General features: G+C 42.3%; 1 protein-coding gene across 1 annotated transcript; it reads left to right on the top strand.

Moving 5' to 3' along the window:
• The first annotated feature begins 34414 nt into the window (after positions 1-34414).
• pof1b (POF1B actin binding protein) lies at positions 34415-130949 on the top strand. The gene is made up of 16 exons (XM_078547216.1): positions 34415-34874; positions 56560-56646; positions 63394-63513; positions 67935-68048; positions 68579-68722; positions 86966-87108; positions 99234-99267; positions 104382-104462; positions 110222-110314; positions 112353-112466; positions 114645-114797; positions 117347-117469; positions 120055-120183; positions 125438-125505; positions 129028-129133; positions 129354-130949. Exons 1-15 carry the CDS (start codon positions 34671-34673, stop codon positions 129125-129127), a joined length of 1707 nt encoding a protein of 568 aa, XP_078403342.1. The 5' UTR covers positions 34415-34670; the 3' UTR covers positions 129128-129133; positions 129354-130949.
• Positions 130950-144179: the final 13230 nt, after the last annotated feature.

Raw genomic sequence — 144179 nt, 5'->3', positions numbered from 1 at the left:
TGGCAGTCCCTGGAAGGCTGCTACCGAAGGACGTGGAAGTCCTGTGAAGAACTGAGACTGTAGTAGGTGGACACGGCAGATAGGCAGGTCAGCGAGGCAGTCAGCTCCGCGTTTCTCAGATGAGTGCCTCACTGCCTTCCTGGAGGAGGTGGCAGCATAGAGAGAAATCCTTGTCCCCAGGGAGGAGGAGGCCCCCCCGGACCTCACCATAAAGGCCCGGGAGGAGGTAGTATCCAGGGTCAGCAGCCACAATGTGGTGAGGTGCACATGGGTGCAGAGCTGGAAGCACTTCAACCATCTCCTGCGATCGGGAAGGGTGAGTACTGTGTTGGCATGGGTCACTTTGCAGAATAGCTAAGAGCTGCCATTCCCCCCTTGGACCTCAGAGGTGTTACAGTGTAAGTAGCAAATGTCAATGAGGCAGGATGTGGCCAAAGGGGCTGAGCCCCGGCTGCTTGGACTGAGTGTCTTGTGGCTCCAGGGTCAGGAATCGGCTGAGCCCTGCAAGGTGTTCCTCAGGAGGGGTTGGCCAGGCTGCGATGGCGCTGCAGGTAGAGAGTGGACTAATCAATGCTCCTCTGTCCTTTTAGAAGAAAACATCCCATAACAACGCAGAGAGGTCGCAGACTGCGGGGGAACACCCACACCTCCTCATCCTCAGTAGATACGAGCAGGAGGCCCTGTAGCTGGAGAGACACCATGCACCTCGGTCAAATGGCTGCGGTGAGGTTGGGGTGCCAGAGGGAGGTAAGAGTGCAGCGCACTGAGGTGAAAATGTGGGTTTTTGCAACCATTGCAGTGTAGTCTCTATATTGATGTGAGCCTTGAATCTGGAATGCCCATTGATAATGGAAAGACGAGGGCACCATGATGCAGGTCTCTGTCTCATCAGGGTGTCAGGCATGCACAATGACAGTCTAATGAGTTAAACTAATGACATGTCCTTCTTCTCCATTTTAGGCTCACCAATAGCCCCTCATTGTGAGGAGCCTGAAGGCCCACCCCTGACCCCTGAGGACCACCATGCTCAGCACGCACCTGCGCCACACCCTCTCCATGAAGCAGGCACCAGCGCAGATACCAACACCTCAGTGGGCATAAGATCACCGTCTAGTATCTCAGTGCACCTTGGTGAAGGCACTTCACACTTGCTTGAGGTGCAGACAGAGGCAGAGAGTGCCCAGGGTGCTGACAGTCAGAGGACTGCTGGGGAACAGGACGCTGCTCAGTCGATTGCTGATGATTGAGCCTCTGGAGTTGACCATGAGGCAGCAGATGCTGGTTGTCCAGCAGGGTGTGCAGGATGATCTGGCAGAGATACATGAAGGAATGTGTGCCATGGCCTCCATTGTGGAGGAGTCCATGTGGAGCATAAGCACTGCATTGTCCCTCATGGCCGAGCACACTGCCTCCTCCACGGAGAGAGTGGCAACTCTCATGGAATGGCTCCTCCAGGGACTCAATCAACGGATCCTGGAGATGTGCTTGGACCTGCAAGCCCTCACACCGGCAATGACTTCAGGTGGTCAGTGTCAGTGTGGGAGATTGATTGGGCACCCAGTATCCCAGTTAAGTGCCCGTCCATCAATGGTGAGCAGGGAGGTCCAAAGCGACCTCACATTGGCACACGAGCTGCCTGTCGTCTCTGCGGGCTCCTCGCAGGGCGCTTCGGATGATGGCAACAGCACCTCCACCCCTCTGCCGGTGACCGTGGGATCTGATGAGGCTGTGGCGACAGGTGGGGTGCCAGCCATGCCACTGGCCACTCCCTCCCAGGTGGGGCAGGCACAGGCTCCACAGGTCAGAGGACACCCACCAAGGTCATCAAGACCAACAGGACAGCAGAGAGGTACTCAAAGTACCTCAAACACAACACAGCCTGATCACGGGTGATATTTGCTTCCCCCATTTTTCTGTTCCTTTTTGTGATAGTGTGATGTAAAACACCGGTCAATGTTAATTTCTGCAATGTTTGTTAGTCAGCAGTAAATTATATGTTATTTTGTGCAACTGGCCTCTGGATGCTTCATTTGTTCTGTATGTGCAGGGTAAGCCATGATGTAATGATGGACATGTGACTCCTTAAACTTTATTGCAAAGGCACATAGTGTATGTTGTTGACCATGGAACTGGTCCTTTCAGGGATCGAATATGGAGCCTGCAGCCCTGGCATGTGGTGGTGGTTGTTATTTGGTAGGCTAGCTGAAGGAACGTTGGATCAAGGCATCCCGGATGTCCCTACCTCCCTGGAGGTTACCCAGGTCTGCATCTATGCCCTCAGCGTTCTCCTGAGCGTGCTCGTCCTCGAACTCACTACTGTGCTCATCGTCTGTTGCCTGTGCAGCTGTGTCAAGATCTTTTTCCTCCACTGCGTCCCCCCTTTCCAGTGCCAGGTTGTATAGAGCGCAGCATGCAACCACTATCACACGATCTGGGGAGTATTGCAGTGCACCCCCTGAACAGTCCTGGGGGCGCATGGCTCCTGTTGCACTGCTGCTCCGCCTCTGTTCTTGGGTGGTGGAGAGGAGTCATGAGCCACCTTTGAGGGGATAGCCCTTGTCGCCCAGTAGCCATCCATCCAGTTGGGCTGGAGCACTGAAGAGCCTCAGCACCTGGGAGTATCTCAGGATGTAAGTATCATGGGTGCTGCCAGGGTACCTTGCGCAGACTTGCAGAATCTGCATCCTGTGGTCACACACTATCTGTACGTTCATGGAGTGGAATCCCTTCCTGTTGACAAAGGCTCCTGGCTGACCCTCAGGCGCCTTGATGGCCACATGTGTGCAGTCAATTGCTCCCTGGATGCGGGGGAACCCAGGAAACACGGCAAAGTCTCTGGCTTGCTCTGCCTGTCTGTGCGGTAACGAATGAAAGTCAATGCACGCCTGAACAGAGTTTCTGTCACCAGGTTGACACAAGTGTGGACGGCTGATTGGGAGACTCCACAAAGATCACCCACTGACCCCTGGAAGGAGCCGGAGGCATAGAAGTTTAGGGCCAACGTGACCTTCAGTGCCACTGGCATGGGGTGTTCACCCACACAGTTGGAGCTGATCTCAGGGCCAATCCTCTGACAGCTGGAGGTCACTGTCTCCCCTGAGAGATGGAGCCTCCTTTGTCATTGCACCTCAGACATATTGAGGCAGCTGCTTCGCCATCTGTATACCCTGGCAGCAGGATAATGGAGCCTTCTGCAGCCCCTTCTGCCTTGGTCTTCCTGTTGGCCCTGCACCCCTTGTGCCTGTGCCTTTCCTCCCACAGGTCGCTCCCCTGGAAGATGAATAGGGACATCTGGCCTCCTCCCTCTTCTGGCCCTCTCTTCTTCAGAGGAGGAGGTGCCTCCAGTGGAGACCACAATCCCTGTTACCAGTGTAAGGGAAGGCTGTCTGATACCTGGAAGGCCCCATGGGTTGTGAATTCTCCGGGGGCCTGGATAACAACACTGAGTCCTAAACTGAAGCCTCGAAATTCTCTGAATGCAGCGCTGAAGCGAAATGAAGCTGTTCTGTTCACAGAAGCAAGCAGCAGTGAGTGATATCCTGCACTCCCCAGTAATCGCTTTGACAAGGCCACAGACCCCTCTTATCCCGCCCATGGATGAGGTTTTGCAAATTGTGGCCTGCCCACCTGCCCGTTTAACCCATGCGATGGCCTGAAAATCGCACGGGCTATGTAAAATTGGAGACAGTTCGTCTCTCGAGGGCCCTAACTGGCCACTTAATTAATGGCGGGGGTGCCTCCATCTTCATTGCATGCCTGCCTAGCGAAATATCGTGAGAGTGCGCGTTGACGTCAGGACGCTCAGCTGATGTCAATGCACTTTATTTTGCACTTGGGCATGTCGGGCATGCACCCTAACGGCAAGGGTAATATTCTACCCTATGGGTTATTGTTGCCTTATGGCCACCAGGTTCCAGGAGGAAGATGACAATAAACTCATATGAGCTCTTTCACCAGTGCTCTCCATGCTGGGTCCACCTTACCACATTGGTCGTGATTCTAATCAGGTCAATGCTGCACATCCACCTCTGAATGAGGAGTGAAAATCTTGCGCCACAATGTCCTCATCCTTGAAAGGTACGGCAGCCTTGGGAGCATGAGGCCTTTCTGTTATGGGATAATAACTGCAACACGGTGTTTTGTGCACAGAGTTGTGATGGTGCAGCCTCTTCCAGCATCTCGCCAACATTCCACTGCGTACGGCAGCCTTCAAGAGGATGGAGCAGCATTGCAATCCTCAGTGTTCTCATGGCAGTATGCCCACAGTCTGGCAAGGCACTTCAAGGAGGGCAATCATCACTCAGTGGTTCTCGCCTTCATGTGTGAGGTCGATTCTGAATCCGCACTGTGTTTTGTCCGCACAGGCAATTGTTCAGGCAAGAAAAGTGTTCAGTCCTCATCGTCATACTCAATCCCCAGCATTACACATTTCTTCAGGACGCAGTCATCTCTAACTGTCAGTAACAGATCTGAGACTGCACTTCAACTCACCTTTCAGTGAACCGTGAAACCTTCAGGAGCTGCATAGTCTGAACTCTGTCAAGCACTCAAGCCCATGCCTCTGTTTGGAGTCTCCCAATGTCCCATGCTGCCTAGCCGTGGCATCTGTGGACCTGAAAGAAAATGATGACACTCCATCTGGGCCATAAGGACCCCAATCATTGATAATAAAGAGCACACATCAGATGTCTCGGAGACTTGCTCTGATCCCATTTGAGATTTCCACATGTTTATTCTAACAGTCTGACAAATGCATACACCAGATCCCAGGCATCCTGATACGATGGGAAGTTGCACATCACCATGCCGATTGACCATCTCAGAGCTGGGAAAGTGGGGTTTAATGCAACGAGATGCTAGCCAGACCTCCTGGTCCAGGGCTGCATCCTCCCATGTCCAAGTCAGGCATCTGGGGCCTCTGCACACAACTCCTATGTCGCACAGTTTTAATCATTTAGCAGGAATCGCAAAGCTCAACATGTATCAGCAAGGCTCATAGCTCAAAATCATGGAGATTGGAAGGTGGGGACTAATGTTGGGATGATATTCACACACACACACACAGACATGAGGTAACACAGCAGGCAGACAGGAGCACATAAGAGCTCTGAGTTTGGGTCCATATGTGACGCTCGCTCAAGGCTTGTGGAAAGTACCTAAAGGCAAATGAAAGATGCACTGACTCCATGTGAATTGCCATTCAATCCGGTGAGATCCACATTCAGCACTCGACAATGCAGAAGCATCGGTGACTAAAGCAATCTCCAGGTTCTAGACTCATGAGGCAACATAATGTGAACCTCTGAAACAGGCCTCAGAGATGCCTTGGCAAGCCCCAACTTTCTTAGAGGCAGAGGCTTCGCTCATGTTGATACTGTGCAGAGAACGGTCAGGCACTGTAATGAGATGGTTCTAGACTCCATAGAGCAGAGGCAGATGATGGGGTACCTAGGAGGAGGGGGGGCATTTGTAACACTTGACAGACAACTGAGCATATCATCAGATAGAAGAGGCATGCACAACATGAGAAGAGGAATGAGTCAAAATCTATTTAAATTTGTGCAAATTTTATACAGGTTGTGGATATCCATGCTACCTTTGTGCTGTTTGTATTAATTTTTCTTACCCTACCACTACATCTGGGTGCTTTCCTGACATCCACAGCAGAGGTGCAGGCAGCCTGCTGACTGCTATGCCCTGTTGTCTGTGATGACCTTGGTGGGCATCCTCAGGAGGGCTGAGGCCTGGAGGGCCCTGGCCTCCTTTGGGTCTCCAGTTGTGGGGCAGCTGCACCCTCCTCAGCCTGTGAAGCTGCAGATGATGGGGTCACAGGCAGAGCGTATTGGGGTCGGCTGGACACTCTCAGAGTCACCTGGGTGGATGGCCCCTTGGTGTCCAGCTGATGCTCCTCCTCCTTGTCGGTGCCCAAGGGCCCCTGCCAGACTCCTTGAGGAGAAGGGGCACCTGGAGTGAAGTTGAGTTACCCCGTCTACCTCTCACTTAGCCACTGATGGCTCCCGCCTATGACTAGAGTGATGGAGTGCAGGTCCTGGTGAATATAGGCGCAATGTCCTGGACAAAGGTCTCCATGGCGGTCGTTATCCCACCAGTGTTGACCTCGGTGCACTGTCAAATGACAGTCTGAGAGAACGGCTTCTGAGAGAAGTTGATCTCACGCTGGAGAAAGCAATAAATATCTGCCAAGCGACAGAGATAATGGAATGCCAGATCAAACAGATGACAGAAGATGATAAGCTGTACACAGTCAAGCAGTTAGATGCAGTTAAACAGAAACAGCCCCAGAACAAATAGAGAATCTGAACGTAAAAAGAAGACAACTGCTATGACAACATTTAAATGCAGCTGATGCAGAACAGAGCATTTATCACATGGTTATCCAGCCTACGGAAAGCAGCGTAAGAACTGTGATAAACTAAATCACCTTGCTTAAGATGTGTAAATCGAAGAAAGTGCGCACGATTGACACAGACACTGAAACTGAACTTTTCGTTGGTGCAGTAACAACAAATTCCAAAGAAGATGAATGAAAGGTTGATTTAAAAATTGCCAACATGATGGTTAATTTCAAGCTTGACACAGGTGCACAAGCAAATGTCATTCCCATAAGCTTGTATCATAAGATAAGCAAAGAAAAACAGCTAACTAAAACAAAAGTGAAACCGTCTACTTATACAGGTGAAAAAATTGCAATAAAAAGCAAGTGCACGCATAAAGTGAACTACAAAAAACAGTCTCAAGCATTTCCATTCATAGTGGTGAAAACTGATGCAAAACTCATTCTTGGAATCAAAGCTTGTGAAAATCTGAAGCTGATCAAGACAATAATGATTGTTACCACTGATGACATCCTGAGCGAGTATAAAGATGTGTTCCAGGGGATTGTTTGCCTAAAAGGAGAACATACCATCAAGACTGACGAAACTGTGACACCCAAAATACACCCTCCGTGGAAAATACCAGTAATGCCGAGAGAGCGACTGAAAACAGAGTTGGACAGAATGGAGAAACTTCACATCATCAAGAAAATTGAAGAACCGACAAAGTGGGTTAATCCAATTGTAATTGTAGAAAAATCAGATGGGAATCTGCGAGTCTGTCTGGATCCCAGAGACCTAAACCAGGCACTACAAAGAGAACATTACCAACTGCCCACAGTAGAAGAGGTCACGTGTAAGCTAGCTGATGCTAAATATTGTTCAGTCTTGGATGCGAGTTCAAGCTTCTGGCAGTTCAAGCTGAATGAACACAGCTCCTATCTCAGCACCCTCAACACACCATATGGGTGATACGGGTTTTTATGCTTAACTTTTGGTATTAATTCAGCTCCAGAGGTGTTCCACAGAGCAGTGAAGCAGCTGTTTGAAGGGTTAGAGGGTGTAGAAACCTATATTGATTATGTGCTGGTCTGGGGAGCCTCACGAGAAGAACAAGACCACAGACTGAGGCAAGTGCTGGACAGAGCTAGAGAAAGGAACCTCAAGTTGAAGAAGGAAAAGTGCAAAATAGGTCTTATGAAATCAAGTACTTGGGACATGTGCTAACAAGTGAGAGACTGAAGACGGACCCAAGTAAAATTGAAGCCATTGTGGACATGCCACCCCCAATCTGTAAGAAAGATTTGGAGAGGTTTTTAGGAATGGTGACCCATCTTGGAAAATTCATTTCGAACATGTCAGACCTGACAGCACCTCTCAGAGAACTCCTACAAAATGATGTGGAATGGCACTGGGAACAAAGTCGCCAGGAAGCTTTGACCAGTGTGAAGAGAACACTTACCCAGGCACCAGTGTTAAAGCATTACTATGACAGTCAGCTGGTCAAGATCTCAGCGGATGCTTCAAGGACTGGCCTGGGAGCTGTCCTCTTGCAAAATGAAGCATCAGTGGCTTACGCTTCAATGGCAATGACTGAAACACAGCAACTGTTTGCGCAAATAGAGAAAGAAATGTTAGCAATTGTGTTTGGGCTGGAATGTTTCCACCAGTTTGTCTATGGCAAAGACGTGCAGGTAGAGTCTGAACATATGCCTTTGGAAGCTATACTTAAAAAGCTCCTGAACTGTGCACTGCCAAGAATCCAAAAATGACTAAGCACAGGGTCAGAGTTAAGTACACAGCAGGCCAGGAAATGTACATTTCAGCCAATGTCACGTGTTTACCTACCCATCATGGAGGAAGAGGATAAACAAACGGAAGCACAGGTTCACCTGCTGACAAAGAACTTACCTGTGACTGTAATCAAACTGGATAACTGGATGAGATCAGGGAAGCAACCAAGAATGACACCGTCCTGAGAAAACTGCAGCAGATTGTGCAAACTGGCTGGCCCACATATCAGAGCGGAGCCTCTTCTGCCATACAAGAGTACTGGAACTTTTGTGAGGAACTTCATGTAGCAGGAGGAATGCTTTTCATGGGAGAAAAGATCAGAATTCCTGCAACATTGAGAAAAGAAATTCTGCAGCGCATACCTGAACGTCATCTTGGCATAGAAACATGCAGGAGGAGAGCTCGAGATATTGGCCTGGAATGGGAGCACAAATTGGGGAAATGGTGAACATGTGTGCTGTGTGTCAAAAGTATAGTAAATCGCACCAAAAAGAACCACTTCAAAAACACACTGTTCCAGAGAGGCCCTGGCAGAAAATTGGAGTGGACTTGTTCACATTTGACAACAGTGAGTACCTACTAGCAGTAGATTATTTAAAGTTTTTTGAGTCTGTGCTGCTTAGAAATGATACTAAGAGCATCACTGTAATAAATCATTTAAAATCAATTTTTGCTCATCACAGCATATCTGAAGTGCTCATCCCAGATAATGGTTCACAATTCTCAGGCACTGAGTTTCGCAAATTTGTACAGGATGGGAGTTTTGCCACACTACATCAAGTCCCAAATAGCCACAATCCAACAAAATGGTGGAACGTACCGTGCAGACCTTAAAATACCTGTTGAAGAAGGTAAAGGCGGACGGAAGAGACCCCTACCTGGCTCTGCTGGATTTCAGGAATACTCCATTAGAAGGCATTTGATCATCTCCAGCACAGCTCCTGATAGGGAGAAGACTAAGAACTAAGCTTTCAACTGCGCTCCAACTGTTATTCCACAGCCAGTGAGCTACAACGTGCAGGACCTGGTCAAACTGAGGCAGCAGAAGCAGAAACAGCACGTTGATCAAGGCACCCAACCTCTGCCTGACCTGAACATGGGAGAAACAGTGAGGATTCAGCATGAAAGGGTTTGGAATCCTGCTGTTGTCAAAGGAATCACAGGAGAACCAAGATCTTACATTGTGTGGACTCCAGACGGACAGGAGAAATCGGAAATTCTTAGGGAAAACAAATGAAACGCAACCCTGCTCTGAACCAGAAAGTGTAGCTGAAGATCAAAATCCAGAATACACCAGTGAAACAACAGATAACCAGACTAAGCCTGAGAATCCTGAAAACTATCCAAGGTGTGCTAGTGACACCGAGCTGGAGAAGGCCCTGTGTCCTTCCAAATCACCTCTGTCACCATTCAGAACATCCAGTGGAAGAATTGTGAAAAAAACCACAGAGATACAGAGACAAGTAAAAGACAAAACAGACTGATCAAAACTGTGAGAAAGAATAGATAAGAGACTTTCTGTACTTGAGTTGTATAAAAGTTTGTTTTTTAATAAAAAGGGAGATGTCATGATAATGGATGATTGTGATAGTGGACTCCTGTATTAGATAATTTACGGTACTCTGTACTAGATTATGGGGTCAACTGGGGTTTGAAGGTCAGATAGCACATGTTGGAGCCTATCTTGATAGAACTCAGTTACTGCAGGCATGTATTTACGTTAGGAAAATGTGTTATTTATAAAGTCAACTCAGCTATGTCTCGGCCTGTGTTCATCATGGAAACAAAAAACAAGAGTGTGGGGGCTGGGGTTGATGGGCTTGCTGCTGGCGGGCCACTTCCTTTTCTTGCTGGTGCCTATCGAAGAGATAATGAGTGATCGGCTGCACATTCAACAACATTACAAACCACTCAGTTTCGTTGGGTGGCTGATGAGCTGTTGATGGGTCCTCAGTGGCTCGAGAGACGCTGGTCTCAACCTTGGCACAAGCACGGTCCCAGTCCTCACCGGCCCGCTCTGCAGTGCGCTTTTCATAGATGGTGGGGGTCCTGAGCTTAGGCATCCCCCCACTTCTGGTCTGAGACCTCTCCCTGTTGTTGTGGGTGATCTTGTCCTGCATAAAGGCTGTGAGCAGGACAGATGCCAAAGCAAATGATAAGGATGCCTGCATTGTGTGTGTGTTGAATAGACCTGTGTAAGGGCGGAGGATGTGAGATGCACAGGATGTGAGAAGAGGTGAAGATGTTACAATGTGTGTGAGAGAGTCAGTGGTGATATCCTCACGCTGGTAGTGTGTGAGATCCCTGTGGACTGTGATACTGCGAACGCCTGGTTGGCCTGTGAGAGTGAGAGTTGAGAGTAAGGATAAAGTTGACTTACCCTGACAAAGTGGATGAGATCATTCATCATCTTCCTTCATTGGATGATGGTCCCCCTCTGAGGAGCATTGGCGCTGCCCACCCTGGCAAACTGTTCCAAAGCTGGTACGGTAAGGTTGGTGGAACTCCTTCTGCAATCACAGGGTTAAAGAATGTCCTGGCATGCCTCAACAGCATCCAGAAGTGCCCCAACGCAATGTCGCTGAACTTGGGGGCAGTAGGTTTCTTACCTTTTTGGGCCATCACTCACCACAGCCAGTCCCAGGCTGTAGAGAATGAATGATGGACGGGTGCAGTTTAAATATGGCGTCTGGAAAGATGATCCGATGATTTCATGGCGGGGGCAGATGGATCCCAGCCAGCACTGCCATGGGATACGACATGCTTCACGTTCATGCTATATAATGAGCTGAAAAGCAGATGGTCTGGCGCGGACACCCGCCACGCTAACACGTGGGAAACACACCATTTTTCACGCCCACCGCTGCACTTAGTCTCCAAAGCAGAAAATTCCACTCTATTTGTGGGTTCTGTATCATGCAGATGTGTGAGGCTGTTTTATAATGTGGAAATACTGAGACAGAAATGTAGCAAGTTGTGAGCAGAATGGGAAGGCAAGGAAGGGACTCCAATGTGAAAGATTTTCCAAATGGTAAGAAACAGAATGCTGTTTTAGGGGCAACAGCAGTGACAGGCATATGTGTGATAATGAGAGGAAGGTTGGTGCAGTGCCCCATTAGGATAGGGTGATAAACATGTGCAGCGGTGGCGAAGTGTGTGTGTCAGTTGGAGTGCTGGAAGGAAAGAGGAATTGCTGTGGCCAGGGATAAAACAGGGATGACAACACCACGCTCATCTTTGCTGTTCAGGATAGGTTGCTGAAGTGCTTGTAACACATATCATGGGACTGGTGCTCTGGATGTTACATGTTCAAGCAGTTTTGTTTTGGCCTGGATTCTCCTGCCATCTGAGGGGGAAGAGGACATGTCTGCCTATTCTCACCTGCCCACCAAGGACCTTCACTGCTGAGCCACTAAATCTAAGTACACTTGCTCAAGACATGTTATTCAAATCTGTCAACAGCACTTTAAAAAATACTCCAGAAACTAGAAGTACACCTTGCTTTAAAAGATGCATTCACTTTTTAATGGATGCCAGGCACAGTGTAAAACCCTTACATCAAATAAGCAGACTTTCTGTTAGTCACTGGAAACATGTAGGTAGTCTGCCAATGAAATATAAATGAGACCTAATCATCAAAATATCTTTGGTGTCTCACTGATAATATTGGGCAGGTAGCACAATTTTCCTGCACATCATCAACCAAAATGAAAACGTAATCTCTGTGGCTGGTGAGAAAACAAGCAAGCCAAGATTTCCCTCAGCTTCCCGCCCATGGAGTACATGTCCAATTTTACTTTTATTCTCAATGTGCAGGAACTTGCCATAGATCAGACAACAAAGAAGCCTGATCAAGCCCTTGATTTTGATATTAACTTATTTGCATATTGCGAAATCATGATGCACATAGCTTCTGTATAGGTTAATTATTTTGTTTACATCAATATGCAATGTGACACACCCAATCAAGTCTCTGCTTGTTGCTAGACAATTTTCTTTTGCTAGACCACTCTACTTTTACGTTCAGTATTTAAACTCTGCAAGTGTTCTGAAAGACCTGCTGACAGTTTGTAGTTTTGACCCAGCCCAACTTAGTTTCTGTTCCCTACATTGCCTTTGTGAGTCACTCTAGATATCTTTTTCTCTTACCGTCTCATATAACAAAATAATTCAGTTCTTTCATTTTTAACGCTTATGTGCTCTGAAAAATGTTATGCTTTTATAATTCTCAACTGTATTGAGGCTGAGATGGCAAGTGTTAAAAATGGAACAAAGCTTTCTGAATTACCCCTCAAACCTCATGCAAATTAATCAATGAGGCCTTAAAGCTCTTTATTTCAGTTTGGTTGAATATGGTGGCTATTGAATGAGACAAAATAATTGTTTGGAGAAGGAGAGTTGGAATGTTGACTTCAAGTCCCGCTGGATCTAACAAAGTCTTTGGCATTTCACAGGATCTATAATTAGTGACAGATCAGAGCCACTTGTATATACATTGTAGTAATGTAGTTTCCTACGTTACAACAGTCATTACACTTCAAAAGTACTTCATTGGCTGTATAGAGCTCTGAGATGTCTAGTGGTCATGAAAAGTGCAATATAAACACAAGTCTTGTTGCTGCACACACAACACCATTGTTACATTTTCATTCACTGTATGTGAGTGTGCACGCATTTTTTATGAGCATTTGTGGCAACAGGAGTAAACTCAGTTGCAAGTATGTAACGGGGCTAAGACCTCACTATATTTTTATGAAATATATATATATATATATATATGTATCTCATCATGGCTAATTCCTAAATTTTAAAACCGGACAATGACCTTTTAAAATGACTGAAGCCATGTCTGACTGTGGCCTTCAAACAATAGGAGCTAATCTGGTAGTATCGAAGAAATTTGTGCCTTGTTATCTCTGAAGAGACACTAATGACCCCTGTGGGCTGCAGAGACCAAATTTAAAGGCAATTATACAAAAGCCATCTACATTTCAGAAGGCAGGCCTGGCCAACCGGAGTCTATTAGTCTCCTAGGGTAAAAAGCCTTGCAGCCTTCCTTTCAAATTCTTAATGGTTGTAACATTGTTACATCTCAGGAACCCAGACAAAGGAATATACACCCTTAGTCAAAGCCAAAGTGGAGAGGTGGGATATGACATGACCTCTCTAGCTGGGAGAACCAGTTACACTGTCTTGCTATACAGCAAATCAGTTAGCCATCTTCCATCGACGAAGCAGCAGTACAGAAAAGGGGCTGCGTCCAGGTTTGAATGCTTGCCTCCCCATCTACACTGTTTCTACTGGAACTTCTGAACTTCTATACCATCGCTTACAAGACTAATTCACCTCTGTATGCCTATCTCATCGTGGAAGTCATCTCTACTGGAATAATGAATTATCCAGCATCAGCTCAGCCTGCTGACCTCTGTGAAGGAATTCACCATTGGACTTTTGATTCTGGACTCTTGATTCACGTGAAACAATAATTCTTTGCTCCATGGTCTTTGCTCTATAACTCTTTCTTTCTCCATCCTTAATTTATTGTATGAATGCACAGGGGGCTACATAGTGACACCTCCTCCTGTATTTTGACTGTGTGCAAATAAGCTAACTGTTTGAGTTCACCCTATCCCAAGTTTGCTGTGAGGTTATTAATAGAAATTGGATCACATCAGAACTGAGGGTTTGGGAAATATGCCACCACTTATAAAGGGGAAATCAAAATCAAAACACCTTTCTGTTTACGGATGGGTGCTCAGAGGAGAAATCAGGGTTTAAATTAAACCCCCTCCTGTCCATATCAAGTATCATATATACTGCATATAATATTGCCTATGGTACAATTTGAGACTACATATTGTAGTAACAAAGAAGCTAAATATCTCTTCAGGCTTTTCTAATGAGATTAGTGCTCAAAATAGGTATTATGAGAAGCCTTTCACACGAAATTACTAATCTGAAAGACACAGATTCAAACTTGTTAAAAATTAGGTGTATTTGCAAATACTTTCATCAAAGCCAGACAAGTGAAGGATTTGGGATAGTTTCTGAATGACATTTAAATAATTGCTAGAAGATCTGTGTGACATTGCTCAGGATCTAAAGAAGTGCTATCTTCTTGTAACTTTTTTTTGAATCTATCTTTCTGTTTGTTTGGCTTTCTTTTTCTCTAGCTGAACTTGGACCCCTGAATAATCTAAAATAGTTTTAATAATTTGTTTAGATCAACCACCATGCTTCGGGGTCAACAGGGCAATCGTCAGACTTGATAAAAATCCCATGGCTTTAGGTAGCCAGATTTTCAATGGTCAGACAAATATTATATTTGTGCAGCTGACTGCATCAGGGACATAGTCAGACTTTCTCGTGCTGGTGTGGTGTCTTGGTAGATTTGATGAAGACTTTGTAGTTTTTATTAGGTTAACTGTAAGTCTTCATTGACTCTTAGAACTATTTACAAATATGCAGTATACAAGCCAGGAGCTGACTCCATGCTTAGGTCTGCACATGGCTCTGTCCAACACCACACTGCCTTACATCACTATGTGGCCGGTGCTGTACTCAGTCCCACATTAATCTTATATTTGCCAGACCCTCCTACTACAGATCCACTTCAGCCCACAGTGTCACAGGTCTGGGCAAAAATATCACACAAACCCAAGTTTTTGGGAGAGATTAAGGTCCAAAGGTAAAAGAATAATGAAAGTATTGAAAAATTTACGACAGGTAAATTAATAACATTTATAATATAAGATGTGTAATTTTATATATTTTTAAAAATTTGTTTAAACTCTTACTTTGGACATTAGAAATTAAATTTACTGATGAGAAAATGGCGGACAGATTTTAAATGAAGGATTTTCAGCTGGCATGTTGAGGTATTTGGAGGGAAAATTTTAAGTTACTAGTGACTCTTGCTCTCAATTTCAATTTATTTTTTCTTTCCTTCTGCCTGATGCAACAGAAGCTACCTTGAACTTAAACTCTGTGGCCAGAAATCAGCTGATTTCCTTCCTAGAGGGGAGTACAAGAGGAGGACTCTGGGACAGGCAGTCAGCAGCACCTGGAGGAGAGTGTGAGAGGAGGACTCTGGGACAGGCAGTCAGCAGCACCTAGAGGAGTCGGGAATTGAAGAGGAGCGCGAGAGGAGTCGGGAGTTGAAGAGAAGCTAGGAGAGCAGGGATTAATGAAGGAGTTTGGTGTGGAGGGAACGAGGTGATCCTTTGTGTACGGCTGGGTAAGCATTTACTACTTTTATTGCTTATAGTTTTTAAGATCTTATTTTGTGGTTCATCGTTTGTAGGGGCTATATTCTGTAACAGCGAGGAGTAGGGAAGAAGGGCCCTAGAGTAATTGATATTAAGTATCTTCCATAAGGTGTAATTTAATTTAAAGGGGTAAGTCATGGCAGCAGAACTCAAAGCCGTAGTGTGCTCCTCCTGTTCTATGGGGGAAGCCGGGCACATTTCCAGTGCCTGGGGCCACCATGTGTGTGGGAAGTGTCTCCAGCTGCAGCTCCTGGAAGTCCGGGTTTTGGAGCTGGAGCGGTGGCTGGGGACACTGTGGAGCATCTGCGAGGTGGAGTGTTTCGTGGATAGCACGTACAGAGAGGTGGTCACACCGCAGGCTAAGAGTCCATAGGCAGGAAGGGAATGGGTGACCATCAGGCAAAGCAAGAAGACTAGGCAGGCAGTGCAGGAATCTCCTGTGGCTATTCCCCTGCAAAAAAGATATACCGCTTTGGATATTGTTGGGGGGGGAATGGCCTCTCAGGAGAAAGCAGCATCAGCTAAATTCATTGCACTGTGGTTGGCTCTGCTGCACAGGGGAGGAGTAAAAAGTATGGGAATGCAATAGTTACAGGGGATTCAATTGTAAAGGGAATAGATAGGTGTTCCTGTAGCCACAAATGAGACTCGAGGATGATATGTTGCCTCCCTGGTGCTAGGGTCAAGGATGTCTTAGAGCGGCTAGAGGACATTCTGAAGGGGGAGGGTGAACAGCCAGTGGTCATGGTACACATTGGTACAAATGACAAAGGTTAAAAAAAGGGATGAGGTCCTAAAAGCAGAATATAGGGAGTTAGGAAGTAAGTTGAAAAGTAGGACCTCAAAGGTTGTGATCTCAGGATTACTACCAGTACCACGTGCCAGTCAGAGTAGAAATAGCAGGATATATCAGATGAATATGTAGCTGAAGAGATGGTGTGAAGGGGAGGGTTTCAGATTCCTGGGGCATTGGGACTGGTTCTGGGGGAGGTGGGACCAGTACAAACTGGACGGGTTACACATGGACAGGACCGGGACTGATATCCTAGGGGGAACATTTGCTAGAGTGGTTGAGGAGGGTTTAAACTAAAATGGCAGGGGGATGGGAACCTATGCAAGGAGTCAGAGGAAGGGGAATCAAAGACAAGAACAAAAGACAGAAAGCGGAATAAGAAAAGTGATAGGCAGAGAAATCAAGGGCAAGAATCGAACAGGGCCTCAGTGAAAGATAGTGGGAATGGGACAAGTAATGTTAAAAAGACAAGCCTTAAGGCTTTGTGCCTTAACATGAGGAGCATTCGCAATAAAGTGGATGAATTAACCGCGCAAATAGATGTAAACAGGTATGATATAGTCGGGATTACGGAGAAATGGCTGTAGGGTGACCAGGGATGGGAACTGAACATCCAGGGGTGTTCAGTATTTAGGAAGGACAGACAAAAAGGAAAAGGCGGTGGAGTTGCATTGCTTGTTAAAGAGGAAATTAATGCAATAGTGAGGAAAGATATTAGCTCCAACGATGTGGAATCTGTATGGGTAGAGCTGAGAAACACTAAGGGGCAAAAAACATTAGTGGGGGTTGTGTATAGACCCCCAAACTGTGGTGGTGATGTTGGGAATGGCATCAAACAGGAAATTAGAGATACATGTAATAAAGGAACATCTGTAATTATGGGTGACTTTAATATGCATATAGATTGGGCAAATCAAATTAGTAACAATACCGCAGAGGAGGAATTCCTGGAATATATACGGGATGTTTCTCTGGACCAATACATTGAGGAACCAATGAGAGAACAGGCCATCCTTGACTGGGTATTGTGTAATGAGAAAGGAATAATTGGCAATCTAGTTGTGCGAGGCCGCTTGGGGATGAGAGACCATAATACAATAGAATTCTTCATCAAGATGGAGAGTGACGTAATTGATTCTGAGACTTCGGTCCTTAATCTTAATAAAGGAAACTATGATGGTATGAAGCGTGAGTTGGCTATGATGGATTGGGAAATGTTACTTAAAGGGATGACGGTGGATAGGCAATGGCAAACATTCAAAGAGCGCATGGGTGAACTGCAGCAATTGTTTATTCCTGTCTGGCGCAAAAGTAAAACAGAAAAGGTGGCCAAACCATGGCTTACAAGGGAAATTAGAGATAGTATTAGATGCAAGGAAGAGGCATTCAAATTGGCCAGAAAAAAACACAGACCTGAGGATTGGGAGCAGTTTAAAATTCAGCAAAGGAGGACCAAGGGAATGATTAAGAAGGGGAAAATAGAGTACGAGAGTAGGCTTGCAGGGAACTTAAAAACTGACTGTAAAAGTTTCTATAGGTATGTGAAGAGAAAAAGATTGGTGAAGACAAATGTCGGTCCCTTACAGTCAGAAACAGGGGAATTTATAATGGGGAACAAAGAAATGGCTGACCAACTAAGTACATACTTTGGTTCTGTCTTTACAAAGGAGGACACAAATAACATACCAGAAATGTTGGGGAACACAGGGTTTAGTGAGAGGGAGGAACTGAAAGAAATCAGTATTAGTTGGGAAATGGTGTTGGGGAAATTGATGGGATTGAAGGCCGATAAATCCCCGAGGCCTGGTAATCTACACCCCAGAGTACTTAAGGAAGTGGCCCTAGAAATAGTGAATACATTGGTGGTCATCTTCCGAGATTCTATAGACTCGGGAACAGTTCCTATAGATTGGAGGGTAGCTAATGTAACCCCACTATTTAAAAAGGGAGGCAGAGAGAAAACAGGGAATTATAGACCAGTCATCCAGATGTCGGTAGAGGGGAAAACTCTAGAGTCCATTATAAAAGATTTAATAGCTGAGCATGGAAAACAGTGGCAGAATCGGACAGAGTCAGCATGGATTTATGAAAGGGAAATCATGCTTGACAAATCTACTGGAATTTTTCAAGGATGTAACTAGTAGAGATGATGAGGGGGAACCAGTGGATGTGGTTTATTTGGAATTTCAGAAGGCTTTCGACAAAGTCCCACATAAGAGATTGGCGTGTAAAATTAAAGCGCATGGGATTGGGGGTAGTGTATTGAGATGGATAGAAAACTGGTTGGCAGACAGGAAACAAAGGGTAGGAATAAATGGGTCTTTTTCCGAATGGCAGGCAGTGACTAGTGGGGTACCACAGGGATCGTTGCTGGGATCCCAGTTATTCCCTATATATATTAATGATTTAGATGAGGGAATTAAATGTAATATCTCCAAATTTGCAGATGACACAAAGCTGGGTGGGAGGGTGAGCTGTGAGAAGGATGCAGAGATGCTTCAGTGTGATTTTGACAAGCTGAGTGAGTGGACAAATGCATGGCAGATGCAGTATAATGTGGATAAATGTGAGGTCATCCATTTTGGTAGCAAAAACAGGAATTCAGATTATTATCTGAATGACTATAAATTGAGAGAGGGGAATGTGCAATGAGACCTGAGTGTCCTTGTACACCAGTCGCTGAAGGTAAGCATGCAGGTGTAGCAGGCGGTAAAGAAGGCAAATGGCCTTCATAGCCAGAGGATTTGAGCACAGGAACAGGGATGTCTTGCTGCAATTGTACAGGGCCTTGTTGAGACCACACTTGGAATATTGTGTGCAGTTTTGGTCTCGTTTTCTGAGGAAGGATGTCCTTGCTATAGAGGGAGTGCAGCGAAGGTTTACCCGACTGATTCCTGGGATGGCGGGACTGACATATGAGGAGACATTGAGTCGATTAGGATTATATACACTGGAGTTCAGAAGAATGACGGGGGATCTCATAGAAACCTTTAAAATTCTAACAGGACTAGACAGGGTAGATGCAGGAAGGGTGTTCCCGATGGTGGGGGAGTCCAGAACCAGGGGTCACAGTCTGAGGATATGGGGTAGACCATTTAGTACTGAGATGAGGAGAAATTTCTTCACCCAGAGAGTGGTGAGCCTGTGGAATTCGTTACCACAGAAAGTAGTTGAGACCAAAACATTGTATGTTTTCAAGAAGGAGTTAGATATAGCTCTTGGGGCGAAAGTGATCAAAGGGTATGGGGGGAAAGCGGAGCAGGCTATTGAGTTGGATGATCAGCCATGATCATAATGAATGACGGAGCAGGCTCGAAGGGCTGAATGGCCTACTCCTGCTCCTAGTTTCTATGTTTCTGTGTCCTATTCTGTAACTATATCCTCTCCCAGCTACTTTCCCTCGGTGTCTAGTTTAGCTCTGTGTGTGTGAATGTTGAATGAATCTTTCATATTCCATGGATAGTTCCATGAAATATTCCAAATTTGCAGATGACACAAAGCTGGGTGGGAGGGTGAGCTGTGAGGAGGATGCAGTGGCTGCAAATGTCATTGTATAAATAAATGCTGTTGTTATTTTGTACTGGGGACATCTGCAACGATTTGGTCTGTTTCTGTCCTGCACATTCTATATAAAATTGATGCATTTCTCAAAGACAACTTTTACATTTCAAACATTTTCTTTCTGGTTAAATTTGAGGACTTTAAAATTTCACAATCACCCTTCTAAAAGGTGAAACAGTAACAGTAACCTCAACAGACCAATCAGACCATCACATCCCTTGGTTATCACTTTTGTACATCCTGCAACCACCACCAGAACCTACGACCTCATCCCCTTCCCCTAATTCCACTGTAGCTATCTGAAGTCTCTTTACCCCTTGTAATGGTCAAAAGGGTCAAGGATGTTCAAACTTTACAGTAGTTTATTAGTTAGTGCCTTTGTATTTGGAGAAAAACCATCAAGTTGGTATCTTGAGCTATGTTGTAATCTTGTGAGATTGGGGAATATTTATAGGACTCCAGTTGTCCCTGTCCTCCTGCTAGATCCCACCCACCCCAACTGCCATACCAGTTTGGCTATCTTTCTAAATCGCTGTTCTGCTTCTATGGTGAGTCTGACCATATGTGATTCTATGTGATCAGCTTGAGTGACACACTCACCAGCATTCTCCAGAATGCCAGTGCAAATGCTTGGTGTTGACAGTATAAATACCTAAAAGCCAGAGAACATCAGCTGGCTTCACAATACTCAGCTGTCAGTGGATTGAATGCCCCCTTGTATTTTCTTATTAACTACACTTGTATATACCATCTGTCCCAGTGTCCCTTCACCTTCAGTTTTCAATTCCTTACCTCAATTTCCTCTCTGCACCAGCTAAAGCAAAATCAAGTCCATTTATGAAGAAGGTTTATACAGTGTTGCTATCTGAAACATGGAAGAAAGTTTTGCCCTGTGCCTCAGAAGTAAGTGATCTCCAATAGCCAGTAAGAGTCTGTATACAATTTAAACAGGAACTGTTTACCAAGGGCGGTGAAACAGTTTACATGCTGAGACTAATCCTGATTTATAAACCTGTAATATGCAAGTGGTAATCTAGCAGATTGGATCACCATCCTTTATAGAAGCTGTCCAAGTTTCATTCCATTAATTCCCAAATTGGATGGGTCTAAAAAAGTTGGCCGTTCTGTTCTATCACAGCTATGTACAGGTGAAGATGAAAATTTACCCTGTAGTCATATGACCTTTGTAACTTAAGCGTTAAGTATTTGCAGTATTCCTTCACTTGTACTCCAGAAGAAAAAAGGAAAAGATGAAGGAAGCAATCTAAATGTCTAAATCACAAGTGTCAGAGGAGGCTCATGCAGCATAAACATTGGGTTGAATGGTCTGTTTCTGTCCTGCACATTCTATATAAAATTGATGCATTTCTCAAAGACAACTTTTACATTTCAAACATTTTCTTTCTGGTTAAATTTGAGGACTTTAAAATTTCACAATCACCTACCTAAAAGGTGAAACAGTAACAGTAACCTCAACAGACCAATCAGACCATCGCTTCCCTCGGTTATCACTTTTGTACATCCTGCAACCACCACCAGAACCTACGACCTCATCCCCTTCCCCTAATTCCACTGTAACTATCTGAAGTCTCTTTACCCCTTGCAATGATCAAAAGGGTCAAGGATGTTCAAACTTTACAGTAGTTTATTAGTTAGTGCCTTTGTGTTTGGAGAAAAACCATCAAGTGAGTGACACCTCCACCCTCCAGACCCAGGTCACAGAGGCTCTCAAAAATTTGAACAACAGGTTAACAAGCCACTTCACACTGCTGCTATGCAGTGGCTAAGTGGGTGGTATTTTCCACCAATGGGATGCTGCCGTCAGTCCAAAAAGACGTCCTGCCTACCACAGAATTGAGCAACGTCATGTATGAATTTCAGTGCCAGTGCAATGCTGGGCATATCGGCTGTTTGTTGCAGCAATTGTTTGATCAAATTGAACAGCATGTTCCTTTGGTTGTTTGTAATTGGCAGAGTGCAGACTGTACCCCACCAGCCCGTGCTTGCAAAGCCAAAATAAAACGTCTACTGTTCATTGTGATTCTGTGATTGGGTAGCACTTGCTGAACAACCCTGCAGGTGCTAAAAGCTACACTACCAATCAACTTAAGATAATCAGTCAAGCTCATAATGTGGCTCAGTTATATTTGCTAGAAGTGACATACATTTGAAGACCCATTCTTTGCAAACACAAGGAATATATTCAAGCCTCGCACCCTTTTAGAATTACCTATGAGCTTGGGAACCTATAGGCCAGAATTTTTCACTCGTCAGGTGGTCTCAGCAGGGGCAATCGGGAACCCAACCGCCGCCTGCGATCGGCTCCGTGCTGTGATTTTATGCAGGTGGGCCAATAAAGGCACGCCCAGCATAAGAGGCGGCAGCGGCAACAGCGAGAAGGGGCGGGAGCTCAATGTCCGCCGAGTCCAATGGCGACCCGGCGGCCGTTTCGAAAGTGGCCCAGGCATCCCCTGGAAGGCTGCCATGGAGGGACACAAAGTTGTCATGATGGATCCAGTTGCTGGTGGTCACAGCAGGCGGGTGGACAGGTCGGGGGTGGGGGGGCAGTCGGCCCCGCGTTTCTCTGATGAGTGCCTCACTGCCCTCCTGGAGGAGTTGGCAGCACGGCGAGAAATCCTTGTCCCCAGGGACGGGAGGAGAAGGTCACCCCCACCTCACCAAAAGGGCCTGGAAGGAGATGGCATCCAGGGTGAGCAGCCTTGATGTGGTGACACGCACATAGGTGCAGTGCCGGAAGCGCTTCAACAATCTCCTGTGATCGGGAAGGGTGAGTATCGTTTTGGCATGGGTCACTTAGCACAGCAGTTAAGGGCTGCTCATCTCCACCTTAGACCTCACAGGTCTTACAGTGTGAGTGGCAAATGTCAAAGAGGAAGCATCTGGGCAAGGGAGTGAGCCCTGGCTGTTTGGACTGAGTGTCTTGCGGCTCCAGGGTCATGAATCGGCTGAGCCCTGCGAGGTGTTCCTCAGGTGGGGTTGGCCAGGCTGCAATGGCAATGCAGATACAGGGTGGACTAATCAGTGCTCCTCTCTCCTTTCAGGAGAAATCAACCCATAACAATGCCGAGAGGTTCGGACTGGTGGGGGACCACCCCACCCACTCATCTTGACCCGATTTGAGCAGGAGGCCATGGAGCTGGAGAGGTGCCATGCACCTAGGTCAACCAGCCGTGATGAGGTTGGGGTGCCACAGGGAGGTAAGAGTGCAGTGCACTGAGGTCAGAATGTCTGTCATTGCAACCATTCCATTGTAATCTCTATATTAATGTGAGTCTCGAACCTATAATCTCCATTGATAATGGAAAGACGAGGGCACCCTGATGCATATCTCTGTCTCATCTGGGTGCCAGGCATGCACAGTAACAGTGTCATGACTTCAACTAATGACATGTCCTTGTTCTTTCTTTCAGGCTCACCAGCAGCCCATCGGGGTGAGGAGCCTGAAGGTCCACCACTGACCCTAGAGGACAGCACCCAACAGAACGCACCAGTGTCACACCCTCTCTGCCAAGTAGGCACCAGCACAAATACCAGCACCTCGGTGGGCATTAGATCAGCGGCTAGTATCACAGAGCATATTGGTGAGGGCATGTCATACTCGCTTGAGGTGAAGGCAGAGGCAGAGAGTGCCCAGGGCACCTGAAGTCGGAGGAGGTGCTGGGGACAATAGGTGGTTGATGATGAACCTCTGGAGTCGTGCCTGAGGCAGCAGGTGCTGGATAGCCAGCAGGGTGTGCAGGAGGATCTGGCAGGGGTACAAGAGGGAATGTGTGCCATGTTCTCCGTTGTGGAGGAGTCCTTGTGGAGCGTGAACAATGCAATGGCCCTCATGGTCGAGCACAATGCCTCCTCCATGGAGAGAGTGGCAACTCTCATGGAGAGGCTCCTCCAAAGCTGAATCAGGGGTTCCTGGGGTTGCGCTCGGACCTGCAAGCCCTCATACACCGGCAATGACCTCAGGTGGTCACTGTCAATGTGGAAGATGGATGGGGCACCCAGTATCCCAGTTAGGTGCCCGTCTATCAATGGTGAGCAGGGAGGTCCAGTGCGACCTGACGTTGGCGCACAAGCTGCTTGTTGTCTCTGGGGGCATCAGCTCCTCTGCCCCTCTGCCAGTGACCGTGGCATCTGATGAGGCTGCGGTGACTGGGGAGATGCCAGCTGTGAAACTGGCCACTCCCTCCCAGGCAGGGTCAGCATAGGCTCCATGGCCCAAAGGACGCCCACCAAAGTCATCAAGGCCAACAGGACAGCAAAGTGACCAGGCTGTCTCCAATGCCGGTGCCAGCGAGGGAGTGCACCTAGACGTAGCACCCGCAAGCGCAACCTTAAAGCACCTTAATCACAACATGGCCTGAGCATGGGTGGTATTTCTTTTCTTCATTTTTAATTTAATTCTTAATTGGCGTGATGGAGAACACCTTGAATTTCATTTGTTAACGTTATGGCAGGCACCATATCATTAAATGTGTTTTTGTTCAACAAGCCTCTGGGTGCTTCATTTGTTCTGCAGGTGCAGGGGAACCCATAATGTTATAAGTGACTTGTTTATCATTGAACTTTATTGAAATGGCACAAAGTGCATGTTGTTGACCAAGTAAATCTTCCTGTTCAGGAACGAGTATGGAGCCGACAGCCCTGGCATGTTGTGGTGGTTGTTCTTATTTGGTAGGCTAGCTGAAGGAGCATTGGATCAAAGCATCTGTGCCCCTGCCTCCCTGGAGGTTGCCCAGGTCAGCTTCTATGCCCTCAGCGTTATCCTGACCGTGCTTGTCCTCGGACTCACTACTGGACTCATTGTCTATTGCCTGAGCAGCTGCGTCAAGATCTTCTTCCTCCACTGCCTCCCCCTTTCCAGTGCCAGATTGTGGAGAGCGCAGCATGCAACCACTATCAGTGACACACGATCTGGGGGGTATTGCAGTGCATCCCCTGCATGGTCCAGGCATTGGAAGCGCATCTTGAGAAGACCTATGGCTCTCTCTACCACAGCCCTTGTGGAGGCATGGCTCCTGCTGTACCGCTGCTCGGCCTCTGTTCTTGGGTGGCGAAGGGGTGTCAAGAGCCACCTTTTGAGAGGATAGCCCTTGTCACCCAGCAGCCATCTATCTAGGCGGGCTGGAGCACTGAAGAGCTTCGGTGCCTGGGAGTGTCTGAGGATGTAAGCGTCATGGGAGCTGCCAGGGTACCTTACACAGACTTGTAGAAAACAGCATCCTGTGGTCACACACTATCTGCACATTCATGGAGTGGAATCCCTTCCTGTTGACGAAGGCACCCAGCTCACCTACTGGTGCTTTAATGGCCACATGTGTGCAGTTGATTGCACCCTGGATGTTGGGGAGCCCAGCAATTGCTGCAAAGCCTCTGGCTCGCTCTGCCTGTCTGGCCTCGTCAGTGCGGTAGTGAATGAAAATTAATGCATGCCTGAATGACAGACGCATGCATGCGTCTGTCACCAGCTTGATATAACTGTGGACAGCTGATTGGGAGACTCCACACAGATCCCCCACTGAGCCCTGGAAAGAGCCAGAGGCACAGAAGTTGAGGGCCACTGTGACCTTCAGCGCCACTGGTATGGGGTGTCCACCCACACAGTTGGAGCTGATCTCAGGGCCGATCCTCTGACAGATGGAGGCCATGGTCTCCCTGGAGAGGCGGAACTTCCTTCGTCATTGCACCTCAGACATATTGAGGTAGCTGCATCGCCGCCTGTAAACCCTAGCAGAAGGATAGTGGTGTCTTCTGCAGCCCCTTTCGCCTTGGTTTTCCTGTTGGCCCTGCACCCCTTGTGCCTGCGCCTCTCCTCCCACAGGTCTCTCCCCTGGAGGCTGAATAGGGACACCTAGCCTCTTCCCCCTTATGGCCCTCTCTTCCTCAGGGGAGGATGTTCCTCCAGAGGAGACCACAATCCCCAATGCCAGGGTAAGGGAAGGCTGTCTGATACCTGAAAGGCCCCAAGTGGTATGAATCCTCCAGGGGCCTGGAAAACAACACTGAGTCCTGAACTGAAGTCTCTTATTTCTGTCAAAGCAGCTCTGAAGTGAAATGAAGATGCCCTGTTCACACAATCAAGCAGCAGCAAGTTATAAGCTAAAGTAGAAACTACTCGCATTAACAACTGCACTCAACCCTCTTTTCCCACCCGTGGATGAGGTTTTTGAAAATGTGGCCTGCCACCTGCCTGTTTAGCCCATGCGACGGCCTGAAAATCGCACGGGCCACGTAAACGCTGGGACAATTGGTGTCTCAAGGGCCTTAACTGGCTAGTTAATTAATAGCGGGTGCACCTCCATCTTCATCGCGCACCCGCCTAGCGAAATATCGTGAGGGTGCACGTTGATGTCAGCACGCTCGGCCGACGTCAGTGCACTTCATTTCTCAGACAGACGTGTTGGTCGTGTACACGCACGCCAACCCAAAAATTCTGCCCATTGTTTCCTATTGCTTTCTCCATGACAATGTCTTGGCCAATCAGAGTTGACCTGCCAACCAATCAGCAACCTTTTCTCCTGTAGTATAAATTGTTCTGATTGTTTGAAATTTGGCATTCTTGCACTTGTCCTGATGAGTGCAAGACTTCCGTAACATGTCTCTTTTCAGTGTTATGGTGCACACTATGATATTACAGATTTTTAGAAAAAGTGTTCTGAAAGTCAAATTTTGCAAAAGAAAAACTTGGGACTATGTTTAAAGACTGTTCTCAAAATGACTCCTGGCTACCAGAGAGAAGCCTGGATTTCAATCATCTTTCTCTTACCTCTCAAAGGGACCAGGATACATTCCTCAGATATATACATTTAAAATTCAATTAGTGTTCCATTGGCTTGAAGGCTTTTCTCCAAGCACAAAGACACTGCCTGATAAACTACTGTGAAATGTAAACATCCTTGACCTTTTTGATCATGACAGGGGGTAAAGAGACCCCAGATATGGAATGGAATTACCACTTGCCTTATATGGAAAGTGACTTGGCAATGTTGTACAGGTCACATGATAATGGTAGCCATCTTGGCGTACCCTCTTAAGATGCTGGCCAAGCATTTAGGACTCAGTCCAGAATTGGAACAGATGAAGAAGCCACATTGGAACCAGACCAGTTTACTTTAGCCAAAATACAGCTGGAAAAGCTGAGAATAGAGCTTAGAGTTTCAGGAAAAGAAAAAGTGAGGGAAGCCTGAGAGAAAGAAAGGTTTTTCCAGCTCCCAAAATTGGAGATGGAGTTGCAAGCACAAAAAGATGAAACCTAAGACAAAATAAAAGAAAGATTCAACTGCTTGACTTGAATAACCACATATTCTACACAATGGTTTCTTTCAGAGAAAATCATTCTCCTGAATCAATTTTGTATCTTGCTTATTTCTTTAAGAAAATAATTCTACATTCCTGATGCATTTGTGACTCACTTACCTATACAACTGAGGTCACACTGTAATTAAAAAGCATAGTACAAAGTCAAATTCAGATTGACAGCTTTTGTAGAGTTAAAATAAACAACTTACATCACATTGTGCTTTTAACAACAAAATACATCTAAGTACACTTTTTAATGAAAACTTCACAACATCATGTGACTTTGAGAGTATTTCAAACAGATTTACCATTGTTATAATAATGAAATAAATTTGCTACGTAGGTCATGCATTCTTATGTGGGCATTATCATTTCTGTGATGCCTCTAGGTGGCACCTCTACAGATTTTCCCATTATTACGGTAAGAATCATGGAATGATAGGATGGATACAGCACAGAAGGCCATTTGGCCCTTTGAATCCGTGTCAGCTCCCTGCAATATCAATTCACCTGGTCCCACACTGCTGTCACTTCTCTGTAATCCTGTAAATTGTGTATCTTCAGGTGGTTATCAATTTCCTTTTGAAAGTCACAATTGAACTTGTCTCTACCATTCTTTCAGGCAGTGCATTTCTAATTCTAACCACTCTAAGTAGCTACATAGGAATAGCAATTGTCCATTTATCCCCTCAAACCTATTTTGCCATTCAGTGAGATCATGGCTGGTCTGTGACCACACTCCACATACCTGTCTTTGTTCCATATCCCTTAATATGTTTGGTTAACAAAAATCTATCAATATCAGATTTAAAATTAACCATTAACTTACCAACAACTGCCATTTCCAAAAGAGAGTTCCAAACTTCTATACCCTTTGCATGGTCACTCATGAAAGGTCTGCCTCTAATTTTCAGGCTATGTCCCCTAGTCCTGTCATACAATCATATACTCAATTGCCCACTTTCACCACTAGACACAGCTTCAGTTTCAGATAGTTCAAACACATATTTAGCTGAGCATAAATATTTCACTTCAGAGTCTTTGTAATCCCAGCACAGAACCAGTGAAAGACAAATAAAGCACTATCTAAAAGGCAATAGCAGTTCAAAAGTAAAATCATCCCATATTAATAGAGTCATAGGGGTCTACAGCATTGCATTGCAAGCACACATCCAAATACTTCTTAAATGTTATGAGGGTTTCTGCCTCTACCATTCTTTCTGGCAGTGAGTTCCAGATTCCCACCACCCTCTGGGTGAAAAAATTCTTCCTCACATCCTCTCTAAACCACCTGCCCCTTACCTTAACTCTATGCCCCCTGGTTATTGATCCCTCCACCAAGGGGAAATGTTCCTTCCTGTCTACCCTATCTATGCCCCTCATAATTTTATACACTTCAATCATGTCCCCCCTCAATCTCCTCTGCTCCAGGGAAAATAACCCCAGTCTATCCAATCTCTCCTCATAACCAAAACTCTCCAGCCCAGACAACATCCTGGTAAATCTCCTCTGCACTCTCTCTAGTGCAATCACATCTTCCTATAATGTGGATTCCAGAACTGCACGCAATATTCTAGCTGTGGCCTAACCAGCGTTTTATACAGTTCCAGCATAACCTCCCTGCTCCTATATTCAATGCGTTGGCTAATAAAGGCAAGTGTCCCGTATGTCTTCTTAACCACCTTATCTACCTGTCCCGCTACCTTAAAGGACCGGTGGACATGCACACCAAGGCCCCTCTGATCCTCAGTACTTCACAGGGTCCCACCATTCATCATGTATTCCCAAGCCTTGTTTGTCCTGCCCAAGTGCATCACCTCACACTTATCCGGATTAAATTCCATTTGCCACTGATCAGCCCATCTGACCAGCCCGTCTATATCCTCCTGGAATCTAAGGCTATCCTCCATACTATTCACCACCCCACCAATTTTCATGTCATCTGTGAACTTACTGATCAACCCTCCTACATTCAAGTCTAAATCGTTTATATATACCACAAACAGCAAGGGACCCAACACCGATCCCTGTGGAACCCCACTGGACACAGGCATCCAGTCACAAAAACACCCCTTGGCCATCACCCTCTGCTTCCTGCCACTCAGCCAATTCTGAATCCAATTTGCCAAATTGCCTTAGATCCCATGGGCTCTTACCTTCGTTATCAGTCTCCCATTGCTGAATACACATACCCAATGAACTGGGCCATCCATCCTAATCCTTTACTTGATTTCAGTTCCACATGCATAACCTCCCATTTATCTCCGACTATGGAAATGGGCTATCTTGTGATTTGTGAGAAATATTAAGGGATTCCCAAATGATAATCAAGGTCAAGCTTCAGCTGGACCTCTGTGTGTTTTGTAACAATGCCATGATAGATATGAAGCAACTACACTTGTGGTATGCCTACCTTTGTAAATATCTTTAATGCCTTAAGCCATTGTCCTTATCTAAAACACAATATTAAAGTCAATTTCCTACTGAGTTTGCTAATTGCAGCCATGGCAGTGGTAGGAATTCTAAAACTGGACTTGGTACCCCAGTGTTAGGGTAAGAAAAACTGGCTAGTGTTCTCTCTCCTGATGACTCTCTAACGATTTCTTTTGGATACAACCATTTATTGAGAAGAGGATTAGGTTCCATTGTATTTACCTATGATCAAATATTCTGTCCATGTCCACTGTTAAAGTTCACATGTGAATAGTGGCAACATAGCTGAAATATCAGAGACAACTGGCACCCATCTGAGCAAGAAGTCAATGTCTTCGAGAGAGGTGGGGAGAAGAGAGAGACAATTGATGAATACAAGCCCATACAGTATGTTATCCAAGTATCTCAGTTTAAGGATAGACTCACTAATAATCCATTGATTACCATGTGTAAATATAATATTTTTGAACTATGACCTCCTCCCTATGCCTAAATATCTCTGATCTGATGTTTTTCAAATGCTCCTTCAACCTCCTGTGATCCCATCTCCTAATTACTTGCTTTCCTATGCTTTGATCATATTTTCAGTTCATTACTTTTGTTCTGACATGGCCCCCACATCTTTCAAAACCACTGCGAGTACCTACCCCTTCAAAGAATCAACTCTCAGTTCAGCTGCAGCCCTATCTCCAGCACTTTCCTTTTTAATGTCCTGTGATGCCTCATTGTCTTTCAACTACAATTCATTTCTCCCACAGTAATATTTGAAGAACTTCTTACTGGCCAATGTTCTCCCTTTAATCCCACCACAAAAACAGATTAGCTGTTCATTCATCTCATTCTGGTTTGTAGGATCTTGCTGTGTGCAAATTGACTCATATTTACCTATGTAATAACAGGACTATATTACACAAATAATTTTTGTGAAGCACTTTCAGACATTCTCAGAGACTTAACAAACCATGATATAAATGCAAGTCTATCTTCCTTCCTCATTTTCGTGTTGTCTTCATTGGCCACTTCATGATCTTTGAATGTCTTTCCTCGTAAATCCACCTTTTTTCTTTATGATTCCATTTTACCAGTTACGTTAGAGAAATTCATCACCTGCATCTTTCTCTAGGTTTTCCCTCCTATGCCTAAATAATCATCATTGGTTTACTTCAGGATCACAACCTCGTGTCCCTCTTCATTATTTACATACAGAAGCTCATAATCCAGAAGCTTTCATGTGTACACCAACGATATGCAGCTCAATCTCACTGGGATCTTGCTGTGCATACATTGGCTGCTGCATTTCCTAGATTACAACAGTGACTACATTCAAAAGTACTTATTAGGTTATAAAGCCCTTTGGCATGTCTGAGGTCATGTATATAAATGCAAGCTCTCTTACAGTAAAGGTAATGCATTTGAAAATAAACATTTCAAAACTATATTTGAATAACAGTATCAAAGATTATGCAAGAGTTCTGGAAGTATCCATAAAGGCTGGATGATCACAGATTGATAATGTGCTACATCGTCTATTTGAAATGGTCTAAGCCATTGGCTTTCAGGGCTGAAAAATGGAAGCATGCACATGATGTGTCATTTAGTGCAACCTGTATATGCTACTTTTACATATTTTGTTCATATTTTTTAAGTAGGTTTAATTTCTATATCAATATTTAACTTTCTTAAACTGTTGCTTTCTTAAGGGCTTCTTAAATGGTTGTTTCCACAGTAAGCACCTGTTGGGTTTAAATTACACATTGAAATGGTTATCTCCCACGCAGCATACTCGCAAGACTGGCTTTACACATTGCTAAGCCTCATGAGAGATGGAGGCCTCCTCAAAGGCAAAATATTGTGGATGCTGGAAATCTGAGGTAAACACAGAGAATGCTGAAAATACTCAGGAGGTCTGGCAGTCTGTGGAGAGAGCAAAACAAGAGTTCAATTTCAGGTTGCGACTTTTCATCAGAAATCTCTTCAGCTTTGACTAGTAAAAACAATAAGACCATAAGATGCCATTTGGCCCATCAAATCTGCTGAACCATTCAATGAGATAATGGCTGATCTGATAATCCTTAACTCCACTTTCCTGCCTTTTCCCCATAATCCTTGATTCCCTTACTGATTAAAAATCTGTCTATATCAGCCTTGAATATACTTAACAACCCAGCCTCTACAGCCCTCTGTGGTAAAGAATTCTACATATTCACTATCTTCTGAGAGAAGAAATTCCTCCTAATCTCTGTTTTAAATGGGCTACCCCTTACGCTGAGATTATGCCCTATGGTCCTAGACTCTCCTACAAGGGGAAACAACCTCTTAGCATCTACCCTGTCAAGCCCCCTAAGGATCTTATATGTTTCAATAAGGTAGACTCTCATTCTTCTAAACTCCAATGAGTTCAGGCCCAACCTACTCAACATCTTCTCATAAGAAAATTCCTCCATACCTGGAATCAACCTAGTGAATCTTCTCTGAACTGTCTCCAATGCCAGTATATCTTTCCTTAGATAAGGGGGCCAAAACTGTTCACAGTATTCTAGGCGTGGCCTAACTAGTGCATTGTATAGATTTAGCAAGACTTCCTGATTTTTATACTCCATTCCCTTTGGAATAAAAGCCAACATTCCATTTGCCTTCCCTATTACCTGCTGAACTTGTATGTTAGCTTTTTGTGCTTCATGCATGAGGATGCCCAAATCCCTCTGTGCTGCAGCTTTCTACAGTCTTTCTCGATTTAAATAATATTCAGCTCCTCTATTCTTCCTGCCAAAGTGCATAGCCTCACATTTTCCCACATTATATTCTATCTGCCAAGTTTTTGCCCACTCACTTAACCTGTCTATATCCCCCTGTAGACTTTTGTCATCCTTACCACTTGCCTCCCTGCCTATTTTTGTATCATCTGCAAATTTGGCAATAGTACATTCACTTCCCTTATCCAAGTCGTTAATATGTATTGTAAATAATTGTGGCCCCAGCACTGATCTCTGTGGCACTCCACTAGTTACAGGTTGCCATCCTGAAAATACCCCCCTTATCCCAACTCTCTGCCTTCTATTAGTTAGCCAATCCTCTATCCATGCTAATATACTACCCCCAACACCATGAGCTCTTGCCTTATTATGTAGCCTTATGTGCAGTACCTTATCGAACGCCTTTTGGAAATCCAAATATATTGCATCTAATGGTTCCCCTTTATCTATCCTGCTAGTTCCCTCCTCAAAGAATTCTAATAAATTTGTCAGGCATGATTTCTCCTTCTTAAAGCCATACTGACTCTGCTTGATTATATTATGCCTTTCTAAATGCTCTGCTATTACATCCTTTATAATAGACTCCAACATTTTCCCAATGACGGATGTTAAGCTAACTGGCCTATAGTTACCTTTTATTGTGTCCCTTCCTTTTTGAATAAGGATCTTTATTGGCAGTTTTCCAATCCTCGGGGACATTATTACCAGTGCATCCACTATCTCTGTAGCTACTTCCTTTAATATCCTAGGATGCAACTCATCAGGCCCAGGGGACTTATTGGCCTTTAGCTCCATTAGTTTCCCTAGTACTTTTTCTCTAGTGATAGTTATTGTATTTATTTCTCCTCCGCCCCTTTTGCCCCTTGATTATTTAGTATTTTTAGAATGCTATTAGTATCTTCTACTGTGAAGACTGATGCAAAGTATTTATTCAACTTCTCTGTCATTTCTTGGTTCCCCATTATTATTTCTCCAACCTCATTCTCTAAGGGGCCTATGTTCACTTTGGCCTCTCTCTTCCTTTTTATATATTTAAAGAAGCTCTTACTGTCATATGCAATTGCCAAAATTTGGTATAATTATTCTGTAACTTTTGTCTTGTACTAGTTTGTAAAATACCCAACTTTATTAAATGCAATTAACAACTTGCCATATGGAATTTGAATTTACATCACTGGGTTGTCAACATAGTATAACCATTGCACTAACATATTCTTGCTATATCTCATCGGTGCCACTTTTAGCATTCTAGATTTTCAATGGCAGGCTTCCTGACTGAAGCACTCGATTCACCCACCAATCCAGAAAATACACTTCTTAAAGCAATCACGTCAACCATCATTGGCTGACTCAATGTTCAATACAGGGTTCGAAATTGCATATATCACTGTCGAAGTCTAGGTACTGTATTTTTTTAAAAATTAGAAAAATGTTAAGCACGAAGTAACTCAGAGTTTAATGGTGCGGTTACAAAGAAAACATGCTTTGAACGTATATATGAAAGAAGCAGGATTTTTTCTACGATGCTTGAGGGCAGAATTCGTCAGTGAGGTGTTATACAAACTCCGCCCTCCTTTGCAGATTATAAACTGGCGTAATCAACAGTATGCAAATGAGTTGTCAATATTGAATCTATTTTGCACAATTATGACACATGAAAACTTGCACGTTTACTTCATATATAAATTTAGGAGAACAAATGCATTTTTTCTAAGTTACTCGTGTACGATCCAATATTTTTGGGTGTCGTGCGTTCTCACTCCTAGATGTGAACGGTCTGCTAATGTTTTACATGTTAATGTCACGCTCTCAATAGTTTATGCAAGTTATGTTGTTAAAGGCATCTGGAGTTTTATTCGTTTTACAACTGCAACAACTTGCATTCACATAGCGCCTTTAACGTAATTAAACGCTTCACGGAAACATTGGCGATCAAAAGTTAACACTGAATCACCTGAGAAGATTTAAGGGCAGATGACCAGAAGCCTGGTTAAAGTAGCTTAACGGAGAGAGAGAGCCTTATTTAGTGGGTTTACAGAAATTAATCAAATGAATATTCCGAGAGATGTTCATTTTCAACCATTCAAGAAATCGGGGAAATTGGAGAAAGGAGTGAAGCGTTTCCTTTATGAGAACTTGTCTGGGCTGAGAAGGGTGTGTTTGTGAATGTGCTGACGGCGTCCTCGGAGGTTTTGTACAGAGAGCTACCACTCTGAGCCCCGGGAAGGTGTGTCGCACAAAGGCTTGGTTTAGACACGCCTATGCCTTGGAAGTGAAACATTCTGCAGCCTGTTGCCTTTAACTTTTATTTGTTCACTCGACCGGTCGGTTCACCCCAACCAGACAAGTCTCAGATTTGGAGCAGCCCCGATCCTCCGTCGCAAGCTGGTCGCTTAGCCCAGGCGACACGCTTCCCAACATGTCATTGCGATTGCGGCCAGGAAGTTCATCCACAGCCTCGGAAAATTCTTATTACGAGAGTATCGGACGCGCCAGCTCTCCAAACCCAGTATTTGCCACCAATGAGCAGAAATCGTACCTCGTTGTTGGGAGTCCCACCAACATTGGCACTCTATACCGGCACGGAAACAGCCCGCAGAGCACCACCCTGATCCTTGGACAGGTAAGTCACTTTCACAGCCTCTCATTAGTCAGGATGAGTTGAACTACAATCACTTTAAATACAAGTTTTTACTTTTAAACAAATAAACAGTTACAAATAGACATGCTTAGCTTATTATCGATTTAGCTTATTAATGTTCAATATTTTATAGATTGGTAGGTCCAAAGGTCTAAGCTATCAGTACAAAGCACACTTATACATACATCAGTCAGCACGAAAGATTTTGAGACCATAAGACGGAGGAACAGAAGTACGCTATTCGAGTCTGCTCCGCCATTCAATGAGATCATAGCTGATCTGATAATCCTCAACTCCACTTTCCTGCCTTTCCCCCCATAACCCTTGATTCCCTTACTGATTAAAAATCTGTCTATCTCAGCATTGAAAATACTTAATGACCCAACATCTACAGCCCTCTGTGGTAAAGAATTCCACAGAATAACTACTCTCTGAAAGAAATTCCTCCTTATCCCTGTTTTAAATGGGTGACCCCCCTTACTTTGAGATTATGTCCTCTGCTCCGAGACTCTCTCACAAGGGGAAACAACCTAAAAGCCCCCTAAGAATCTTACATGTTTCAATAAGGTCGCCTCTCATTTTTCTAAACTTCAATAAGTGCAGGCTCAACCTATTCAATCTCTTCTCATAAGAAAATCCCTCCATACCCTGAATCAATCTAGTGAATCTTCTCTGGACTGCCTCCAATGCCAGTATATCTTTCCTTAGATAGGGGGACCAAAACTGTTCACAGTATTCCAGGTGTGATCTACTAGTGCCTTACATAGTTTTAGCAAGACTTCATTATTTTTATACTCCATTCCCTTTGAAATAAAGGCCAACATTCCATTTGTCATATTTCACCTGTTTTCTATTTTTACTTAGTTCTGTTGAAGAGTCATACGGACTCGAAATGTTAACTGTGTTCCTCTCCGCAGATGCTGCCAGACCTGCTGAGTTTTTCCAGGTACTTTTATTTTTGTTTTGGATTTCCAGCATCCGCAGTTTTTTTGCATTTATTCCATTTGTCTTCACTGTTACTTGTTGAACTTGTATTGGGATTCATGCATAAGGACTCCCAAAACTCTCTGTGCTGCAGCGTTCTGGAGTCTTTCTCCATTTAAATAATATTCAGCTCCTCTATTCTTCCTGCCAAAGTGCATAACCTCACATTTTATCATGTAATATTCCATCTGCCATTTTTTTTTGCCCACTCACTTAACCTGTCTAAATCCCTCTGTAGACTCCTTGTGTCATCCTCACTACTTGCCTTCCTGCCTATTTTTGTATCATCCACAAATTTGGCAACAGTACATTCACTTCCCTCAACTAATAATATGCATTGTAAATAATTGAGGCCCCAGCACTGATCCCTGTGGCACTCCACTAGTTACAGATTGCCAACCTGAAAATGCCCCCTTACCCCAACTCTCTATCCATGCTAATATACTACTCCCAACACCATATGCTCTTATCTTATTAAGTAGCCTTGTGTATGGTACCTTATTAGATGCCTTTTGGAAATCCAACTACATTACATCTACCGGTTCCCCTTTATCTATCCTGCTAGTTACCACCTCAAAGAATTCCAGTAAATTTGTCAGGCATGATTTCCCCTTCATGAAGCCATGCTGACTCTGCTTGATTAGATTATGTAATTCTAAATGCTCTGCTATTACATCCTTTATAATAGACTCTAACATTTTCCCAATAACGGATGTTAAGCTAACTGGCCTATAGTTACCTGTTTTTTGTCTCCCTCCCTTTTTGAATAAGGGTGTTACATTGTCAGTTTTCCAATCCTCTGGGACTTTTCCAGAATTTAAGGATTCTTGGAAGATTATTACCAGTGCATCCACTATCTCTGTAGCTACTTCCTTTAATATCCTAGGATGCAACTCATCAGGTCCAGGGGACTTATCAGCCTTTAGCCCCATTAGTTTCTCTAGAACAGTCTTGATTTTTAGAATTTGTGACAAGAAGCCAAGAAAACTTGAGTTGTAATTGGTTGAATTAGCAACAGGTAGATTTACCTGTGTGTATGACATCTCAATCCCTTCCTGCATCAGCATAGCTGCTATCTTTGCTGATAATCATAAAAGGTGGTTGAATCTCTCTTCTAGCTCTATTTTTAACTCCTAACATTCTTGTCTTCACCCACATACATCCCCTCACTCTCAATCCTCCTCCCCCAACTTCTTCCCTAACTCCTGGCCCTCTTTTAACCCCATAACACTCCTCTCTCCCACCCCACACATTGCTCCGTATACTCACTTCTAAGATTCCCAGATCACTGGATCTACTGAACTATTTGAACTATAAAACCCTGTGATGTAATCATAATACAGGTAACTTGGTTACCTTTTGGGATATCCTGTAGCAGATACCCGACTCCTAGCTGATTGAGATGTAATTTGATCAAGGAATCACTGTGGTTTTGATTCCTCTCTTATCTACCTCAATGTAGCCATCATATCTCCAGCATTACCTTCCTCTTCAATCCTAAATTCTACCTTTGTCCCTCTTTTTGCTATTTACATGATACCCTTTAGAGACATCATCTGCAGGAATCAAATCAGTTTCTGTAAGTATGCTCACAAAGCCCAGCTTTATATCTCCACTACCTACCTTATTACTTGGCTGTCTCTGTTAATTCCCAGATGGGCAACCTGAATAAAGTTTTATAAATGAGAACTCTGTCCTTCTTAAGGCTTCCACTTTTCGACATTATTGATCTCTGTCCTAACATCACTCCCATTGATGCGGAAATCCTGCTTTAAGCTTGTTTTTGACCTCAAAACTTGACTTCTTCAGTATGTCCACACTGGCATCCTGAGCTCCTTCCTATGTAAACTCTGCATTTGCATCCTGTCCCTCATAAACACCCATTCATCATATCACCCTTGTCCTTGCATTTGGAGAAAAGGAAGACTGGTATGGAATTCAAAATTCTTGACCATGTTTACATGTTCTTTCATGGCCTTCTCCAACCCTACAGCTACAGCAGCCTCCAGTATTGTATCCCAAACTATGCACTTAGCTCTTCCTGCACTTGTCCATTAGTAGCATATTTTCCAGGCACCACAGCTCTACCATATTAAATTCTCTAACTCTGACACCTTTGCCTTGAGATTTCATTGAACAACTTTTAAAGTCATCTCACGTCATAACTTTTTGACTACGCTTTAGTTGTCTCTCAAGTCCCACTGCAGAAACTTGAATATTTTGGGCGAGGTTTTCATTCTAGAGACAGGAGTGGGAGTTGGGAAATTTCCTGGCTGGGCGCACTCACCTTGGAAGAAAGTGCCTGCAGAGGCACAATTTTTGTTCCGTGGGGTGGGAGTGGGGGAAGGGGGGGTGTCGTTGTGGGTGCTAACTGGAGTCGGGCCTCCCACCCTGGAAACAGTTAGGAGGAAGCCACAGGGGCTCCAGAAGCTGGCTGTTTAAAAGGTGAGCCTCAGTGCTCTGGGACTCTGCCTCAGTTACAATAAAACAGAAAATAGCCCTCATCCCTCACACCCCTCCACACAGTTTCCATGCCACCTTATGCCCCCAATTCACCTCAAAGACTCTTCATACCCTCCATGCCAACCTGTGGCACTTCAATGTCCATTTACCCAGTATATACCGTACAGAACCAATTAACCCCATATAACAATATCATGTGTGATATAGCTTTAAAAAAATCATTCATTCATAAGTTTCTTCCAAAAAACTCCTTTTACTGCAGCCCTATAAAAATGTCAATCAGCCAGCTCATTAAACTATCAATTGCAAATGCTGCAAGCACTTTACATCTCTTTATCTTGTGTAAATCAACACTGAGCAATTGAGAAATAAATCTAATAGAGAAGGCTGTCAATCAAGCAATGTTTTCCTTGGGCCCAGCTGTTTCAACAGACTAATGGATGTCTGGGCTCTCAGTCAAGAATGGCAAAAACCCAGCTCATCTACTTCACTACAATACTGAAGGAATGCTGTACTTCCAGAGATGTTGTCTTTAAGATGAGGTGCTACACCAAGGCCCTTTCAGGTGGGAGTAAATGGTCCCATTACATTATTCAAAGTACAACAGAGGAGTTCTCCTGCTGTCCTGGCCAATGTTCATCCCTCAACCAGTACCATTAAACCATGTTACCTGATCATTTTTCTAAATGAGTGGTGAGCTGTTACTATGCACAAGTTAGCTGTTATATTTCTATATACTACATATGAATACACTTCAAAATTCTTCATTGGCTGTAAAGCACCTTAGGATATCCTGAGTGTATGAAAGGCACTATATGAATGCTGCTGTTTAGCATCAGCTAACTCCTTTGTGAAGTGCCTTGAGACAGTTTTAGCTGAGGATGATATAAAAAATACAAACTGTTGGTGGGATCATAAGGATTTAGTAATGGACTTACTAATCGTAATGGGGACAATGGTCAAGAAATTGCTCTGCTCAGCTGGCCTGTCTTCATTGGAACATCCAACGAAGTAACTCCAGCAGATTGGGAGTAGCTTGGAGGAATTCACCGGCCAGCATCCTTTATCATGAAGTACGTGCCTCAAATGTGTGCAAGGGAGCTTTTAATGTAAGTGATTATCACCTTTTGCTTCATTGGGAAATCTTTAATTAAAAGATTCCTCTGTGATCAGAACTCGTACCTGTTCTGTGATACTTGATGAAATGTGTTTTGTACACAGTGCAGGTTTAGAAAGCTTATTTGCGGATATGGCATCACTTAAGCACACACTGTAACTCCCAAGCAAATCCTGGCAGTACTTCAAACACTGAAACAGTCTGAGAATTACAAACACAAGAGCAGTTTCAACTAATTATTTGTGTGTAGGCATAAGGGTGTTTCTGAAAGTAGTGGATCCAGCCCAGTGAATGTTAAATACAATGCCTATGGGTAATGAGTGGCAAAGGAGACACACAAAGGGAGCTGTGTCTTCTATCCCTGATTGATTTTCTACTTACTGAAGTGTTTTTGCTACCCCTGTTTATCAAAAGCTTCAAACTTTTGAACTTGTTTTAATTACCAGTAGTTTCATGTGGAGCAGCACTCTTATTGATCTCCTGTCAAGGTGCTAGTTTGAATATGTGTGGGGCAAATTAACCGTTCAGCCATCATGACAGGAACCGATAATCTGATCATTTGTTTATTTACTCTTTGTGAGATCATGCTCTGATTTTGCATTTCCTAACACGACAACAGCAACTAGCCTTAAAATATAATCAATTGGCAGTAAAGCACTTTGGGATGTCCTGACTTTTTCCATTTATGTGTAAGCCCATTTTTGGTCAGAGTTTGCTGATTCAATGCATAATATTTGACAATAGGTAAAAGCAAAAAAATATAATTCACTAATTCCCAACAACTGAATCCATTTTTTAAAATCGATCTCAAATGCCTCGAGCTAAGGTGGATATTTTCTAAGCCTGTAAAAACTTTTTCTTTTCCTTGGGCAGCATTTTACCCCAGTTGGGAGGGGGTGGGGTGGGGGGGGTGGTTGTGTGGGAGTGGGCGTAGGTGGGCAGGTTCCCGGGGTTTTACATGGGCAGGCCAATTAAGGCTCACCCAGCATGACGTCCGCTGGGAAGTGCTGTGTGCTCCCTGAGCCGGGAGTGCGCACACGCATGAAAGAGCACACAGATCTCCCTGAGGCAAAGTGGAAGTTAGAAAAAAATTTTAAACGGTAGGGAGAATTTTCCTGACATGTCCCCTCATGTGCCACTGTCACGTGAGCTGGGACGTGTCAATTTCTTTTATTTAAACATTTTTACACACATTTTAATACCCTCATGAACCCTCATCCCGCCCGTGGATGAGGTTTCTTCTGAAGGCCACCTGGGCTCTTTGCCTGCCCGCCAACCTTAAGGTTGGATGGGCAGATCCATTAATCATTTTAATTACTTTTCTAATGGGCTTAGTAGGCCTTTGATAGTTTGGTGGGCGTACAGCCGATTCGGCTGCGTGCCCGCCAAACTGAAAATCTAAATGACGAGGGGTGACGTCAGGAGTATGCCCAAAGTCCTACCTCGTGTCATTTTACGCGTTGGTGAGCAGGCCCTGCCCCCAACTCACCGACTGGAAGATGCAGCCCCTTTATTTAAAAAAAAAAATTATTTTGTGGGATGTGAGCATTGCTGGCTGGGCCAGCATTTGTTGCCCATCCCTAATTGCCCTTGAGAATGTTGGTGGTGAACCACTTTCTTGACTGCTACTGTCCATGTGGTGTCGGTACACCTACAGTGTTGTTTGGAAGGCAGCTCTAGGTTTTTGACCCAGCGACAGTGAAAGAACAGCGATATATTTCCGAGTCAGGATGGTACGTGGCTTGGAGGGGAACTTGAAGTTGGTGGTGTTCCCATCTATCTGCTGGCCTTGTCCTTCTAGGTGGCAGTGGCTGTGGATTTGGAAGTGCTGTCGAAGGAAGTTCAGGGAGTTGCTGTAGTACATCTTGGAAATGGTACACGGTGTGCTGCTGGTGGAGGGAGTGAATGGTTAAAGTGGTGGATGGGGTGTCGATCAATTGGCTGCTTTGTCCTGGATGATGTCGAGCTTCTTGAGCGTTGATGGAGCTGCACTCACTAGGCAAGTGGAGAGTATTCCATCACACTCCTGACCTGTGTCTTGTAGATGGTGGACAGGCTTTGAGGAGTCATTAGGTGAGTTACTCACCGCATAATTCACAGCCTCTGACCTCCTCTTGTAGCCACATTATTCCAAATGGCTGGTCCAGTTCAGTTTCTGGTCAGTGGTCATCCTCAGGATGTTAATGGTGAGGTTTTCCATGATGGTAATGCTGTTGAATTTCAAGGGGAGATGGTTAGATTCTCACTTGTTAAATATGATCATTGCCTGGTACTTGTGTTTGCCACCTATCAGCCTAAGCCTGAATATTGTCCAGGTCGTGCTACATATGGACACGGGCTGCTTCAGTTTCTGATGAGTTGTGAATGGTGCTGAACGTTATGCAATCATCAGTGAACATCCCCACTTCTGACCTTATGATGGAAGGAAGGTCATTGATGTAGCGGCTGAGGACACTACCCTGAGGAACTCCTGCAACAATATTCTGGGGCTGAGGCGATTGGCCTCCAATAAACTCCGCCATCTTTTTCTGTGCTAGGTATGATTCCAACCAATGGAGAATTTTTAGGCTCAGATGAGGGTGGGCACAGGTGGGTGGGCATGAAATTTTGTATTGCTGCCAGCCAGCATGTTTGTTCCCCAGTTCTATCCTGCCCCTAGGGACATTTTCAAATTGACCTTGTTTACAGCCTTTTAAAGACTACAGGCCAACTTGAATTTACCAGTTGGCCCCCAGTTCCCTGGATGTACCAAGGAACAATGTACTTGCCTTGAGATTGCCTCCCAGTGGCAGACCAGGGGCTTGCATTCCTGGCAAGCTTAAAGGTCCTCTCCACTTGCCTGCCACAAGCTGTTCTTTGGGAAGGGCCCCCTCTACACTGGTAGCCTGGTTGCTTCGGGATTTTTTAGCTTTTTTATTTGAAATTTTAAAAATACAATGGCGGGAGAGCATCTTGGGATGAAACTCTGTGACCTTGAAAGGCCAGCTTCTACTACTTCTGTGCTGGAGGGCCTCCTATTGGCCCTTCAGCTTCAACATCCTGTCTGCTGTCCTTAATTGGCAGTTAGCTCACCTTCTGGCCATTAATTGGCCAATTTGGTGAAAATCACAGCCGAGTGACTGTTCCCCACACAGTGCTGTCTTCTGGCCCCCAGTTGAGTCTGACATTGGAGTTCTGAACCCGTGGGGAAAATCCTGCCCTTGGTCTCCATATCTACGGAAGGATATACTGCCTTGGAGGTGGTACAAAGGATCACTAGATTGGTTTCTGGGGTTAGAGGGTTGTCGTAGGATGAGATGCTGAGTAGATTGGGCCTGTAATCTCTGGAGTTTAGAAGAATGAGAGCTGATCTCATTGAAAGATACAGGATTCTGATGGGGCTTGACAGGGTTTACATTGAGAGGTTGTTTCCCCTGGCTGGGAAATCCAGAACACTGGGGAATCCAGAACACGAGGGCACAGTCTCAGGTTAAAGGGTCGACCATTTAAGACTGAAAATGAGGAGAAATTTCTTCACTCGAGGCATTGTAAATCAGTGGAATTTTCTGCCCCAGAGCGTTTGAATGCTCCAGCGTTGAGCTTATTCAAGACTGGGTTCGAGAGATTTTTGGTGGTGCGGAATCAATGGATATGGGGAGTGGGCAGGAAAGGGGAGTTGAGGCAGAAGATCAATCATAATTGTATTGAATGGCGGGGCAAGCTCAAGTGGCCATGAGCTCCTATTTCTTATGTTTAGGGAAGGCAAGCTACAAGTTTTCGAATGAGTACTTTGAAAGTTGGTGATGCTGTAAGGTCCATATTAGGGACAACCAGCTGCACAATATATTTAATTGCCAAGTATTACATATGCAGCCATATTGGTATGTTCTGTATCTCAGGTCTGTGCCTTAATTTTCATGTGGCTTAAATTGTCACAAACAGCTGTCAAGACCTTTGTTGGCATACAACACAGGACTTGTATCACCTGTCTTCCTGGATATGTCACCTGGCTTCACAATGAAAACCATAACAACTTAAAGATGAAAAGGATGGGCATAAAACAGCAAAGTGGCACAGAATGCATATTTTGATGTGTGAGAGAAAAGAGGAGAGTTTAAAAAACAAGTAAGTTCATCAATTCCATCCAAATGTGGGAAAGATGACTGGAGAGTGGATTGAAAATACTGTGTAAAGCAATGGTGTTAATCACAGGAGAGAAAGAACAGTCAGAGTGTACATGTACAGTCAGGAGAGATTTAATTTTAGTTTGTGAATATGTTGATTGAAGACAACTTGGTCTTTAATTGATTATTAGCCACGTAAATTATTTAGTTAAGTTTTTTCAGATTGAAGAGCAATAGCTAGAATTTACAGCAAAAACCAAATCTGAGCTGCTATTATATATCAGGCAACTCAGGATGTCAATTCTGAGAGGATAACTTCTTAGTTCTTTCAGCATCTCCCATTTTACTTGGGGTCTCCACAATACTGGTTGCTCGTCCTTCTCCATCTCCTCTTTTCAGCCACCCATTCCTCTTCCAACCCCGCTGCATTTAAGTCTCTCACCACCGCATCTTTCCAACTGGCCCTAGGCCTTCCCCTCCTCCTCCATCCTGGCAGTCCCGTCTCCCTCACTCGCCTCACAACATTTCCCCTCTCTCTCCACAACAGAAGGCCATACTATTTCAATCACTTCTCAGCTACTTTCTTTGATTTTCCTACAATCTTCACCGACCCCTGACGTGCTGGTCCCTCATTTTGTCCTTTCTGACTACTCCACACACCTATCTCGGGTCCTTAGTTAGAGTGGAATAATAATCCCTGTAATGTTGAAGTGAGGGATTTTAGCCTTTGAGTCTCAAGGTGTGGAATGGTTCCTAAAATGTATTGCAGCATGGAGTCATTTTTAAATGCCCTTGTGAAGAAGAGTTCTGATAGAATCATAGAATGATTACAGCGCAGAAGGTGGCCATTCAGCCTGTCATGTCCATGCCAGCTCTCTGCAAGATCACCTCAGCTAGTCCCACTCCCTTGCTATTTCACTGCAATTTTTTTCTCTTCAGATAATTATCCATTTTTCTTTTGTAAGCCACGATTAAATCTGCCTCCACCACACTCCCTGGCAGTGCATTCCAGATTCTAACAACTCGTTGTGTAAAAATAAGTTTTTTTCCCCATGACGCCTTTGGTTCTTTTGCCATGGTGAAGGTGAAAGTTCTCAGGGAAAGGATTAAATAGCCTACATAAACTGGAATATCACCAGGCCATCCAGCAGCTGCGCAGTGCAGTATTGGAAAATATATTGGTGATTATTAAGGACTCCCTTGATCAAATTAGTGAAATGCGAACTTGGAAAGTCCTCTCTTTCACTTGGGGAGGAGGAAGTTTACAGGTTTGCATGCTGAAAGCCAGGAAACTGCTTCCAATTTCCTGGTTGCCATATGAACAGGAATAGAGCATTCACTCTTGTAGTTGTTTAATCATTTAACTAGATCAGGTTGGTCAGTACCTCAACCTCATTTACCCATCTTGCTCATTATCCTTTGATAAAAATCTAATGATTTCAACTTGCATAATTTCAATTGGCCCAATCTCCAGTGTTGTGCAGTAAAGAGTTCCAGATTTCCCCTACCCTGTCTGAAAAAGTGTTTGATCATTTCACCCCTGTGTACACTCTATCCAAGGCCCCAGAGACTGTAATCAGATTATAACCTCAGTTATTCAGCCCCTTCGCCTATCCATCTCAGCCCTCGTGTTGGGATTTTTCTGCCTAATGATTTTGTTTCTAATTGTGAATCAAAGCTGAGAGAATTCTCAATGAAGCCTCAAACATCCAATTGCAGAGAAGTTTGCATAAACATGAATGGCTAACCTAGGTTGAGCAAAAAATGAAATGGTATAACTCGAGATGGAAATTGGAGGATCCTGGGAATAGGCGATGAATGCACTTCCATCAGTACCACAAGCAGGTATACTGGCCTGAGCCTGACTGGAATTGTAGAACAGCTCACATCTCTTGGCCTCGCTCTAGAAAAGTGTCATAAAGTCACTGTGCTGACATTTTGAAGAGCTTTTAAAGTCTCTACTGGTTTCATACCTGCTGCTCACAGACACCCAAATGAAGCAGATTGCTTTAGAAGAGTGCAGCTGCTCAGCTTTCTCTGTCACCGAGAACGAGGCAACCGTACAAATTGGAGTTCCTCACAGGTTAGAAAAATATTCTGAACAAATGCTGTGTGCAATGTTTTCTTTAACAGTGAAATGCTGTCATATCTCTTAAAGCATTTAACTCAGTTTGGCGCAAATACCATTTTGGTCCGACCGTTCTGAATCAAAATTGTAACCAGGACTCAATCATTCTTTGAGGCCGAGTCTGCTAAAATGCAGGCATGTTTGGAAACTTGGCCAAATATGGAAAAGGAGATCCCATATCTTCGTTCTCCTGAAAGACCCATTTAAACCTGTCTTGCATTTTGTTAACTAGTGATGTAAACAGCATGGAGATCATTAGGTCTTGCAACTTAACGTTGCATTTTGTTGTCTGGCTTGTCAGCTCAGATGAGGGAACCTCAATGATTCAGAAGTATTTAGGGGACATCATGCTGAACCAATGTGAGTTCCTGAGAAGAGAATTATTCTAAGGCAATTCATTAAAGACTTCCTTGACATGATTTCATGATGAAAAATTGTGGTTAGGATCATATGCATGTTCTTTATGGCCTCCTTCAGTGATTCCAGGCTGAGCTCAGAGCAAGTATGGTTACCCTTTCAACATTTCCTTTTCCAAAGTCCAAAATCATTTCCAGCCTGCCTTGAATGTCATAGGGAGGGACAGATCCAAATGGTACTGCTGTTTCAACCATGAAACCAAAGCCAAAATAAATATTAATCCTCTTTGTTCTTGACTTGTTGGTTGTTTACAGAGGGTAGCAAGGGCTCAGAAGGTGCAGAATCACCATGAATGACTTGGTAGTGACCGAGCTGGTTGAGTTTTGAGGGACATATCTTCAGACTGGGCCTGCAACAGATGGTGAGCAAACCAACAAGAGGGGAAAAAAAGCACCATCACTCGCCCTTGCTAATCTGTGTTGCAGATGCATCTGCCCATAACAGTATTGGTTGAGTGACAACCACACAATACATGTGGAGATGAATTCCTGTCCCCACACTGAGGACACCTTCCATCATGTTGTCTGGTAAATAGATTAAGAACAAATCTAGCAGCTCAAAGCTGGGCATCCATGAGGCACTGTGGGCCATCATCAGCAAAATTGTATTTGATCACAATCTGTAACCTCATGGCCTGGCATATCCCTCATTGTACTATTACCATCAAGACAGGGATCAACCCTGGTTCAATGAAGAGTGGCGAAGAGCATGCCAGGAGCAGCACCAGAAATACCTAAAAATGAAGCTTTAGACAGGACTTCTTCTGGAGCTCTCTGTCTGAAGGAAGGTCTAACCCACAGTGCCACAACTGCCACCGTGGGTAGAAAAAGGAGGCAGGTCCTGAATCTGCCCCGGCTGGGACAGTGATCAGACCCCATGCTATTGGAACCAATCTGATCCACTTGGGCTGTCCAGCCAACAAAGCCAGCCAGCTGCCAAGGATTCTGAGTTGCTGTGGCAGCATACAAAATCCAGGGGGGGATGGGGAGCTCCCGGGATTGGGGAGGAGGTGGGAGACCTTGGAGAGGGTCCCTAATTGGGAAAAGAGGGTCCTTGAGGGATATGCCCTGGCCTTTCACACCTGATGCCTGAACAGGATAACCTGCCAGACTTAACCCTCATTCTTGACCTCCTGCTGACCTCAGAATTAGGATGGCAAGTGGCCTCCATTGGGAGCAAGGGTGGACGAACTGTCCTATGCCTCGCCTGCTGTCCATAAAATTTCAGATGGATCGAGGCAGGGCAGGTAGGCAGGGAGAAGGCCACCCAGGAAATTTTACGGGCACCTCCACCAGCAAATGCTCTGCAGGGGGCCTGTAAAATTGTGTCTCTGGAGATTTGGTGATGTAACATTTCACCCACGTGTTATTCAATCACCTGACACAGCTCGAGCTGCTTAATCACAGTACATTTGATCACATGACACTTGCCCACTCTTTGCAAATGATATTGCATTTATATTAATTGAGTCCTGGTATCACCAAGCACCGAATAAAATATTTAATGTTTACCGTGGTGATGAGTAGCATAATTTACAAATCAACACAAAAGAAAGATTTAAGGATAAGTAATACTTAAAGAAGAAATACTTATGTGAAATTTGGACAGTATTGACTGCAATGAGAAAAAGCAAGACAATTCCAATGACACCTGGAACAAAACACGTTATACAATGCACATCAAAGGCTGAAGTGAACACTCTCGCTCTGTTTTGTATTTTGCTCCATCTCCCTCCTCATTGAGTACTTCTCTCATCTTCCCTCCCCACTTTGTATTGCTCCCTGTGCAGAGGACAGTGTTTGTTTGCTGCAGGATTTTCCAATTGGGGTGTCTCAGCTCATGAAGCTCTGTGCAGGGAGCATGCATTTTCTGCATTTTCCATGCTAAGTGCACAAAAATCTGAAAGGAGTTTAAGCCTTGAGGATACGAGAGTTATTTTAATCTGGTTCTGGGATGGCATGGGGTAGGGTGGATGGACGGGATCCCCCAGTGAACTGTGAAGTTTTAAATATATTTGTAATTTAAAAGTAATTGTAAACTTCTGTCCCTAGTTAACAAGTGCAGCTCCATAATGTTGGTGACACTATTTCCTCAAAGCCAGAATGCTGTGGCCTCTAGACCCGCTGCAGAGCTGAGCACATAATCCAGGCTAACCCTTCAGTGCTGCACTGAGAAATGCTATATTATGGGTAATAGTCCTTTTTATATATGGAATATTAATCCAAACACAAACTGACAACTCAGCAGCTATTTAAGACCTTCTTCAAATCCCATCTCTTTGACCAAACTTTGTCATTCCTCTAAATAACCCCAACTTTGGCAACAATTTTTGTTTGATTACTTCTGTACTGCACTTTGAGATATTTAAGTACACTAAAGAAATGCAAGCTGCAGTTGCACTGTTCAGCTTATAAGTGTTAGCTTGGTTGGAAGCACTTTCTTGCCTGAGGCAGGAGAGTGTTGTGCAAGACCTACTCCTTTAGCACTTTCAAACTGAGACTTCAGTGCAGCACTGAAGAAGTGCTACATTGTCAAAGGTACCGTCTTTCAGTTGGGTGGTTAAATGGAGGCTGCATCTGCCTATTCAAGTGGATGTAAAAGATCCCATTGATTCTTTTCACCTCTGCTGTCTTAACTAATATTCATTATTCAACCAACGCCACCAAAACAGATTAATTTGTCATTCTTCTAGCTCCTGTGCACAATTGGGCTGCAAAACCACATATTTGCCTACAAAACAGCAATGATTATACCTCAAAAATAATTAATTAGCTGTCAAGCACTTTTGATATGCTGAACATGTGAAAGGAATTGCATAAATGCAAATAATTTCATCATGCTCCATTATTGTATTTAAGGAGACAACTGTTGCAACTTGTTTAGCCTACATTTATTATAAGAACAAATTAACTCGACTTCCTCTGAACACTGTTCAATTCCATTATAAATCTATATAATATTGAGTACATTGAACTTTATATACAGTGTTGAAATGAAGTTAAAAGACTTTACTGTATTCCCAACCCAGTAACTCAAACAGGAGGTGCCTTGAAACATCACTTAAAATGGCCACAGGGTCAAATATTTGGCTATAATTTACCCAATATAAATCTTAGGCTTTCACTAAAACAAGGCTGGTGGGATGCCACCAATACTTGTACGTCTCTGGAATGTTGTTACACAAGGCATCCAGTCTAACTCGGGACTAAGGTGATGTTTCTTTCTGGTGCAGGATGTTCAGAAAGAATTCAGGCGATCTCCAAACACAAAAGGTTCAAATGTTAACTGGGGGAACAATGTCTTGGATGAACCCAGTTGCACAGCAGTATTGCAAGTGCAAGGCCCCATCAAGGTATGGACAATTGCACAGTAATATGTATTATTAACAACCTTTTTATATGTGGGATATAGGAAGAGAAAGATCAGGATGATTATGACTATTCATTGAAAATAGTCAGCCAGTTTGAAGCCATTCTCAGCAAGCTAATCATGTTGGGATACATGTGAATTATATTGCCCTAACCTTTGTTTGGAGTTATCAATAAGGGCAAATTTTAAATACCATCTGCAATTTTAAGCACTTTATCTTCTGAACAATATTGACCTGTTTCCCCACACAGCAGTAGATATGTGAAATAGATCTCCAGGTAAAGGTAGTTCATGTTTTACCAGTTAACACTTCTAAAATAAAGGGAGCTGGATAAAGAGCAGTGTTAAGAATGGGATGGAGAATTGAAATGATATTTGGAAGTTAAGATGATCCAAGCTCTTTGTGAAATCTGTTGGTTCCCAAGTTTGTTGGTGCCATGGAAGTGTTGCACTAAGGAAAGCAATTGGTTTAGAAAGTATAACATAGTATGGAAGGTTTGGTATATATCCTGTTGTTTTCTTGATTCACCATTAGGGAGATGGGAAGAAGCGTTCTGGAAGCTTCCACAACTAATCTAGTTGGCAATTTATGTGCAACATAATTGAATACTTATCAAGTATATTACTTTTCTAAATAGATTAAATGCATGGGGAAATGATGGAGCACTTTGCACATGGTCTGTAAACGGAGTGGTCTTTTTACTTTCCTTCATTGTTACCTCCTGTTCAACCACAGTTGATTTCCTGATATCATGACAACTTTAATTGTTAATTAGTTTTAATGATTTTATTGTTGAATGGCTGACTAAATTCCCATCTGTCAGCTCTGTAGTAATGGTGGAGCTGATATTTCATATTATACTTGATAAATGTTCAAGTATGCCACATGTAAATTGCCAACTAGTTTAGTACTTGAAAGTTACTGGTAAAATCAGTGTAGGATTCTCCCTAATTGTTACAACTGTATACAGAATTAGTCTGAAAGATCCAGAACTCCTTTTGATCTCCTTGGAAACACTCAGCCATATGTATAACTCTATACATATGTAACTCTGGATGCGTTTTCTCAAATTGTGACTTGTTAAAGTTCTAACTGGTCTATTGGTATTTCACAGAAGTTGATATCTATTGAGATCTCCATTTCATACCAAGTTACAATGCTGTGGTTTTTATGCCATGGGTTGCATTGTTTGATGGTGTATGATCAGCTGGGATGATCTCATCCTTGCAGAATACCAGCCCTACTGTCTTCTCTTTGCAGCATTTAGCTGTCTCTCAAATCTGCTCACACTCTAGTCACCCTTCCTTCCTGTCAACCTGTTCCAGCAGTTGACCACCCTATGTGCAAAGAAAATCTCAGCCCAAGACAATAGACTGTTTTGAATGGATCTCCTTGCATGGATTTAGGAGAACATGCTTATCAATTACCAGCAATATTCCCTGAAACCACATATTAGTGAAAATGATGGGCTCCATATCAAACCTCAAACAACCACTGCCATCAATTAACATCGGAAGTAGGAACATAGGAGCAGGAGTAGGCCATTCAGTCCCTCGAGCCTGCTCCATCATTCAACTGGATCATGGCCGATTGTCTACCTTAATGCCACTTTCCTGTGCTATCCCCATATCCCTTGTATCTAGAAATCTATCAGTCTCTGTCTTTAACATACTCAATGACTGAGCTTCCACCGCCCTCTGGGATAGAGAATTCCAAAGATTCACTACCCCCTGAGTGAAGAAATTCCCCCTTGTCTCAGTCCTAAATGGGTACCTAAGCATGTTTCCTGTACTACCAGTCATGATAGCCACATCATCAATTGCTTGTTTCACTGGTTTGAGAAGACACTACATATGACAGAACTACATGCTACACCATCTAAATCAGTAGAAAATATACCAGACACCTGTCAGGTATGATTATTTATTCAATGGGCAAGCCCTTTTTCTCCTAATTTGCTCTGGTCTTCCTTCCCTGAAGCTGTTAATTCATGCTGATGTACAGTTACAAAGGGTCAATGGCCTTATACTTCCTCGCCCAATTGGAGACTCTTCATGTGTAATCCTGGACAGTTATTTTCTGTAGGCAATTGGCACATTGCAGTTAAACCCAATCCTACCAGCTCCAAAGAAGAGTCATATGGACTTGAAACGTTAACCCTGCTTCTCCTCTCCACAGATGCTGACAGACTTGCTGAGTTTTATCAGCATTTTCTGTTTTCATTTCAGATTTCCAGTATCCGCAGTATTTAGCTTTTATCAATCCTACCAGTTCTTGCCCGATTTCTACACAAGCATATTTTCAAGCATGGGTGAATATTTAACCATCAAGTAGGGTTGCCTCCTCTGGTTGAACACATTCAATCTGGGACAGTCAATCATATGACACTTGATCACTGGAATTTCCAAACCTGGTTCACTTCAGTGAAATACTCTAAATGGGGAAGGGTGGAACTAAAATGGGCAGGAGACGGTGAGAGCTTCTCTGTTGGAACTGGCACAGGACATTTCATCATAGCTGATCCCTCAGGGTGTTTTTCAGACATCTTCCCTTACTCTTGAATCATTCTATAAATTGCCAAGACTGAAATGAGGTGATTGCTTTCAACATGTTCTTTGTTTCCCCTTTTAAGTTTTTTTTTGTTCTGATGGATGCTCGGGGACATTAGCTTACAAAATTAATTTGATGAAGACAGACAAGCCCTTTTGAGATCCATAAGTTTCTTTTTACAGTAGGAACAAGTTTGTTTTAAAAAACCTGAACTTTCTCCACAAGTGAAAGCTAGCTAACTGCCCTCTAATTATATACAGTGCACAATTATGATTTTCACACAGTTCCAGCTACCCCTGCAGGTTATATTTCGGAAAAAGGCACTGCTTTTTTCTTAACCTCTCTTTCTTTCTTCAGAGTCCCATGCCCATGGGTGCTTCACCACTGGAGGCGTGGAAAGCTATGTTCTAAGCAGTGGGGTAGGACAAACTGAGGAAATTCTAGCAGGACATTGCAGAGATGAAAGAGAGACTGCCTCAAGTGCTAGAAAGACAGCCAGGATGGTGTGGGTGGGAATGGAGTGTAGAGGCCATGGAGCCACTCGTAACCTCTGAGCACACAGTTAGTTTTCACTCCAGTTTCCCAATAGTAGTGTCCAGGAGACTCCTGGGTAATTTAGGAGAGTTGATAAGTCTGTCAAAATAGTAAGTACGTGATCACACTACAGATAGATAGGGTGGTTCTTCCTCTTAGTTGTTAGTTACCAAATATCATTTAATAGATCCAATCTTTAAAAAAACTGGGGTTCTTTTAGTATTCAAGTGATGGTAAACTCTTGGGCTGCTGTGAAAAATTATTTTTTACAACAAAATGTTAATTTTGTTAATTAACATTAACAAAAATGTTAATTTCGGGATGAAATATAATTTACACTTTAAACATATTGGGTCATTTAACAATATTAAGAGGTAATGCATTCCATTTCCTAATTGTTTCATTTATCTTTAATGCCTTATCCTGTCACTTACCCTAAATTTACATCATTATGGGCTATATTTAAATCTGTATTTTGCTAACAATTAAATTTCTGAATCTTCCTCCCAATTTAAAACCAGTAAATTGGGAGTCCGTGTTTGGTGATGGTTGGGGGTTTAGAGAGTCAAGAGAACTGACAAATTTTCAGATGTCCACCAATCATTAGTCCAATTTTTTTCCACTGCTGATTGGCTATTAGAGTTAAATAATTAAATTATTGGTTTGTGGAATGTCTAATTGTCAATGCTTTCTTTTTTGGAAACAAAGCTGGAGATTACATTTTTAAAAATATGCATTTTAACATTTACATAGCAAGAATTGGATGTAAGGGTCATGGAGGTGGGTCGGTGTGAACCACACCTACAGAATACTTTTCTCGTGGGTTGCCAGAAGCAGAACCCAGAAGATCAAGGATCAATTCCTGGAGTCTCCCAAGCAACCCAGAAAGATTGGGCAATCTTACTACTGAGAGCAGGAAGCCTGGATGATTTTTCACCTAGGCACCTTTGCTGCGGACTAGCTGAAATAAGCTAACCCAGCACAGACCAGGATTCAAACCAAGTCTTCTCAGTATGGTTAAGCCATATACGGGCTTTACTAACCAAGCCATCAAATGAATTCCCAATGACAAACCCAACATGATTACTGTTATTTTGATGTTTATGCATTATGACTTGCATTAGAACTGTCAGATCTTCTACTTTCTTGACTTACCCCCGTACTTCTTTGTCTTTTTAATCTTTCTTACACCCAGTCCACTTTACCATCTCCCTGGAAATTTATTGTGTTCGATTTATCCCTCGGACATATGATCCCTTTTTCCCTTCCACTTATTGCTCCATTTTGTTTTAATTTATTATCCTTGAAAGTTCTGGTCTGATCTGCAATCAGCAGTTTTATTTTCAGCATCAGTATTTCACTGCTATTTTGTTGCCAATGTGGGGCACCTATGGGAGTCTGTTGTTAAACAATGCAGTGAATGTTCCTCCATTATGCCTGCTGAGCTCCAAATTTGACATTGCTCAAGTGTTAAAATCAAGATTCACTATGCAATCAATGTTTGCAGCTTATGCTTCTCCAAGTCTTCAAAACTACGGGATTCTTTTACCTTCCTCAATCTTTCCTCCCTTTTGTAGTCTTCAGGCTTTTAGAACCAAAGATTTCTATTGCCAATCATGACAGCCTGATTTATCTTGACTTCACTTCACTGTTTTCATTCTTAGTAATATCTTGTACAGTAACCTTAGTTTCTCAAATTTGGTCAATGGGTCTTTTTGAGTCTGTCAAATTATGTGCTTTTCTTGCTAGATCCTGTACATTATGATTGTCTTCTCATTGAAATATTATAGAAATTAAGGCAATTTGGTCCATTGCTCTTCAGCTGGAGCTACCTATATCATAGTAGTCAGGCCTTGTTGCTGCTCTCCGCAGGATTTGGGCCAGTTCCACTCTTCCACTCATGATAACTCTCTTGCTCCTTCTCCAACAGACATGGCTTCAGCTTTTGTTACAGCCAACTTTATATTCAGCCCTTTGTGAGGAAAGTAACTTTAATTGCGTGCAAAGAAACTAAAGATGACTACATTATAAGTGGATGTCTCTTTATTTGCAGATAGGCTGGCTGCTGTGAATTAGAAGCTGTCTAGCCAGTTTTCTGTTCCAACTAGGTGTGGAATTCAGCAAATACCTGTGTTTTTAAAACAGCTAGTGACATGATAAGTGTTTCTTTTTAAATAGGAAGACAGGTGTTTGCATGAGAAGCATTACAAATGCACTTGGGTGTCACCAGTGAGTTACATATATTGGCCTCTGGAATCTTGGTGCAGATCCAACCTAGACTGATGGGATAAAAGTTTCCTCTAATATACTATAATATAAAAGCAAAGTATTGCAGATGCTGGAAATCTGAAATAAAAACGGAAAACACTGGAAGGACTCGGCAGGTCTGGCAGCATCTGTGGAGAGAGAAACCGGGTTAACGTTTCGAGTGTGTCTAACTCTTCTTCAGAGTCTTCTCTGTTTTGTTGGGTGTAAGAATGGTCCTACCTGAAGTGAACCTTCTCAATCCAGTTCCTAGTGAGCATGGTCCCACGGTATAAAGCTATTCTTAAAGTAACAATCCACACAGACTACACATTATATATAAGACATGGAAATGGATGGAGTTTTGCAGTTGCAGCTGAAGGCTTTTGCTGTGATAGAATGAATTTAAAAATTGCAAGGTATTGAGCACATCTAAGAAGCTGCTAATGAACTAATGCACTAAGTAACATAGAAAAGAAGTGCATTCTTAAAGAAAATTATAAATAATCACTTTGTAACATTGGATAGAGGTAATTTGCTAGAAAAAGCACAGTATAAGATGTGAGAAGTGGGCTCCATCTTTCCTCAGAGCTGCAATGATCCCTGCAAAGCATCCAATGTCAATTTTATTTGTATGCTTTTTAGTCTACTTAAAAAGCACAAACCATCGAATGAGTGAAATAGTTTTTCGGTTAAGTCTAATACACTTGAATCATCTAAGGATGTGCTTCCTACAGTTTGTAATCAGTAGCAATAATCTGGCTGAGGTGTAAGGCCTCAGTTAGAAGTTGAATCTTTGTGGTTTAAACTACAAGCAAGTTAATTGTAATATTGCTAACCAGATTGTTTAACAGTACCCTTGCTAAATTATTAAAGCACTTTAAACCGCATATGAATGCTAGTATAATTGGCAATGGCATAATTTATAATTGTTTTGTGTTGAAAATGTTGCTTTGATCTTTTGCCAAGCGAATTGAGAGTTTCTTAATCTAATGTGTCCTATTAGGGATGATTCAGAGCTCCCTAAACACAAACTGACTAAATAATCACATTGTACATTTGCTGACTGCATGGTTTGAGTGTTGAAACGCTGAAGAATTCTTTCCTCTGCACCTCTGTTGTAGGGCTGCCACTTGAATTGGGTGTAAACTCTTGTGACATTTTTTCATAGTTGACTGCAAGAGAAAACCTCATCCGCTATACCTGTTTTTTCAATCAAGAGCCACCCCGCTGCTCCATAATGTTTCCAATAATCAGTAAACTTGTAAAATAATCCTTCTATGTGATATGGATAAATATTGTAAACATGCACCATTTCCATCATGCACTGTTCCTGATTGAGAGGCAGGTGACCTGTTGTTAGGGTTCTGCCATTCTTGTAACAGCCATTTAAAAATGCACGAGAATGAGAGGAGTTTTACTGTCACCTATTCCCCTCCCCTCCTCCCCCCCAGTTCCCTCACTCATGTCCAGTCTAACATTGAATTGGTTAAATTGGGAGCCACAAGTGTTAAGTATTAGGCTGAAAGTCCATGGTAATGGGCCACCTATGTTCACATGTACTTGATCCTTTTATATCTTGGCTGTAGGTTGTTTTGATAATATATGCTGCACATGATTTCAAGAAAATGCGACACCTTACTCACTTAAAGATAGCCATAAAATTGTACAGAATAGGACGCTGCCACGGTGAACTAGAAAATGTTAATGAACAACAATCTTTTTGACTTGGGTCTAACACGTATATTTTTGTGTAGGATGGTCAGCCACAATTTCAACGGGTAAATGATGTCACTTATGAACAGAGCAGCGTGCAGCAAGTTGGGCTGCCAAGCCCCACAGAGGTATGAATAATCAGTTTTACGAGCATGTCCAGACAGAATCTGTTATTATCTTGACAATTTCATTTTGCTATATAAATTTATAAATAGTAGAGTGGCAGCCTTAATCCTAGTTCAATTAATGATAGTCGTGTGTGACAATGAAATAAAGTTTAATCTATAAACTATGTTTATTTGTTTAAGTTTTTGTTGAATCTACTGAGTAGTGTCATGTTCCAGTATATTATGAACTTTCAGTCAATACTTTAAAAATTTGAACACAGCCTATTAAAATGGCTGCTGCACACCATGTGACATTTGACATTTTGAGCTCCAGTCCTGAGTCTCAAGTAAATACCTAATTAAACATGGACATTTACAGCCATCCAGGGAATTCACACATCCCTTTGTTTAAGAATGAACCATCAACAAAAGAACTAAAGCATTCCAGCTGGCTTGTCTTTCTGTTTTACCATGGACAAAAGAACTCTGTGTGTTAGATGAATATGAATGGATCCCATCGCCCTTCCATTGTATTATAAAGGTACCTCATCCAAACCAGACTGGGTGAATTTCAAGGTATCAAATAATAACACAGGATGTGTAATCCTATTAGGTTGTTTTGATAATGTATGCTGCATGTGATATCAAGAAAATGCGACATCTTAAAGATAGCCATAAAATTGTACAGAATAGGATAAGGTACCTTTTATAATACAATGGAAGGTTGATGGGAACCATTCATATTCATCTAACAAACACAGTTCTTTTGTCCTGGCAGCACTCCTATTTGGAAAAAGGACTTCTAAATTGGACAGGACACATGGTGAGGAAGCCATTTTGTTGCCTGCCTTTAAAAGAACAGCAAGAAGCTGTTCTGCAGAGTTCCATCAGAAACCCATCAAACCAGCAGCAAGTCATCTAAGCAACCAAGGTAATAACATACGTACCTTGAAAGTGGGAGAAGGACAACACCCTCACCCCCTGCCCCCCAACCTGTTCTAACTTCGAGTTCACCTGAGAACCGACCTCCTAGAAATTCGATACAGGAAACCTTGCAGCTCACTGAGGATCCCCTGTTTTACAAAGCCTTCACTTCAGCTAAAGCATCAATTTCATCTAAGAAACTACAGACCTGCCATGAATGAGACTGAGACAATCAAAAATTGTAATTGTATTATTTTACCTTCATCTGTATCTAACCTTTGTGTGCGTGATATTATGTGTGAGTGAGACGTGTTTTTTTTTTTAACCACCCAGTATGATAATAAATAACCTTTATTTTAAACTCACAAAAAGCTTGCTGTTGGACTTATTTAATTGGGACAATCACTCTGTTGATAAGAAAAAACACCCTCCTTACAGACAAGCATATTGATCATGAGGAATAAATTAGGAAGATATAAATCTGTCTCTGACAAAATTGGGTGCTGCAGTCTGGGATAAAATCCATTGCAAATGAGCCAAATCCGACTTTAAAGGAATTGGAAATACAGGGGGAAAAGTAACAGAGCCCAAATTGCTGAAACAAGAAACAAAAGTGATTTACAATATTAAGCTTTGTGAGCACTAACAATATAAAATAAGATGGCTACTTTTGATGGGAAAGCATTTCTGCAAGGGGAGGACTTATTTGGCCAAAATTAACATCCCTAAACATGGAACAGCTAAAAGCCACAGCTAAGCATGCAGAACCTAGTATACATAATAAAGCACGAAGACCCAAGGTACTAAAATGCTGGCTGAGCATCTCAACCTCACTCCAGATTGGGAATAGGTAGAAGATGCAGAACCTGAAATGGGCTGGGTTACGTTAGCCAAAATTCGCAAAGAGCGAAGGTTGGAGTGAAGCCCAGGAGAAAAGGGAGCCAAGGGAATTCCAAGAAAGAGAGAACGAGCATGTTTCCCTGCTAGAAAAGCTTGAGAGAGAGTTACAAGCACAGAAAGATCAGGAATTGAGACAGATTGCAGCAGCTAGGGAGAACCTGACTTTACCTAGTGGTAATTTAAATGCCCTTAGCCCAGAGACATGTTTTGATTCCTAAAGTATTCCCAATTTGTCCCTAGGTTTGAAGAGGAAGATGTGAGAACTTCCTTTAAAGCCTTCAAGAAACTGGCAGCCCAGTTACAATGGCCAGCCAAGTTTTGGACATTTCTGATACAAGCTCAGCTAGTAGGAAAAGCCCATGAGGTTTATTCCATGTTGTCTGCTGAGAGTTTTGCTAGATATGATAAGACAAAGGCTGCTGTTCTCATTGCCTGTGCTTGCACTGGAGATATACTGCTAACAATTCTGGAACTCCTGTAAAAAGCTCACATAGGCTTTCCTAGAATTTGAGAGGACTAAACAGCTAGCATTTGACTGGTGGGTATGTGCTCTTTTTAAAAAAACAAAAAATGACTGCATCTTTGAAGGGTTAAGAGAGAGAATACTACTCAGAGGAGTTTAAAATTTATCTCTTAAACTTACATAGAGGAATAAAGAGTTTCTAGAGCCAGAGATGCAGCCATCATGGCTGGCCACTATGATTTAACCCATAAACTTCTAAACAAAAGTAAATTTGGACCTCATAACTCCTACCAACAAGGGAGAGGTAAGAAGATAGATAGAATATAGATTGACCCCAGAGTAAAAGATAGTAGGGAAGACAGTGCTAAACAATCCCCAACTTTAAAAATGAAGAACCTGGAAAGTAAATCAGTAGGAACATAGAATTAACCACAACACCATCACAGGATCAGGTTCAAAACATAAATCTACCTGAACCCAACAGTTCAATTTCCAGGACAACTGACGATAAGGTACCAAGGGAGAACCCAGACAGCTCACAGGAAGTTAAATATAATACTCCTCACACCATCACCCTAGAAATAAAGATCATCAGTGAATCAGAACCTAAATTATTAGACACCTGGTTTGTGGAAGCAGCCAAGAAAGTATTAAAAGCCCTGCAAGCAATCTAACAAAATAATAAGTTGACATGTTACAAGCTTCAAAACAGAATCCAGCATTGTGAAACCTGACTCCTCCCTAGGATTCAGCATGGAGTTTGAACCTTCCCAACTGCTAACTGCTTTGAGAATCAAATGTCTAGTAGAGTCACTATTCCCAAAGCCTTGTGTACTGATATTAATAAACATTCACCAGATAACACGTAACTGAGGATTTAAAAAGGGAATGCGACAGAGAAACTGTAGCAGTATCAGATTACTGCATGTGAATGTCCGATTGTGTGAAGAAGTGAATGTGTACATTGTTCTTTTGCTTCACAAGAAAACCATGTTTTTAAAAAAAAGTCATCACAGATTCCATTTTTTCCCCTGTGCGTTGGGGAGTGTCATGTTTCAGTATATTATGACCTTTCAGGCAATACTTTAATAGTCTGTCTGTGTTAAATTTTTTAAAGTAGCTGCTGTAAACCATGTGACCTTTAGCATTTTGAGCTCCAGACTGTACTCAGTCTCAAGCAAATGCCTAATTAAGTGTGGACATTCAAAGCCATCAGGGAATTCACACATCCCTTTGTTTAAGGATGGACTGTCAACAAAAGAACTATAGCATTCCATCTGGCTTGTCTTTCTCGTTCACCATAGACAAAAGAAACATTGAAACTCTGTGTTATATGATTGTGAATGGATCTTATTGGCCTCCCATTACATTATGTTGCTCCCTCATCCAAACTAGACTAGGTGAATTCAAGTTCCCAAATGACAACACAGCATGTGTCATCAACTCTCCATCCCTTTTTGGAAAAAGGACTTTGAACTTGTACAACTCATGACAAGGAGACCAATTTGTTGTCTGTCTTTTAAAATAACACCAAGAAGCTAATCTGCAGACTGATTTCCATCAGAAAGCCATTGAACCAGCTACAAGCTGTCTAAGCAACCAAAGTAATAAACAGCAATACTTGATAGTAGGGAAAGGATTCCGCATCTGCCAACCCCCCCCACCCCCGCCCCCCCCCCACCACAACCTGTTCCTCTGTTTTACAAGACTTTCACTTCAGCTAAAGTGTCAATTTTATCTAAGAAACTATAGGCCTGCCATGAACGAGACTGAGACAATCATAAACTGTAATTGTAATGTTTTACCTTCATCTATATCTAATCTTAATGTGTCTGAAATGGGTGAGTTTTTTTAACCATTCGGGGCAGGTATATGATAATAAATCACCTTCTTTATTTTTAACTTTCAAAAAGTTTGCTGCTGGAATTATTTAATTAGGACAATCACTCTGAGTGTAAGGAAACACCCATCCACCCCTGTCCTTACATTCAAACATATTGATCATGGGGAGTTAAAAAGGAACACAAATTCTGCCCCTTACAGGAGGTAATTCCTATTGCGGTATAATCTCTACAATAACAACTTGTAATTATGCAATGCCTAGAAGTATCCCACCATTCTTTACAGGAGCATTGTAAAAAAAAAAATATGATACTGAGCTGCACAAGGAGCTATCAGGGCAAATGACCAAAAGCTTGATTAAGGAGATAGACTTTAAGGACTGGTTCCGAGGGAAAAAAGAGAGGTAGAGAGGCAGGGAGATTTAGGGAGGAAATTCCACAACTTTAGGGTTTTGACAGTTGAGTGGTAGAGTGATTAAAATCGGGCATGTTCAAGAGGCCAGAATTAAAAGAACTTAGATGTCTGAGGATTGTGGGGCTGGAGGAAAGGAGGGCTGAGGCCATGGAGCATTTGAAAAACGAAGACAAGTTTAAAAGTGAGCTGTTGATTAAACCGGAGCCAGCGCAGGTCAGTGAGCACAGAGGTGATGGATCATTGGAATTTAGTGAGAGTTAGGACGCGGGTAGCATCGTTTTGGATGATCTCAAGTTTACAGGGTTAAACATCAGCCAGTCTTATGGAGGTGGACATATGGTATGGATAGGTGGTTGGAAATTCATCTTAGGGTCATGAATGACAGCAAGGTTGCAAACAACAGTTGTAGATCTTCAATTCTGCTGAAGCGACTGGCTGTTCTGCACTATTATGCCATGATGAGTAACCTCAGGTTGTGAGCCACAACTTCCAAGAGCAGAGTTTTATGGGGCAGCGTGCATTTTACCCACTGGGGGAGTATGTGCTTTGTCTGCACGCATTAAGCGTTGCTTCCCAGTGAATGCTCAGAAGAGAGAATGGGTGATAATGTTGCTTTCTCATAACATGAAAAAGACTAGCGACTAATACATCTCTTGGAAGAATCTCATGCTGATGGGCTTTTAATGCTATTAGGTGTCTGTTTAGTGCTTGAATCCAGGATTATATTACTATTTCCATCTCAAATGCAAACTCAAATGTTTTCCATTGGCAAGAAAGCATATAAGCACTTGTGATTTTCTTAAAATTCCAACAGCCTGTTCAGTTGTTTGGAGATCATGGAGGGGAGAGGGGATGGATTTTATGCAGAGGGAGTGGCCCTGCCCCTCCAGCTTAAAAGTTGGTGGTGAGCTAAATTCCACTTGGTGGGTTGCGCCGCAGCAATTTAACAGCTGTTGTGTTGTTAATTGCCTTGGAGTGGGACTTCCGCCACCAATCTTGGAGCAATTCTTGCCTCTTGGAACTGCCAACCAATCAAATGGCTGGCAGCAGTCCCAGCTATGCCACTGGGACAGAAGGCAGCCCTCAATGCATAGGAGCCATGGAGCCAGACATAGAGGTAAGTCTGGAGTTTCGCCAGAGCCAGGCTGGTAGACCCCAGAAAGGGAGTGGGGGCTGAGTTCTGCAGGACAGTGTGTGGGGGGGTGGGTTTGAACATGCAGTAGCGGAGGGGAGTTACCTTGGGGGAGGAGACCTCCATTGGGTGGCCTAACATAAATAAGCTGAAAAATTTGGGACATTTTATTACATTAAAGGCATCTTATAAATGAAAGTTGTTGTTTGTTGAAATGCAGGTGTTTAATGGTTATTTTCAGTGGAGCTTGATAGAGAAATCTGTCCAAAGCAGTATCTTCAGTTGAATGGGACTTTCATTTCTTCATCTGACATGAATTGGATACAGTGAAACTCGCTGCAGCAAGGTCCCTTTAGAAACTGATAGATGTCTCAGAAGTTCTGCTCTATTAGTAGGATACACTGTATAAAAGATACTCTGTTGTATTATTATTTTTGTTAAACTAATTTTCCATAATGTGATTGATCATCAGGATTCAATTACTTTAAGAACTTTACTGACTGTGCGTATTTCATAAATCAAAATCCCTGGTGTCGCAGCAGACATTGGATATCTCACCATGTGAATTCACACTGCTGCTTACTCTCATTGGGAGAATGCCAGAGGATGCATAATACTGTATGCCCACACAGAAAAAATGATAAATTTTAATTGATTAAAAATTTATGTTTATAAATAATGTGACTTCCAAACAAAATGTTAAAACCATTACGTTAATTATTTTGGAGCCATTGTTATACTTTTTATATTATTGTGAAAGTACATGTGTGTAAAAGCCTGAGAAGAAGCATTCTATCAATTGAAGCTTATCCCTCCACTATGTATGTAATCATTGTACAGGCCATGGGTTAACATATTAGTTGTCAATGCTTTAAAACACCCCGAAGACATGAAAGACACAATATAAATGGAAATTCTCTTTCCTTTGCTTTTCTTTTTTTTCCCCTCACAGTAATTTGTTTTAATTGGGTGACATGTTATGGTGTGTGCGTGTCTGGGTCGCTGAAGCCTTGCTTGCTGCGCTTTGGAGCGGAGGTAGTTTTAGTTCCTCACATTAAAATCTGGACTAAACTGCCATTTGTTTGTGGTACAGGTGCAGAACAGACAGCATCAATATATATTGGCTCAAAACATGAAAGGATTACACATCCCCAAAGATTCTCAAGTAGTTGTGCATCAAACCTATGTGACATTTGATCCGACTACTATGCAGGTATGAGTTGTTACAATATGATTGTTCAGTTTGTAACCACATCAGGTTAAAACCTATTAATATCTTTACCTTCTCCTGGAAATTGAAGATGTAATACAATAGCAGAATTAGTTTCAATAAATGTCATTTTCATTCACTTGCATCTTTTGTAATAACATTGAATCATTAGATTAGTTTATTTGTAGCCATTGTTCGGCATGATTGATCTATTTAACCTTGTACTTCTAATTGTTTGTATTCATTCTGAAGTCTCTGGATTGACTGAGCTTCTGTTGCTGTCTCCAGTAAGATTAAGTCAGTTCATCTTTTCACCAACCAACTCATGCCTCCATCAAGACTCAAGATTTTGGCGTTTTTTTGTTATTGAAATGAAGGATGAATGAAAGCCCTTTTGAGTGGATAAAATCTATTTGTATACAAAGAGCAATATCCAATGATTGCAGTCAAGATTGCAAGAGTAAATGCTCCTTAATATACTTTAAAAAAAATTTCAGTACCAGAGTGACTCTGTTTTTACTATGAATATGCCATAAATGCTTTGAAAATCTTTGACCATAAAATATATAGGGTCGGATTTTCACTTCCGAGGTGGATAGCTCCTCGAGTCAGGAAATTTCCCAGCTCAGTGCACCGCCTTGGGGGGAAAAAGTGCCCCATATAGTGTGATTTTCACTCCGGGTTGTGGAATGGAGTTGGACGCACCACTGTCGGACGCAGCCTGGAGACGGCTACAGGGGCTTCAAGTGTTGAGTCGGGCTGGTCAAAAGACCTGCCTTGGTCCTCTGGGACTTTTTCCAAGTTGTTTCATTAAATATTAGGCCCTCTAGTCCTCAACCAACCGCCTCAAACCCCACCCATCCCACAATCCCCATCCATGCCAACTCATGCTAACCCATGCCCCCACACACCCTGAATGGCTCCTCATACCTTCCATGCCAACCCATGCCATGCACCTATCCTTGTGGTCCTTTATAACCCCAATGCCAACTTAGTGCCAACTTATGGCAATCCGTGCTCCCAAACCACTGCCCTTCTCTGTTACAAGCTCCATGCCAACTCACCCAGTATCCACCATAGGCAGATCTTAGAAGCCTTGCCGAGATGAAATAAAATAAAGTTCTAAATATCTGTAAGAGTTCGCTATATATAAAAAACAGTCCCATTCATGAAAGCCCATTCAATACACTTAAATCCCCTCAAGTACATATTCCCTTATAAAAACAAACATTTGTATTCATAGCCCTACATAAAAGACAGAAAATCATTTAATAATCTCTTTGAGCTGTCAATCAACCTGTGAACTAACAGTCCCCCCATTGTAGGTTGTGGAAAGCAGTCGAGCAGTAATAATGCTATAATGCTAGCACTTAGGCTTTTGTCAACAAACAGCTCATGGAACTACTGGAACATTTTATTTTGCTGCCACAGAATCAGGCAGGCAGGATATTTTTAATTTTAAAAGGGCAGAGAATTTAAATAACATGACAGCTTGACAGTTCTACATACCTTATCTGCCCTTCAAGAGCATTTATGTCTCCATCATAAGGTTCACTAATGTAATTTAGGGAAGGAAGTCTTCTGTCCTTACCTGGTCTGGTCTATGTGATTCCAGATCCACAGCAATGTAGTTGACTCCTAAATGCCCTGTGAAATGGTCTAGCAAGCTACTCAATTATATCAAACCGCTAGAAAGTCAATAAAGAATTAAATTGGACGGACCACCCAGCATTGACCTAGGCACCGGAAATGACAATGGAAAATTCAGCTTTGTCGACCCTGCAAAGTCCTCCTTAATAATATCTGGAGGCTTGTGCCAACATTGGGAGAACTATCTCACAGGGAACCATCAAGTGGGAAAACCATACTTGACCTCATCCTCATCAGCCTGCCTGCCACAAATCCATCTGTCCATGACAGTAGGAGTGACCACAGCACAGTCCATGTAGAGATGAAGTCCCATCTTCACATTGAGGATACCCTCCATCATGTTGTGTGGCACTCCCACGGCGCTAAATGGGATAGATTTTGAACAGATCTAGCAACTCAAGACAGGGCAACCATGAGGTGCTGTGGGCCATCAGCAGCAGCAGAATTGTACTCAACCACAATCTGTAACCTGATGTCCCGGCATATCCCCCACTCTACCACTACCACCAAGCTAGGGATCAACCTTGGTTCAATGAAGAGTGCAGGAGGGCATGCCAGGAGCAGCATCAGGCATACCTGAAACTTGGGTGTCAACCTGGTGAAACTACAACACAGGACTACTTGCATGCCAAACAGCATAAGCAGCAAGTGATAGACAGAGCTAAGCGAGTCCACAACCAACGGGTCAGATCTAAGCTCTACAGTCCTGCCACATCCAGTTGTGAATGGTGGTGGACAATTAAACAACTCACTGGAGGAGGAGGCTCCACAAATATCCCCATCCTCAATGATAGAGGACCCCAGCACATCAGTGCAAAAGATAAGGCTGGAGCATTTGCAATGGGAATCGAGAAACTCTCCACTGGTTAGAGACATATCTAGCACAAAGGAAGATGGTTGTGGTTGTTGGTCAATCATCTCAGTTCCAGGACATCACTGCAGGTGTTCCTCAGGGCAGTGTCCTAGGCCCAACCATCTTCAGCCGTTTCATCAATAACCTTCCTTCCATCATAAGGTCAGAAGTGGGGATGTTTGCTGATGATTGCACAATGTTCAGCACCATTTGTGACTCCTCAGATACTGAAGCAGTACATGTCCAAATACGGCAAGACATGAACGATATCCAGGCTGACAAGTGGCAAGTACCATTCGTGCCACACAAGTGTCAGTCAATGGCCATGTCCAACAAGAGAGAATCCAACCATTGCCCCTTGACATTCAATGACATTCCCATCACTGAATTCCCCACTATCCACACCCTGGGGGTTACCATTGACCAGAAACTGAACTGGACTCGCCACATAAATACTGTGCCTACAAGAGCAGGTCAGAGGCTAGGAAGCCTGACTCCCCAATGCCTGTCCACCATCTACAAGGCAGGAGTGTGATGGAATACTCTCCACTTGCCTGAGTGCAGCTCCCACAACACTTAAGAAGTTTAACACCATCCAGAACAAAGCAGCCCACTTGATTGGCACCCCATCCACAAACATTCACTCCCTCCACCACTGATGCACATTGGCAGCAGTGTGTACCATCCACAAGATGCACTGCAGGAACTCACCAAGGCTCCTTAGACAGCACCTTCAAAACCCAAGACTGCTACCATCTAGAAGGACAAGGACAGCAGACACATGGGAACACCACCACCTAGAATTTCCCCTTCTGCCATTCACTATCCTCGCTTGGAAATATATTGCCATTCCTTCACTGTCGCTGGGTCAATATCCAGGAACTCCATTCCTAACAGCACTGTGAGTGTACCTATGCCACATGGACTGCAATGGTTCAAGAAGACAGCTCACCACTACCTTCTCAAGGGTAATTAGGGATGGGAATTAATGCTGGGCTGTCCAGCAATGCCCACATCCTGTGAATGACTAAAAAATGTTGTGGAACACACACTGCTGGTTGAAGCCATTCCTGGAGCGAAAATCAAGTCTGCTTGTCCTGTGCACAGAGTTTAAAGGCCCCAGTCAATTTGTTATTTGTGCCTGTGCACTTCACGTCTGCTGCCTTCCCCTACCAACGAAAATGGGATCTGCCAGAAATGGGGGCGAGATTTCTGGATCCGGGTCCCATCTGCCATTAGATCCCACTAAAATCCAGCCCTTAGTCTCCTTTTCTGCAATAATTTTATAGACGTTTATAGTCCATCAATAGACCATAGTAATCAGAACCTGTGCATTGAGAACATTTTGTTCAATGGATTAATAGCACATATAGTTCCTATCTTCAACTTTCAGCATCTCAAACTCTGAAAACTGATATGCCTGATATGGGGTACCTCACTAAAAGTGTGTTTCATTGGATTTCATTTCTACCCTCAGTGCTGAGATGGTAACTTGGCAGAGTGGATCACCTGTATGTTGTAGAACCTACTGGGTAAATCCAGCAGATTTTAAAATTGGAAGGGAATCGCCTCTGTCAGATGTTACCATGCAGCTGGTGAAGGTTAAAATTACCCTCGTTAGATATAAAAACTTGAGGAGGTTCAACTTTTTTTCTCATCTATGCTGTATTGAACCAGGAGGAGTTCAATGCCAACACTGGGTGCTAGAAATGGGGAAAATTGTCAGCAACCATATCTCTAAAAGTTCAGCATGATAAAAATTCCCTCAAAGTTTTTTGAACAAGTTAATGATAAAGATTGAATTTGAAATTTTCAATAATAGTGATGTCAAGAGGTGGATGTTGTCTGTAATGGCAAGGTTTGAGTTTTAAAGCCATCCTGGGATGATGTCAAGCTGAATTGGTACTTGTTCCTGTTATAGGTACATAACAACAGAAAGGATCTCCAATGGTGTCAGAATGCAGGATACTCACAGACTAACTGGGATGTCGGATACAATCAAGACTATATAAACAATGTTCAGAGTCCTGTACAGGTACAAGTGATGACATTGATTTCACGTATTTTTTTAATATTGCAGTTTTCACACAAGTTGGTGAGAATCTTAGACTATTTTATCATATTGCAATTGAAGATAAAGAGTTATCGTGACTCTCATTGGTTATCTCAGTATTTACATGACTGAAGTGTGCTGGCTGCAAATTATCAGCAATGATTGGAATTTAGGGTTATAGGTAGCTGAGTAGGTGCACTGTTTAATAATAGTAGAGCTGATTTTACAGGATTTTCAAACTCTTCACCAAATGTGATGAATGTTATTTATGCTTTGTTTTGAAATGAGAGAGCATGTTTACTTGAAGGTAAGAGTTTCAAATAGAATAAAATTATTTTATTGAAAACTTGAAGGTTTGAACAACCATTAACTTGAAGATCAAAATTAAAATCCAGTAAACGAATGGGAAAATTATAAAATTGATTTATGCAATGGCTACTAGCTTGACATCTGTCTGGAGATGTTTGGGGATGGGGAATTCAAGTCCTAACTAATGTTTGTTTATGTTGCAGATTGTAAGCTCTCCAAGTGAGCAGAGGAGCACACGAAGCTCTGTCACTTCCCAGGAATATGATGAGACCCGTCTGAGAAGCTCAGGGGGCTCACAAGCTCAGAGTCCTGTACCAGCCAGAGTGCAAAGTCCTGTACCAGCCAGAGTGCAGAGTCCTCGACCAGCCCAGGTACTATGCTTAAATAGAAATCAGCAATTGTAAGTAATCTGTTTGGCATTGCTGTATATTGAAAAAGACTATGTTAAACTGTTGCTGTTCATTCCAAAAAGAAGTTTTCTATTTTTTTTAAAAAACCTGAAACCAAATGAGAGGTTCTTTTGACTCCTCCTGTTCAGTACTGTGCCTGCAGCTTGGAAGGAAAATATTTGAGGTGAAGTTTTATAGCTGGTGTTTCTAGTGAACATTTTAGAGGTTCAGTATTCTGGCTGCATTACATGATGGGGAAAGTATGAAAATGTATGAAGCCTGGCTGGGATCTGTGATAGGGTAGATGGTGTAATTGAACTCATGTAGTAGTGATACATCTTTAACTTGTAAGGTATTCCCCATAATCCATTTCTGAAGTCTATTTAGACTTTATTCATAACTTATAAATGATTGTTATGTCAGGGATCAACCTACTAGCAATTGGGAATTGCAATTGGATTCACCTGCCCCCAACTACAGAATGCTAAAAATGGCTTTATCTTATCAGAATGGGTGTTGACATAGTCACAATTTTAATGAAGTATCTGCAGTCTTTGTACAGTGCTATAAATTGTGTATATGTAGCATTTCTCCCATTAATGTACGTTCTGGCACAATAATGTATACTGCTTTCGAATTAAATTGCATACTGAGACATAGGTATAGTGTTTTCCCAATTACACAAGTTAACCATGAAAGTTCCTAGGTTAACTGAAGTGTCCCATGTATTTTGTACAGCCCATCCTGAAAATATTAAGACTGAGAATAGGAGTTGTTTTGGTTAAAGCCTAGGAGGCCCAAATCTTGTGTATTCACAAAGGCAAGAAATTACGTCTGAGAACAAAGACTGTTGAAAAAAAAATGGAAAATATGCAGAGTATTTGATCCTGGGGTTGGATAGATACATAATTTAATTTGTGTCATAGTGAAAGTTCTTTAGCTTGTTGATTTTCTATTCTGAATTTATATAGTAAGATAATTAATTTATAACTTGTTATTGGTTGTTATGTCAGAGATCAAACTTACTTAGCAATTGGAATGTGAATCTAAAGGTGAAAAGTAAGTTATCTCATCAAGTTTAAACCTTTCACCAACTCTCTGACTGGCTCTCTGTCAATCTTATCCCTGTTAAGTCAGTATTGAATGCTTACTCAGTGTCAGACTGTTAGAGAAAATGATTGCTTTAGCAAATTTCAGAATACTTATATACTTTCAGGAAGATGGGCAAGAATGTTCATCTCCATAGTGCTTGCATTATTCAGCAGTTAAACAGGCAGACTGTTCAGACTTATATCAATATCTCTGAGGCCTTGTGGCACAGTTGGTAGCGCCCCTGCCTCTGAGCTAGGAGCTCTGGGTTCAATTCCCACCCTAGGACTTGATGATTAAGGAAGGTGCGTTCATAACTTGGCCAACAGATTGGGAATCAACCTGCAAATCTCTCCAACGCATGCCAATGGCAGGCTAAAAGTGGGAGAGATTTCTGGTTAGCCATGTGATCAAAAGAAAGTTTGAGCCACTATCCCTAGCTCCAGACTACAACATGTAAAATCTCAGACTTCCTGAGTGAATTGTAAGACACCGCCAACATCAACATCTCAAACTACCATATCAGATAAAATATGCTTCAGGTTGCCTCTGTCCATTTGGTAATAAGCACATAAGCAAGAATGGAACCAAGCAATGGCAGCCCCACAGAGCTGGACATCAGGGTAGTATGGGAGAGTGGTATGGCCAATTATGTCAAAGATTGCACTATTATCACAACCTCAGAAGAGAATGTCATTTGTGACATTAAGGGCCAGATGTGTGTTTTTTGAGGGGCAAAGGCTAGAGTGGAAGGATTCAACTGGACCTGTGGAGGAGATGGGTTTGAAGCTTGAAGGTGACAGCATAAGAGCAGTGAAACTCTTTCGAGTTATCAACAGTCACAGATTGCAACTCTTTCGAATACAATCACAGTTCTTGGTTTCCGGGAGTGGGACATGAACCCACAACCCTCTGATTCAAAGGCAAGGGTGCTGTGAACTGAGCCACAGCTGACACCTCTATAGGGAAACTCTTTCGAGCTATCAACAGTCACAGATTGCAACTCTTTCAAGTACGATCACAGTTCTTGGTTTCCGGGAGTGGGACGTGAACCCACAACCCTCTGATTCAAAGGCGAGGGTGCTATGAACTGAGCCACAAAGGGAGATACAGTGTAGTTAATGAGGGTAGAGTGTAGGTTTCAGTTTTGAGAGGAAGATTTGTGAATGATAATAAAAGTGTTCACTTAAATGTAAGTTGCTTGAGTCAAATTAACATTTAAACTATGAAAAAATTGTCCTTTTTTATTGCTTTTCTATTTAATCTGTTTAGCCTGCATTTAGAGATTGGCATACTGAGTAAAATGGACGCCATTTTTTGAGGAGGGTTGTCCGACATGGTTGTTGTAGCTGTACTTTAGAGGTTGCTACGTTAGGCATTATGGCTGTAGTTTGGAAGAAATGGCTGAGTTTGTGAATATGTAGCTGAGATCAACTATTGTAGCCATAGTTAAGATGGTGATGTCATGAGCTAATTTGCCCAGCAGTAATGACTGAGTCACCACTGAAGCAATAATAAATGCTGCAAAAAAAAAATGCACAGAACTTACTGAGGCCCGCGAGAGCAGGAAACATGATGGGTGGGAATAGAGAGTGTGACACAGAAGGACTCACATTGGAGTCCTGATGGCAATAAAACAGATTTCAATCAAATGTGTGGCAGGAAGTTTGTGAGGTGATGAAACCACCTGTAAAGGATGGGAAGATCATTAAGACACTTGTGAAGCTTGTTAAGGTAAATTGTGTGACTCTCACCCGAATTAAATGAAGCCTTTCAAATTAAGTGGGAGGTGCAGGGGTCTCCTGTGCCTTTGGTAACCTGACCGTGAGAGCTGGTGGTTTTCAGCTGGCTTCTCTGACTCACACTGAAAATTGATGTGACTCCTATGAAGGTCAAGTCCAGGACAGTGGAGAGAGATGAGCAAAAATCTATTGAGGAGAGAGGGGCAGCTCTGAGGAGCTGAGGAGCAGAGCTTCATAAAAGAAGTTCACACCTGAGGAGCAGGCAGATCTGAGAAGATCCAGAGCAGGGTCAACACCTTGACTTCTACCACTCGGTAATGGGGAATGTTAGAAACCTGGGTTCAAAACAAAGTCCTGCTGCACCTATGAATGTTGAAGGAAATGCACAATGAAACACTGTCAGCTAATGCTGACATTCCCAAGCTGAATCTGTCATGTAATTGGACTGGTCCTGCATGTCACTTCAGCTAATAGGCCGGCCACTGCATGATTACACTTGGCCGGCCCCTTCCAACTTCCAGGTCTGCTGACCAGATTTGTGAATCCTTCGTTAAATTCTGACCAATGAGCTCACATAATTTATTGTTTTGTAGATTAAACTACACGGTAATTGGATCCTCTATTAAGATGTTAATTCCACACCCCATGGAGCACAACATCTGACTAAAATGAGCATAATTGTAATTGCTGTAGGATCAATCATCAATTTTCAACAAATAATACATCTAAATTAATTAAAGCTTGGATGTGGCTAAGCTAAGCTTTCTAGTCAAATTCAAGCCAAGTTGATGTTTCAGCCAAATAATGAACTCAGTCCCATTTGGATATTATTTGGCTTTAATAATATGAAATGCATCATTCAAGCTCCACCCTTTTTATGCTATGTGATATCTCTTTTGACAACTTGAGGCATTAGTACCTGATTACATATCTGTACAAAAACAATGCAATATGAATTAACATATTGGATTTAGTTCAGTAATAATATCCTGTTCCCTGTTAGTTTACGAGTTTATCTAGTGGAAAGCTGCAGACGAGGAAAGTACCCGGCTTGTACTAAGTTGGCTGACTTCGTTGACGACAGCAGGTGGAGTGCTACTATTGATCTAAGTGACCCCAGGTTATGTCGGAATTATTTTCTCTAATTGTGATCCGGTGACTTCTACTCCGAGTGCAAATATATAGACACCAGATAAGGACAGAATTAAGCTCAGCTTGGATTCACAGTTGAGGCTTTGATGTGACTTATGACCATTAGGGCAAGGTACATTTGAATGTGTGACATCTGTGGAACCATACCTAGTTAGGAGTCAATTTCTTCAGTCCGAGAATAGGGAGAAAATCAGTCTTGAGGGAAAGATAAATGGAGTTTACATGTACACCTGCAAATTGTTCATGATTTTCTGTCTTAAATGGGTTTCCTGGAAAAGATGCCAAACAGATTTGATGTTGTAAAAAAGATTGAGGGCAGTGAAGTTGAAAATGACCCCGAATATTTGAGAGAAACTATGAAGCTACCTTTTTCTTCTGTATTCTCAGTAAAAGCAAATATGTTGACATTTTATTTACTTCAACTGTTGAACAAAAATTGGAGCTCTTTGCTGAGAAAACTTCTTTCTGTTTCATTAGAAATATTTTAACAAAAAGCAAATTGAATTACAAATAGTTTAATTTAAAAAAAAAAATTGGTTAATGAGTTGATGCCATGTGAAATTAATTGTATGGGAATGTTCCCGTGTAAAGCTGTAAATAACACGTAAATATGAAAAGAAAATGCTAGACACATGTTCTGGTGAAAGGGCATTGACCTGAAACATTAGGCTGGATTTTCATTGAGTCATTCCGACTTGGACACCTTTAAAAATGGCAGGTGGGACCTGAATGTTGAAGTCCCGTCCCTGTTTCCAGCAGATCCCATTTTTGCTGGTAGGAGAAAGGGGGTAGGACATGAATCACAAAGGCGGGAAACCCATACTCAACAGGGCCATTTGAAATTAGTGCTGAGATGGAAAAGACCCTATTTTCACTGTTCCAAGAGCCTTAATATGCAGTGTGGGAGTCAGGAATTTATGGAAGAGGTGTAAACACTTTTTAAGGGTGGATAAGGCCTGTTTAACTGTCATGATCTCAAGTAGTTTAAATCCCTAGCCATTTAAAAATGAAAAAAAAGGCTGCAGCTGTCAGAGTAAAAAAGCAGATACCTGCTGCTTGAGTAAATTGATTAGCAGGCAATCTGGCGCAGCTTAGAAAAACCATTAACCTTCTGTTTCTCCAGTTTCAATAGAATTCATTGTTGACATTTTCCAAAGGCTGTTATTACAGCTGAGCCATTCAAAAATTCTTGGCTGAGTTTCAAATGTTGAAAAACCACTTATCTCAGCAGAAGGGATAAGGCCACATTTTGATTGACAGTTTTAAGAGGCTATTGAAGGATTGATGTTAGCAAATAGAAGTTTGTTTTTACATCAGATTGACCACTTGGGATTTAAAACTTTTGAATGGGCTTCATGAATGAGAGTTTTCTTTTAGTATCAAGTGTATATGAGGTGAGAGTTCTCTTAAATTGTTGGAAGTTTAATTCTTTTTCATCTCCACATGGCTCCTGAGTTCTGTTCATCATGGGTGAGTGGGTATGGAGGGGGCATGGGGGTATAAGGGAACATGGGGTTGGAATGGGCATATGGGGTATGAGGGGGCATGGGGGTGGGCCGGGGGATTGTTGAGGGCTACAGGCCGTAACAACCTTTTATACAATTGGGCCAAAGTCTCAGACAACCGAGGTGGACCTTCTAACTAGCTTGCCTCAGCACTTACTCACCTCTGTATCTGACTGCAGACTGCTTCCGGACTGCTGACTCAATCATTCTGCCCCCAGAATGAAAACCATGTATGCGGGGGTCATTTCCACGGAGACAGCTCTGACAAGTCGGGAGAGTTTCTGACTTGAGCCTCCAGTCTTGATGGCGAAAATCCATCCCATTATCTGTTCCTCACTTCACAGATGTTGCCTGACCTATTGAGGTCTCCACCTCCTTTTGTCTATTTCAGATTTACAGCATCTGCAGGATTTTGTTTTTGTAATAGCAATCTTAAGTTGCAAAACAATGTTCTGGTTTAATTAACCCAGGATGATGTAATTTGGGAGGTGTGGTTTTCATTCATGCCTTCTAGCTGCTGGCAGTTAGCTTTTTGAAACATTTATGAACTGCAACATTATCTTGTTGTGAACACTCTTTAAAGGAACAGATGCTTCTGCTGTGGTCTTGTGCAAGCATTTTTAGTTATGTCCAAAATGATTAATTGTGGTGTTTTTAAATAACTTAATTGAATTTGCTTTGAATAAAGGATATTGATGTAAAACAAGATGAGGTGAACTTTAAAAACCCTAGAGTACATTAGGTGAAGCAGCACATCACACATAACCTTTTTGCGTAATTGTAACTATTATGTCCATTCCTTACAGAACACTTATAATTCAGGAACATTCACCAGACGTGGTCTATTCTCTAATTGTGATAGGTATTTAGTTGAGTTAATGATAACTTACTATATCTTGTAAGCAACTAAAAATTACTTTGAAAATCAAAGGCCTGGTTATGAGTACTATTTAGCTTGATGAATGTGAACATAGTTGACATTTCCTTAGCAATATTTCAATAGCAGCTCAGATGCATTACATAAAAACTAGATTTCAAGAGCTAAGTCCTAAAACCAAGGTTACAATTATTGGCTTTTACATAGATGGTCTTTACACGGATGCCTTTAAGTGGTATTTGCTATTGGCAAGTCTTTTTAGTTCTGGTTATGTCATCATTCCATAGTTTGCATTATTCTCTAATTCTTGGAGTCAAAACAAATCTTTCTGTGAAGAATGCAAGCCTGTTTTGGTTAGGGTGAAAAAAAGACACTTAGTTTCTTCTCCCTATCCCCTCTCTCCCAGGCAGGCTCCCACTATTCATCTTGCTTCAGTTATTGGGATGAATACTTTACTGCTTGCACTATTTCCAATAAAAATAATGTTCGTTGGTGATTCATATCTGGATGAGACAATATGTGCTGAAAGTAAATGAACCTAGCATTGTAGGTCACCAGGAAATTCAGACCCCCTATTAAAGCTGCATTTATGTGTACTTACTTTGAGAAAGTACCTTAGGGAAGAATTTTCGGCTTGGCGAGTGGGGCGACGTCGGGTGAGTGTACACCCGACTCAGGGAACACCTCCCACCCACCCGCCCAGGGAGGGCACTGCGCTTCCGGGTGCGCGTCATGCTGGGCGGGCCTTAATTGGCCTGCCCACATAAAATGGCGGCACGGTTCTGATTGGGGGCACCCATCGGGTCCAGGCCCGCTCCCGCACAACCTCCCTGACGGGGGGAAAATTCTCCCCTTGATTTTATTTTATCATTTATAGCTAAATAGGAAAATGTAGGACAATTTGGAAAGCAGAGGTACAAAGTTGTTTGAAGAATTGATGAAGTCCAATTCTTTCATTCTTATCCTTGTTTTCGAATCCCTCCAGGCCTTTTCCTTTCCCTATCTCTGTATTCTCCTCCAGCCCCACAATCCTTGGAGATAACTGTGCTCCTCTAATCCTGGTCTCTTGTGCATTCCCAATTATAACCACTTCACCATTTGTGGCTGAGCCTTCAGTTGCCCTGGTTCCAAGTTCTGGAATACCCTCCCCAGACCTCTCCACCTCTCTACCTCGCTTTCCTCTTTTAAGACATTCCTTAAAAACTGCCATCTTTGGCTAAGCTTTAGGTTATCTGATCTAATAGCTCCTTATGTGACTCAGTGCAATACTTCATTTTATAATGCTCCTGTGAAACACCTTGGCACGTTTCGTTACGTTGGTGGCATCTTATCAATTATGTTATTCCTTTTGCAGTACAGATTGAGAGCCAGGAGCAAATGATACTCAGGTGTTTCTAGTATAAATGCAGGCATAGATGTTTTTGTATTTTTTTTTATCCATTCATGGGATGTGGGCTTCGCTGTCTGGGCCAACATTTATTGCCCATTCCTAATTGCCCTTGAGAAGGTGGTGGTGAGCTGCCTTCTTGAACCGCTGCAGTCCATATGGTGTAGATCCTCCTCCCTAACAGCACCGTGGGTGTGAGCTCCAGGATTTTGACCCAGCGATAGTGAAGGAACGGCAATATATTTCCAAGTCAGGATGGTGAGTGACTTGGAGGAGAACTTCCAGGTGGTGATGTTCCCATGTATCTGCTGCCCTTGTCCTTCTCAATTATAGTGGTCGTGGGTTTGGAAGGTGTTGTCTAAGGAGGCTTGGTGAATTCCTGCAGTGCATCTTGTAGATGGTACACACTGCTGCTATTGTGTGTCGTTGGTGGAGAGAGTGAATGTTTGTGGATGTGGTGCTAATCAAGCAGGCTGCTTTGTCCTGGATGGTGTCAAGCTTCTTGAGTGTTGTGGGAGCTGTGCTCATCCAGGCAAGTGGGGAGTATTCCATCACACTCCTGACTTGTGTCTTGTAGATGGTGGACAGGCTTTGGGGAGTCAGGAGGTGAGTTAATTGTCGCACGATTCCTAGCCTCTGACCTGCTTTTGTAGCCACAGTATTTATATGGCTAGTCCAGTTCAGTTTCTGGTCAATGGTAATACCCAGGATGTTCATAATGGGGGATTCAGTGATGGCAATGCCATTGAATGTCAAGGGGTGATGGTTGGATTCTCTTTTGTTGGAGATGGTCATTGCCTGGCACTTGTGTGGCGTGAATGTTACTTATCACTTGTCAGCCCAAGCCTGCATATTGTCCAGGTCTTGCTGCACATGGACATGGACTGCTTCATTATCTGAGGAGTCGAGAAAGGTACTGAACATTGTGCAATCATTAGCGAAAATCCCCACTTCTGACTTTATGATGGAAGGAAGGTCATTGATGGAACAGCTGAAGATAGTTGGGCCCAGGACACTATTCTGAAGAACTCCTGCAGTGATGTCCTGGAGCTGGGATGATTGACCGCCAACAACCACAACCATTTTCATTTGTGCTAAGTATGACTCCAACCAGTGGAGAGTTTTCCCCCGATTCTCATTGACTCAGTTTTGCTCAGATTCCTTGATGCTACACTTGGCCGAATGCGGCCTTGATGTCAAGGGCAGTCACTCTCATCTCACTTCGGGAGTTCAGCTCTTTTGTCTATGTTTGATCTAAGGCTGTAATGAGGTCAGGAGCTGAGTGGCCCTGGCAGAACCTAAACTGGGCGTCAGTGAGCAGGTCATCGCTAAGCAAGTGCCGCTTGACAGCACTGTTGATGACCCCTTCCATTACTTTACTGATGATCGAGAATAGACTGATGGGGCAGTAATTAGCCGGGTTGGATTTGTCCTGTTTTTTGTGTGCAGGACATACCTAGGCAATTTTCCACATAGCCAGGTAGATGCCAGTGTTGTAGCTGTACTTGAACAGCTTGGCTAGGGGCACGGCAAGTTCTGGAGCACAAGTCTTCAGTACAATTGCCAGAATATTGTCAGGGCCCATAGCCTTTGCAGTATCCAGTGCCTTCAGCCATTTCTTGATATTATGCGAAATGAATCGAATTGGCTAAAGAATGGCATCTGTGATGCTGGGGACCTCCGGAGGAGGCTGAGATGGATCATCCATTAGGCACTTCTGGCTGAAGATTGTAGCAAATGCTTCAGCCTTATTTTTTCCATATCTTTTGTATATAGATCCCTTTTTATACTTTAATTTGTGTACTCCTGATAATGGAAAGTGTTTTTGCATCAAAAAATTTGAATTATAAGATAATTTGGATGAATTCTCAAGTGCGATTAGGGATGAGCAACATCCCATGAAGGCTTAAAAGAAATCATACATTCAGTAAAACTCTGTCTGCTTTGCTCATGAATCATGTTGTTTCTGTCAAGTTGTACTGATGTACCATTTTCCTACATAGCGCTGTTTGACAGCACCATCTGTTGAAAAGGTTGAAACATTTAACAGTAAATCAAAGGCGATGCCTTTTGCTGATTTTGCATATTCTTTAGCTAGGATCTTGACTGACTGGTCAGAACTTGTTTGTTACAGACATCTAAAATGTCAGGAACAAGGCGTGTTGAAAATGTTTTAACCAAAATTGATTTTTGTATTTTAAAAAATGCTGTACTTATTTTGATCAGGTGACAAACCATTTACTATACATTTTCTTTTTAAGTGTTGTGCTGGTATGTTTTTCAGCAAGTTTATAGGAAACAATGGGGAATGAGCAAACAATCACTTCTACATCAAACATCATTCTGAACTTGTTCCTCTTTTGGTGCACAAGAAAGTAGAGATAAAGAAAGACCTTCCAAACCATATGATACAGCGTGTTTAAAGAACCTGTTTTCATTCCTTTTCTAGAATGTATTGATGAAGTTTACTTCAGCAGTTATTTGCTATCCATGTTGTTTATTAGGTAGCCAGTTATTAACCTTTTTCTGATTGCTGAATCTGAAACATTATTTTTGATTAACTGATGGGATATTAAAGTAAATACTCAAAAGTAAGTGTACACTTCTTTGGTTTCATGCACCATTACAAAGGAAGAATATCTATTGCAGGCACATGAAATACAGCTCCCTGTTGTACATTTTTGTAACAGTGTCAAAGACTGGTTGGGCAGCTCTGACCAAATGTGAGCCTGAGCAGGCCTGCAGGCCTCAAATACAACACTATTCTTGTTGTAAATACATATAGTGCCTTCCATGGACAAAAAGTCCTGAGATGAATGACAGAAGCATAAAGGAACAAGTAATAGAAAATTTTAGAATTAGTCCAAGGTCAAAAAGCAGATTTTGAGTATATTTTTAAAGGCAGGGAGAGAAGTAGCATGTGTTAGAGGTATGAGGAGCTCTGAAAAACTAGGAGGCTGGATGGACAGGAACTCATGAGAATAATTACCACCTACTACCCTCCCTGTGTCCATATGCAACAAGACCTGGAGAATATTCAGGCTTGGACTGATAACTGGCAAGCAACATTTGTGCCACAGAAGTGCACAGGCAATGACCATCCCTAACAAGAGACATTCTAACCATCTCCTCGTAACAATGAATGGCATTACCATTGCTGAATCCTCCTCCATCAACATCCTGGCAATTGCTGTTGATCAGAAGCTTAACGGGACCAGTCATATAAATATTGTGCTGCAGTTCTGTGGTAAGCAATTCACCTCCTGACTCCCCAGAGCTTGTCCAGCATGTAAAAGACACAAGTCAGGAGTGTGATGGAATACTCTCCACTTGCCTGCATAAGTGCAACTCCAATGACAGTCAAGAAACTCAACATCATCCAAGGCAAAGCAACCGTCTTGATCAGCACCCCATCCACTAACTTAAACATGTACTCTCTCCACCACCTGTGCATAGTGGCAGCAGTGTGTACCATCTACAAGATACACTGCAGCAACTCATCGAAACTCCTTCAACAGCACCTTCTAAACCTGCAATCGCTACCATCTAGAAGAACAAGAGCAGTAGGTGCATGGGAACACCACCACCTCCACGTTTTCCTTCAAATCATACAACATATGACTTGGAACTACTGTTATGACACAGCAGTTGGTAAAGGCTGAGTTATTTAAAATCCCAGAAGGAAAATTTAAACAACTGTCATAACCTATATTTTCAACAGGTATGTTTTGAGTTGCAGCTTTAAATTCAGGAATAAGACCACCAAGTCTCAAGAGGTTTTTATATCACACTAAATGAAACATTTATTAATTTACAACAAATTAAACACAAACACATGGCTAAAAATTACTGCTATCATAACTTTTCAACAAATTCCCAAATTAATCTCCACTAAGGTAACAATAGCCAATAGACTTAAACAGACACCAGGCAAAGCATTTTCACCCTGCAAATTCAAAATGAAGTTCCTGTCAATTTGGTTCCTTTACAGACAGTTGTAGGCTTACAGGCTTTGATTTTACATGCCTCTGACCTGCACACACAAAACTGCTTTCTGTTATACCCAGCGTTTCTCTTTGAATGTAAATTCTCATTGTATCACCAGGCCCTTTGAACTCCACCTATTCTAACAATAAAACCCTTTCACAGTACCGATTTTATTAATAATATAAACATTGTTTGGTGTCTCCTAGCTAGGTGCAAGATTTCACTCCCCTTCTTGAATGCTTTATTCAACAAAATGCAAATGCACCCTTACATCTCAAAATTACTAAACATCAAAGCACCCAGACTAGCTGCCTTTAGTCCAATTAACACGCACACAGACTAAACCTCTATTTATTAAAAAAATTTCCAATAACATTCTATACATTAATAGCTCTTCCTGACACTATATTGCTATTCCTTCTCTGTCACTGGGTCAAAATCCTGAAACTCCCTCCCTAACAACACTGGGTATACTAACATCACATGGACTACAGTCATTCAAGAAGGCAGCTCGCCACCAGCTGCTTATGGGAAACTGGGGATGGATAATAGATGTTGGCTATGCTAGTGATGCTCACATCCCAAGAATGAATAAAATAACATGTAAGACATTAGGAACATTGCAGAGGTCGTTTGGACTGTTGAATGATTGTTGACAAGGATAATGAAAGGAATTCAAGAAATTATCTCTTGTAACAAAAACGTTCGATCAGAAGTGAGATGGGATGAAACTGAGTGGCATTGGAGAAGCCCTGAGAAAAAATAATCCCTCTCGCCCTTCCTGTGACTGCCTGACCATCTTCCCTTTGTAGTTTCTGATGTAATGGAAGTTGTAAACTTGCCAATTGTCGACCACTCAACTCCACCCCCATACTCCCCCCAAACCTTAGCTCCTAAGGCAGAGAGGCTGAGGTGAAGGTAGCATCAAATTTGGTTTGATCCCTATCCGTGTTGCGTTCATTGATCTCAGCTAGAGTTGTAGTAGTGATATTACAGTTAAATCCTGTGCCTTGGGTTAGAATGGGAGAGGTAGGGAGAATTGTTCCTGATTTGTTCTGTATTTTCACACACACTCTTTTCCCTTTGTGGATTAATGAAGAAGTGTTGGAAAGTTTAACAGACTGATTATTAACCTGTTGAACTGCATCGTGAATGCACCTTCTGTGGCCAACAATTCTTGGGAAGGCAGCACCACACCGAGTGCTGCTGCCAGCAGTGGAGAGCCTATGATTGGCTGGCAGCTCTCAGCAGGCCGGGTTTCTATTCCTGAATCATGGGGAAGACCCGATGCTGACCTGTTAAGTGCCTGACGAGTGCTTGACTCCCTCTGGCCTTTCCTGACCATGGCAACGTGGGATTCCCATCTATTTTTCAACTGGTGGGTGAGACCCAGGTACAAAGGTTAAATTCTGCCCCTGGAGTGGAACTTGAACCCGGAGCTTGGAGGCACTGCTACCTATTGAGCCACAGATCTATATGCACCCGTTCTGTCTCCCATTATTTCTGCTGGAAATTTGCACATGGACATGATTGAGCTCAACCATGATGCTCCGTCCACAGCTTTGATATACTAGCTTGGGCACTTAGGTAAGGGACCACCATGTGTGGCATTGTAACTCAGCAAAGAGTTAAAGCTTATAAGAAAAGGAAGAAAAGAAGATTATTGAAAAAAGGGGAATGAAAAAGAATCACCTTGGAAATTTTGGAAGCTTTATCTATAAAACTAAGTTTTGGTTTTGCTGTTCCATTGATTATCTTGCCTTTATTATGCTTGTCCAACTAGTGCTTCCCCTTGATCAGGAAGATAGGCAATGGGTTTCTCTGGAGTGATGTTGGTACCAAGATGTCATACCTGCTGCTGAATGGCCCCAGTAATCAGTACTGAATCAGGCAGGTTCACAGTATTCTATGTAGCATTAATGATTGACCAACCAGCCTGGGTCATTGCAGACCTAGGGAAGTAGGATTAGGAATTCTTTTCATTCAGTTCCAGATAGTGTAAAACGTACTTCCCTAACAGGTTGAGGGGCCTTCACTGGAAAAGCAATATAAAACTTGTCATTGTTCAGTGCTGGAAGGCTACATGGCTGTAATAGATTAAACTTTGTGTACACTTTTGAGGGGCACTATGAAATTCTGAACAAATTGCCCTTCTAAATACTTTCATCAAGGCTTTGTTCAGAGGTATCCAAATTCCTGTTAAACTATCTTATCTTTTCTGTAGTTAATAATTTAAATTACATCAATTTGGGAATTTTCTAGCACTGTCTATTTTCTCTGTTCTGTTTCCATTCACCTTCATTGTCCATTGCGTTTTTGATGGTTCAATTCCAAAATCAGCAATTTCCTTTCGATTGCATTTATTCAGCACCTTTTTAAGGAAGAGAAATAGCATAAAATTCCTTACAGACAAGGTTGAGAGATGATTGAATGTTTTGTGAAGGAAGTGGGTTTAGTAGACCAGAATCAGAGGACAGGTGGAGTAGAGGTTTACTGTTGAGTGCCAAGAATATTTTGATGACAACACAGGATAATTTTGCAGATACAGATAATGTTTTTGGTGACTTTGGCCAGAATTTTTTTCAGATGTGAAAGGAGAGGAGACCTGACTGGAAGGATTCAAATAGGGAGAGGTGGATTTAGAGCTGGGAAGTTATGACACATTCAGGGATATTGGGATCGAAAGGGAGGTTGAAGATGTGCCCTTACTTCACATAACCTTCATTCCTCTAGCAGTGCAATGCCTCAGTCACCCCAGTGCTCTTTAGTAGAGCCCGAGAACTCTTTTTTTAATATTGCAGTTCCTCAAAAACAGTTTCTTCATATCTTAAGTTCAACCAACAGCTGCTGCTTATTCTTGATGAGCTCACGCTTGGTCTTTCTGGCCTCAAATGGAGGTCCACATTGTCTTTTCTATTAAAGATGTAACTAAAAACTGCACTACAAAGCCTATGTTTATCTCAGAATTGAATACTACTCCCATGTCGGGGGATTTCCTCAGACGTACCTATTGGAAAGGATAGAAGAAAGTATACTAGGTGTTCCTTTTCTCACTTCAGTCCTTCATGATTTTCATTCTCTTTTTATTTGTGTGTGACTTTCGATTTTATCATTGATCTCCTGAGCTTCCCTCTCTCCTTCATGTTAAACAGCACAAACATGCTCTTCATTTTCACTGTGCTGAAACCATGACTCATTGTCCTTTCTAATCATCCTTTAGCAGGATTACCGCAAAATCAGTGAACTTCTTTTACCTTTGCCTTCCTTTTCTCATACAATCTTAAGGCTTTTAAAATTCAAGCTCGATAGCACCTAGTTACTTCTTGATTTTGCCTTCCTTCTCTCCTTATTCTTTTCAACCTTGTTTATGGCCGATGCTGTAGGTCAACGCCCTTCACCCAAGCTTCTCAAAATAAAAGCAAAGTAGAAAATGTTGGTGCTATACAGCCCATTTGTTTGATTGTTTATTGTTATTGTATGTAAGTTTGTTCTTAACCTTTGGAAATGTCTCAGTTGAAATGTTACCAATCTGGTTTAACAGAATACCTACTGAAGAATTTTAGCAAATGTTGGCAAACGTATCCAGAAATGCAGTCACTTAGGATGGAATATTAAAATCAACAATCAATTTATTACTAAGTAGTTTAAAATATGAAGCAATCCAGGGTAAAACGTAGCACTCAGTTCTGATGACGACTCCAGACAGTTAATGTACTATCCCACATATTTTAACCTTATTTTTAAGTCTCATAAGTTGGGTAATGAAGTTGAGATCAATGAATTGGTGCTTGGTTAAACTGGAATGAAAACAAAACAAGCCCATGAAACTGGGAACCAGACCAAAATTAAATTATCTTGATTTGTAACTCTAGTCCATTGAAGGTTGCATTCAGAGTTGTGGTTTTGAGCATTCAGAGATGTTCCTGATGGTAAAGCCAGCCTACTCTTTAACAATACAGTTGATTTTACCAATGAGTTGGAAGAAAATACAATGATAAAAGACATGCCCCAGGCAAACTTAACAGTTTCCCACCCTGTCGTCATGCCCCGACATGCTGTCCTCCCATGCAATGATTTGTACATGCTAGTGCCTGCATTGATTTTGTGTATATATTTTTCCATATTCTGTTCCTACATATCATACATCTTAGTGAAAAAGCAGCTTAAAAATACGAGATATTCACAGTTAGTGTATTTTTCTAGCACCCTCCATTTTCTCTGTTCTGTTTCCATTCATCTTATTATCAGTTGCCTTTTTGATGATTCAACTCCAAAAACAGGTGATATAGGAGTTGAGATGAAAGTGGTCCAGTGAGTTGCTCTCTTTTCGCCAATAGCTTTCTTAGAGTCCTGGGACTGACGCTCACCCACCTGATTGAGGCAGAGGCCTCATGAATTTATTCTAATATATCCAAATGCAAATAGGGCCCCAAAGGCATGTTTAGAGCCAATGGGTGGTCAGTCTGCTTAGTAGAAGCAGTCAGACCCGAAGTGAAGACTCTCCAAGGTAAGTTTTTTTTTTAAAAAAAACTTATTGTTGTGGAAGCAGGAAATTAGGGGTTCTCTCCTGGATCCCACAAGAATAGTTGTGGTAATTGCTGCCCAGGACTTCCCCATCTCCACTCCACACATGTTCCCAAACCAGTCCCCTACATGGCTTATACAGAGAAAGTGAATTTTCCCATCACCACAGGTGAAATAACAGAGACTTCCATAATTGAGTATGTATGAAGAATAAGATTACTAAAGCTGATCCTATAATCAGGGCCCTGCAGATGAAGCACGATCCTGGGGCAGGATATTATTGGCCCACAGTCTATAATTGTCCATCCATTAAATTCAATGGGTTACAATGGGTTCAATGGGTTACTGCTGGTGGTAAAATAACAATGTTTGCACTGGCTCCAGTTCTTAAAATTACACCCTTTTTTCTCCACTTATGCACAGCTCAGGAGCTCATACCAAGTCCCACTAACAGCACTCGTAAAGCTTGAAATATGAGCTTGTGTCATTGGAGATGCTTACCATAGCTACATCAAGTCTAGCTGTGCTTATGCATTTGTCCTAGTTCAGTCGCTGTTCCTGTTAATTTGGCCCGGATTTTGGGGTCAGTGGCAAAGTTTGCCACAGACTGCACTAAGAAATACAAACTTATTTGGTTCCTTAGCTGAGAATTTCAACTTCTTCCTCCACTCTCACCACTGTAAGGATGTTAAGATCCAAACTACGCTGGATTTCCACAATCTGGCAGATGTCTGCCCAGATGTAATCAATTTATGAAGCTTTGATAAATGTTCTTTGCTGATGGTTGCTCTATTTGAATAAATTACAGTTACCGATTGACACTGGGACTTCACAGAGGTGGCTGGAACGGGTTTATTTAACCTAGGCACCGCTTGCAAATGCTGAACACCAGCTCACCATGAGTAGCTTAGACTCACAACATGTCTACGTATAAACCAGAGACAAACTACTGAGAAATACATTCACCTTTCTCCCCAGACTCTTGTAAATATAGAGCTGGGAATGGCAGAAAGAATTAGAGGCACTGAGTATCTCATCTGTTAACCGTAATCACTCAGCATCAGCTCTGACTACTACTCTTAAAGCATCTACGGCTGCTGGAGTGATGGAAGAAGTCAGACGAAGAACCCTGCCTCTTGGGCTCAGACATTCTTCCGAGATAACATAGGAGGTTGAATCTGGATTAGTGTACATTTAGTGTACATCCGGATTATTAGTGTACATTCAGGAGGCAGTTGTACAAAATTGTATGAGCGCATCCAAAATATTTAAACTCATTTTAAGGATAGTTTTCCATTGGCTACATCGTCTTCTAATTCGCACAACTATCATCTGGTGATTGTGTCTCTGTTCTGTAGCAGAGTTTGCTACATTGAAAGAGCGCTTTTCAATGTATTTTTAAAAAATTAAGTATTAACCTTCAAAATTAATTCCTACAAACTGGGAGGTTCTCATTGCAAAATATCCTGTTGTTTGGAAATATTTTGCATGTTTGGTTGTATTTGTGCAGAGTTCTTTAGGTAAAGGGGCATGTTAATTTATACTGTGGAATCTCTCAAGCAGACTCTGTGCCTGCTAATATCAGCTTTTTGAAAAAATGAGTGAAAATCAGCGTAACTTGTGGGCAGCCAGCTCAGATTGTCGAGTTACAGGCCTCTGATGCTTTCCAGAATGGCTCAGCGGGACACCAATCAGATCCTCCTCTAGAGCCCATTGAGGCGAACTGCAACTCGTGGGTTTTTGGTGCACGTGCACTTGGCAAAAGTTGGAGTGCCGGTCCGGTTCTCAGTCATAGTCAACGCATTCGCTGCTATGGGAACTGCAAAATCTGGGCCTTTGTTTTTATTTGCTTCCAAGTTATTCTCCATGCTGAATGCAGTACTTAATTATTATTCTGAATTACATACCAACTGGGTAATGAAAATTTTCTGACACCAGATCAAGAGTGCCATGGATTATGAAAGTGATAACATTGAGAAATTGGATCCGCGATACTTTGGTGAGCTGCTGGCTGAGCTGTCATGTAAGACCACTGACCTCCATAACATCCTGTCAGAAAACATGCAGAAAATCAAGGGAAAGTAAGTATATACTTCTGTTTATTGTTTCTGACATATATGGGATTTGAGCTGAAGGATTTTGTATTTTTTTTCAAACAGTATAAAAGACTGATTGTCAACAATCAAAATACCCCATTTTTAAAAAAAAAAAGAAACCCTGTAAGTTCCCTTGGATTTATTTTGATTCTAAGGTGGTATTTATTTTAGGGATTGTCAGACTTGTACCAGTCAGCCTGGAACAGCACCTTTCTATCCAGGTGTTTGCCGCCACGGCAGAAAGCCCACAATCAGTTTCAAAGTGCTTGCTTTTGGATGCCAGGCCTACTCATCTGGTCTGAAGAAGGCAATGTCAGAGGAGCAAATCAGACGCACATTTTATTTTCAGACAGTGAGATCATTTAAAAGCAAACAGAAGTTAAACTCTTGCATCTGGTTCTATAGCTTTAAGTAAGTTTTGATGAGATCTCTTCAAAGTACAAGTCCCTTCACTTCCTGATCCTACTGAATTCTCCCTCTTCCAGGTGTTTAATTTCCTGTCCTGATTTGAATTTTGATCAAATCTATGTAATGAAAATTTAAAGTATAGAAGGAAGCCATGTAGTCTAGAGCAATCCAAAACTATTCTGACTGCCTTGTCCTGTCACTATTGTAATGCTTCAAATATTTATTCAGCCTTCCCTTAAGTGAAGCGACGCTCTCTGCCTCACCACTCCCTAGGAAAAAGCATCTGTTGCCACGACTATCCTGAGTAAAGGAATTTCTCCTAACCTTTCTCCTCACTTTCTCAGTAAAAATTTAAATTCAATTTAACTATCTAGCTGGATGGAGGATGTTCTTTTCTGTAAAATTGCTCTGAGATGAATGTGCCACCATTTGCATTGCAAACACAGGAAATTTGACATAACAAATAGCTGGAATTTTAGTCATGTTCATTTTTGGGCATGCGCTTCTTGTGGCAGGTAATTTGACATAAGTTTAATAATTTTGGCACTGGGCAGAATTTTCCATTCCGGGCCTAAGTCCCATGGCAGGGGTGGGAACCGGGACCGTTTCCTGCCGTGGAGGCCAGTGGGAATTTGCGTCAAATCATGCGATGCTGGCCTAATTATTTATTTAATCAGGGGTTTCCCGACATTCTGCGCGGCGGGGCAGGCTGGATGATGCACACCCTGCTTCATATCCAGGTGCCATATTTAAAAGGCAACTTACCCACTGTTGAAGGAGGAGATGGCCCACTGATCACAGGGAGCTCCAGCCCCCAGATTCGGCGATGCTTCCCTTGAAGTGCTGCTCAATGCAGGGGAGGCCAGGAGGGGCGTCCTCTACCCCAAGGATGGAAGGGCGAGTCGTCAGACCAATCCTGCATGGGAGGAAGTCTCCTAGGCAGTCAGTGCCCAGGGCCTCCACCAGAGGACTGCCCTGCAGTGCTGCAAACGGATGAAAGACCTGCTAGGGTAAGTGAACCCTCAAATGCTCACACTCACCTCACAGGAACATGGACTTTAGTGGTAAGGGCACCATCCGTGCAACCCATGCAATAAAGAGCTACTCAGCATGATAAGGTGATGTTTCAAAGCCCAACTGCAGTCCATCTAGTTTGCAGGTGGCAAGGCCACTGTGGGTCCCTGACCCTTCCACACAGAGAGCTCAGATGCTGGATGTGGTAGGGGTGGTGGAGGGGCGGTGGGGTATGGTAGGGGTGGGGGCGGGATCGGGATGGAAAGGGGCTCAGGCACTGAGGGTACCAAGAAGTACCACCAATGACATGCTTCTGTGAGCCTTATCCTTATTGGAGGACTGCTGGGGAAGAAGCATCTGCAACATCCAAGTCGGATGACGAGCTGGGATTGGCCCTGCACGAGATGCTGAGGAAGCTGCAAGAAGCAGGGGAACATTAGGCAGAGGGTGCCCTCAATGGAGTGGCACATGAGGCGGAGGCGTCTGTCCGCCTGCTGGCTGATGAAGTGGTGTTGACATGCGTGCACCGAGGTCTCCATGGGGAGGGTGGCGAACGCCATGAAGAACCTGGTCCAGTGGAATGCTCAATTTGTGCCACAGATGTGTGCAGACCTGCACTCCATCACTAGCCATGGGTGAGCTTTTGCAGTAGCTACGCGAGATGGGGACGAGGCACCTCGATCTCCCTCCAGGCGCCCCTTTCCCTCAAGGAGTCAGGCAGGGGCCCTTGAGGAGGGAGGAGCGGCTGTTGGACACCCCTGGGATCTCCACTCAGGAATCTCTGAGGGTGTCCGGCTCTTCAGAATTCCCCTTGCCTGTGACCCCTTCAGCTTCATCCCCTTTGACCACTGAGGGAGCAAATGCCCCACAGCAGGACATCCAAAGTAAGCCGGGGCTCTCTAGGCCTCGGTTCTCCGCTTCAGGGAAACCCCCCAAGCTGGGACTATGTCTCCCAGAATCATGCATGTGCAGGGAGGCAAAAGGTATTTGCCAGGACCCTTTGACCCATGTGCAAGAAGTCTCCCACGCACAGAGTCTTTCCCCTTCACACGCTCACCTGTCCCAATGGCCTAGCATTGTCAATATGACCGGTTGCAGTTCCCCTTCAATTGTCCAGTTGACATGATTTGCATCTCTGCCCATCCCCAATGACCCAACTCCCAAGCAGCTTTTCAGGATCTCCACCACGATGCTCTGGATCATTGCGAGCAGCCATGGTGGGTGTAACCTTCGATGTCCACTCCAATACCTTTTACCCCTCCACACGTGACCCACACTTTACATCTGTATTTACTTCCATATCCCCTCCGACAACCCTCAGGGCCCCTATATGTGTTATCTCTGAACCCGCACCCTCTCACCCTAGTGGCTCCCACTTTAACTTTCACCATCCCTTCCTATCAACAATGCCCTCAGTATGCCCACCTGGACGCATCAGTTGACACCACAGACCCCTCCCTCTAAACCCCTTTCCACTCTTCCCACCAGTCCCCATGCCCATTCACACCACAATCCCCACCCCCCCCCCACCATGCCCGTTCACACTTGCACACCTGCTCACACTCCATCACAGCCCTTTCCATCTTCTCGCTCTATACCAGCACACTCATTCCATGAACCCTGCACATTTCTCTCTCTTTCGCCTACCCCCCAACCCCCAACCTCCCCTGCCCCCTTCTAGGCCTCCACACCCGCCCCACCTCTTCATTCCTCTCTTCTTCATCTAACCCAGCACAGATTATCACCACCCAACAGAACCTCATTCAGCTGGAGATCCTCCTCCTGGAATCTCCTGCAGTGTGAAGACCCCGCCTCCTGGAATCTCCTGCAGGGTGAAGGCCCGCCTCCTGGAATCTCCTGCAGGGTGAAGGCCCGCCTCCTGGAATCTCCTGCAGGGTGAAGGCCCGCCTCCTGGAATCTCCTGCAGGGTGAAGGCCCGCCTCCTGGAATCTCCTGCAGGGTGAAGGCCCGCCTCCTGGAATCTCCTGCAGGGTGAAGGCCCGCCTCCTGGAATCTCCTGCAGGGTGAAGGCCCGCCTCCTGGAATCTCCTGCAGGGTGAAGGCCCGCCTCCTGGAATCTCCTGCAGGATGAAGGCCCGCCTCCTGGAGTCTCCTGCAGGGGGAAGGCCCGCCTCCTGGAATCTCCTGCAGGGTGAAGGCCCGCCTCCTGGAGTCTCCTGCAGCGTGAAGGCCCGCCTCCTGGAATCTCCTGCAGGGGGAAGGCCCGCCTCCTGGAATCTCCTGCAGGGGGAAGGCCCGCCTCCTGGAATCTCCTGCAGGGTGAAGGCCTGCCTCCTGGAATCTCCTGCAGGATGAAGGCCCGCCTCCTGGAATCTCCTGCAGGGTGAAGGCCCGCCTCCTGGAATCTCCTGCAGGGTGAAGGCCCGCCTCCTGGAATCTCCTGCAGGGTGAAGGCCCGCCTCCTGGAATCTCCTGCAGGGTGAAGGCCCGCCTCCTGGAATCTCCTGCAGGGTGAAGGCCCGCCTCCTGGAATCTCCTGCAAGGTGAAGGCCCGCCTCCTGGAATCTCCTGCAGGGTGAAGGCCCGCCTCCTGGAATCTCCTGCAGGGTGAAGGCCCGCCTCCTGGAATCTCCTGCAGGGTGAAGGCCCGCCTCCTGGAATCTCCTGCAGGGTGAAGGCCCACGTGGTTGATGCTCTACCCTCCATTGCTGCGCATGGCGTTCTAGGGTCCACGGCTATTGGAGGCCTCCACCTTCCGATCTCCAAGCTGTCCCGGGCCGCCTTCCAGGTGAGTCCTGACATGTCCACGCCAGGTTGTTCCAAACATCTTCCTGACCAGCATGATATTGTGGGTGGGAGCACACGTTCCCACTGTCATTTTATGTCAGCAGGAAACCGATTTTTCAGCTCCCACCGTATTGTCCCCCACTCGGCTGCCATGAAACCCACAGCAGTCGGGGGCTGGGAAATTCCAGTAAAATACATATCACCTGGAGCACATCCAATTCAAAGTCAACTCGAATTCAAAGCCTTCCTGAAATGGCTGATACATTAAAGATATACAGATGACTCCAACACCTGTACATTTGCTTACTGTGCATGAGCATTTACAATGCAATGAATTAATGGAATTAAATCATGTTTGTCCAATCACATTTCAGTGCAGTACCTGATTTCCACAGCACAGCTGTCTTTATGTTTTTTTATGCTTTGCTTATTTTAAAAAGCTCTTTGGATTGGTCCACTCTTAAAAACTTCAGCTACAGTAACTTCATGGAGAAGAATACATTGCAAGAGTTCTGTTATATTCTCTGGATGGCCTTAATAATAACTTTAGTCATAACCATCTTTTATCAATCAGCTGTTAAGACTTTAGATTCACTTTTCACTACATAAAGCTGCAGATTACTTTAAATCAATTTCATTTCTCACTGGTGTGGTGGCCCTGCTTGTACTGTTAGATGTTTGGCAGTATTAGTCAGTCTCCAGTGGTGTGAAGCACAGGCAGGAAATATTTTTATATATCCATTTGTGTTATTTTTTATATCCCTGAAATGTGACAAAACCACCTCAGAAAGTTGTGCATGGCAAAAATTCATAATATGACATTAAGTAGCAGGAATTTAATTAATGTGTGGGTATCATGACGTCTGTTTATTTGGAACAGGGAGATCTTGGCTATTAATTATTTAAAATGGGGAGTTCAAGACATTTAATGATCAGGGTGTTTTGTTTGAAGCTGCACTGCATCAATGTCATAATGAATGTTGGCGCTGCAACCTTCCTACATCATGCACCTGACTCAGGTTAGGGTTGAGCTTAGAATTGGGCGTCAGTGTGTTCAAGCTAGGGTTAGCATTTGGGGTTATTGGTTCAGGCTAGGGGTTAACATTCAGATTAGGGTTTCAGAGATATAAGAAGGATAAGCATTACTCATTATATGGTGTCTGTGTAGTTACTTCTGCGTTGTCTTCAGAAACTGCTTTTGCTGCTAACATTGCTACTAAATGCACCTTTTGTTTTATATATCTCCACAAAGAGGAGATTGTGCTATTTATATATATTGAAGCAGCAAGCAAGGTTAAAGGGCCAGACTAAAGACAAAGACTGGTGAAATGCCTGAAATGTGTGGAAAGGCATCTTTAAGAGGGAAAAATTAAATGTATTAAATAAAAAGTTTAAAGCTTCACAAATTGAGCTACCTAACTGGCTGCTCATTTTACTCTATAGAGACCAACATGGCCAACAGTATTCTTGTTGAGAAAATGTTCTACAGCACTACCTGGTGGCCAGTAGTTGCAACTTCGTGCAGATACAAAACCGCCCTTTTCCAATAGCTTTCTCTGAGACTTTAAGCTCGACATTGGCACGGAAAGAGCAGAGGAGCATGCTGGTGCAAGAAAGCCCTGGTTAGGCCAGGAACAGGGATATCCTGCTGAGCCTAATGCCAGGACCTCATTAACAGTTTTTCAACTGTTTATCTTCTGGCAGCCAGGCTAATAGATGCCTTGACAGTGACCAAGAGGGAAAACAAGTAGCAGGCCTCTGGCATTTGTGGGCAGCGGTGGGGGAGAGGGGGTGGGTGCTCAGGTCGTTGATCGTGGCAAAGGAGAGAAGCTGTGACTTTTAAAAAATTTACTTTTCACGGGATGTGGGCGTCGCTGGCTAGGCCAGCATTTATTGCCCATCCCAAGTTGCCATTGAGAAGATGGTGGTGAGCTGCCTTCTTGAACCACTGCAGTCCATGTGGTGTGGGTACACCCACAGTGCTGTTAGGGAGGGAGTTCCAGGATTTTGACCCAGCGACAGTGGTGATATAATGGTGATATATTTCCAAGTCAGGATAGTGAGTGACTTGCAGGGGAACTTCCAGGTGGTGGTGTTTCTTTGCATCTGCTGCCCTTGTCCTTCTAGATGGCAGTGGTCATGGGTTTGGTAGGTGCTGTCTAAGGAGCCTTGGTGGGTTTCTGCAGTGCATCTTGTAGATGGTGCACACTGCTGCTACTCTGCGTCGGTGGTAGAGGGAGTGAATGGCACCCCTTTCAAAAACAAGCAGGCTGCTTTGTCCTGGATGGTGTCAAGTTTCTTGATTGTTGTTGGAGCTGCACTCATCCAGGCAAGTGGAGAGTCTTCCATCACACTCCTGACTTGTGCCTTGTAAATGATAGACAGGCTCTGGGGAGTCAGGAGGTGAGTTACTCACCGCAGGATTCCTAGCTTCTGACCTGCTCTTGTAGGCACAGTATTTATATGGTTAGTCCAGTTCAGTTTCTGGTCAATGGTAACCCACAGGATGTTGATAGTGGGGGATTCAGTGATGGTAATGCCATTGAATGTCAAGGGGCGATGGTTAGATTCTCTCTTGTTGGAGATGACCTTTGCCTGGCACTTGTGTGGCGTGAATGTTACTTGCCACTTGTCAGTCCAAGCCTAGATATTGTCCAGCCCTTTCTGTATTTGGACATGGGCTGCTTCTGTGTCTGATGAGTCATGAATGATGCTGAACATTGTGCAATCATCAGCGAACATCCCCACTTCTGACTTCATGGTGGAAGGAAGGTCATTGATGAAGCAGCTAAAAATTGTTGGGCCCAGGACACTACCCTGAGGAACTCCTGCAGTGATGTCCTGGAACTCAGGTGATTGACCTCCAACAACCACAATCATCTTTCTTTGTGCTAGGTATGACTCCAACCAGCGGAGAGTTTCCCACAGTTTCCCATTGACTCCATAAATCTGAAAAGGATAGAAAGTGGGAGAATGAAAAGAAATCAAATAGGGTAAAGAATGGATAGCTGGGAATACCTTGAGATCTCCTCCCCAGATCAGGAAGGAAGGTACTGAGGGTGGAGGTGAAACTCGAAGGCCTAAGTGTTTCCATTGTAATAAGGTGAGACACATTTGTTCAGAATGCTGGAAGTTGTGAGGGAAGCCCATGGGACTTATTGGAGTTTGTAAGAGTGAGTCCGAAAAGGGAACTCAAAAAGAAAATGCCACAGATCAAATTGTAGCTTTAATTACAAGTAAGGGTCTAGAGGTAACCACTGCTGTGAATGCAGATGAAGTGAATAAGGTAGATAAGAGATATAAAGGGCTTTTGTCTAAAGGAAAGATAACCCCTTTTTCATTAAATGATATAGCTCAACCCATAACTATATTAAGGGACACAGGAGCTACTCAAACTCTTTTGCTGGAGAAGGACCTAGTTTCCCCTCCAGAGAGTTCAATGAAAGCTAAAGTATTGGTAAATGGGATAAGTGGAGAATATATCCTGGTTCCATTGTACAAGGTTCAATTGGAGTGTGATTTGTTGTCTGAATCAGTGGTTGTAGGAGTGGTTAAGAAATTACCCGTGGATGGAGTTGATTTACTCCTGGGGAATGATTTGGCAGGAGTGAAGATTATAGCTTCACCCATAATGACGGAAAGTCCGAGAGAGGCTAAAGAGATGGAGCAGTTACAAGAACAAGTTCCTGGTATTTTTCCATCGTGTGTGGTGACCAGAGCAATAGCTAAACAAAGTCCATCACCAGAGGTCGGAGAAATACCACGAGCAGATGTTAGAGTAGCCGAAATTTTCTTTAAGGATGAGGATAATTCAAAGGAAATGTTTGGCAGGTCATTAATTGAGGCTCAGAAAGCAGATCCAGAGTTAAACAAGTTAGCATAGTCAGCTCACACTGAAGCTGAGGCTGCAGGAGTTCCGGAGAGCTATTAAATTAAAAACTGAGTTCTGATGAGGAAGTGGAGACACCCTCATGGACCTGCGGATAAGGAATGGATAGTTGTTCATCAGATAGTGGTGCCATCCAAATATCGTAAGGATATATTGTGAATACCACACAAAATTCCTATGGCAGGACATTTAGGATTACGGAAAACCCAAGCATAAATAAGCAGGTATTTTATCTGGCCAAGACTTCATAAGGACATTGTGCAATTTTGTAAAATGTGTTTATACATATCAGGTAGTAGGCAAACCTTAACATGTAATCAAACCAGCACTTTAATACCCATACCGGTTTTTGAAGAACCATTCAGTCGTGTATTAGTAGATTGTGTAGGAGCATTATCCAAAACGAAAGCAGGACATCAGTATATCCTTACAATCATGGATATGACAACCTGATTCCCAGAAGCTATTCCTTTAAGGACAATTACAGCTAAGGTGCTAGTGGAAAAGTTAACTTAGTTTTTCACTCGTTATGGCCTACCAATTGAAATACAACCTAACCAATGTTCTAACTTCATGTCTAAAATTTTCCAGGACATAATCAGCAATATGAGTATCAAACAACTAAAGTCTACTGCCTATCACCCACAGACACAGGGAGCTTTAGAGAGATATCATCAGACTCTCAAAACCATGATTAAGACCCATTGCCATGAATACCCAATGGATTGGGACAAAGGATTAGATTTCTCACTATTTGCTACCAGAGATTCTCCAAATGAATCCACTGGATTTAATCCATTTGAATTGATCTATGGTCATGAAATAAGAGATCCATTAAAAGTGATTAAGGAAAAGTTTCTAAAGCAGAAAGATGAATCCTCCATCTTAGATTACGTGTCCATGTTTCTAGAAAGACTCACAGGAGCATGTAAAGTAGCACGAGAAATCCTGAGGTTTTTGAGAATGTGTGGGTTTTATAGGAAGTTTTGCCTAACTTCAGCACAATAGCTGTACCCCTCTTCAATTTGTTAAGAAAACAGGCAGTAGTGGTATGGTCAGCAGCCTTTGAAAAGCTGAAGGTAATCTTAATAAATGAACCAGTGTTGGTCACTCCTGACTTTACCAAACCTTTTAAAATGGCAATTGATGCTAGTGACTTGGGGGTAGGTGCAATCCTATTACAAGATGATGTCGGTGGGGTACTTTTCCAAGAAACTAAATCAATATCAGAGAAAGTACTCTACGGTAGAAAAAGAAACTCTAGCATTGTAGTTGTCTCTTCAACACTTTGAAGTTTATGTCCGACACGATAACAAAGAAACACTAATCTACACTGACCATAATCCCCTGGTGTTCATTGAAAAGTTTAAAACTCGAAATGTGAGACTGTATAGATGGAGTCTATTGTTTCAATCATTCAATGTAAAGATTGTTCACATTGCCAGCAAAGTTAATATGATCACGGATGCGTTGTCCCGGGTGTAAAATACTGAAGTAAGTTAAAGGGGTAAGAAATGCTGAAGATTGTATAAGAGGAAGGGAGGATGAATGAAAGTAAGTCTCATGTTTTGTTGCCCATGTCACATACCTTGTGATGAAACGCATTTTTGAAATGGCGTTTCATCTCTTTTTAAGGGTGGAGGCATGTAAAGAACATATCTTTTTATTTTCTGTTGTACTGTGGATTAAAATTACAATGGCTGCAATTTTAAAGACATGTCCACTGGAACAGGATGAGAGATATATACAATGTTGCAGTCCTGGTACAGAGTGTGCCATGAAAGACAGGATGGGGCTGGAAAGGAGTCCTGGAACAAGGGAGCTACCTGACAACAACGTTTTAACTGGTTCCTGACCAGGTGACCAGGTTTTTGTGTGAGGGCAGTGTTGCAGAATAGTTCCTAGCCTGAAAGGAATGAGACCTAAAACTACCTCCTGTGTGTGGAAGATTCCAGTAATTCCACAATAATAGTTAGCTGGCTTTTTTTCCTCATATCTCTATATCCTGCACTCTCTCTCTGAAAACCTCTGTCAAGAGGCAAAGGGGGAAATCACTGTTAGTGTCATTGGAAGGCAAGTGCTCAACCAGTGAAAATACTGAAAGTGCTGGAAGACCACCTTGTGTATCAACAAGAACTGAAAGGAATTTGGAAGGCATCGATCAAAATCAAACCATCGAATCCTGTACTCCAGAATTGGTGCTATTGAACTGTTTTATCCCACCCATAAAATCCATGTTTTTGTGGGTCTTATGTATCTTGTGTGTGTGCGTAAAGGGATTTAAGAAGGAGTAGTGTTTAGGTCATAGAGTTAGAAATTGGCAGTTCATATTTCTTTTGCCACTGGTTAACGACAGTTTGTTCAATAAACAGTTATTTACATACTAAGTTTACAAATCTGGTTCTCGTATTTGGTTAACCCAAATTAAACAGTTAGGTAGGATTGGTGCAAATTGTGGTTTGGTCAAAGTTTTCACATTTGTTGTGGCTCGGGGAACAGTGGGGCTTGATATTACAGTGCACTATCCCCATTGAGTCGTGACACAGTGTCTACCTTAATCCCAAGTGTGCATCCCAATTAAGTGAAGTATAATCAGTCCATTTCACTTCCTGGTTTGCTGTGTGTGAAAATACTTCAGTGTGATTGGCTGCTTATGCCTGCTTGATGATATCATTGTAGCTGGATGCCTGGTGATCCCCTTGACCTGCTGCCAGTTTCAAACTAATGTTGGGAAAAGGAAATCCATGCCACAGAGTACACTAGACCAGCTTTCTTAGAGGTTAGCAGTGAGCCCAGTCACTTTGTCATGGCTGGCAAACTGCAGGCCAATCTCTCTCCCTTCCCCCTGTGCAATAATTAATATTACAGTTGCAATGACACAAATTAGTGACCTATTTGTAAAGCCTTATTTTTGAGATTACGTTCTGTGGGATTGCTCCTGGGTTTGGAAAATTAGTTATTACTCAGGCGAATTTTTTAAAAAATGTTTACTGCTTAGGTGGAGGATTTGTAAATGGCTTTCAATCTCCATGCTAGGCATGGAAATATCAGACATTAGTCTAAAATATGAACAAAATTTCTCCAAACAAGATAGAATGGAGTATGAGAGAATGTCAAGTCATAGAAAACTGGCTGATGGCCTAGTTTCTGGCTGTGTATTGTGTGCGCCTACGCAATTCTGATGAATTCTATTGAATTGAACTAAATTATCTTCAAATAGTGTTACTATGATACTATCATAAAGCTGTTTGGATTGGCATGCTGAGCTCACTGATGTGTTTACAAATTGACTTTATTGAAACGTCATGACTGTGGGTATGTAACTAGGAGTTGACGATCTGGCCGGTTATAGAGCAAAATTTAAACTCATTTAATTGGGAACTTGAATTACAAATTTACTCCATCTGGAAAACATTGCCACCATAGTTATGGTGAATCATTGAACAGTTTTTGAGTAAATTCAAGTGTTCCACTTTCCCACTGTGTCCCCAGTTTCCCATGGAATAATGTCAGTGTAACTTATGGTACAGTCTCCCCTGCCATTGCTGTTTGTAACTCCGGGTACAGTCTCCCCCTGTCAGTGCTCTGTGTAATTGTGTAACTCAGGGTACAGCCTCCCCCATTAGTGCTCGATGTAACTCAAGGTACAGTCTCGCCCTGTCAGTGCTCTTTGCAACTCATATATTCACCCTGTCTGTGCTCTGTGTAAAACACAGAAATGTCTCATGACTTCTCCCTATCTCCAGTTGTAGTTTTCCACTTGTGCAACCTGTCAGGTCCTACCAATAATTAGTTAATCTTTTTTTTTAAATGAACGTGAATGAACTCTTAAACCTACCTGTACCTATTCTGTTACTTATTAAGTAGAGAAAGCATTGAAAAAAGCAAACCCTGACATCCAGACCATGCAGTTAAGCAAACAGATACCAGTTTGTTAATGAATACTAAATTCAATAACCAATAACTGTTCCTGTGTCCGTTCAACATGATTTAACTCTCTGCACTGCATTTTTAAAGAAATTTATAATTATTATTTCAATTTTTTTGGCAGGCAAAAAAGTTTGGAGGTGAATGTTGACTACAATGTAAGTACTGGAGTTTCCAATTTGAACCTAATATATATTTATAAAAACCTTACTCTATTATTGTTGACCTGTTATAGGGATTCTTTGTTCCTGAAGGCTGAAACAAATAATGCCAAAGCAAATGAACATGAAAAGAGAAATTTTTACTGGGATAAAAGGAAACTCATAGATTAATTCAGTGGAACAAAATAACACAGTTTACCAATAGTTGGACGTATTTAAATAGAAGATGACTCGGGTACAATGTGAAAACATGTCAAATAAGAAAGTTTGGGCAAAGATTAGAATTCCATAAGTGAATAAGGATATTAGATGGAAAATTAAAGTCCAAGAAGGGTGCAAACAACAAAATTATGATTTCTGATCTAGGAGAAATTCGAGAAGTATAGACGAGTAACAAAAAGAGAGAAAGTGAACCAATAAGAGATTAATAGTTTTTTTTTGGTGATTGCTGAGAAGGATCTGGTATAAAGGAATGTTCCTAACAGTTGATGTCAATAAATATTAATTTAAATGTCATTGTGCTTGTACTTTTGCTCTATTTAGCAATAATATAGAAGGATTTTAAACAAATTCCAAAATATTTTCATATTGGATCAACTGAGTACCATTTTAAACACTACCACGAGACGCACTCTTGGTATGAAGCAAAAGAGTTTGACCACAACATAATTCATGAACCAAATTGTTGCCTTCTCATGGAATATTTTCTAAATTACAGCTGTGGCCACCTTTTGCTATCTATTTATATAGTATTGCCCTTTAACATTGGGAAATATATGGATTAAAAAAGATAGACAACAGCAGTGTTCCTTTAGAATTCAATTGAAATTCACATCATATCTGCAATGTATCTATATTTTAAAATATTGTTTTTGTTTAACTGTGAAGGTGATCTGCTTGAGGGATCTCAGTAGCGCGATTAGTTCAGCATGCATGAGAATTAGGAATAGTTGAAGCAGGATAGTGGGAGGATCACGCTGTGATCACACCATTCACAACTACTCAGATACTGAAGCAGTCCGTGTCCATATGCCACCACCGTGTCCATGTCCATCATCGACGCACAGTAACAACAGCGTGTACCATCTACAAGACACACTGCAAGAATTCACCAAGCCTCCTTAGATAGCACCTTCCAAACCCAAGACCACTACCATGTAGAAGGACAAGGGCAGCAGATAGATGGGAACACCACCACCTGGAAATTCCCTCCAAGTCACTCACCATTCTGACTTGGAAATATATTACCGTTCCTGCACTGTCGCTGGGTCAAAATCCTGGAATTCCTTCCCTAACAGCACTGTGGGTGTACCTACATCACATGGACTGCAGCGGTTCAAGAAGCCAGCTCACCACCACCTTCTCAAGGGCAATTACGGATGGGCAATAAATGCTGGCCCAGCCAGTGACGGCAGCCACATCCTGTGAAAGAATTTTTAAAAGACTTACTATGTCCATTCCAGATGTTTTCCTTTTGTTTCTAATTTCTTAATTCAATAATTTTAAAACATGTACTTCAAAAAAATATTAGGACCCGATTTTTAGCCATCGAGTTAGGAAGCTCAAGTCGGGAAATTTCTCAACACAGTAGACCCGTCTCCATATAAACAGCTACTGCATGCACTGTTTTGGGTCCAGCAATGTAGGTGTGGGATCAAGTCGGGCCCATTGACCTCGGAAGCAGTTTGAATGCGGCTACAGAGGGAGGCGAGTGCTGAGGTTGGCTGATTAGAAGGCCCACCTCAGTTCTCTGGGACTTTCTCCCAGTTGTATTAAAGGCTGTTTGGCCCTCTACCCCTCACCCTCACAACACCTCATACCCCACCCACTACCCATGCCACCTCCATGCTCCCCATGTCGCCTTCGTTCCCCCATGCCCCTTCAGACTCCTCATGCCCCAGCCATGTGCCCTGTCCATTCTCCATGCCCATTCACCGGTATGCATCATTAAACCAATGAGCTATATAATAACAATGGCAAGTCTTGAAATACAGTTAAAAAACGCCCATTCAAAAAACTCGTTTGAAAATAAGCTACTGCTCTTACAACCCAATAAAAGTTTTAGTCAGACGGAACCAGAAGCTTTACCCCACTTCACATCTCATAATCTTGTCCAAATAAATGTGCAGACATTGAAAAAATACAGTTTAAGGAAAGAATAATTTACTATAATCTCTTAAAGATGTCATTCAATCAAAGCCAACACTCCCCTTCAGCATGTGAAAACAGATTCCCTGCTGAGCTAATCCATCAGGAAGTCTTGAAATTCAGCCAAGCACTCATAATAAGGCCATCTAGAGAACAGATGTCTGGCATCTGTTTCTGTTGATGTAGTTCACAGGGCCGTCAACCATTAGTCCTCGAGAAGCTTGGTGCAACTCCATGAAACTTGCAAGGTGGTATGAGATGCATACCCCTGCAATGGAATCAGCCAAGTCAGCATTGCAGGATGCGCGTGCCAAGCCCGTACCCTTATCCTGAGCCAGCAAAAATTGCTAGCACCAGGAATGGGGATGGGAATCCAGGAATCAGGACCCACCTGCCATTTTTAAAGGCCTCTGGAGTCAGCCTGACTCTGTGAAAATCCAGCCCTTAGTTTCTGATTGTCCAGATTGAACCTCTTATCTCCAGGTTAATGCTGACTCAAGGCAGGATTTTTGATTTTGATTCCTGTTGCAGGCAGGAAGACCTGAAAATTAGCAGCGGAAATTGGTGTGCTGGGTTGTTGGCCTGTTCCTGCCTCCAGGCCATTTTCATACCAGGATGAATGGGGTGTGTGACTGCGACCCACCTGCAAGTGGCAGGTGCAAATTAGGACAACTTAATGGTCTATTAAGGCTACTCAGCACAAGCTGACTGGGATTTTGCAGTCCGATTGTGGCCCGACCCCCCCCCCCCCCCCCCCAATGACACTAAAACATGGCCAGGGGTTGGATGTGGCCTCTGTTAGCAGATCAGAGGGGTAGAGTGGGTGGGGGGAGTCATCCCGTTAAGAACCCACCCCTACCAGCCATGGCCGTCACACCATGTACCCACTGGCTGCCCAGTAGACAGGTTTCCCCTTCACATTGATGACCTGGGGCAGAATTTTTCCCTTGATGGGCGGCCGGGCCCCACCGGTTTGGCGGCAGGCGGGCAGCCGATCGCCGCCGAAATGGGCCCTGCCGCCATTTTGAGTGGGTGGGCCAATTAAGGCGCACCCAGCGGGCTGCCCAACAGGAAGCGCTATGTGCTTCCTGTGCGGGGGGGGCAGGGGGAGGGATTCCCCAACTGTCAAAGTGCGCTCTTTCACACGAAAGAGCGCACATCTCCCTGAGACTTAAGTGCTACCTCAGGGAGATCATTGACAATGCTTCAAAGTTTAAAAGTAGAAAAATAAAAAAAATGAACATGTCCCCCTCATGTGACAATGTCGCATGAGATGGGACATGTTAATAAATATGACTAAAACTTTATTAAAGTTTTTTAAAACAGACATGAAACCTCATCCCGCCGGTGGATGAGGTTTCATGTTTTATCAGAAGCCCGCTGGGGCTCCTGGCCTGCCCACCAGCCTTAAGGTTGGACGAGCAGGGCTTTTAATTATCTTAATGATCCTGTCAGTGGCCTCAATTGGCCGTTGACAGGTCGGCAGGCGGACAGCTGTTCACACTGTCCCCCCGCCTTCCTGAATATTTAAATGGGGCGCGATGACATCAGGGGTTCCCCCTGATGTCATCCCGTGACATTTTTGCGTCAACGAGCAGACCTCGCCCCCAACTCGCCAATGGAAAAATTCTGGCCCTGGAAGTTGTAGCCTATTTTAATTGAAAATTTTTTTAATATTGTCTTTAGAGAATGCCTACATCATGAGGCAACCTCACTCTGTCTTGGCTACATCAGCGACTCCCACCTTGGACGGTAGGGATGCTGATATGTCTGTGCTAGAGGCCATCCAGCATCAGGAACCCATCCTTCATCCTTGATTGGATGGTGTATGCCCTCCTTAGCCACTAATTGGCCAACTGAGCCCAAAACAAAACGCAGCCTAGAATAAAAGCAAAATACTGTTGATGCTGGAAATCTGAAACAAAAACAGAAAATGCTGGAAAAACTCAGCAGGTCTAGCAGCAACTGTGGAGAGAGAAAAACAGAGTTAACGTTTCAAGTCTGTATGACCCTTCTTGAGACCCAGTCTAGAATACTGTGCCATCTCCCCAATACTCATTGTAAGGGAATAAGGGGAGTGTCGTTTGGGGTGAGTTGGGGTATACTCTAGAGGAGTAGGGGGTTGAACTCCCACCTCTGCATTCACCAGCCTATGATTTTCTACTTTAATGGACAGAGAATCACTGGCTGGGAGCAAGAGGTGTAATTTCTACTCACTTGTACTAGAGTGGGTTCAGAGAAAAAACATAATGGATGACTGAGGGACGTGTGGCTCAAAAAACTAACATAAAATTCACAGAACTAAACTCTTATTAGAGAAAAGAACAACAAATACTAATAATGCATTAACTTGGACTTGGAGTAAACTCAGATCCAAGAGTTAAAAGTATAAAATTAACTAACCTTAAGGAAAACTTAAGATTTTTTTTTAATTGAATGGATAAATGTGGAAAGCCACAAAAAATTGGCAAAGGACAGAGAACTGTCTGCTGGCAACACCAGGGAAGAGGTGCAAACTGCCAAAAACAGGTCGGAATGGAAGAAATTGGTTCTGTGTGTTTAGGGAACTATAGGATTCACAGTTGGACAAAATAGCAGATTTGTGGAATAAAATTTGGTTTAAAAGAACATTATACTTTCCTTTCTATGTTGATCTATGCCTCCTATTAGGAAAGTAACTATGACACATTGCAAGCTGAAGAGGTAAGTGGGACCTTCAATAGGGGGTGGGGGGCAGGGGAGAAGATGAAAGTGTTTTTCATGTCTTTTTCACAATGCCAGTAGTTTGCTCAAATTTTCACTTATTGGAATCTTAGGTGCAGAATAATTCAGTTTTGATCAGATATTTTAAAACAAATCTTTTGCAGAGATCTTTTAGAATATTTAGACCTTTTTGATTATTTAGACTGCAAATAAGTTTTGAAAATATATCCAGCCTTAAAGAGTATGTGTTTATTTTTCAGGGTACCAATGAAAACGTCGAAACTTTGATACCGAAAGGACTATCTGAATTGACAAAACAACACTTACGCTATCTCTTGCAGGTAAAACTGATATAGTTGTAAGAACAGTTATAGAACTGAGAGTGAAAAATGAGGACAGTTTGTTTTTTTTTGCAGGATTGCAGCACTGAAATAGTCATTGTATTTGAAGGAAAAATCCAGTGAACATAACAGCAGACATTCATAAGTGTGGATTATCCATTTCACCATGACCTTTATGCCATATGTCTGGCATTTACCCAAAAATTCTTCACTCTTCAATGTGAGCATCACCCCATTGGAAGAAGGAAACAGCCATGGGCTATCAATGCCCAACACTAACATTTATTCTGCAGTACAACGGTAGCTAGATGCCAAAGAGTGAGACATGGATCTATGTGGACTAGGTCAAAGGTTTCACACACAGACATGCACACACACCAAGAGCACACACATAAAACACATGGAAAACAGTAGTGTCTTGTTAGAATGTGTGAAGAACATATTATAATAGAAATTATTTGATGAATCAAGTATAAAAAGTAGGGAAATCTAATGATATACAAACAGCAACCTCACCGCCTTAGAGGCAAGGCACCCTTTTTGAAAATGTATAGATTACATGGTAAAAGGACAACAGATCATTTGTAGAATTTCAATTAATGTCATTGGTGCAAATCATGGACGTTTCTGTAGCTTATGGACTAAAATGATTTCCTGCTGCATGCTATCTAATTGGGGGAAAAAATAGTTCTTAGATTGTCCCATCAGACACAAAATTAATATAGAAACAAATGGAATTTCCTGTGGGCTGTAATCAGGATATTGCACCTGAAGTTATGTCCATTCATGCTCCCATAGTGGAGCTTAAAATGGATAAAAACAATCACAGCCTGTGGGAAGTGCTGAACCCATGCCATATATTCCTCCTTTAAGAATAAAAATGAAAGTTTCAAGCAACATTCCCTCTAATTTTATATTTGGACTGTGTGTGGCAATTTGTTTAAGTATGTGGCCGCTTTAAAGGTTTTTGCCTGGAAGTGCTTGTGCGACAATTTAAAGGGGCTGACCTGTGCACGGCCTGCATGGGTACCTTGGGATTGCTGCATGGCCACACAGCTTAAAGGAAACATTGGTTTCAAGCATTTAACTATCATCCACATTAGAACATATCATCGTGGAAGCTTTTCAATTTTTAATGTGACTTCTACTGATGACAGAAAAATACATTCAAAGCAACAGAAAATGTTGTGCAGATCCCAGAGGATAATTTTTTTTAAATCACAATAAAGTAGCAGAAGAATTTTTTTCCCTGCTGTAACAAAAATTCTGGGCTTGGTTTTTCACCCATTTTGAACTTGCCTCATGGCTTGAAGTTTTCACGTATGGCTCTTTACAATGACTTCACAACCAGGCTAAAGAGCCAAGATGCATTTGGGGGAAAGAATCAATAGACTGAGGTAAAATTGAGGAAACCTGCACGTAGCAATTATGCACGTAATGCATGTGTGCCCAGGTTTTCTCAATCTTTATTGCTGAGTATTTGCTTGCGGCCAGATTACACGTGTTTCTAGGCACAAGTGCCCATGAAAATCTTCCCTGAGATTTCTACGCTGACTTGTATAAGAGAACATTTACTTCACAATGTCTGATATCCTCCATTTGTACATGTGTTATGCCCAATTTGTGAAACGGCCCATTTCGTGAAATGGCCAGTCAAATTGTCTATTTCTTGAAATGGACAGCCTACCTGTACAGTTCATGAAATTGGCAGTTTGCCCACCCAGTTCATGAAATGGCTATTGGAAAACTTGCCCAGTTCATGAAATGGCCAACTTTTATGAAAGAAAAAGAAAATTTCATTCACAAATGTGTAACCTGCTTAATTCTGTTTACTGTCCTCTTACGTTTCATTCAGTACTTTTCCAAATCATTCGGATATAACTTATATTCATCAATGATTACAATACAGCAAAAAAAAATTAATAAGTGCATAATGTACATTTTTCAGTGTTACATTTCAGGTACATTGCAACATCTAAACATTGCAAATTCATTTGTTTATGTTCAATCATATTCCATTCAGGATCACACCCAAACCATTCGGATAGCTTACTCATCAATGTTTTCAAAAACAGCATAAATACAATACAGATATATTTACTATGCCAGCGCTGTTAGCGCTGGTCAATGTTGTCACAGGACTTGTGGCGGTGACAGGCACTGTTGCAGTGGAAACCTGCTTTCAAGCAGTAACATGGGGCTGAATCTTTGGCTCGGCGAGTGGGGTCGGGGCCCGCTCACCGAGGTGTAAAATGACGTGGGGTGACGTTAGGCAGGCGTCCCGACATCACCGCGCGTCATTTAGATTTTGAGTTCGGCGGGCGTGCAGCCGAGTCGGTTGCGTGCCTGCTGAACTGTCAAAGGCCTGTTAAGGCCATTGATGAACTAATTAAGCCTATTGAGAAAGCTGCCCGTCCAACCTTAAGGGCAGGCGAAGAGCCCAGGCGGCCTTCACATTTTTCATGGAACCTCATCCACAGGCGGGATATGGTTTCATGAAGGGTTTATAAATTAAATAAATTTTTTCATTAAAGTTCATTGACATGCCCCAGCTCATGTGACACTGTCACATGAGGGGACAAGTCTTAAAATTTTTTTCTTCTTTAGTTAAATTTTAGTAATCTCCCTGGGGAAGCTCTGTGCCTCAGGGAGATTTCTGTGCTCTTTCGCACGCATGCCCCAACTCAGGGAACCTCCTCCCCCCCCACCGGCCCCCGCCCCCGCCCACACAGGGAGTGCTCAGCGTTTCCGAGCGCGCATCACATTGGGCGGGCCTTAATTGGCCCGCCCATGTAAAATGGCGGCGCGGACCCGATCGGGAGTGCCGATTGGGCCCGCCCCTGCACCCGCACAACCCCCCAACGGGGATAATTCTGCCCCTCTTTTTGATAAACAGTTACTCCTGCAGTGAGATCCCTGGAAGCCTCGCCCACCACAAACACTTTGAACATGTACAGTCTCACAAAGGCTGAGTTGTTCTGGTGGAATGTCTTCTATACTCAGTCCACTGTACTGCACAAATTCAAACTGATTCCTGACAAGTTTGCCTTTCACAATCCCCTAAGTTGTTCCAGTGGTGTAGCCAGTCGCATCTGCTGCCAGCACCATAACTATAACATTTGGTGGGTCACCTTTGCTGCGGTCAAATGCTGACACTGGGACAGCCACATTGTCTCCAACACCAACAGCCCTAAGTGACCTTGTGCTGCGTGCCATCATCCGAATCCCCTCTTCCTGTGACCTCCACAGCTTCAGCTCCACAGGCCAAAGAGGGTGCCACTGCCACACAAGAGGACCCCAAAAGCAGGCTGAGAACCTCCATGCTCGGCCCTCCAGAGGCTGCCCGCCAATGTCATCACAGACACAGCGTAGTAGTCAGTGGGCTGCCTCCATCTTGCTGTGGATGTCCAGGGAGCACCAAGACATAGCGGCAGGGTTAGGAAAGTGCACAGCCTGGGCACGGGTGATAATCATTTGTACAGACTATTTACTATTGCCAATAAACTCCCAAGAATGTATCCATGCCTATGGCTCCTTGTTCTGATGAGCAGTGTTCGTGTCACTCAGATGTGAAACCTTACTGCGCAAGATAAAGGCAGGTGTCTCAGTCCAGGGCCTCTTCCCTGTGCTTTGTGCAGCCTTCAGGCCAAAGTGATGGTCCGGCCTCTCACTCCCTGGACACATTACTGGTGCCTGCACCTTGATGGTGCTGGTCATTGTTGCCAGAATGTAGTGGGCAGGCGTCACAGAGTTCCATCATTCTCTCTGTGTTCTCTCAGCACCTTTAAGGAGGGGCTGGCCCCCATCTCTTCAGCATCTGTGACCAGTGATGCTGTGCTCCTGAAGGGCTCAGGTGCTGAAGGTGGACAAAAGATCAGGTGCATTTAAAGTTTCATTGCTGTATCTTTATGATATGACCGTGATCACAGAGCACAGACGAGCTGCCCTCGGCCAGACAGGAGTCAGAAATTCTCAGAGGCAATGTGGAGATCTTGGAGTGTCCTCATTACATGTCATCATCATCCTCCTGCAGTTGAGCAACTATTAGGGCCACCACTGCGTCTCCATGACAGGAGCATTATCACAGAGGGTATGTGCATTGCCATAAGCCAGGCTGGAGTCAAACATTCATAGATGCAATGTGAGGATCTATGGTGTCTCCTCACTGCATGCCGTCGCCATCCTCCACAAATCTAGCAGCTATGAGGGCCTCCCCAGTGCTCCTGCCTCGTCTGGCCAGGGTGGGGTCCTCATCTCTGTCTTTATCGCCTTCGAGGGCCTCCTCACCCTCAGCGTCCTCCTCATCAGAGGAGACCTCCAGCTCCTTCATCTCCTCCTCAGCCAGCTCCTCTCCCCATTGCAGTGCCATTTTGTAAAGGGCGCAGCAGGCATTGACCATGCGTGACACCCTCTGCGGACTGTATTGCAGGGCTCCACCAGACTGGTCCAGGCACCAGAACCTCATCTTCAGCATCCCACTGGTTTGCTCCATCAAGTTGCGAGTTGCAGCATGAGCCTCGTTATATCTTCGCTCTGCTGCAGTCTGAGGCCACCGCATGAGTGCCATCAACCACATCCTCTGCGGGTAGCCCTTGTCCCCAAGGAGCCATCCCTGCGGCTTCTGTGGACCCTGGAAGACGTCAGGGGTCTGTGACCGACCAAGAATGTAGGAGCCGTGGACACTCCCTGGAAACCATGCGCAGACCTGTAGGATGCATTTGTGGTGGTCGCACACCAGCTGAACATTTAGCAAGTCCTTTGCAGTTGACATTGTTGACTGCTTGTTGCCATGGAGATCTGAGCACCACATGAGTGCAGCCGATGGCACCCTACACCTCTGGGAAACCCAAGGTCTGGGCAAATCCAATGGCTCTTGCACCCTGGCTGTCCTGGTCCTGGGCAAAATGCACAAAGTTGTGTGCCCTCGCAAAGATGGTATCTGTGACCTCATGGTTGCATTTGTGGGTGGAGGCTTGTGATATCCCACAGAGGTCACCTGTGGAGCCCTGAAAGGAACCACTGGCATAGAAATTGAGTGTTGTGGTCTCTTTCACGGCCATGGGCAGTGGATGCCCTTCATGACCCCTTGGCGCCAAATCCTGCAGTAACTGGCAGATGTGACATTGGATTAGTGGATAACACATAGGAGCAAGAACTATGCTGATTTCTCTCTCTCTACTCCAAGACTGTAGAGGTCCAACATTGTGGTCTAACCACTGCCCTGGCTGAGATCAGTTACCTCAGCACAGGTTGGGACTTTGCTGGTCTTTATGTCTCAGTTAATTGTGGAATAGACTTGGGAGCCAAGAAGAAACCTGATCAGAAGTTTCTAAAAAGATAATGTTCAGCTTTGAGGCTCTGCATTCTTCTCCACTTGGAAGTGATGTTAATTTTACACTGTAGTCACCATTACAGATCAACGGTCAACATTTCACAGGCACAGCCTCCACACAATCATCACAGTTGTCTTGTAGTAAGGAAGAAGATATTTCGTATTCTAATTAATTTTACAGAAAATCTGTTCACACTGTCTTCGGTGTGCTGTTAGTTTGTTGTTGTCGTTGACCTCTGTTTTTCTCTAGTTGATCAATAGTTATTGTATCTAACCTACAGTTGCTTGTTGAGAGATTAGTTGTCAGATTTCTGCAGTTGTGATGTTTTCAGTTCAGTGACTAAGCTTCAAAAATCCTGTATTTCGGTCATGAAATATTATAGGTTGCTAAACTGAACTGATGTTTCCTGTATGCTTATATCTTTAGACAAGAATTACCGTGGACAAGTCTCTACGACTACTCTTGGCCACATTCAACAGCCTACGGGAAGACCTGCTCCATTTGCAAGATGACCTAAATGTATGTCCAAGGAATTGCAAAAATTCAGTGTCTAAAATGAAATATTTATATTCTTAAATCTTAACTTAGATGCTTAAGAGCACCTAAAATTTAGGATGATCACTAGAACCTGTTGGTTTGTTTAGGTCAAAGTTAAAGTCTCATTGTCTTTGTGGTTACAAATCTCAACTACATTATAAATATGATTGAGCTCAGATTTATTAAAGTAGTAGCCAAGAAAATAATTATTAGAAAGCGTGTACTTTGCCATGTATGAATTGAATATTGAAGGAACTATAAAACTGTCAGTCTCTATAAATTCCTTTAGAAACAAATTGTTCGACTATTTCAAAGACAGAATTGTTATATTTGATATTTAAATATAAGTTTTTTTTCCCACACTTCATTCCCTGCTTTTCCATCTCACCTGAGACGACTAACTTGTAGTGGAACCTTCCTGGATGGAGATCAGCAATAGGAATCCTTGTTATTTTCCCACTTGCCCGTATGCTAATGATATCAGCCAACTGAGCATAAACTAGAGGTTGAACCTACCTTATATGATTCAGTAATTTTAACCATACCCACGTGGTGTAAACTCAGTGGGCAGGTGGTTAAAATTGTCCGGGTGATTTACCCACTGGCATCCCCCACAGACCTCTCTGCCTTTTCTTTTAACCTATTTTCCAAACAGCTGGCAAGGGCACCCACCTGAAGCAGACAGCTCCTTCTTTAAGTGAGCATTTGTGAGCTTGATGATGTTATCAAGCTCTCACTGCAATATAACTGGTGGCTTGTGCAGGTAAGCAACTATGGCCTTCTTACTAGGCAAAGGTAGCAGGAAGAAAATTCTAGGTCAGATGATGCTCAAACAGATAAGTTTTAGTACTTATAAACTTTTCCTTTTGGGCCAGGTGCAGCACGAGTGCCTCCCTGTCTCAGGTTTCAACCATTTCCTCTTTTGTGACTCTCCCAAAATACACTCGCTGCTACTTGTTGCCAACAACCTTCCTGCTACCCAAAATCCTGCCGGCCAACTGGTACTTCCCGTTCTTCTTGGGCAGACTGCTGACTGGCATGCACGTAAGGCCTGGGCATTAAAATCGTCTGGGACTCACACCGCTGAGGTTGGGGGCTTGGTGCTCATCTTGCCTCCCACCCTGTCCCCAGTTATATAGTGCACTTACCAGCTGACCCATTGATAGAACCGCGATTGACAAAGTTGCATGGAATGAAGAGATTGGATAAGAAATGACATGAGAAGCCCCATCTGTCTAATCTTATATCAGATCCACTTTGAGAAATTCATCAAGTGGTTTTGTACGAACTGTATCTTTGTCATCTATAAGAGTAAGGAATAAGCAGAAGGGCTCTTTCCCTAACAGCAGCACTTAAATGCCCCAGTCTAATGGTGCAGGATCCCATTGAAGCAATCGGATCCACTGGCTTAGTAGCACAAGGATTATAGAAATATTTGAACATACATTGGAGAGTGAATATTCCTACATCTCCCCACAGCTAGATTTGTCATATGATCCATAATATCTTCAGGATGCACATGACAAACTACTGTGTTCTAAGCCATTAGTTTTCTCCTCAGATGGTAGTTGAAGTCATGTTATTTTCTGTTAGAAAAAGACAAGTTGACATTGAGTTTGAATATTGATGAGTCAGATTGTCCTGCATTTGATTAATGATGGACATTTCATCAAAATAATTTGACTCATAAACTGTGGAGTTCAAGCTGAAAGCTAGAGATGCAGAATGCTAATTTTAGTTTAATGCCTGTTGTTTAGATCCTACAGGCAGCATTTTTGTGTTTTAATTCACATATATATGGTATAAATACATATTATAAATATGTCACTTTTTAATTTAAAGGAATTGTGAAGTTCTTGGGTTAATATTCATAATCAGAACTGCACTGCTGTTAAACATGGATTCTTTTATTCTCCTTCTGGACCCCCTCTGGTATATGTATATGATAACCTTAAGTGGACAAAGTGTACAATGCAGTTCTCAATACACCACAGGAATGTTTGCCTTTTTATTTCCACAGAGACTTGCAACAGACAAGGAGATGCTGGAAAGAGACTTAGGTTTTAAATCTCAGCAGGTGACAGAATATTTACAGCTCTTGGAGTCTGTGCGAGAGAACAACCGACAGCTGCAGGTAGAGCAGTAGCACAGTTGTTATGATTTTTGTACTCAGTTCTCCTGATAATAAGTAAAATGGAGGATGCTAATGCATCTACTGATGACTAATCAGAAATCTTCCGTGAGAGTATTCATCTTATAGGCTCTGACTCATTCCCTTTTTACATTCTACTCAGCATACTTATAGGGCAAAACTTTTAGCTCGTTAGGCAGGTGTGCATCCGACCCAACTGAACTTAAAATGATGCGCGATGACGTCAAGCGAGCGTCCCGACATCATTGCGCACTCGCGCAACATTTCGGTCGGCGGGTGGGCATTGGAGCCAGCAGCAGCATGCCCGACAATTAAAAGGCCTTTTAAGGCCATTAAACTGGTAATTAAAAGCAATTTTTTGCTGCCTGTCCAACCTTACGGTTGGCGGGCAGGCGAGAAAACCAAGTAGCCTTTGCACTTTTTTGGAAACCTCATCCATGGGCGGGATGAGGTTTCCAAAAGCAAATAAAAATAATTAATTGGCCCGCCAGCATGAAATCACGTGAGCGGCAGTCGGCTTCCCAACCACCCCCTGCCGAGCCCACCCGACAAAGGCAAGATTCTGCCCGTAAAGTCTATGAGTCCTTGCAGCGCTTGGTGAGTTGGGTGTGTCCCGCACTATTTCCATCACATTTCATACACCTGAGCCAATGATATATGTTTCAGGAAGTTATAGTTATAAGGATGAAGGTGGAACTCATCCTGACTGAGCACCATTACCTCCTGCTAACTGTAGTTATTAATGCTGGGGTATTATGTAGACATTATGGTATAGCTCCATCAATTACAATAATATCCCTACAGTACTGCTTGTGAAATCAAGTATAATATCACTGATACAATTTCATAGATGTACCATATGTTATTGATGTCCATACCAGTAAAAATAGAATACAGAAAGTAATCCCATGGAGGTTTAAATGAGACTGAGAGATACTGGTCACAAAGTCATTAACATTTATTTTCTAATTTACAAAACGTGTTGACCCACAAACATAGCAGGACTGTAGGATTTCATACAAGTGTGTTGGTGCATTTGTTACGAATATTGCACAATGTAATTTTAACTCCTCTAGTGATTGCTTTCTGTATTTCAATTTATTTTTTCTGGTGGGACATCAGTAACAGATATTGCTATATATTAAGAAGAATCTGCTATGGAGTGTGTTCCTAGTGGTTTAAAATTTGTGGTTCAAATGACCTCTCAACCACCATATCTTTACTGACATGCAAAATGCCATCTATTCATTCTGTATACCTAGAGGTAGAATGGCAGTGTTATCTGGAAAATGTCATATGTTGCAAATATTGTATAATGGTCGGTAAATGCCTTATCTTCCTTTCCATCCTTACCATGAAACATCATTTCCAGCATCCAGTGTCTTGCTTTTATATATCTCATTATCCCTTCATCTGGCAGTCAATAAATGAACTGAGCTGTGAAAAATCAATTACTTTTTCTCTTGACATCTTTTGGTGAAGAGAATGCTGAACACATACAGTGGTGTTATACAGTACTTGTTTACACATTAACAGTTGAGCTAACAATTTTCATGTGAAAACTGCAGCTGCATTAATAGCATAGTCTACATTTTAATAATTCTCAAAGTAATAGTCATTTGGTAGTACAGAACTTGCGTATTGCTGAAAAAAGAGACATTTTTGTCAAAGCTTTCGCACTCTTCAGGACAATTTGCAAGAATACCAAATGTAAAGGGAACAACTATTTGTACTATATGAAAAGAGGGAGCTGATTGGTTGGCAATTGGACTCTGCAATGCCTTGACCAATCGGTGTCAAGCTGCCTGGTTTAAATTTCTAACAATGCTTGGCTGTTAACTGTCACTCACCATCAGCTGGTGCATTCTCCATGGTAACACCTCTACCAATCAGAGTCCAATTGCCAGCCAATTAGCACTCTCTTCTCATACATTATAAATTGTTGTTCCCTTTACATTTGGCATTCTTGAGAGTTATCCTGATGAGTGCAAGATGAAAAGCTTCAACAAAAAAAGTATTTTTTTCAGCAATACTCAACTTAACTAACACTACGTGAATTTAGCATATTGTGTCAGTATTGCGGAACGGTGTGGGAGAGGAGGTAGATGGGGGCGGGAAGGTCATGCTCTCAATGTGTCTTTTTTTGGTGTTTTGGTTTAGAACACCATTAAGGATGGCAGTTCAACTAACCGATCACTTGAGGATTTGATCTTAAGTCTGAGGAACTCAGAGGCAGACAAGGAGTTTCGTGTGAAAGAATTGGAATACAGCAAGCGTGCTCTGGAACAAGAAAATGAGACACTCCGACAACAGGTTAGAAATAGGCGCGATACCGTCCACATAACTGAGCCACATGTGAAAGAGAACTTGTTAAAGTAATCTGGATTCGAAATACTTGAATTCATTACATGTTGATATCTTCCTAAACCTGCAAACATGCTTGTACCCAATTGTGGTACTGTTCCAACAAAAATATTTCTGCATAAAAGTTTCTAAGATGCTTGGACCATATACATGATGCCTATTTTTGCATTTACTGGGTTCCTGCCAAAAATTCACGGAATCCCTAACACAAGTAGATTACTTAATGTTACAGTTTGTGAATGTGTTATAGTCCTGTTGCTGTGAAGCCACAGAATGCTCCCCCTGCCCCCTCTGCCTGCTTCTGAACAAAAGGTCAAATATAAATCAGGGTCATTTTTGGAATAAATTGATCCTTTTGTTAGACTACTTGGTAGCTATAGTAAAATTGTAAATGTGCTCAATTCTAAAGAACATAAGGCATAGGGAATACAACAGGTTAAAGATTCTATCAAGTTAGAAGAGAAGAATCATTTGGCAAATCTCTATAGTAGAGTTCAATTAAACAGTCAAATAAATGAAGACCATGAACAACAAAATTCATTTTTCATGTTAAAAACAATTAAACTTCAAAGGAATGCTGCCCTATTTCTATAAAATTAGCGAGTGGGCTCTTGCATTTGATGTGATCACCACCAAAAACTGATCAAACTTTCAATATTCAATGATATCTTGGACCCATTGAAAATATGACTTCTTGTGGTTTTTTTCATGAATCCATGGGATGTGGGCTTCGCTGGCTGGGCCAGCATTTATTGCCCATCCCTAGTTGCCCTTGTGAAGGTGGTGGTGAGCTGCTTTCTTGAACCACTGCAGGCCATGTGGTGTAGGTACACCCACAGTGCTGTTAGGAAGGATCCATTTAATGAGCTGTTGCACCAAATACTTGACATATATATCAACTTGAAACACCTTCACAAGAGGCTCTTGGGAATCACTTTTTGTTTAATTATTAGAAATGATGATCTTTGTCAATAACAGAACCATCCATGAGGTGTTAGTTCTGTATCAGGAAGTAGACATTATGGGTTATCTTTTGTCACGACGAATAGTAGGTTATCTTCATCATGACAAAAAAACCAGTCTTGGTGACTATTTTGAAGATTGACTGCAATGTTACTCTCCTATCTCTAATCTAAAGGTTGTAAGCTCCTCTTGTTTGCTGATATTCTGCACTATGGTTGTCACATGCAGAACAGTGTGCCTGGCAACTCCTGATGTTGACTGGAAAACATGTTGAGAGTAGCAGTCCTCAAGGATAAGCTTGTCATTTGTTGGCAGTGATGCACCCAAATCTGTCCATTGTTAGAATATGATAGATTTATTGGTAGCCTCCAGGAAAGCGTCATCACTTGCACAGAAACTTAGCATTGCCCAAAGCCATGCTAATCACAGGAGATGATGCAGTCCATCCTTTCTACCATCAAAAAGATTCTTGTTACCTCAGAGTAACTCCCAAGGCCAAATAGGAGGTGTCAGCCCTTGTTATAGTTGTCTCTGTCCGTACATTTTTTTAAAAAAAAGCAACATTTCATGCTGTAATTACAAAAAACTAATACTGCCTAATATTCTGAACCTGACAATTAATCAATTAAATACTATCCCAGTTTGTAACTTCAAATAAGATTATTTGGCTCAATTAAAAATTAAGGAATTATCACAACAGCCTGTTAATGAACCATAGTGCTTCCAAAATGACAAGATGCATTGTTGTCATTTGTAAATTTTATGTACCTAAGATGCTTTAATACACCTTAATTTTTTTTGTGGAATAACATACTAGCCTAGACTTTCCGGTAAGGATGTGGCTTAATCATAAATTGCAGGAAATAAGTACAAAGCTCCCCAAAAGGGAGTCATTTTAACTTTTACTACCATGTATGAAATGGGCAATAGCAATCAGCCACCTGCTTTACATCCTGATGATCTTCTTTCCTGTTGACATCTGGTGGAGCTGTGCACATGAGCAGGTAGGTGATCCAGTCATAGGACTGGAAAATTGCAGTTCAGCTGAAATTTGAAGGGATGTGGACAGTTAAAGGCAGGTGACAAAAAAGGGGGTCAAAATTTCTTACAACACTTGGACAAACTCAGAATGCATTTCACCCATTGGCAGCCTTTATCAAGGCTGAAGGGGGAGAAAGGTAAGGAATCACTAGCAAAGCTGAAGTGCGAATAAACCTAATGTGAAAAATTGAAATGGAGTCTGCCAGCATAGAATGGAGTCCATAGAATGGTATGAATTAAATCAGCAAGTTGTGGAAATAATTTCCCTTACATGTACATGAACTGAAAACAGATTCCATATACTTCCCTGTGACAATGTTACCACTCTAAACAATTGCTGTAACATGCATAAGGTGTAATGCTAAAGATTACAGCCTGGCTTGTGTTAATTCAAATGTTTAATTCTAAATTACTTGAATATTGTTGAATTGGCAAGGAACAGTCCAGTTAGAAAACTGTCGCTTAACACTGACTATAAAATTTGACTTTTACAGCTGTCCAAGAGCCCATCAAGTAAATCATTCACCTCGATATTTAGTACAGATATCTCAAATAATTACTATGAAATGGTCAACAAGCTGCGTGAAGAAAAAGACAAGGAGATCGATTATTTGAGGGTATGGAAATTCTTTTCTTGTTGTCACTGTTTGCAATACAACATGATCACTATTTTTAAGCCCCAGTTGGAAATCATTGTATGATACAGTGCAGAGGGGGGCCATTTGGCGGTCCAATTAGTCCAACTCCCCTGCTCTTTTGCCATAACTTTCCATTTTTTTCTTTTCAAGAATATGTCCAATTCTGTTTTGAAAGTTACCATTTGAATCTGCCACTACCACGCTTTCAGATAGTGCATTCCCAGTCATGACAACAAAATACATTGACCTTGGTTTTATTTTTCAGTTATAGAATTCACAGGCTAATTAAAATGACTTACTGCTACTGGCCAATTAACTGACAGTTAACACACAAAGTTTGAAGAAAATAAGTTGTCATGGGTATTGAGAGTCCTTTAAAAACAGATGCAGGTAACACTGCAAACAGAAACAAGGAAATGGCAGTCTTGTTGTATAATGACTTTGACCAGGATTCTGTCAGGCCGACGGTAATCTCGCCCACTGGTCAGAGTGCTGGTGGAGATCCCACATCAATTCAGTGGGGAGGCCTGATGGAATCAAGCACCTTTCAGGCACTTAAGTGGCCACCATCAGAGATCTCTGGTGGCGGAAGTCCCAGCTGCCAACCAATCAAAGGCCGGTAGCTCCTCATGCTGCCAGCATCAACAGGAGTGGTGGCTACTGGTGGCAATGCATCCATCAGAGGGCTAGGATCATCGTGGGGTCCCAGATGATTCCAGTGAGTGATACCAGGATGGAGATCATGGGCTGGGGGTTGCAGGAAATGGGGGCTGGAGGCTAGGACGGGGAGCTTTCAGCAGCCAACTGCACACATCCCCGCCCCCACATGTCAGGTCCCTTGACTGCGTAGAGTTCCTGATAACAAGGGACCCCCACCAGGAGACTCAACAGGGTTGCTGGAAAGCCATCATTAAATTGCAGTGGACTTGGGGATAATGGATTTCAATTGGCTCATTGATGAGCCTAATTGACATCCCATTGCCAATGGCCAGGAATTCAGCACCAGCCTCTTCCACTCTCCCATTTAATCAGGGGAGGTTTTACCGCTGCCGGGAGACTGACGCAGGACCTCTCCTAGGATTAAGTGGGCCTGGTTGCCATGCCATGACAGGTTACATTAAGTCCAGCCCTTTGTGCCACTCTTCAGAGTGGGGGAAGGGTAGAACATACCTGAAATTGCAGGGAAACTAATAATGATTCAAAGACTGGAACTCACTGAACTTAACTTAAGCAAGAAAACAGTATTTTTTTTAAAAATGGCACTGAAGTCTGACAAATCACTAGGACCTGATGGTTTCCACCCTCGATTATAAAGGAATTGGTGAAAAAATTGCAGATGCAGTAATCTTCCAAAGTTGTCTGGTTTCAGGTATTGCCCCTTAGATTGGAAATTTGTAAATGTAAAGCCATTATTCAAGAAAAGTGAGAGAGCAAAACCAGGATATTGTAGACCTGTTGGTCTAACATCTGTTGTAGTGAAGTTATTGGAATCTACAATTAAGGATAGAGTGAATGTGCACCGAAAGAAACATGGGCTGAATAGAAAGAGCCAACATGAATTTGTAACGAGTAAGTCATGTCTAATGAACCTACTTGAATTTTTTTGATGGAGCAACTGAACTTGCAAACAGGTGAATGTCTGTATGGACTTAAGAGGTATTCGATAAAATTCCACATAAGGGACTGTTAGCTAAAATTAAAGCATATGGAATTGAAGGCCAATTTTTGACATGGTTGGTTGGGTGGGAGATAACAGAAAGTAGGGATCATGGGCTTAAATTGGAAAGAAGTGACCAATGGTGTCTCACCATATTAAGGTGGATTTAATGCTCCCCGCTGGTGGCTATGAAGGTTGTGGGCGTGAAGGGGCTTCCCTTTCAAGATCACTATTATTAATCCTATACTAAAAAGCCCATGTTTGACTCCTCTGTCCTTGCAAACTACCACACCAAGCACCGAGTTCTGATTACCTATTATCCCTGTCCTAACTGTCACCTGGTCCCAAAATACCTCAAATTAAAATTTCTCATCTTCATATTTAAATTCCTTAATGGCTTCACCCTCCCCTATGTCTATAACCTCCTGCAAACCTATAACCTACATCTACACCACTCTGTCCCCCTCACCCCAACCAACAAACTCTTCATTCTTGAGACTTGGGATTCTTGTGTATCTGCCCCATGTCCGCCCCCCCCCTTATTGTCTGCCTTATTTTCATCCCACTATGGACAACCTGTCTTTAACAACCTAGGCCTGGTCTTTGGAATAAAGTAGCTATGATTTCTTTCTCTCGTTCCACACCCACCTCCTCCTTTCAGACCCACTCCATTGGCTAAGCTTTGGACACCCCTACTAACATTTTCTTCTTTAGTGCAGCACCCATTTTTTTGATTCGACCTCTGTGAAAAGTCTTTGGAACACTTTTCCATGTGAAAGGAGGTTGATGATTATCGTCCAGATCAGTCTGTTCAATGCTTTTATTTTCTTCTAAGGAGAGGGTTTATTGTTCAGGTATGAGCTGTGAATCTGACTTTTTGTTAATGTAACTTATTGTTCCCTTTCAGTCACAAATCAGCAATTTGAAATGTGAAATGTCTTCAGGACAAGACAGTTCCAGCAGCTTGAAAATTAAATTGATGGAATACAATAATAACCTGAGTGAGAAGGATGCCATCATTAAACGAAAGAATGAGGTGAGTAATATCACATGACTTCTCTTGATTTCAATTGCACTGTCTGCTGGATTAAGAATGAATTCAGCAGAGTCCACTGTGGACCAACACATAGTATTGTGGCCCTGGATCAGCATAGCAGTGTTCTAATGAATGCAGTCTGGGGGTGGGTGATTGTGCTCTTTCCCCATATAGGTAGGGACCAAAGTCAGAATTTAGAATCATCAGTTGAACATTGATTGTCTGGAAACGGACAGTCAACAAGGTACTATCAAATATACCTGACTCATGATGCTGGCATCAGTCCAAGCTTCACCAATACGTTGTGTTGCTAACTACTGTCACTAGTACTACAGTGAGGAACAGAAGAAGTGGAACTGCTAGGTTTTAGTGTGGAATGGATTTGAGAACATTCACTCTTCTAACAAAAATGTGGGAGTTCGCCCCATTCTCCCCTATTCTGTTTCTGCTTCACATATGATTCGTAACCATTTCAGTACTGGATTTCCTTGCTAACTTTCAAAGCAGACATATAGTTCTTGCTTTTTAATGGGTTAGAATTTCTGCTGAGTTTCTCTGATTTCCCTCATGACTTTGGTGGAAGATTGGAGAAATCCTGCAAAAATGATGTACACCATTGTTCACACAGTTTCTCTGGGATGTCGCTTGATGCTATGGTTGGAGATCAGGAGAATCCCAGCAGAAGTTCCAGGAGAATATCCATGACCAGATCTTTGGATTTTATTTTTTTTAAATCAAAATTTAATTTGGGCTTTTTCTCTCTCTAATTTTGTAAGTTAGTTTTATCTTCCTTAGGCCTTTTCATACAATGTAGCACCCCTGAGCTGTGTGCAGGTTAATGCATTCCTCTCCCAGCTGGTTGCAAGGAGATATGTAGGGCCAGTATCTGGATGGGAAAGTATTTGATACAACTCGTAAGCCCTCTGCAGTGTGAATATGAGGCTTTACCTAGCATCCATGTACTGATAAGGCAGTGACATCAGCAATGTTGCAGCCTACTCTTACAGGAGTTAAAGGCAGCAGCTGTAATCTTTGGGCTTTGTAATCTTCCAGCCATCATTTAGATTGGTAACCAGAGATTAGCCACGTCTATTGATAAACTGCCAATCAGTAGTATAATCAGGACTTTAATAAATGGACTGTCATTAAAACTATAATTCAAACTGATTATTACAACCTCATTTAAATGGAAAATATTACTCTTTTTTGAGGTCCAGGCCTGATGTTAGTGTAGATTTTGCCAAGATCAAAAAAAAGGCTTGTTACAAAGAGATTTGCAACAGAATTGATAATTGTGAGGCTCTGTGGCATAGGCCTGTGGAGTGGGTCCCCTGTCCTTTTCTTATTCTTTCATGGGATGTGATCGTGTCTGGCTAGGCCAGCATTTATTGCCCCCCTCTAATTGCCCTTGAGGAGGTGGCGGTGAGCTGCCTTCTTGAACTGCTGCAGTCCATGTGGTGTAGATGTACTCACAGTGCTGTTAGGGAGGTAGTTCCTGGGTTTTGACCCAGCGACAGTGAAGGAACGGCGATATATTTCCAAGTCAGGATGGTGAGTGACTTGGGGGGGAGCTTCCAGGTGGTGGTGTTCCCATCTGTCTGCTGCTCTTGTCCTTCTAGATGGTAGAGCTCACAAGTTTGGAAGGTGCTGTCGAAGGAGGCTTGATGAGTTGCTGCAGTGCATCTTGTAGATGGTACACACTGCTGCCACTGTGCGTCGGTGGTGGAAGGAGCGAATATTTAAGATGAAGGATGGGGTACCAATCAAGCGGGCTGCTTTGTCCCATGGTGTCAAGCTTCTTGACTGTTGTTGGAGCTGCACTCAACCAGGCAAATGGAGAGTATTCCAGCACACTCCTGACTTGTGCCTTGTAGGTGGTAGACAGACTTTGGGGAATCAGAAGGTGAGTGACCCTGGTGGAACCCAAACTGAGCATCAGTGAGCGGGTTATTGCTATGTAGGTGCCTGATAGCACTGTCAACGACACCTTCCATCACATTTGCTGATGATTCTGAGTAAAATGATGGGGTGTTAATTAGCAGGGTTGAATTTGTCCTGCTTTTGTGGATAGGACTTGTCTGAACAATTTACCACATTGTCAGATAAATGCCAGTGTTGTAGCGGTACTGGAACAGTTTGGTTGGGGGCGTGACTAGTCTTCAGTAGGAGGAGCACAAGTCTTCAGTCCTACTGCCGGAATGTTGTCAGGCCCATAGATTTTGCAGTATCCAGTGCCTTCAGCCATTTCTTGATATCATGTGGAGTGAATTGAATTGGCTGAAGACTGGCATGTGATTTTTTTCACCGAATTGTTACACTGCAGGAGGAGGCCATTCGGCCCATCGTGTCTGCACCAGCTCTCCGAATGAGCAATTCACTTGGTGCTGTTCTCCCACTTCTCCTTGTAACATGCACATCCTTCCTTTTCAGATAACAGTCTAATTTGTCTTTGAATGCTTCGATTGAACCTGCCTCCACCATACTCTCGGGCGGTGCATTTCAACCTTAACCACTTGCTGCATGAAAAAGTATTTTCTCATATTGCTTTTGCTTCTTTTGCCAATTACTTTAAACCTGTGCCCTCTCATTCTGAATCCTTTCACGAGTGAGAACAGTTTCTCCCTATCCACTCTGTCCAGACCCCTCATGATTTTGAAAACTTCTATCAGATCCCCTCTCAGCCTCCTTATCTCCAAGGAAAACGGCCACACATTTCCCAATCCGTTTTCATATGCTGGGGACCTCAGGAAGAGCCCAAGATGGATCATTCATTTGGCACTTCTGGCTGAAGATGGTTTCCAATGCTTCAGCGTTGCCTTGCCTCATTGGGCTAAAAGAAACTCTGAAGTCAGATCAGCTGTGATCTTATCAAATGTCATCATAGGCTTGAGGGGGCTGAATGGCCTACCCCTGCCCCTAATTTTTGTTTGTATGCCATTTGATGCATAATTTCAGCAGTCAAATAACTTGGCAATCTGTAACATTGGGCAGAATTTTGCCCTCGGATGGCAGGCGGGCCCCACTGGCTCGGCAGCGGGCGGACAGCCGACCCCCACCACCAAAACGGGGCCCGCTGCCATTTTGAGTGGGTGGGCCAATTAAAGCCCACCTGGCGGCCTTCCCGACAGGAAACGCAATGCGGTGGGGGGAGGGAATCCCCATCTGTCAAAGTGTGCTCTTTTGCACATGCGCGTGAAAGAGCGCACTGCTCCCTGAAGCAAAGTCCTGTCTCAGGGAGATTCGTGACAGGTAAGTAAAGTCTAAAAATAGATAAATATTGAAATTATTAACATGTCCCCCTCATATGACAATGTCACACAAGATGGGACATGTTAATAATAAACACATAAAATTTATTAAACGTTTAAAAAAACGGACATGAAACTTCATCCCGCCAGTGGATGAAGTTTCATGAATAATCTGGGGCTCCTGGCCTGCCCGCCAGCCTTAAGCTTTGACGGACAGGTCTTTTATTATCTTAATGAGCCTGTCAATGGCCTCAATTGGCCATTGACAGGTCGGCGGGCGGACAGCTGATTTCGCTGTCCGTCACCTTCCTAAAAATTTAAAGGGACCGGGATGACGTCGGGGATTCCTCCCGACGTCATCCTGCGTCATTTTCCCTTCGGCGAGCGGGCCCCACCCCCAAATCGCCGAGGGGAAAATCCTGCCCATTAGGGGAGTTTGTAATTTAGAAGCAAATGATAACACTAAATCTTACACGCTCCATATTGTGGAAGCTGAATGCAGCAGAAGGGACTGCCAGCCTTTTAGACATCAACTTGAGCTTAGCTACATCTAATACCAGGAAACTGCCTCGGTGCAGTGGGACTATGCTAATTTATGAATGAGCAGTGTCTGAGCACAGATCGAAGGTGTAATTTCAGGCAGTGTGCCAGAGCTAACACTGAATAGCCTAACTTATCACTGCACCTACCAGGCAGATGCAGGAATCCTTTCATAATCAGACTCCAACTTTCAGCCATACTTAGAACGAAAAAGAGTGAAATGGTATTAAAACTGATAAAAGATAAGTAGAAGAAAACATTATACAAACTAGATAAAAAAAGTAGTGTCAGAAATTTTCAAAGTAAGTTAACCAGGATTAAATTAATGTAATTTAAGCAACAGTCCAGCAAGCATTTCAAGAGGAATTTTCATCAGTGGACTATTGAAATAGTGGCCAATCTGCATCACTTCAATTGGCATGACTCTGCTCCAATGCCAAATATAGCCTGCTTTTAAAATGCCAGAATCTCCTTTTTAAAAGCAGCACCAGTAAAACCGTCCCTTGTTTTAATTTGTTCTTGAGATGGCTGCATTCATTACCTATCCAGACATTCCTTGAACTGCTGCAGTCCATGTTCCTCCCACAGTGGAGTTAGGTAGGGAATTCCAGGATATATACCCAGCAACAATGAAGAATGAATGATAAATATCCAAGTTAGTATGATGTGGAGCTTGGAGGTGATAATATTCCCACAACATTGCTACTTTTGTCCTTCTGGTAGAGGTCACAACCAAGTATATGCTATCAAAATAAGCTTGGTTAAGATACTGAAATCACCTGCTGAAGATTGTAAATACTATAGCCACAATGCACTGGGTTAGAGGGGATAGCAGAGATACAGATCAAACCAATTGCTCTGTTATGTCAAGCTTCTTGAGTATTACTGCTAAGCCCGTCTATATGAATGATGTGTTTATTTATCATTTAAGTATTCCATCAGATTTCCAATGAGTCTTGTGTGTAGCAGAGAGAGAGAGGTCAGAAGCTGAACTGCTTATCAGCCACTCATCACGCAGTACCAAGCCTTTGCCTCTCTTGCCGCTGCAGTGTTGATAGAGATGGTCTAGTTATGCTTCCAGTCAATGTTGCACCCAAGATATTGATGACAGTGACATGTGCTGGTCAGGGAAGATGTCTGGACTTGCTCTTGTTGAAAATGATATTTAGCCTGCAAATACCAGGTGCAAATACCTACCATTTTGTCAACCCAATCCTAAATGTTATCCATTTTAAATAAAATCGTGAAATGGTAACACTCTCAATTTGGAAGGGTAACAAATGCCTTTCTTAGAAGGTGCTCCTATAGCAGGTAGTCACTGGCAAGACTCGCAGCAATTTGTACTGAGGAGAACATGCTCTTCTGAACACTGAGACAGCATTATAAGTGTGCTTAAGTATAAATAATCATGATTGAAATCCCAGACTGAATCTGATAACTTTGATCCCTTTTAATCACTTTCTCAGGAAATCTTGAGACTGAAATCTTCACGTGTGGCTGAGAAGAATGTGACACACACAATCATTACGAAGCGGTAATCCATATTATTAACATTGCTTAGAAAATACAGGATTATTTGGAGTATTGGCGGCTTGCTGCTAACCGACTGATTTTACTGTCAGCAATCTATCTCAACTGTATTTCATCAAAAATAACTGAATGTATAAATTGTATTAATTTAGTTCTGTTTGTATCTGACATATGACCTTTGAGAAATTATTTAAAAATTCATTGACACAAATTTTCACAGCAATCAAATTGACACAAAAGGCATCAAATGAAGCAGCCTTGGGATATTTTCTTGACGAGGCTGTATGCTGATGTATAAATAACCCACAGTTATTTGCAACTAATACAACTCCATCAGTGTCTGATAATCCTGACAGAAATAACTGGCTGAACATTCCACAGAGACCTGCCTAGCATCAACAGTACATCACTAGTGGTGTGAATGTTGAGTTATGGTCACATTCCCTAATTGCTATGGTGACCAAATACTTGGGGGCGGGGGGTGTGTTGGTGGAGATTTCAGTGTCTTTTTTTTTTAAAAAGCACAAGCATTTGCAAGCTACTGTATGTGCATCTCATGTGCATCTGCAACCTTTATATTAGAAGACTGTACTTTCTCTGAGGAGGATATCTTACAGATAAGTGCTGGGGAAAGCACACACTACAGATACAACAGAAGAACATGAGGGCCCCCAATGGTTCAAGCTGCTGTTTGGCCTTCACTTTTCCTGAAACCAATACTTATGATCTGAAACCAAAACCTTGAACTATGTATGATGCCTTTAGCTCTTAGAAGAAATTGAGTGGTAGGAAAATGATGTGCTCATGCTAATTACTTTGACATGAATATTACATTGAAAGTGTCTGTTTGTAGGATTTTACTAACTGCTGTATCATTCCTAGAACATCACATGATAAATTTTACAAAATAAAAGCACTTCATTGTGGAACAGTTGACTCGCATCATGTCCCATTCACCCATATCCTCATTGACCTACATTGGCTTCCAGTTCAACAATGCCTCAGTGTTAAAATGCTTATCCTTATTTTCAAATACCTCCATGGCCTCACCCTCTCCCTGTCTCTGTAATGTCCACCAGTCCTAAAAACCTGAGATCTCTGCATCCTGACTTTAATCACCCACCACTAGTGGCTATGCTCTCACCTGCTGAGGCGCTAACTGTGGAATTCCCTCTAAGCCTCTCCACCTTTCTCCTCATCCAAGACACCCCTTTAAATCTACCTCTTTAACAAAGCCTTTGGTCATAAGCATCTTGGGTTGTTTTTCTGCCCATATCTTAACTCAGTCCAAATTTCATCCACCCATAATCTCTCGGTTTGCTGATCTGACACCCGGTCTGGCAACATTTCAATTATAAAATCCTTGTCGTTGTTTTCAAATCCCTCTATAGCCTCTCTCCTTCCTATCTCTGCAACCTCCCACAAGCCTTTGAGATCTCTGCACTATTCCAATTATCGCCTCGTGTGCATCCCTGATTTTAATCACTGCACCACAGGTGGTTATGCTTTCAGCTGCCTTGGCCCAAAACTCTGGAATTCAATCCCTAAACCTCTCTGTCCCTCTCTTTCCTACTGTAAGATGCTCCTTAAAAACTACCTGCTTGACAAAGCTTTTGGTCATCTGTCCCAAGATCATCCTCTGCGGTTTGGTGTCAATAATGTTTTTACTTTAAATCGATATCACTCTTGTTATCCAAGATATCCAGCAAAACCAAGGGGCTTAAGGGCAGTGTAAATGCAAGTTGTTGTTGCTAACTGCAGGGTAGGAAAAAATTAGGTCCCAGTTAAGGGTTTGTATTTTGTTTTGAAGTCATCAGTATACTTCTTCAATCTAATATCCCTTAGATGCAGTGTTTGCCTATATATTTCTTTTAAACAGCATAGCAAAGAAATACATTCATGCAGTGCACTTCTAATGGTGCTACGTGTAAGCTTGGATCAGTGTCACAGATTACTCAAAAAGAATTGGAGGGGCAAACAGTTCAAAGTGTTTTATTGTAGAGCAATAGCACAATTATTCAAATACAACATATAAATCAGAATGAGTAGACATGCAACCTGTAACAGCTAAGGATGGATTACCAAGCCCTGAAAGGGCACATTGACAGAAGAGGTGACATAGTTTGATCTCTAGTTCACGGTAGCAATCCTTTGGTTTCCCCTCATGCTGGCTGGATATGTCAAGCGAAAATTAACATGGATCCACCTTAGGGACTCTTTCCCTTGTCTTTCTTTCAGCTGTCCATTTACATACTTTATTTTTGGGGACTGGCAGATACCCCCATGCCAATCACTTGTTCAATTACATCTTCTCAGTCATGAGATCATTCCTTTGCTTGTATCTTGTCACTTTCATACAGCTTGTTTTACAATGCCTACACTAAGGCTTGTGCCTATAGTTATGTCCTCGACTAGATAACGGCCTGATGAAAAGACCTTATTCATTTACCAGAAACAGGATGCTTGGGAACCAGAGAAGGAGTACTCTCTTCCTCGAAAGGCGGTGGAAGCAGAGTCGTCGGATATTTTTAAGGCAGAGCTAGATAAATTCTTAATTAACAAGGGGGTGAAAGGTTATCGGGGACAGGCAGGAATATGGGGTTGAGGTTATATTCAGATCAGCCATGATTTTATTGAATGGCGGAGCAGGTTCAAGGCGCTGAGAGGCCTACTCCTGCTCCTAATTCATATGTTCGCATTTAATTAATTTCTTAGGATTTAATAAGGCCATTAGACAGTGATTTTTTTCATATGCACACATACATCAATTCACCAGTGCAGGCAGAGCCTGATGTAGGCAGTGAGTGGTGTGAGGCGAACAAATTTCTCCCTATATTTTTTCAGTCACTCACCTCAGTAAATTTGAGGAACAAATAAAGCATGGAAGCGCAAGCAGGCACTGTGTGTCCACAAAAAATGTGAGACAGAAATGGTAGCGGTTTGTTTAGTCATGGGGGATATGGATTTGAGCCTGTACATCATGATGTGCCATTATCTTAACTTGGTTTTGGTCTGAGGTATGTTTGGAGTAGCTCAGAGTTTCTGTGGCTTTTGTATGGTTTAGTGTCGCAAAAGATTTAGCAAATTAGGCTGAGTAGGTGTCTCATCATGTTGCACCTTGTGTATACAATGAGATGATTATGACCCAAAGAGCATTTTGGTAGTTCCATCTTAAATTACTAGATGAAAAATTTGATAGGCCAGGATCTTGCGACCCCCTCCAACCCGGCGGGATATAACGGTCCCGCCGAGCTGAATGGAGATTTAAATGGCTCGCCACATCTGCCGGGGGAGACACACTACAGGGGGGCCATAAAATCCTGGCCCTGATGTAAAGAAAATTGACAGCATATTTCTCATCAACCAATAAAAAATATTTACCCAGAGTAGTAGCTGCCTTAGTTTGCATGAAATAAAAGCTAAAAATATATATTTTAACATTGTTACTTGTATCAAGTGAGATATGATATGCAATCTCAGGCTCTTGCAGAATAACTTTTGGTTTTTTTTCCCTCAATATCCATAGCCTTGACTATCCAATACTGGGCCTTTTGAAAGATTATAAACTTACTTCACCTGGTAGAGAAATACAGACTGTTTTCATTGAAAAGACTGGAAAACTGTAAAAACAGGTACATTAATATTAACATATCTTCAGCTAGCTTGTTCACCCTTTAAAGGATGCAAAAAATGCACTGTCTGGTTCTTAGAAAACTTCTACAAGGAAAATGAGTGAATTGTGGAACTATATAAACTGGTATAAATGCAGATGCCTAATTATTTACACAGTAAGTTAAGGACTGTTCTGCAGAATGACCTTTCATCAAACTTTTTTTTTTGTTTTCACTTTAGGAGTTCTGTTCATGAAACTGAGGATATATTCGTAGAGCCAGTGTTTACTATTTTGAAAGAGAAGTTGCTCAGCATTTTTTTCCCAGTCGATGATGGTCTCTCTTAGCCTGTGATTAAAAGGTTAAAACAATTGAATAATGCTGAATGTGTTTTATGGGTCTCTGTTAGTTTATTTTTACTACTGTTAGAAATGTTGGCGGTTTTGGGGGTAAGGGCATTACTTTTTATCTTGCAATTAAATAAGATTTCATAATGGAGTTAAATAGGAATTTGGTGTATGGTTTAAAGACTATAGTGTAAAACATGTAAACTGTAATATGAAACAGAGTGGTAGAGTATGAATTAGAACAATGTTGTCCAATATGTGAGCCACTAGCCACAAGTAACCATATTTCTGGTTAGTAAATAAAGAGTAATAGACATCGTTATTGAGAATGTGATCTCAACACTCCTATTTGCAAGGCACTCTGATGTCCATCCACCATTTTATTAAAAGGTTAGATTAAAAAGCAGAACATGTGAGTACTTTACTTCCTCAATGGTGCAATATTTGTTAATTACCTGTATTGTTTAAATGTATTGAGGCATTTTTGACTAAAATTTGTGCATGTGGCTAGTCAGAAATTTCTATTGGACAACAATGATTTGGAAGTAGCAATGCACTGGACAGCATTGCCTTTCATTGTGATTATCTCTTTTTCATGGAAATCACTGCAATGATATGTATATTCGCCGAAGAACAGAAGCATTGCCAATGACTGATCAGGCGCATTATAAAAATGGATCATCTTTTGTTCTGAAGGTGTTTTGACTATTCAAAATAGCTGAGAAATTTGTCATTTTTGGAATTCTAATATTATGAGGATTGTTGTTGTGTGACTGAGGTTGTTGACCTTAGAATTAAACTCAAAAGTTATAGACCCAGAAAAAATTTATTCAGAAGATTAAATTCTATTTATATTTAAGAAGACAACTTCTATGCCAGTCAGTTAGGGATTAAACAATGCTCTCTGAAAATTCATGCACCTTAATATTAAAAAATTCAGGATTATTTCAGACTAGCAGATATCATTAATTTGTCAAACCACCATGGTTGTTTAAAATAACCATTATTTATCATGAATGAAACCAATCTATTCAAATTTAAATGATCTGAGAATCAAACTGAACATAAAGTGTAAAATAGACAGTGTCTACCTTTTTATAGATTTATTTTCAGTGCAAAAAGCAACTTTGAAACAAAAGTAGACTGTTACTTCTTTTAATATTGGGGATGAAGTGTGTACAAGTTCCAAGTACAAGATAAGGTTCAGGCTGTATTATCTAAATAATATTAATAATAACACAGGTTCATTAGGAAGTTTTTTTAATTATAGCTCATTATTCCCTTTTGGAACCTAGTGCAGTTTAAGTGAGGAGTATAAAGTTCTGTTCTGAGTCAATATAAATAGATGAATTTCTATGTCACTTGGTAATTCCTCCTATTGTGTTCCTGGATGCTTTTCCAAGCTGCCTGGCCAATCATCAGTTAATGAAAGGTACATTATGAAGCTAAATGTATTTGTGGAATTCTATAAATAAAAATATTAAATAGAAGATTGCCTTTTGATTTAGTTTATTGTTTGTTTTGTGGCAGTGTGTTTTTACAGTTTGAATTTAGGTGTGGGCTCCAATGATTTCACCATTGTTCTACTGAAGTTAATATCAGAAGAAACCAGGTCTGTGAAGCAAGAACAATCTGAAATGATAGGTCTAGTTTGTTAATCTTGGTAAAGAGTTAAAAGCAGATTGTGCAGGGTTGTAGGACTAAGTTTGGAGGCAGCGGAGGAAGGATCTGTAGGGAAGATGAGGTAAGCAAGGGTCTTGGAAACAATGACTTTGTTTAGTTGTGGGATCATGGTCCAAGTGTCAGAGAGTTAGCATATAGCTTTCGTTAGGTGGTAGTTGGTTCACCAAACAAGAACATTACCTTTGATAGCAGATTTAATGACAATGCTGGGGCTGATCTGAGGGAACAAAGTGCTGCAAGTTCCAAAGGAGATAGCTTAAAGTTAATGTCATGCCGTCATTTCTCAATGAAAAGATCTAAAGAGAGAACAAGGCCAGAGGGAGGGGTCTAGATGAAACAAAAATATTGAAGATAGCTGGAAGGGTTTGCTGTGTGGGTTGGGGTGGGGAGGTGGGGAAGAGATTCCTGACAGAGAAGTAGGTGCAGAGCCAACAGAAGAAGAGCTCAGTTAAGAGGATAAAGCTGAGGCCTTTGCTGATCATTCAAAGTCAGAGAAGGGAGGGTCAGAGGGCAAAATGAAACACAGCCAGGAATGAGAAAGGAAAATGAAGAGGAAGAAGAATCAGGAGGGTTGTTAGCATCCAAGAACTGTTGAAGTTTGTGATCCTGGACACCTGAAAGGAAGGACAAGAGTTTTTTGTTAAAGCGCAGGATGAGGTGAAGGATGAAATGGAACTGCAGCCAGCTTTGAGATAGTGTGATGCAGCTGAAGAGAGTGGTCAGGAGTGTGCATGTGGATCTCAGAATGTGGCAAGAGTTCGAGGAATGCTGAATATCCTGGGAATACACAAGAGATCGGATCAAGAGTAGTATGGCCCTTCGAGCTTGCATCAACTGCACTTGCCTGCTCCCCATATCCATTGATTTCCTGAGAGATTTCAGCTTTAAATATGTTCAACAATGAAGCATCCACAAACCTTCTGGGTTAAGTATTGCAAATATACACAACCCTTTGAATGAAGGAATTTTTCCTCATCTCAGTCCCAATGGAACACCTGTTATTGTGGGTAGATCTGAAACATCCGAGGGTGGAATTTCAATTGGAATCCATGTGGAATAAGTCAGAGTTGGACCCAGTTGCTGAGGAAGGAGACATAGCTGTAATGGGTTTTGGTAGATATCTGATCAAACACAAGAAAGAAATTAGAAAACAACAAAGACTAACAAGGTAATAAAGACGAGTGGAAATCCCGTCAGAGAGAAGAGTAGAACTTCAAGGTGGGCATTCCTGGAAGAAAAGTAACAATCAATTAAATGCTAACACAAAAGCAAAAAAATACTTAAAATACTCACCAAGTCTGGCAGCTGTGAAGAGAGAAACAGTTAACGTTTCAGATCGTTGACCTTTAGTTAGAATGCACAGGAGGTCAGTCAATGTTTAGAGTTAGAACCTTTTTTCAGAACTCAAAACTGACAGATAAACAAGGATTTTAATAGAAAGGGGAAGGAGGAATGTAGATACACCCTAGTCATATATAGGAAGTTAAATGACTTGACGTCCATTTAAAAGGAAAGTTGGCACCTCAATGAGGGAAGTAAAGATAGCTTTAAAAACTCAGAATATACAAATAACTGAAATAGTGAGAGCACCACTCAAGGAAAAATTAAAGGGAAATTGATTTAAAAAAAGTCCTGCAAAGGAAGAAAGATGGGTTAACACAAGGGCGTTGACTCATCGCACAGAATTTCAAACTTCCATTAGAAAATAGTTCTGAGTGTGGACAATGTTTTCTTCCCACAAACAGACAGGACCACCCACCTATCTCTTGCTATACAGTAAATGGAGGGTATAGCTAATGTTTAAAGCAATAGTTTTTCAAATTCAGACTGTAACTAATCCCAAGGTCAGTAAACATGCTTTTCTTTTGAATGTTACGTATATTTTGTTTTGGATGAAGATCTGATTAAATGCTCATTATAGGGCTTTGGGAAAATCAGAGGGATGACCACAGAGGAAGTAGTCATTTGAAGATTTTTTAAACGAGGCAAGTGAAGGGGCACACATGCTATAAACAAGTACAGTCAGTTGTGCTCTTACAATATATTGCCGTCTCCCTTGTGATGGTCCAAAGGTTAATTTGGCACTCCCATGTTTGGTTAAGCTGCGAGCGAACTTTTCTTGCTGCATTTAACTAAGCTTTGTTTATCAAGTTCTGTCAGTTGGACACCTCAACAATGTAAGATAAATAGAACAGCAATATAATCCAACCTAAATGGCAGGTTTAGGCAAAACCTATAGAGGTATGTAGGCTGATTTTGGTAACATGGAATGGAAAAGCACCATTTAACAGGCATATTATAAAGAGAATTGCAGGGTGACAATTACAAGTGGTGGAAGGGAAACTTCCTCAGCCACACCAATGTCTATCCTTTTCCAAGCTAGGCAAATCAAAACTTGCCAATAAAGTCGAAATATGAATGTCAGTTAAGAATAGGATTGAAACAGGAAATGCTGGAAAAACTCAGCAGGTCTGGCAGCATCTGTGGAGAGAGAAATAGAGTTGATGCTTCTGTGACTCTTAAATTCCCAGAAGGAAAAACAGTATAAACTGGGAAATAGGAATACTGGTCCGAACTGGTCTTGTATATCTTAAAATGGAACACCAGTAAAACTGGGAAATAAGAGTACTGGTCCGAACTGTTTTTTCCTTCTGAGTAAAGATCATACAAACTCTAAGCGCTAACCCTCTCTCCACAGATGCTGCCAGACTTGCTGGGTTTTTCCAGCATTTCCTGTTTTTATTTCAGATTTCCAGCATCCGCAGTATTTTGCTTTCAAGAATAGGATTGAAATGGGAATACACCAGGTGGAAACTAATGTTGCAACTACTCAACATTCCTCAAAAATTAGCAACTTCTGAATTATTCGGGTGTCGTATCTGAAAGCACGCAGTATACGAAATAAGATAAATGAGCTTGTGGCGCAGATTGAAATTGGCAGGCATGATGTGGTGGGCATCACGGAGACATGGCTGCAAGGGGATCAGGACTGGGAGCTAAACATACAAGGATATACATCCTATCGAAAAGATAGGCAGGTGGGCAGAGGGGGTGGGGTTGCTTTGTTAGTAAGAAATGAAATTAAATCGATAGCAAGAAATGACGTAGGGTCAGATGATGTAGAATCTGTGTGGGTGGAGTTGAGGAACTGCAATCCCTCAATTCGAGATAGAGTCTAGGACCTATTAGTATGCTTACAGCCGGTTCTGCCACGCTTCTGCCAGTGGCGCAGGCATGTTAAATTTTTGGGCTCGTGGCAAGAGCACACTTGCTTAGCTAACTTTACTCAGTCTAATTGAAGAAGGTGCAAGACAAATGATTTGCTGTGACACAACAATCTACAACAGACTCTGAAAATTTTATTTCTTACTAGCATTAGTACGATAATTTTAACAAGATGATGAGATAGTTATGCATGATGAAGGCCATTTGACCCCAGTGTTTCCATCCAGAAAGATGCTAAAGTTTTCTATTGTAATACCCAATTGGCTCCAAAATTATTCCAGATTTTTCACCACCATTTCATCCGGAAGTCTATTGGTTGATCTTTGTGTTAACTACTTCCTGATATCAGTCCTACATTTAAAGTTGTGACTTTTTTTTCTAATCTAAATTTAAAATGATGTTTCAAAGATAGGTAGGAAAGTATGTTGTGAAGAGGACATGAGGAGGTTGCAGATGGATATAGATAGGTTGAGTGAGTGGGCAAAGATCTGGCAAATGGAGTTTAATGTGGGGAAAATGTGAAGTTGTTCACTTTGGCAGAAAGAACAAAAAAGCAAAGTATTACTTAAATAGAGAATGGCTGCATAATTCTGAGGTTCAGATGGATCTGGGTGTTCTAGTGCATGAGCCACAAAAAGTTAGTATGCAGTTGCAGCGAGTAATTAAGAAGGCTAATAGAATGTTATCTTTTATTATGAGAGGGATTGAACATAAAAGTAAGGATGTTATGCTTCAGTTATACAGGGCATTGGTGAGACCGCACCTTGAATACTGTGTGCAGTTTTGGACTCCTTATTTAAGGAAGGATGTAAATGCATTGGAGGCGGTTCAAAGGAAGTTTACTAGATTGATGCCTGGAATGAGTGGGTTGTCTTAGGAGGAAAGGTTGGACAGACTGGGCTTGTTTCCACTGGAGTTTAGAAGAGTGAGGGGTAATGTGATTGAAGTATACAAGATACTTAACGGCCTTGACAAGGTAGATGTCAAAAGGATGTTTTCTCTTGTGGGTGAGTCCAGAACTAGGGGCACTGTTTTAAAATTAGGGGTCGCCCTTTTAGGACAGAGATGAGGAGAAATTTTTTCTCTCAGGGGGTTGTGCGACTTTGGAACTCTCTGCCTCAGAAGGTGGTGGAGGCGGGATCATTGAATATTTTTAAGGCAGAGATAGATAGATTCTTGTTAAGCAAAGGAATCAAAGGTTATTGGGGTTAGATGGAATGTGGAAATCGAAACACAAGATGATCAGCCATGATCTTACTGAATGATGGAGCAGGCTTGAGGGGCTGAATGGTCTACTCCTTTTCCTATTTCTTATGTTATGTTCTTTCCCATTATATCTCGCTAAAATCACCTTTCAGATGCATTCTTCTAGACTGAAACCACTATTTTTCAGTCTTTCCTCAATTCAGATCCCTGACAATAGGAATCAGCCATGCTGCTCTTTGCATTTCCTCCTTTTTTTTTTGAAAAATATACTTTATTCATAAACTATCTGGAAGAACTTTCCAAAACACCTCTTTGCATTTCCTCCAGCAAAGGAATGTCTCCCTTGTATCTTACTGGTGTGAACTGGACACACTATTCAAGGCAGAGTTTAATCAGAGCACTGCATAATTTAGTCAAAGTTTCCCCTGCCAGGAAAATGCCTGGAGGCAATGACTTATGCCAGTGTTAAATCATTCACTACAACAATTCGGTTACCTAATTTATGATACACAGAAAAATGTCAATAAAAGTATTTATCAAGAAAAAGCATGCCAGCACATTTTGCTCACCCTTTCAACAGACCACATTCAATTTGCCCTGTTACATGTTCTATGTAACCTGCCTTATCTCACCAGAGGGGAACAGCTGGTAAAATGTCCAAGATGTTAAAACATTTTCTCTGGTTTCATCTTCATTGTCACTATCCTGTTAAGTAATGGGTTTCCTGGCAAAGATACAAAGGGTGGAAAGTATGGGAGAACTACCTGAGAAGATATAACCGGAGATTAAGATGCTGCTTATTGTTATTTTAGCAGAATTTTTAATAAAATTCAAAACCAAGATTGTATCATACTATCAAACTAATTTTTCTTTAAGATAAAAGCAAAAAACTGCAGACGCTGGAATATTTCCTTAAAATGCATTCCAAGATTCTTTGGACTGTGAACATTATACTTGTGTTTCGGTAGATGTTTTTGCCATGCATGTAACAGTAAGCAGTGTATATTTTACTTATTATAGAAGCAAAATACTGCAGATGCTGGAAATCTGAAATAAAAACAAAAATTGCTGGAAAAGCTCAGCAGGTCTGGCAGCATCTGTGGAGAGAGAAACAGAATTACCATTTCGAGTCTGTATGCTCTGAAGAGTCATCCGGACTCGAAACGTTAACTCTGTTTTTCCCTCTCCACAGATGCTGCCAGACCTGCTGGGTTTTTCCAGCATTTTCTTTGTTTATATTATATATTTTACCTTGTTTAGTTAGCAAATTACATAATAAATATGAAAAGACTCATCAGGAAGGAGTCATACTTTTATTTTAAACATCTTTCTAAAATTAAGTGATTTTTAAGATGACAAGTTTTTAATCTTATTGACATTGTTTAGTTTTCTGGGCCACTCAAGCTCTGTCATCACTGACAACAATTTTATAAAGCCATAGAAAAGAAAACCTCAGTCTGCTTTGGTTTAGTGAGTTTATCCAGCAAGTAGGAAATAAGTAGGAATAAGTAGCAAATCCAGCAATCAGGAAAGTACCATTTTGATTTTTGGGATGTACTGAGTCAATCGACTTGGAATGGTAGTATGGGCACTTAAAATTACCATTTGATAATTTGTCCAGGATTCACGGTTGAACAATCCCAACTGGAAATGTGCATCTTCGCATGCTGACAGGATAGCACTCAAACAATGAGAGCCTGACCAAAGCAAGAATAACATATTGTCAGCCAAGATCATTATGGATGAATATCGGATTTTGACCAACATCAGTGGACCAGTACTGACAAGTATTGAACACTTTGAAAAGAGTTACATGAACTTGTACATTTTTGGATTGAAGTAGTATATCCTAAATGGCAAACTCTTATGAGCGAAGGACAAAGATTTAAAGATATAGATACATAGATTATTGAAGGTGAGAGTCCAGAGCTTAAAAGAGGAAAAAGGTTCTTGAATTTGTAGGTTGACCTAATAGGAAAGGCAAAACCACCATCAGGTCCATGGCTTAGATAACAACAAAGCCCCAATGATGTTAAGGCCTGCGTTGCATAGTTAAGGACCCTGTGGTTTCTGCTGGGTATCTTTCACGCCCGTTCAGAAGAGTGGTTTAAAATTCAAGGCTGGAAGAGAACATGGTGATTTTAACTGTCTGCTAGTGGGTGAGCAGGGTTAGTAGTTCATTTGATCTACTACCAATAACTTTTTCTAGGTAGCTATCTCTACCTTGAAAGCCTGTCATTGCTCATATACTGTTTCCCCAGCCAATCATTTTTTCCAATCCACCAGTATTGGCTCCCGTTTTGAATCACTAAAATTGGCTCTCTCTCTTCCAGTTAGGTATTTCCACTTTTTTTATTTTTCAATGTCCATTTCCATAACTACTTTAAACATAATTATGTTATGATCACAATTACCCAGATATCTGCCCACCGAAACACACTCCACTTTGCCCTACTTCATTCCCTAGAACTAGATCCAGCACTTCTTCCTTGCTCACTAAGCTAGAAACATATGATTAAGAAATTTCTCCTGTAAACATGTTAGGAAACCTTCACTCTCCATGCCCTTTCCTCTCTTTTATTTTGTTCAGTGTATAGTAATCAAAGTCCCTTATTATTTTTACATTTCTCAAATTTTCTCTCAGATTTGGGGCTCTATCACCTCCTTACTATTTGGGAATCTATAAACTCCCAGCAATGTAATGTTCTTTTTCTGTTCCTTAGCTATAACTCAAATCTCTGAACCCTCTAATATATTATCCCTCTTTAGAATGTTATTATCCGTTATTAATACTGCCACCTCACCCTACATTTTTATTTCCTTATCCCTTCTGAATACATTGTAGCCAGGAAAGTCTTGAACAGTCTATCCAATAGGATATTAAAATGGTATTGAGGTCCTGTGTACGCTATAGTACCTTGATTTGCATGAATCCATGTGGCTCCTACTTGATTTAGACATGCACTACCCGAGAGAATATGGCAGTGAAAGGAAAACAAGATGGTAAATCCGCCAGTATGATTTTAACTCTGTTACTGCCCAGTTTCTTACTGGGAGTAAAAGCCAATACTTTGGAATTCTGTCCAAGACAAGGTCTATCTTTGAGATGTTCTTAGCAACATTGGTATTAGAATCTTGGATTAAAATGTTCCTTTAATAGAGTTTAACATTTTTTACTAAAATTTCATTAATTGTTTACTTAGTACTGATCAATTTTATGGATAGTATTTAATCAGCCTTTATAGTGATGGGTGGTACTAATGTATGGTACCTGAAAAATGGCATGAATACAGCTCAACCAATATTTTTGGAAATTATAGCAAGAGAAGTGAGTCACACATTGCTAGTGATAATACCTCATCTGGTATTATTTTGTTCATAAAAGGAAATAGTCCCATTTCGATATACAGGGGATGAAATTGGTCTAGTCCATTAGCGGGAAACAGCCGCTAGCAAAACACCCAACCCATTATACACTCTATGCCAGTTTTATTATATAATATTAAAAATGTGTAATATTTTCACTCCTGTAGTGGCATGACAACAGATTTTTGGTCAACAACGGAGTCAAGGATTATGGGGGGCAGTCAGGTAGGCGGAGTTGAGGTCACAATCAGATCATCCATGATCTTATCGAATGTCGGAACAGGCTCAAGTGGCCGAATGGCCTATTACTGCTCCTAATTCTTGTATTTGCTTGTCCATTCTGCAACATGTTTCCTACCATGCAAAACAATTAGAATTAAATCTCTTAGTTTGCTATCACTATGTTGTAGTTAAAGCAATATTAGCTCAGAGCTTTGATACTTTTATATTTTATACATTTAAATGCTCATTTTGAGTAATACCCATAATGAATAGAATTGCTGCATTCTGTATTTCCAAGCTTCATGTAACAGTCCCTTAAAGGTTCAATTCTGAGACTATTACAGCAACAAAAATGTTACTAAATCATTAGATCAATACTGTTGCAAGGAAAGAATAAAATTATATACTGTCTAAGTATATCCAAAGGGAAATCATAATAATAAGGGGTGGTAATTTTACACTGGGTGTGTCACTAGGTGATTGCAACACTAGACTTTACATTCAGTTAGTATTGTGATAAGTGAACTGTGATAAATAAATTGGCTGGAGGCCATAAGATATCATGCGGTATGTTAAAGTAACTCTTGTAAAATCAGTAGAGCATGTTATCTGAGATTCTGTTGTTTTTAAAAAAATCTACAAAGGGTGGAGTATATGAAATATTTCACATAATGGATATATTCAAAATCTGTAAGCAGGTTAACTTAACTGCACAACATGTTTGCAATGAGGTAATTCAGCAAGGTCAAGGTGGACAGAAGACATCATGTAATTTTATTGTAGATAGCACAATTACAATAACATAATACAAAGTATGTATTACAGCAAAGCGAGCATAAGCTGATGGCGCTTGCATGTGGAAAAGATGCACGTGCAAACTTGTGTATTTGTTTTTCTTGCAAATAAACCAAGTTTTCTTACAAATATTGTGCACTGAAACCTGAAAGGCCTGACTGTGAGTCACTGGCTGCAATCTCGCTAGATAATATCTCTCAGCTATAGGAATGAAATGCATTAGAATGCCAGAATGACAAAATTAAAAATGACAAGTTTCAATTTGAAGAAATTATGATTTACAGGCACAGTTTATGTAATTTTAAAAAATTATTCTTTCACCCGACGTGGGCATCCCTGGGTAGGCCAGCATTTATCACCCATCCCTAATTGCCCTCGAGAGGGTGGTAGAGAGCTTCCTTCTTGAACTGCTGCAGTCCATGTGGTACAGGTACGCCTATAGTGCTGTTAGGAAGGGAGTTCCAGGATTTTGACCCAGCGACAGTGAAAGAATTAAATAGGTTGGCATAACTCAAAGTTAACAGGCTCCGGGTCCATGTTGGATGCTTCCCGGTTGCTGGGAGAAGTTAGGGTGGAGAGAGCAGAAGCTCTCTCACAATCTTCCAATCCTGGTTGTATAACGGGAGTGGAACCGGAGGACTGGAGGATTGTAAATGTTACATCCCTATTCAAAAAAGCAGAGAGGGATAACCCTAGTAACTGCAGGCCAGATAGTAGTTTTCCAAACTTTTATGTTGGACAAGGGATCATTGCCAAGGTCATAGTTAATTGTGTCCTGAAGAAGCATTGGTTGGTAAGGAACAGCCAGTAGAAATTTGTGAAAGGCTTACCAAGGTTGAGGGCCTTCAGTCAGAGAGAATGGAAAAGATAGGATTGTTTTCCTTTGGGAAGAAAAGCTTAATAGGAGAGCTAATAGAAGTACTCAAAATTATGAAAGGTTTTGATAGAGCAAGAAAGGAGCAACTGGGTCAGCAACCGAGGTCACTTTAAAATAATTAGACAAAGAACTGGAGGGGAAATTAGAATTTTTTTCCATATTTAGGGTTGTTGATATTGGAAAGCACTAACTGAAAGGTTAGCGGAAGCAGATTCTATAGGAAATAGACATGTAATTGAAGAGGTATAATTCATAGGATTATGGGGAAAAAGTTGGGGTGTGGAAATGAATTTGATAGCTCTTTCCAAAAGGTAGAATAGGCAAGATAAACAGAATGGCCTTCTCCTGTGCCTTAGATTCTATGGTCTGAGTGAGGTAAAGAAAACAAAATATGATTCCAATTGTGCTGCTGCTCACTTTACTTCAGTCCCACTTTAAACAGCACTGACACGTGATTGGGTTATTGCAGCACCAGTGCATTGCATTACTAGATTTCTCCATAGCTTTTCTATGAGTGTCACACATCTTTTGGTGACTATATTGGTACAAACATCTTCTACTGATGGAATCAGACTTACAAAGACGTGCAGTTTCATTTAATTTCCTGTCATTTAAAGCAATAAATGCCCTTAATAAAAAGTTGGAGGGTGAAGAACAAGCAAATAAATTAACATCAACATCCCAAATTATTCAGAATTTGTGAGCACCACAGGTTTGGCATTTGATATTCCATAAAGATTCTCAAATCTCCTGGAACAAAAGGATGACCATAAAAAGTCATAAAACATACTGGAAAACTGTGCTCATTGAGAAAAATGATGTGCATGTTGATTGATCATCCAACTAAGCCACATCCACCTAACACCTCAACTCGAGCTGGCTCTCAAATTGATTTCCAAAACTTTTGAGTGCTTGGATCAATTGAAACTCTCCCAAATCCAGAAAAAAATTTAAATTTACATCGGTTCTAAATTCTTGACTAATTGAGAATTCTTATGACAGTTACAGATGATCGTCCTAAGACAATGCCACAAACTGATGATTTCCAACAACATATTCCTAATGTTTTAATTAGATCCTGGAGTATATGAGCAGTGACCTATTTTTTACCAGCCCCCCCATCCTGTGGCAAGTACAAGTATTGCACTGCCTGAGGTTAACGCACTCCATTTATAGAATTCACACCAATGCAAAGTCCTTTGAAGAGAGCATCAAATAAGGATCTACTTGTGTTGAAGTATAATCTCAACCACAATGTCTCTCTCCAAATGAAAATTATACTGAGAAAATTCAAATTAAATGCTTTATAAATAAAATACAGGATTTCTGTGTTATATTCTGTTATATTCTGTTTTAAACTTTGCAGTGCTGATTGCTGCTGTTCATCTTAGCATGAATATCAACCATGCCATCTGATTTTACTAGATTGTTCCTTCTGATAAAAGAATTTGAAGATTAACGAAAATAGCTGCGGTGTTATGGCACAAATTCTTACCACAAAAATTTGTTATTGTCAAGATACAGTGAAAATAAAATAAAGTAACTGTTTAACTGAGACTTCTTAGCTATCTACTTCAATGGAATAATTGAATAATGGAAAAACATTAATAGAGAACCACTGAAGCAGTGTTTAAAGGGACACTCACCTATGTTATATTCCTGATAACCAGTTGCAGGGAGAATCCAAAGCCAGTCTTTGCTTGGAACATTCAGAGTGAAACATTACAGATATATATCTCTCGCCTCAGTAAGTCTCTTCATATGTGCTCCACCTGTATGTACTTAACTTCAATTGATACAATTAACAACCTACCGGTAATTGCAAAGAATCTGGGTGGTTTGAATTACCAGGATGTCTTCAGCTTTCAATCAGAGGCGGGATTTTACACTGGCGGGATTTTACAGTTCCACAGAAGTCAATGGACTTTTGAATGGCTTGCCAAATGGGGCTGTAAAATTCCGCCCTAGGTCTTTCTGATTTTTTTGCCTTCCTCAGTCATAGTAAACTCCCTTTTCTAATCATAGATGCTATTGTTCTCAATTTTATTTGAAAGAGGGAAGAATTAGCAGAAAAGGATCAGCAGCCTCAATAATCAGCATGAGCAGTAGCTGAGTCTATTAGAAAGCAGCAGGTAAAGGAAGCAGCGACTAGGCACTTTACAGCCTTCCGGGCTGAATATTGAATTCAACAACTTTAGATCTTAAACTCCCTCCCCCCATCCCCACCCCGTTTCTTCCCCCTCCCTTTTGTTTTTTTCAATAATTTATATAGATTTTTCTTGTCCCACCTATTTCCATTATTTTTAAATCTACAACTAATACCTTGTCAATCTTTCCACTCCACCCCCACTAGAGCTGTACCTTGAGTGTCCTGCCATCCATTCTTAATTAGCACATTCTTAGATAATATCACCACCTTCAACACCTCTTTGATCCTTTTGTCTGTGACATCCTTTGATTCTCTGCTCCTATCACTGCTTGCTTATCCCTACAGCCGCCCCACCCTCAACTTCTCTCCCCCCACCCCACCCCCCACCTTAAACCAGCTTATATTTCACCCCTCTCCTAACTACACTCAGTTCTGTTGAAGGGTCATTGGACTCGAAACGTCAACTCTTCTCTTCTCCACCGAAACTGCCAGACTTGCTGAGTTTTTCCAGGTAATTCTGTTTTTTGGATTTCCAGCATCCGCAGTAGTTTTTTGTTTTTAGCTCAAAGGTTATACCCAGTACCCAGGGTGTACAGACCAAGTTCACTTCATTGGACATATCTGGAGTGCTGTATCAGAAGGCTGCGTGCAGCCCTCTTCAGCCTTGTGCAGGATCAGGGGAACTTGCTTTTCCGGTGGCTCTCTTAATCAGCCCTCAGTTGCTTTGCCACTGGCTCCTTCCAGTCTGCTACAAGCAACATTTCCTGAATCGCCCAGTTTGAACTACACAATTGCATTAATGAGGTCACTTACACCCTGTTCACCAGGGCTAAAGGGCCCATCATCATCTCCATTGGCTTCAACAGTCTGCAAGGGAGAGCTTGGGGGCTTGTTAAAGTGGCTGACTTCCCTCGCATTCCTGGTATTATTAACTGCACACAAGCTGTCATCAGAACACTAAAATACCATTCAATAATAGAAAAGGGCCAGAACTCCATTAATGTCTGTAAACCCAAAATAGGATCAAATGCAGGTTTGTCCAAAGAACCCAGGCAGCTGTAATAATCGGACACTCAACCACCTCCCAACAATGTGGCAGGGTGGTGGCAGGGCTACAAGGGATACTGTTTTTGCAGGTGGCTCATGCCACCCCAACACACCTGAACAACACAGGTAACAAATCATCGGTTTAATAGT

Source organism: Cetorhinus maximus, chromosome 8 (assembly GCF_964194155.1).
Source record: "Cetorhinus maximus chromosome 8, sCetMax3.hap1.1, whole genome shotgun sequence".
NCBI lineage: Eukaryota > Metazoa > Chordata > Chondrichthyes > Lamniformes > Cetorhinidae > Cetorhinus > Cetorhinus maximus.
This window is presented reverse-complemented; position numbering and strand designations above follow the sequence as displayed.

What these genes read in the sequence shown, in the direction of transcription:
- pof1b (XM_078547216.1), top strand. Translation starts at nt 34,671, where the DNA reads ATGTCATTGCGATTGCGGCCAGGAAGTTCATCCACAGCCTCGGAAAAT. An exon ending in ATTTGCAAGATGACCTAAAT is followed by an intron (nt 110,315 to 112,352) that starts GTATGTCCAAGG and finishes TTATTTCCACAG; the next exon opens with AGACTTGCAACAGACAAGGA. An exon ending in AGAACAACCGACAGCTGCAG is followed by an intron (nt 112,467 to 114,644) that starts GTAGAGCAGTAG and finishes GTTTTGGTTTAG; the next exon opens with AACACCATTAAGGATGGCAG.